This window comes from Rhinichthys klamathensis, unplaced genomic scaffold, assembly GCF_029890125.1.
Source record: "Rhinichthys klamathensis goyatoka isolate OS25496 unplaced genomic scaffold, OSU_Roscu_1.1 h1tg000029l_1, whole genome shotgun sequence".
In the NCBI taxonomy this organism is placed as follows: domain Eukaryota; kingdom Metazoa; phylum Chordata; class Actinopteri; order Cypriniformes; family Leuciscidae; genus Rhinichthys; species Rhinichthys klamathensis.
This window is the reverse complement of record NW_026606579.1, coordinates 94,463-238,641: the sequence shown is the minus strand read 5'-3', so window position 1 is coordinate 238,641 and position 144,179 is coordinate 94,463. Positions and strand designations below refer to the sequence as shown.

General features: G+C 37.8%; 3 protein-coding genes and 1 long non-coding RNA gene across 5 annotated transcripts; 2 read left to right on the top strand and 2 right to left on the bottom strand.

The window, feature by feature from the left end:
• Window positions 1-22,555: 22,555 nt before the first annotated feature.
• sult4a1 (sulfotransferase family 4A, member 1) lies at window positions 22,556-33,088 on the bottom strand. Of its 2 annotated transcripts, XR_008806618.1 has the most exons (8): window positions 32,863-33,088; window positions 29,206-29,336; window positions 29,012-29,092; window positions 27,808-27,934; window positions 27,615-27,709; window positions 25,833-25,971; window positions 23,894-24,017; window positions 23,304-23,394 (listed from the first exon to the last, which is right to left on the bottom strand). XR_008806618.1 is itself a non-coding variant. In XM_056245106.1 (7 exons), the coding sequence occupies exons 1-7, from the start codon at window positions 33,029-33,031 to the stop codon at window positions 23,282-23,284; spliced, it is 855 nt and encodes a 284-aa protein (XP_056101081.1). In that variant the 5' UTR covers window positions 33,032-33,088; the 3' UTR covers window positions 22,556-23,281. The 2 variants fall into 2 exon arrangements, 1 of the variants encoding a protein (XP_056101081.1); XM_056245106.1 differs by lacking the exon at window positions 23,894-24,017 and having other exon boundaries at window positions 22,556-23,394.
• Window positions 33,089-34,306: 1,218 nt separating this feature from the next.
• On the top strand, window positions 34,307-45,127 carry pnpla3 (patatin-like phospholipase domain containing 3). Its single transcript, XM_056245091.1, has 9 exons — window positions 34,307-34,571; window positions 35,541-35,773; window positions 37,465-37,530; window positions 39,417-39,626; window positions 40,383-40,443; window positions 40,555-40,755; window positions 41,057-41,189; window positions 41,303-41,410; window positions 44,488-45,127. The coding sequence occupies exons 1-9, from the start codon at window positions 34,385-34,387 to the stop codon at window positions 44,759-44,761; spliced, it is 1,473 nt and encodes a 490-aa protein (XP_056101066.1). The 5' UTR covers window positions 34,307-34,384; the 3' UTR covers window positions 44,762-45,127.
• Window positions 45,128-46,054: 927 nt separating this feature from the next.
• ttll12 (tubulin tyrosine ligase-like family, member 12) lies at window positions 46,055-97,745 on the top strand. The gene is made up of 14 exons (XM_056245089.1): window positions 46,055-46,236; window positions 46,449-46,597; window positions 47,517-47,715; window positions 49,801-49,960; window positions 76,842-76,975; window positions 77,158-77,234; window positions 78,721-78,837; window positions 79,129-79,323; window positions 81,314-81,425; window positions 93,230-93,381; window positions 94,844-94,925; window positions 95,006-95,074; window positions 96,194-96,332; window positions 97,559-97,745. The coding sequence occupies exons 1-14, from the start codon at window positions 46,102-46,104 to the stop codon at window positions 97,708-97,710; spliced, it is 1,872 nt and encodes a 623-aa protein (XP_056101064.1). The 5' UTR covers window positions 46,055-46,101; the 3' UTR covers window positions 97,711-97,745.
• A 33,215-nt stretch (window positions 97,746-130,960) lies between these two features.
• Window positions 130,961-131,637, bottom strand: LOC130079763 (uncharacterized). Its single transcript, XR_008806527.1, has 2 exons — window positions 131,277-131,637; window positions 130,961-131,062 (listed from the first exon to the last, which is right to left on the bottom strand). It is a non-coding gene; the product is annotated as an uncharacterized LOC130079763 (long non-coding RNA).
• Between the last annotated feature and the right edge of the window lie 12,542 nt (window positions 131,638-144,179).

The window sequence follows — 144,179 nt, the reverse complement described above, 5'->3', positions numbered from 1 at the left end:
GAGCTTTGAGCTTGGCTTGATTGGTCAGACAAATTTAGACATGTTGCTGTAGTATTTCAGACTAAAAACATTTGGTTACAAAAACACTTTGCTTCAATAGTCCACTTTAGACATTCTACTAACTATAAGTAATTTTATGTCAACTAACAGTCATAGACAAATGGTGTTTAGAGACATAATGTTTATTTTAGGTTTCAGACATTGAAATACACATAAACACTAGTAAAACAATACATTTGGAGTTTGTAAAATACACACGGATATCTGTGGAAGCAGTAATAAATTAAAAAGGCTAATTATATATTCAAATATAATTAGCCAACGTGTGTTATTCATATCAGACAAACATAGTGGAAGTGACTATAAAGTTTACTCTATTCTTCTCACAGTTCACCGGCCACTTTCTTCTTACATATATTTCGGGAGAAACTGATGACTGACGTCTGACAGGACTCTCTGAACTGCGGCGCAAATAAACATGGTGGCGGGCTGGCGCCCATCTCACGTTATAGATCAAGATCATTTATAAGGGTTTTAAACGACCAAACACACTCACGTACACATTTTTGACCATCGGAATATCAGATAGTTGATGACATGGTAAGCAAGTTTGTGAATATTTTGAATAAAAAAGGAAAAACGAAATAAAAGCGATACACATCTGTCATTCGTGTGTCACGTGACAAATATGACGCGTTGCCATGGGAACATTAAGGGGGAACGTACTAAAATAAAAACTCACTCTGGGGAGTCAGTTAGAATATTTTAAACGTATTTTTAAGCGTGAAAGAGTTCATATATGAATAATAAATTATGCTGGCTTATCTTTTTATTACGCGGTTACCTGTGCAGTTGCATATGGAGGGTTTTATGGAGCGCTGCATTTAAAAATCTGTTGTTCCAAAGCGAGTTGTGTATTGATTGTTCATTGATGGTATAAAGTTAAGCCCCCTTAACAATTTCACATGCCCCCTCAGTCATTTCATCCTGCAGCCGGGCCTGGTTAGTTGACATGTAGTTGCAAAGTTACTTATAGTTAGTAAAATGTCTAAAGTGGACCATCGAAATAGTGTTAACAAACAGTATTTTTTACCTAGAATAATCATGCAACTTAATTACTTATTTGTACGTTGCATTTAAAATCCACTTGAAGATTTAATGTACATCATGATGCATCTGGTGATGATCAATAATGACATCAACTCTGCAGTATGATGTCATGATTATGATGTAATAAATATAGTCAGAGACAGAGAGTCTAAATAGCAATGAAAGGACGGTTATAGAGTCATTAGCAAATTCACATATTGTGAGTGCTACTACAGGCGTGCTGATGACAGAATATGAAGGAACGCAGCAGACAGACCTTGGACATGTCAAGCCATCTGTTCTGAGATTCTGAAATGAGATATTGATGTAACAGGTTTGATGCGCGCTCAGGGAAAACTTATTGAATCAAATCTGAATGAGTGTATTTGACATTTACACTTTATTCTCACACGTATTCTCTGTTGCTCTTCTAAACATGTACACACATGTATATTTTAGATGCAATATATATTCCTTCCATGCCATAGGATTGGCCGATGCTATTGATTTGTTGAGTTGTTGGGGCTGGTGCCAGGTTTGAATTCCAGCAGGTGCTGCGAGTTGGTTTCCTTGGCGACAAACTTCAAAATGTCTTACAAGTCTTGTTCGGATTCTCTGTCCGTGAAGTGGAAAGCAGTGAAGATGGTCTGCCAAAACTCATCACATCCTCCAACATGTAATCCATCATCAGATTAGCATGCAGAGAGATTGACAAAATGCATGACTCTAAACGTGTGTGTGTGTGTGTGTCTGTGTCTGTGTGAGTGTGAGTGTGTGTGTCTCTGAGTGTGTCTGTGTGTGTGTGTGTCTGTCTGTCTGTGTGTGTGTGTCTGTCTGTGTCTGTGTGTCTGTCTGTTTGTCTGTGTGTGTGTGTGTGTGTGTGTGTGTGTGTGTGTGTCTGTCTGTGTGTGTCTCTGTGAGTGTGTATGTCTGTGAGTGTGTATGTGAGTGTGTCTGTGAGTGTGTCTGTCTGTCTGTGTGTGTCTGTCTTTGTGTGTGTGTGTGTGTGTGTGTCTGTCTGTCTGTGTGTGTGTGTCTGAGTGTGCATGCTTGGTCTTTCTTTAATTTGACTCTTCACTTTGAATAAGAGAACTGATCTCCCACCATCACCAGAAACACGGCTTCCAGTTGCACAGATGAACATTAATATGAATATTTGCGTGGAAGATGCATTTCTTTGCATATTTTTTATAACTCTCCATATCAAAGATATCTCCAGCTCTGTGTCAAGAATGTTACACTAAATTCCATGGTGATTTTAAAAGGCTGATAAGTCCTGTTTTAAAAGATGAAAGAAATATTCATTTTAAATATATGAACTTGGAATGATCCCAAAAATGATCAAATAATTTTTAGCATTTAGATAATTGGTTAACTGATTTTGCTTCAGGACCCAGATGTTACTTTGAACATCAAATACCAAAATTGGTATTTGCTATTGTACAAAAGTAAAGAATCTAATTGTCCGTCTTTCCATCCATCCATGTTTTGTTTTGGTTTTCAGTGACGAGGGCTTGTCAGAACAGACCCGAGTTTCATGTTTGGGTCATGACCGTTATAGTATTTGTTAATCGAAAGCTTAAAAAGCCTTTAATGAATTGCTCCAAGAATTCAGTTTGTAAGTCAGTACTGTAGCCCACGCACAGTAATGCCTACAGTGATTCCTATGAATATATTATCTCTGAATATCTCACATATTACATTTAAAATATAACCAATATTTACTTTGCGTGTTGCTGTAATTTGCTTGTTTACAAAGCAAGAGCGGCAAATTTAAGGATGTGCTTGTAAAGGGGAGTTCTGTTTGTGTTTGCCTTTTGAATACAACAGATAAAATAAAACTAGTACTGCTGCCCACTTTACGTCTAATTACCTTGCTTCACTTTTCCAATCTGGAAAACAAAAAAACAAGTGCTGTGAACATAGCGAACTTTTTGGCTGGCTTCCTTTTAATAGGGTTTTTAGAGGATACAAATTAAAACGATGTCCTGCTGCTTGCAGGCAGCCTCCAAAGAATATAATTAGCTGGAACATCGAGAAATCAAAATTATTCAGTGTTTCTGTTCTTTTGTTTGCTCTAATGAGATACGAAGAACATGTAAGCTATATTTGTGCAGCGAATAATTTCTCCAATGACTCATGAAGCAAGAAATGGGATGCTTTTCAGGAAGTGTGTGTGCGCTCTCCAGAGAGAGCCTTGCACATTATAGAGGCAAAATGAGTGCCCTGAATGTTGATATCAGGCTATTCACACCTGCATAGCTCTGCGGGAGGTTTAGCCACCTCTGAATTCCAGTGCACAAGTTAGTCTTTGTCCTCCTTCTTTACTGTAATCGTGGACTAGTACTTTCATCTAAACTGCATCTGACTGGGTGTTGTGTGTATTATGCAACTTTAACTCTGCACTCAGCTTTTTCTGTGGAAGTAGCATTGATGGTATCATTGTTGTTGGATTTTTATCAGCATCTCTTTCCAAATTTTGGCAAATGTAGAAAAGATAAAAAAATGAAATAATACATTTACAGCAGTTTATGCTTCACAATTAAATAAGTGCAAATAGCGTTAAATGCTATTTATATTTAATGCAAATAGTGGCAGATACTATTTGCACCTTAGTGTATTGTAGTATATGATAAAACATGCAATGATAACATATTCGGTGCATATGATTATATTTATTAAAATCATAAATGGGTGCTGCTTTATTCTAGATCTCTATAAAGCCCTCCCCTACACCTACCCCTAACCGTTAAACACTTGGTGTACTCTCAAAATACACTTTTGTAGATGGTTTGAACAATATATTTAAGATGCATTTTCTGTGTCAAAGGAATTCACCCAATATCCTAATCAGTTCCTCACCCTCAAGCTTGATATCCAATGCTTTTATGGAAAAGAGCAGCATGAACATTTTTCGAAATATCTGGTTTCGTTTTTGACGGAAGAAAAAAACATAAAGGTTTGAATGAAGGCAAGACGAAAGTTTTCGTTTAAATATCTTTTAGCAGTTTTGCTTTTTATGTATTTATCTAGATTTAAGGATGTTTAGATATTCCTGATAAAAGTAAAGTTTTTCTCCCCAGTGTAGAGAGGTCCAGAAGTTTTGCAAATGGCAAAATGCTTATAGGCCAAAAATGTAAAGTTTAGAAAATCAAAAACTTTAGAAATCAAGCCACACATTCCCTTGCGTTTATGATTTCCCAGAGACACAGCCTATAAAAGCTAATAACAGGCATGTCAAAATCCTGACAGTTTCTGTGCGGTATTCAGCACTTAAAAAGAAAAAAAAATTCTGCCAATAAATCCAAACATACACTTCACCTGTTTAAAGCTCCCATGATGTATTTCCCTGTGGTTGAGAGACACTTTCAGATGGTGATTGAGGACAAACCTCTCCGGAGGACTCCATTCACTCCACCCTTCGTTTTTGTCACTGAGCTTTTCCATCTTGCCAAGCGACTTCATCAGTAATATAAGTGAAGAAAACTCACTGACACTTATTGGTGAGCATGTAGTTGATGTGAATACATAAAGGAGATAATGGAGAGATGTTTGACATAAAACTTAACTAGCCCAACAAGACCAACCAGCTTAATCAGAAGAAGAAAAAAACATATTGATTGACCAGCTTTCAAGCTCCTGCTTTATGCATGACTTTGCTGATTTACCAACTTTACCAAACCGGCATGTGACCATATGATTTATATCGACAATAGTGACAATCGATCTCATATTTGCGACTTTATTTTTCAGAAACACGTCTTTGTATCTCACAAAATGATTTTAAATCAAACAATGTGACCTTTATATGTGGCAGTGTTACTTTATTTTGAATTTTTCATGTGAATTTGTGCTCGGACACAAAAGCAATTTGGTGTAAAAACAATTTTGAAAAAAAAAACAAAAAAACTAAATTGCTAGTAAATTTCACAAACAATTACAAAGACACAGCAAGTAACACATTAAATCAAACAGGAAATTTGCAGTTGTTTGAAGTATTTTTATAGTGTAGGTCTTCAGTAGAGAAGGAAGTGATATCAATCAAAACCCTATATGCAATATTTTAAGGAGAAAAATTATGCCTGAAAGAGGCTGACACCTAAATATCCCTGAGATCTCCTGTGTTGCTCTGATGACCCCTTTGTCTGTATCTATATGATGAATAAGGTAAAGCATTCTGTCTTTAACTCATAACTATGCAGATCTCTCATGCACCACCGTTCACACACACTCTCAGGCAGGAATATCAGGAATCGAAGCACGTCCCAGCGCCCTGCGCTCTCCTCCCCGGTGTTTGCATGCGGCTCTGTCTGACTCCAGACCTGCTGCCGAGGTTCATTATGATCTTCTGTAACACCAAACCGCTGTTTGATCTGCGGCTCACTGGCTTTATTATTAAGACAAGATACCAGACACACACACACACACACACACACTTTACAGACCATAAAGACAGAAGGAGCGCCTGCCCACTATTGAGCGCCGTCTCCGAGAAAGGCAGCGCATGCTTTTTAAACATTTTTGATTATTTCATAAAAGCGAAGGAACATCAATCCGTTGAATAAATATTTGAGGTGCTTTGGAGAAAGGGGTTGTGGATTTCCGTTAGGATTTGTGCTTTTGAGACAGTGAGATTAAAGATTACAGACAAACAGATGTTGTAGATGTATCATTTTAGACTTTTTAGATGCTTTAATTTTCAGTGAAATGGCTTCTAGTCATGTTTTGCAAGAGATTTGACCTCTAAATGTCACTCATGTAAAAGAAGATGGCAAGTCTCACATTTTGGTTGTTTCTTTCTTGTTTGTGTGGCACAGAAATTTAATAAGAAATACCCTCATCATATCTCTCATCAGATACTCGCGTATCCACCTGAGAGTCATTTTGACTTTGTCTTCTAACTTGTTTTGTATTTTACAATTGCAATTTATTCTAACAATTATGACTTTTATCTTACCCCTTAGATTTCTTATCTAAAGTCATTTGGATTTTATTTCTCACAATTGCAAAAAATGTCCCCATATTTTTTACAATGTGACTTTTTCAATACCTTTTAATTGCAACTTTTCAGAATGTTTTAGTTGAAGCTCTATATCTAGTAACTTTATATCTAATAAAATGTGATTTTATTTATTACAATTTTGATTTCACAATGACCTGTTAAGGCTAAATCTGTCGCTCCCATCCAAAGAAATGTAAAGGAGAGTCAAATAATGAGGTAAATTAAGATTATTCTGCATGACTTTTGAATTGAATGTCACTGTTCTTTTGAATCATGGTGGATGTTATAATAAACTATATCTGTATCCGGTTATATATCAGGCGATGCCAGCTCTGATTGATGATAATGAATGACTTTCGGTTTCTTTCTTATAAATCGTTGGCCCATTACTTCACAAGCATTCACCTTGTAACGCACACACTCAAAGGGGGCATTAGAGTACGAGTTCAACTGTCCTAGAGGTTCATGAGGAAAAATGAAGTTTGTTTAACTAGATTGTGTGCCTTCCACATAAACTCCAGCCGTCAAAGGTCCACGGTGTTCTCCACACGTCACTGCGGGATGCGACACAAGACTCCATAAACCACATAACAAATTCACCCGCAGACGTCTCAGTTCAGCAAGCGTGAATTAATATTTCAGCTTCTAATCAGCATTTAACTCCTCTAATTCTCCTCGTTAGTTTCTCCTCCGATAATGCGCCGATGTGTACATATGGACGGTGTGTATATGAGTGCATGTTTGTGTTGCGCTACAACCCACCTGGGGTTTCACATCAGGGTTGAAGAGTCAGCGCGCTGCAGTAAAGGCAATGACCCAATTAACAACAAAGTCACATCACCGGGTGGCCAAACAAGCTGCTTCAGTGAGGAACAAAAGGAGGAGGAGAGCCGTCCCACTTCCGTTCGAGGGGGATAAAACACCGTCCGTGCGCGTTTCCATGGTGAACACCCCCACACGCCGTGCGTTTTGCGTGTGCTACCTTTGCAGGCATTAGTCATAATTAACAAGGCTACTCGAGAGATTATTTTCTGGGCAAACATTTTAATTAAAATTGTTCCCTCTGTTGCGTGCATGCCATCTCTTCACTTAGTGCCAATTTCCACCCCTCTGTCCTCTAAAAGCAGGGACCGCGGCGAGGGGGGCCCCCAGATGGTGGCTAACAGCGGGGACAGGGTGGTCGAGTGGGGTAAAAAAAAAAAAGGGGAAATGAATAAACAGTGTGTTTGTTCTAATGAGATTCTCTCCTGGCCCAAACAATCAACTCAATTGCCCTCGGACAACAGCAAGTTCCCCAAAAGCGGTCTGCCCCCTCCCTGGATAATGTTTGCGGAGTTGGAGTTGGACTGAGCACCTGAAGGCATTGTGCTCAGATGTTAAAACAACTTGTTGTTGTTGTTGAGGAAAAGGAAAGACAGAATAAAGATGACATTTAAGGGGATAAATACTTGAAATAAAAAACAAGCCTGTTTAAGAGTGCACATGCACAAACAGACAATTATGATTGTTTAAACTTCATTCGCGACCTATTTTATTACATAATCTGACATATTTCATGGTGAAAACAGAATATTCAATGTATTGGATTGTGAATATTGGTCTCTGTATGACAGGTGGTTGTATATGGGGGAAGGATTGAAAAATAAGAGCTATCTGTGATTTTAGACAAAAAGAACATTAATTTCAATAATTCTTTTTTATTTAGAATTTTGTACACCAAATAATTGCTCATAATGAGACCAGAAGTGTTTAAATAGGATCAATTTTGATTTCATAATTGCTTTAGAGTGCAGATGATTGTTATGATTGTTTAAATGTAAAAATATCCGAAATCCTTTTCCTTGTGGGAACATTTTTTGGTCCCCATGAGGAAAACAGCTTATAAATCATACTAAGTGATATTTTTTGAAAATGTAAAAATTCTATGATGGATAGGTTTAGGCCAGGGGGTAGGGGTAGTTTAAGGGGATAGAATATACAGTTTTTACAGTATAAAAATCCGTATGACTATGGAAAGTCCCCATAAAACATGAAAACAGTGCGTGTGTGTGTGTGTGTTTTAGTCCGTGTCTGGATGAAGACAGTATCTGACTTCCCATCTTTCTGGAGTCTTTCCTCTCTGATAGTCATGTTCAGATTCATCTCGCTGCATTATATCAACCGTCACTCAAGCAAAAGCTCTGCCTTCTTTCTACTCTTATCGCTGACATATCTTTTTATTTCACTGCTGCTTTTCACTGCATAACCTCCCACTGTCTCAAATTCAGTTCAGTCTGAAGGTTTAGTCAGTTCAGGTCAGAATACTGCAAAAAGGGCATAGTTAAGGGGAAAATGGGTCACATTTAGCAGGGAGAAAACAAATTTGCTAAATGGATAAATCAGTAAGTTAACTTTTAAAAGAAAGCTCTTTCCCTATATTGTTGTTTATGTTTATGTGTGTCTAATAAAGCTACAGTATAAATCGTGAAAGGATTTGTTGTTGTTAATGTAAAATCTGGATCTTTAAAACGACCCCAAATACAAAGTCTGTCATTGCTTACAATTTTTCAGTATAATGAAAGTCAATTTGAAGTCTGAGATACATTCATTGAACGAATGACCAGTACATCGTTCAAAATGTCTCCTTTCGTCTTCCACAGAAGAGCAAAAGTCATTAGGGGTTGGAATAACGAGTGTGAGTAAATGATGACAGAATTGCCATTTTTGTGTACACCATTCCTAAAGCAAGACTGTAATGCAATCACAAGCACTGTTATAGCTTTAACATACTTTTCCGTAGCTTCTCACTATATATTGTTTTGCAGTAAATCTCAGTATTTGAGCTAAAAGGTTTCAGAATGTGATTGGCACAGTATCATTTTTACAAGTCGGATAGGGTGTGAAGCTGGCTGCCTGGGTTTACTGTATGTGTGCTAAATGCAGACTAATAAGGGACCTGGCTGAGTGAAAGCTGAAAGCAATTAGACGCTGTAGAAATGAACCTGTCACTGCGTATGCCCATGAGTCTCATCAAAATCCTGATGAGGAAATTTGACTGCCAGGCACAAAGTTTAGGGGGAAAAGTCCTTGATGGAAAGGAGGGTTTTTCTGTCACTTCCCATTTTCTGTCATAATCACCCTGGTGCCTGATCTCTGATTGGTTACAATCCAGTTGAGATCGTGTCCTAATGCCTGGACCCGCAGAACCGAAGTGTAAGAGCTGTTGGATTCATTAGCCTAAATCCTCACATTTCCCACCCCATCTCTATCTCTTTCTGCCGCTGTTCTCGTTAAACAGTGATTCCTGATTCTCCTCAGCAGCTCGAGCTGAAGGACGTGTCCATATTTGTTCTAGGCGAGCAGGCGGAGAGCCCCGGTCACTGCCTTTAGGTTAGCTTCAATCCGCGAAGTTAAAAAGCCACATGGGTGTGAGCTCGTGAAACTGCCTCGGGCCTGCTGAACTTCTGCACCCTTGCCATCCCTTTCATCTCACAAAATATTTGCCGCAATTGATGTGTACGCCTTGATCTCACTGCGTGGAGTCTGCTCCCTAAAGCCTCACAGTCATGAGTACAACCCTATCAGACAAATACTTGCTAGGGTGGAGAGGATACAGGGAAGATACGCAGGTGGTAAACTGAATGAGTTGTTAAGATGCGTTTTCTAGTAATTAATCTAAAAGATCATCTAAAGGAGAAGAGCATTATAAGTGACTATATGTATACAGACGCACAGATTTTTGTTATTTTAAAAAGACCTTATTGGTGTCTGGATCACAGTGGTGAATTGATCTCATACATGTCAAATTCCAATTTTTTGCACCATTACTTTTTTACGTGATAGTACAGAGGTTTTCAAACATGATGTCAAGGACTCCCAAATATCATGATCCTCTTGCGAGTGACCAAAATATATTTTTTGCTGCATAAATTATTTGATATGTTTTTTAATATGTGTTAAGGATTATATTAAACAGTGGTTAACATTTTAAGTTGCCCTGTTACATTTTTGTCTGCATTAATCCAGAAACATTTCAACACATCTTTTTCTTTTTGACCTTTCGTCCACACTGAGATGGTGTTTTTGTCCTGCAAATTGTAGACACACTCCAAGCAAATACATTTGAAAATGCAGTTTTTGCATTGTAGTGTGGGAAATGAAAACAGGTATTTATGTTTGTAGTCATGTTATGTAGGACACATATTGTATCGATAGATATCTATGTTTATACCTGTATGTGCTATTCACTTTCACAATGTTGCTTAACATACATGTTACTTTGTACAATCTTCATATTACATTCCTACAAAGATGACAACGTGTACTCTCAGTTGCTGTCCTGCGGCAAAACAATGAGGGCAATTGCGTTTTAAACCAGACATGGAGTGGGGATTGACCACAGAGATTGTGCTAGAAGAATAGCATCTGGTCACTAGTCTGTTCTCTCTGTATCATCTCAGTGAGCTTTTATGTTTTACAGATGTGCAGTAAGATCATTTAACCATCTCCCGACGTTTCAGAAACTTTTGAGATGCGCTCAAAAATGCTAGTGTGTACGTTTTGAAATGAAAACGCCATGTTCAAATGTATCCAGATTAATGTATTGTACTGATTAAAGTACTGTAGCCTCCAGTTTGAAAACCCCAACTCTTGTGAATGGTTCTAAAACAAGTAAACAATGTGACGCTAACCATTCATTCTTAGTGAATTCCCTCAGATAATGACTGTGCGAGTACTTTTCTGCCGCAGGGATGTGCATTAGATAGGCACCTGCAGTTGGACTGCGAAACCTGGCAGATTTTTAGCAGAGGGAAAGGAGTCAGTCATAATGCCTCGTGCAAATGGACCTCCCTCATCATCCCTCAGGTCCTGGCACGAGAACGGAAAGAGGAACAGCTACTATATATACCCCACTGACTCCTGGGTAATCACATCCTGCTGTCGCCCAAAGAACTTCTGCTTTAATTGAACTCTTATTAGGTCCGCTGCCAAATCAAGCTCTGCAAACGAGAGTCTCCTCCCACATGTGCCACTAAATGAGGGCTGGTTCGTTCTCAGATCGTGCGATCGAATCACTGCGTCATCACTCGGTTTCATCTCTGCGCAGACATTGCCCGAGGAAGATCATCTCTTTTATCGTCTTGTCTGTCTTTTGTTTTCACCATGCCTTTTTGAATACAAATTTCTGTAATTAGTAGCATAGCAGCATGGAAAGGAGTAAAAAGGTTTCATATCCTACAAGCAGGACAATTACAGCTGCATTAAGTTAGCTTTACAATTCAGTCTGTGGTGAGGAAACATTAGCAGTAGAAACAGCAGTTGGTTTAGAAAAAAGATCAAATGAAGGGGAATTTCTTTACTATATATATATAGTTCACAAGGCTTAAACTTCCTGAATTAGGAGCTAATTATAAGTGTGTTAAAATCACAAAGGAGAAAGGAACGGATATCTTGAACAATTAATGAGCTGAAAGATAGAGACCTCATCTCATTTCTATTCATCTATCTTATTGTATCCCCTTGTCGTTCCCGTTGCATGTGTTCCCTTTAGCTTTCTCCCTCTCTCGGCAATCTCGGCAGAGCCAGCTTTCCATTAAGCGTTCGTCCGCTGACTGGCTTTATTTTGAGCTTGGCGTCCTGCCTTACTTACAGCATGTGTGTGTGTGTGTGTGTGTGTGTGTGTGTGTGTGTGTGTGTGTGTGTGTGTGTGTGTGTGTGTGTGTGTGTGTGTGAGTGAGTGGCTAGAGGACCACCAGACCTCAAAACATTTTCATGAGTGTTATCGCCAGTGTCACCATGTGCCAATTAGACGTCCATAATTAAACAGGAACAAGGGTACAGGGCATCTGTGACAAAATGTGTGTATTTGCAGCTTACGCAACCTTTAATAGATCTTCACTTTCTTTTTCCTTGTCTTTTCTCTTCTAAAATCCACCAGGGCTTTTACATTCTTTTGGTCTACGAGCATCAAAGACACATAAGAAAAGGCTTGTTGTGTTGTCTGTTAACACCGAGTCCCACAATGCAACAGAGAGCTGAAGAGAAACTACATAACCTCTACTGTCACAATAAATTATACAGGCAATGATGCTCGGCTGATCAGTCTGTTTGTTGTGTTATGTTTTATGTTATGTTTTGTTACGTTTTATTACGGCTAATCGGTCTGCTTGTTGAAGTGTTTGTTATATGTTGTTATGCGTTATGTTATGTTTTATGTAACTTTTTATAGTATGTTATGTTATGTTTTAGGTTATGTTTTATGGTATGTTGTGTTAAGGACTTTGAGACATCAGATGAAAATGCTTGTTTCAGAAGCATTGTAAACAAAAAGTTCTTCATAAGACCAAGAGTGACCATTAAGAAAGAAATTTTTATTTACTTTATCAATTTTATTTTGACTTTTAACTGTTAAAAGCCCACATGAGGTGGGAAATCAGAGAATTAAAAAGAGGGGACTAAAGTGAGTTTTTGACACAATATTGGTATCAGGCAACTATATTGTGCTTTGCTGACAATGACATTACTCCGTCTCTGAGGTGGAGGACTGCAGTCCTAATAGAATATTGATAACCGACCCCAGCGTGGAGGAGGAAGCATCTGTGACAAAGTGCTTTATCACTTGAGTGTGTGTGTATGTGTTTAAGCACATCAGTCATTAGCCTGAACAGCTGTTCTAAGCATCACACCACTGCTTCTAACAATAATCACCACATATACTGGAAAGCAGGGCTTGACATTAACAACACCCGTCAGCCCACCAAATGCGGGTGATTTCAGCAGTGGCGCGTCACACAGTCACTCCTAGCCACTTTGGCGTGTTGAATTTTATATATAATATACATTTTTCAATTGTAGTCTTTTAAAAAGTCATCAGAAACGATAAACTAAGTGCAATGAGCTGTTGTCAAAAATATCTGATACGCTTCCAATACTCATTTTCTGCAGAATAGATGCATGATTTCAGCTGCGCTTTCTCTCTCTCTCATCTCTCCGACAGCAAGTTGACATACACACCTCTCCTCACTCACTTGTTTCATTTGCTCTGGATGAATATTATTGGTGTTACAGGGCATGAATTTCAGTGTGGGATTTCACGTATTGCGCATAATTTTACTCATTCCCGCAGATTTTGTGTTCGCACCCAAAGTGCGCGCACATAAAGCCGCCTCTCTGTATTAAATTGAGTTATTTTTCGCTGCTTGTTGTGTTTAAACTGTCAAATACACAAAATAATGTCAAAAGGCCAGCCTTGGCGAGTATTCACGTAAACACAGTCAGTTAACAGTTGAGAAAGACCATGCATGTGTAATATAATGAATCTGTGTGTCAGGTCTTAAAGTGACTGCAGCCTAATATACCTGCTGCCAAATTATGATATGATATTAAAATATCTATATTGCAGTTTTTCCACGTGGTATCGATGTCAAAATTGTGGCCAGTGAAAATGCTGATTACTTTGGAAAACCACTAGCCACAGTGGCTGGTGATCCTGAAAAGATCTGTTGTGTTTTTTTGGTAGATCACAAAGCTTACTTTGTGCACATTGATTTTGGAGATTTAAAAAAAATTACTGTAATATAATATAACAATTTAATTTGTAATAAAAATTTTATAGTATGATTTTGATATATAAAAATTTATTTATTTAGATTTTTATATATGTATAGCTTTATATAAATACAATGGAAATCTACTGAATGTCTTTATAAAGTTATCTAGGTAAACGTATATATGCAAATGTCTGTTTTATTGCTCATACTGCAAATGGGATGGTGGTGGAGAGGAAGATGGTGTTACAGATACACAAACTCTAAAAAGAGGGAGGAGGCTGTTTGGAAAGCAACGAAAAAGAACAAAGAAAGAGAATGAACAAGGGGTTCAAAGAGGGATTGGGAAAAAAAGAATGCAAAATGGATAAACAGAGACAGAACGAGTGGAAGGTGGTAAAAGGGAGAATGAAAGAGTGTCTCTGTAGGTCTAATTTGGCTACTTTGATTTAATTTAGTACATTTCTCAATTTCATTATGCGGCAAACAAACAACCTACTTAATATCGGGAACATGAACAAAGAAAAAAAAAGTATGAATGCATTATTTTAAACCACCTACGCTTCCTGGCTCACTCTGCCTGATGCAGATTAATGCATTTAGCCCTTGAATAAAAATAACTGAGACACAAAAATGCTATTTGATAATCGAGTCACGCTCTTTTTTTTTTTTATTATTCTAAATTAATTCGTAATTTGCAGGAAATGATTTTACCAACTATACAATTGAACTTGTTCCATGGAGATTAAACGGTGTGGTTCAAAGTGAGGTTGTATTGTCACATAAAATCATAATTATATGTTTATAAACTGTTTTTGGGCCAGAAACAGGTCACAGGTAAGCTTTTTGACTAGTAGCAGTCAGTATGAAGAAGATTTTTATTTATTTTTTTATCTCCAATTTCTTTTTTGAATTTGATATTGATCATAAAACGGTCGAAGCAGTTTTTCTCAAAGCTGCAGTTTTTTCTCATTAAATGTTTTGAATAGTACTTTTGATCAGTAATAAGACATGAGATGAAGACTCCAGCCATGACACTAGCCTAAAAAAGGTCTCCTCATGGGGCCTGACATGATCATGTGACCATCTAAATATATTTGATCTCAATAACCCCTTTATTATTGGACACTTTCGCACACTTAGTCATTGCTGACTGCAAATAGCGATTTTCTGCCATGTTGTTTGTCTTTGCCTGATGCTGCATCCACGTCACTAGATGACTGAGTGCACATTTAACTTCCTAACTGACTTCTTTTTTTAAAAGTGTGTCTTGATTTAAACCTGTGTATATTGTGCGATCCTAGAGCGGAAGTAAAAAGTAGGAAGTCAGGACTCGGGGTAACACTAAAAGTAGCCTCACGTGGGAATTCTTGTTTTTGCAGGGTTGCTCCCAGGGACAGGGCTTTCAACCTCAAAACACACATGCTGCACAGTAAGCAAAGCATGCCACACGCAAGCAGACACCTATTTCAGTCACGCATAATCAAAGCACAGTCTCCTATGAAGCGCCCTACATCCTGAAAATGCTCTAATCCACCGCACGAAGTCCCTGAAGAGTCAGTCAGAGTGGGTCCTATAATAGAGCGCATAGTTTTTCATTAACACGTATCTACTGCATGTGTGTGTGTGTGTGTGTGTGGCTAATGGAGCCCGGGCTGGGCTCTTAACACTAGCGCATTCACAGAGGACTTCGGCAGATGGCAGTTCTGGCACCGACTGAAGCCTCTCTCCCATTCAGTGATGCACCAGGACTGACAAGACAATGCATTAACACTCATTTTACTCTAGTATGATGCTTCTCTACTGGGTTTGCTTCGGGACCCAGATTGGACATCAAGTGACGAGCCAAAATGGGTTTAAAATTATCATCCAAAAGTAAACAAAATCATCCTTAAATAACACATTTGAATGTTTTAATATTGCACAAACCATGTTTATTCTTGGTGCAAGTGAACCTGTGTTGTATTTTGGGTCATATTTTCTTTACCATGTGAAGTCTTGAGCATCTTCAAGGATGCAGACATCATGCATCCTGTCTATATTGGCATCTTGCATTTAAGGTTTACATTTTTGCAATTCATGCATTCCCTGGGCATCGAACCCATGAATTTGGCTTAGCAACTCTACTGTTTAACTCTACTGTTTACAGGAATCATTTGTGCCAAACTACTTGCACAACCTCAACAACAAAAGATTTGCATTTATACATTTTTTATTAGCTTTATCAGTTCATGCATTCCCTGGGAATCGAGCCCATGACTTTGGCGTCGTTAGCTCTACTGTTGGAACTACTGGAATAATCCGTGCCAAACTACTTGCGCGACCTATGACCTCAACAACAAAAGATTTACATTTATGCATTTGGCATACATATTTGATCAATTCATGCATTCCCAGGGAATCGAACCTATGACTTTGGCGTTGTTAGCTCTACTGTTTGAGCTACTGAAACAATTTGTGCAAAAACTACTTGAAGGACATAGGACCTCAACAAGTATAGATTTACATTTATACATTTGACATACTTTTTTTAGTTGTATCAGTTCATGCATTCCCTGGGAACCGAACCCATGACTTTGGCGTTGTTAGCCCTACTGTTGGAACTACTGGAATAATCCGTGCCAAACTACTTGCGCGACCTATGACCTCAACAACAAAAGATTTACATTTATACATTTGACATACTTTTTTTAGTTTGATCAGTTCATGCATTCCCTGGGAACCGAACCCATGACCTTGCCGTTTAAAGCAGGCTAATGAGAAGCATTTTCTCCTCTTATTTATTTTTCTGTCTGAACTACAGTATGCATGTCTATATTGTTAGTTGCATTTTATTCTCTTTATTTTGCATTGCTTTCCCCTTCTGTCCACGCAGCCCAGAACTGATTTTGGGGTTGCGATCCACCGAATGAGATCCACAGTCGAATTGCCTTTACCCATATTCACCCTTTTTCTCTCTGTCTACCATAAACTCTCTTGCTCCCTCTCTTGTTCTTCCACTGCCCCCTCCCCTGCGATTATTCGCATATGTGTTCTTTTCTCATCTATAGCAGTGACTTGCATGTTAAATAATTGATCAGTGGAGAAGTGCGCCCAGCTCTCAATCTTTATAGAGTGCCCGACAGCATGAGAGCGAGCTATAAAAATCAAAGAAATAATAATAAAGGCTGAAACAAGACGTCAATGGCATGTCATTCCCGAAGCGCAAAGCGACTCCAATAAGGCGCATCAAAATGTCAGGAGCACAGCAGCTGTTAACGTTAGCGAGGAGGATATGGGCCCGTAAAGTAAACTTTCCCCAACTTCCCTCAGACGAGGGAGGAGGGCTGATATTATGGAGGACATCAGTATGGAGAGGCAGACTGAAGCGAGCAGTCAAACTGTCAGATGGAGGCGGCCAGACGGAACAAAGACGTACAGAAAGACAATTATGACCGTGCAGCAGAGCCGCGGCAGAATCACACAAACACACACTTGACGTGACACTGATGCGCACCGCTTAAACACACGCTCTCTTCTTGCACTTACATTTTGCCTAGTGCAGTTGGATAAGGCAAATTATTGCACACCTGAACCTGCATAATTGGAAATATTTCTTCTCTGTCTTTGACACCTTAAGGGGGAGCAAATAAGATGTTCTGCAATATGGTTTAGCCCAGTTGTAATTTATAGGAAGGAAAAGTCACCCTCAAAAAGGAAACCGTGTGCATGTGCGTGGGCATGTGTTCAGCATAAGTGGGGGACTTATAACCAGTCCAGATTGTTCTTAAATGAACAATTAACTTGGTAATCTTCATTCCGTCTGCCACGGTATTCTTAAGATCAGTTTAAGGAGAAAAAAATTAATTGTTTATCTTGTAGGGCCTATTTAATAGTCTACTTAATCTATTGTCTATTTAATAGGCCTACAGGTAAAGTGGTTTTATATTCTGCAGGCTATAAATAATATATGACAATGTTTGGAATAATATTTTTGTATATATAAAAAGCTGCATTTTTTTTATAAAGATCTAATTGTATTAATTCTCATCCTTTCAAAGTAATTACAGTCATGTGTGCAAACTGTGCTATAAATTCAGGACACAATTTCATAGTCATATTTAAGAATAATGCCAACAATAATTGAAGAATAATGTCAACACTGATTTTTACTGTCTATGACCTTATTGTAAAGTTTTAAGCATTGCTTACCAATGTCAACAAATCTTCTCTGATGTGTTAGTTAACTCTTTTCGAGATCTGCATGTACCAGGTCACGTGCTCTTGTAGATGATATATGTTCTATATTGCCACTAAATATTATTTGTTTAAACTTTTTTCTAAGCAGCAACTTTGTCAGCAGATATTACAAGGGTTCTATTGAGTTTTATTGTGATGTTTGGGTACAATTTGGGTAAAATTCGGTGTGTTTCCAGTTTTTTTCATAGGGAATGAAAGGAGCAATTATGTGTGTGTGTGTGTGTGTGTGTGTGTGTGTTCATTTAGGTTGGTAGGATTGGTGATGGTCTCTAGGGGGAAAGGAAGAAGACAGTTGTGTATTAAGTAAGCTTTTATGTCATTATTGAACTCTTGAATCTGATCGGCTGACACATGGAATTGATTAATATATCAGAAGTATTTCCAGGTCCATTGACCGACCGTGTTACACTTATAATTAACAACACCATATTCTTTAAGAATTGTTATAAAAGAAACTTGAGCTGTTTTTCAGTGCTCTTTGTTGAGACAAAAGGACATGATTTTACACAAAAGAGCCTGTTATGAATGAAAACCTGAAATAAATATTTTATTTAGATTTGAAATAGTCATTATTTACACAGTTCACCAAACAACATTATACATTATTTTATATTAGTTCCAGAAAAAAAATCGATTTAAATTTTTCATTACACATTATTTGACATCAAATAGTTTTATCATTTTTATATTTGTATTATTTGGAATAATAGCTGGAATTTTCGATATTGTAACTCCCTGAAAACTATGAACATAAGAACTTTTGCTAGAAATTGCAAACAGTGCAAAACAGCTATTTATATTTTTCCATTACACATACATCAAATAGTTTATTATATTATATACAACCCATCTTAACTTAAGACTATCAGTAGTCACAATTTCAACAAACCTCATTTAACCTTATATCCACAGATAATGTGGTGCCATTATTACATCAGCAGAATTCACAAAATAAGTGTTCAAAATATCAAAGAAAAGTTTGCAATATACAGCAAGTGACAGTTCCATCCCAGGCCCGAGCCATCAGGCCACCCTTCCCGTTGAGCCCTGTAAATACAGTACAGTTTTTATGAGCAGGACTCAAGAGATCAATATTGCAGCAACCAGCATTCTGACAGTCATAACTCGACTGTGTTTGATGAGTGAAGCGAGAGATGTGGAGAGAGCAGAAGTGGGCAACCAGGGGCGCTTGCACAGACTGACACAGCAAACAGAATATCACTGTGTTACATCTCTCTCTCTCTCTCTCTCTCTCTCTCTCGCATTTTTCCCAGTTCTATCCCAGTTTTACTAACTTTCTCTCCCAGAGGACGTTTTTTAAATAACCTTATTTATTTAACCTTATTAAATTATATCCCAATAAAGATGACAATGTGTGTTTAATTTAGCTTGAGATGGCACAATGCAGATTATTAATTACGTGTTGAAAATCTTACCAAAAAAATGCCCCAACAACCTTATCAAGCTGGAAAACGGGACGCTTGTTTCATAGAATGCCCCAAAGGATAAAAGATCAATTTTAAAATATGTTTCGGCAATATTTCTGCCTTTAGACTGCACTGCCCTCTATTGGCTTTGAGAGTGTGTGACTTTTGATCACTAATTATTAGTCACTAATGGGTGAGCACCGTGGTCTTTTACAAATAAATGCTGTGGGATTTATTAATATATTTTAAGATGCATAATGGAGCCTACTTTATATCATTTGTATGCATCTGGCATGTATGAAAAGATGATGTTTGAGCAATTTTACATTTCAAAGTCTTCAGGGGGTTCATTATTCACCGTATGAATGCAATTTAAAGATTGGTTTTAAAAGACCAATGCAGTGATAGGGGTTAGAGGGAATTATTAATTAATTAAAATACTCAAATCAACCGGTATAATTTGAATAATCGAATGATATATTAAAATAAAAAATCTCAGGAATAATGATAAAAATATATTTTCTTACATGATGACACTATTGCTGTAGTTCTCAATTTGTTTAATTAAAAGGGGGTGAATAAACATGGTAAAAACATGGTAACATTCAAAAGTGCATTCACTCATTAATGAGAAGGTACTGATTAGATACAATATGGTTTTAGTTGAAAAATAATATGTTATGACTGTTTTATAAGCTTATGTTCCACCCAGACCCAGAAATGTAACCGGACAAATAGTTTTTAATGCATTATGGGGTAAGCGTGTAACTTTTGTCTCTTGTAAAGTTAAAGGGAGGTTACCCTAAAATGATTATTTGTTAATTTGGGGGCAAACTATTCCTTTAATAACACTATTCAATGAGACCATGCAATGGTGTAACATTTAAACATGGTGCTCTGCTCACACTGCTTTCTTTTTAATACCCGATTGGCGATTTAAGGACACATGTATATCAGAGGCACTGATTTGTTGCCATAGGAACTTAACTTGTCCTTTGGTGCCATCTGTGATTGTTCAGAAACCTCTTTGTACTCAGCATGCTTCAGTTTCCAACTGTTGTTAATCCAGCATCTTAGATTTTAAGCCGCTGTGTTAGCCGTCTTTTTACGACTGATACGTTGTATTTACGCTCTTGGCAAGAAAAAAAGCAGAAACAAACAGTAGGCAAACTGAAATTCAAGGCCTGAAGATGTCACTTTATTAATAAACCAGCAAGCAAGACTGAAAAAACCCCAATGTGTTGAGTTCCATCAAACAGCATAGCAGGACTAAATCTGTGCAGGATGAGCAGTACATGTTGATATAGCCAATGAGTTTCTGTTGAGTCCCACACAATAAAGACGTGAGGAATCAGGCTAATACCAGAGACTAAGCACTGGAAAGGTAGTATGATATGTGAGCGTGGTGTAGAGGAATAAATTCAGTGACTGTGATGACGCAGCTTCCTGATTGGATGTGATGTTTCAGAGCTTTATGACAACACAGCCTCTCTCCTGTCTGTTCTCTTCCTGAATTAAGTGATTGGCTGAATTCAGAATAGCATACTAATGGCGCTTTTCCACTACACAGTACCAGCTCGCCTCGGCTCGGCTCGGCTCGACTCGACTCGCCTTTGTTTGGTTTTCCACTGTGTAAAAGTTGTACCTGTACCTGCTTTCGGGTACTTTTTTTCGTACCACCTCCGGCGAGGTTCTAAGCGAGCTAAGGCGATACTAAAATGTGACGTGAAAACAATGCCGACTGCTGATTGGTCAGAGAGACTATTCGCCACTATTCACTGCGTCATCATTGCACGCGCCAGATGGAGTATCCAGAATAACCCCGCCATTTTTAAATAGTTTGGCCAGAGATAGTTACTAAACTTACTACTATTATTATGGCAACTCGGAAGAATACGTCGTGGTCAAACGAGGAGGTGCAGACATTCCTTTGTTTGGTTGCCGAAGAGAGGATCCAGCGAGAGCTTGATGGGGCAACGAGGAACGAAAGGCTTCTGTTACGTCTGTTAACAGCGTCGCTATGACGACCGGGTACTATGTGTGGCGGTACTTTCTGCAATGGAAAACGGAGCGAAAAGCGAGCCGAGTCGAGGCGAGCCAAGGCGAGTCGAGTCGAGTCGAGCTGGTACTGGTAATGGAAAAGCGCCATAATACTATTTGCTATATGGGGAGAAATTGTAATAGTATGCTAGTGTGCTATTTCAAATTCAGCCATGTGCTATTTCCTAAATAGCATACTAGTATACTAGCCTACTCTTACTATTTCTATAGTACACAGTACAGTGTGTATATTGTGCACAGTATGCAAATTTTCTGTATGCATAAAATATCGGATTACCTACTACCTTTTTCCAAATGTCCATTAGCGCACACTGCACAGAAAATAATGGAAGCTTGTTTCCGCCATTGCATATAAAGTATGTCAATTTGTATCTCACAATTCTTTTTCTCGGAATTGTGAGTTTATATTTTGCAATTTGGACTTTATAGCTTCGCAATTGTGAGTTTACATCTCACAACTCTGAGAAAAACAGTCAGAATTGCGGCATATAAACTTGCAATTGAGAGGAAAAAATTCTGAATTGTGAGAAATAAAACTCGCAAGAGAAAAAAAGTCCGAACTATGAGATAAAAAGTCTAAATTATGTGTTTTATTCCATGGCTGAAACTAGAAAACAGAATCCCACATTAAAATGCACTCAACCTTCAATTCAAAATGTGTTGCAAATCAACCAGATGTAATATGTTATCGTGTCATTATATGATCAGAATGCCAAGAGATTTTTGGGATCAAAAATGCAAAATAGTCATTTTATTTTCTGACACAACCATCACTCTCTGAATTAAACATGCGCTTAATGAAGTCATGTGACAATGTGGCATACAACTGATTGAACTTTTTAGTGGCATAATGCATACATACTATTTTTTTAACAATAGCATACTGTAGGGTACATTCAGGTTGATTGGGACACTTTTTCCAAGTCATCTCAATGGCAAAAAGTGTCCCATCACCCTAAATTCAACCTATGGTATGCTAGTAATCCATTCTGAACACAGCAATTGTTGGATAGGTGAGGTTACAAGTCACTTTGTTATGAGTGCTGGTATCTGAGTTCACCTTACGCATCTTTTATACTTTTGACCAAAACATAATGATGAAATACAAACTCATATCTGCTCATAACAACACTTCTGATGCATTATAGTACGATATGCATGTAACTGATGTGAAATGTTCTAAAAAGATCCCCTTCCTACTCTTCGACAGAGTGTATGTTCATGTGAATGATCCTGGGGGATCATGCAAATAGATGCGATGCTCTCAAAAATGAAAATATAGATATAATCAAGTGAACATAACAACAATGTGAATTACTTTTCATTACGGTATCAATGAATAGCCATACTATACATACCATATAAGTCAAAGCCGTCTAGAAGCCACTAAGAGAGGTGCACAAGAAGCAGCGAAATGACATTTCACACATACGTTAAGATCTTTTGGCCAGGAGCCAATCAGCATTCATCATGAGGCTCAGGTTTTCACGACCTGAGTTGTGATTGGATGACTGCATATTTGGTGCATCTATTAGCCAATGATTTCAAGAATCCTCCTGAGAGTTTGTCGTAAGGGCTTTAGCATAGAATATAGTCTAAATCATTTTCATTTGTAATTTTTAATAAATACACATTTCATAAGCGCCTTTGGGATATGGAATAGCTCTGTACAATGTGCAAACGCAACAAGCACTGTGCTTACACTTATGCAATGTTAATACAAATACACAAGAGAAAAAAAAAAGCCTCTTAGTTAACTGTACTAAGAATTAACTTTCGAGTAGCTAATGAAAGCATTGATGAGCAAGAGATGGCGGGGATGGAAAGATAAAATCTGGATGGGGAACGTCCATCAGGTGACATTAAGCACAGCAGGTGATTGGTTGGTTGGTTGGTTTGTTGTTTGAGCGGTTAACAGAAAGTCCAGTGTCGCTTCCTCACAGGTTAAAGTCAAAGGTCAGGTCAGACTTTGCCATCTTCTGTCGGTAAACACCATCAAACTTTTCGTTCATGGACACAGTGAAAACGTCCTTCCAAAGCCCAAAACGACCTGAAGCAGATGAAAACAGAGTTAGAAGAGCTCTTGATTTCAAAATTACCTCACAGTTTTGGTTTCAACCCTAGTTAAACTCTATTGGCAGCATTTGTGCCATAACTTTGATTGCCAAAGAGAATAATTCATTCCTCAGTTGTGTTTTCAAAAAGCACTGACTGTAAAATCTTTCAACTTAAATATCATGCATATAATGCTGCTTTTATATGATAGAACTTATAGGAATTACATCAGTCAGACAGGTGAGGTAATACATCCATTTTAAAAAGGACAATTTAGATTAACTAACTATACACCTCAAATAATAAATATTTTTTTACTGAATAATTTTTGCTTCATACCTTCTGGAATGCTGGCTTGGTTTAATTGCATTGTAAGTGCCTATTTTTTCTTTATTTGATTTTTTTATTGACAATTTTGAATTTTTTATGGTAACCAATATTATGGCAATCGGATCCAGAACATTGCTTAAAGACTTGACATCACCCAGACTCACCTTCTGTACCTCTCTCACACACATTTTCCATCTTCATCTTCATGTTCACTGTTAATATAATAAGTACTCCCTACTGTACTGTATGTAGTGAGTAGTCAGTCATGCCAAGCCAAGAATCCATGCACTAAAAGAAAACGGAACAAGACACAAGAAAACAACAAAACAGAACTAAAGTGCAAATTATAAAATAATCTAAAATAAATGGCAAATCCTCTCTTTTATGAAAAAAATGGGGGGTTTTCATAAAGTTTATTAAATAATAACAAAATACTAGGACAAAGACAACAGATAGCAACAGAAATTTCCATCGAAATAAAGATGCACCATGCATATTCACCACATGATGGCAGTGGTTCCCAAACCGTTTCTGCCCCTCTTTTAGAGGAAAGTATTTGCATGCCCCCCACTGACGTGCACCCACATAAAGACACTCTCAGGCATGACCTTGCTTGAAACATTGTAATTAATACAGTACTAAAACAGATCAACTTCAACAAGCTTCTCTTTGTGTTTGTGATGTGAAGTCTCTTAAAGACAGTTGACGGCCCCCATTGACTTCCATCGTATATTTTTCCCTACTATGGAAGTCAGTGGGTTCCGTCAACTTTCTGGTTACCAATATCCTTTAAAATATTTTCTTTTGTGTTCAACAGAAGAAAGAAACTTATACAGGTTTGGAAGAACTTGAGGGCAAGTATTTGTTTTATTTTTGGGGTGAACTATCACTTTAAAGCCGGGACACACATTTTTGTCCTATTTTTTCGGCTGGCTCTTGTCAGACACGTCTGCGTTTTTCGGCCGATTCATGTGGAATCAGAGGCGGAGCTCGTCGGTGAGAGAGATCACTCTGATTGGCTGTTCAGCTTAGTGAATCAGCGCACAAGAAAAAATCACGAATCCGTCTAACGAGCGAGACTGTTGTAAACTGGTAAATTCTTGCTTTGTATGTCCACAGATCTAGCTCTTCCAGTTTCCCTTTTTGAATGTAGACTATTGATACCTGCTGATGAAGACTTATTTCCTTATACGCAGGTGCAGAACGCACACACTAGTTGACACTAGTTTTTGACCCAGACGCAGCCGACACGAGCCGACAACACAAGCGGCTTTCATCGCCGCTAGTTCTTTGACGTCGGCGTGGTGTGTCACAGCATTAAGTGGCGTCTGAACTTGTTTGGCTTCATACTGTCAGAAGCTAATATAAGCTAATACACCTTTATTACCCACCGTTGTACTGGTGAATCCAAGGGCGAGATATGTCTTTCTTGTCTTTAAAACAGTGTCTACACCGGTCGTGTAGCACAGCAACAGTTTGATGAGGCTGTCTATACTGGACAAAGCAAACATCGCAAATCCATTTGTTTTTCAGAAGTCGTGTGAGCTCTTGGAGTAGGCCTGCGTTAGAAATCGAACGGGGCATCAGTTTACTGTCCGGGATTTGTCGTGTCGGGATGCATCCAGTGTAGAAAGCATCACTGATTATAATGGGTTCTGTTTGCGTTTTTCTCGCCGCGCCGCTCGCGTCTGGTGTAGCCATGTTGTTTGGGTAGTTGTGAAGTTTAAAGTAGATTCATCATCTGCTTTACGTTCTGGCACAGGCAGTCCTTTTATAAACTTGTCCATGCTTAGTGCAGAACCATGCATCTTTCATTTATATTTTTACACGGCTCCCTGCAATACTCAAATCTGATTCTTCAATTACACCATCTAGCGGTCTGTTATTAAACGATAAAAACCACTACAAGTGATAACAGTACTGCGAGTCATCATGAGGTAATAAAATGTCAAATTAATATTTTGTGTTCAATTATTTACTTACTGAAGAGGTTTCTTTTGCATAGCAATCTTCTGAATGTATGTACACTATCCCTTAGCCTTGCTACGCCCCCCCCTTTATACTTTCGAGCGCCCCCCTTTTCTCCTGTCGTCTGTCTCTTACCCCTGTAGATGGACAGGGCCTCGGAGTTGCAGCACTGCTCAATGAGTTGGTTACAGCTCTCCACCATGCTCTCCCGCTGGGCTTTATCACACGCGATACCCAGGAATCGAGCCAGCTGCTCCACCAGGGTCCCCAGATCCTCCAGAGACAACAATTACAGGCAGCAGGAAAGGTGGAGAGAAAGAGAGAATGACAGTCTTTCAGTTATGTAATTATGACTCACACCTTGGTCTTACTCAGATGAATACATGAACACGTAATAGGCTTACATCATAACTTTGTTTTACATAAAAAATACGCTTGTCTGTTACAACATAATTAACTTTTTCAAATGATTTCAGGGACCTCGAGGTGCAGCTGACTTTTTATCTACCAGCTGTTCTGTGTCCAGAAAAACTAAATTGCTATTCATGTATGTGCAACTTTTGCTATTTGTTAATATTTTGTTATTTTAGTTTATTATTTATAAACTTTTAAACAATAATAGCAATCTAATTCATATTTCTTGAACTTATGAAGTGCTGAAACAATGAAAACCACGGTTTTAAATATATGATAACTCCTTACAATAAGGTTTTATTTGTTAACATTAACTACATTAGTTATCAAACTAACAATGAACAATACTTCTACAGCATTTATTAATGTTAGTTAATGTTAATCTCAACATTTCCTAATACATTATTAAAATCAAAGGTTGTATCTGCGTTAACATTAGTTAATGCACTAGGAACTAACATGAACATTTTTAACAAAGGTATTGCTCATTGTTAGTTCATGCTAGTTAATGCAAATGGTGCCTTATTGTAAAGTGTTACCATATTTGATATTAACGTATATAAAATCCTTTATGTTCAGCATATAGTCTCTGACCTCTAACTGCTTAAAGAATCACAGACTACTGGAACATGGTGTCCTATGTATCAATATGTTTCTAGTCTGTTGCCTCTGTCACATGCAGTGTGTCTCTGTTTGTGCTTTCCTGCTGGACTCTGAGCTCTCTTAATCGCATTACCCCATAAAGATTATGGAAACAACATATCCGAGCAGACTGACTATCAGTGATTCCCCTCCTATACATAACACACTATCATCAAACTTTTCAGGAACTGTTACCAACTGTGATAATAGGTGATTATTAGGGGGCCTCTTTGTACTGATACTACATAGACAAATGTAGAAGAGGGTGTGTTCAAAATACAATACTAATGCACCGCTTACTGAAATAAGAAATAGTGAACACTGAATATACTGTTCACTACTATTTTTTTTAAAGATTGCATGAAGCGGAACATGATATGCGATGAGTTTGAGTCATTTACCATCTCTGCATCACAGTTTACAGGAAACTGAATTAAAGCAGAAAGTAATAGTATATCAGTGTTATTATTGTTGACTAAAAGTATTAAAAAAATGTTTTTGATACTTGAAATAAAGCTGAAATAATATTAAATGTAAATAATAGATGGAAAAACATAAACTTAAAAACTTAAATGAATATTAGAAATGTTGCCTTGGCAAGTACAGTTACAAGTACTTAAATTTCTAAAACTAAAATAAGAATGACTAAAATCTATACATAAAAAAAGTATGTATATACGTATATAGTATGTATGTGTATACATATATATATATATATATATATATATATATATATATATATATATATCACATACCAAAATTACTTAAACTTGAAAATATAAAAATGAATGCTAATTCAAAATAATCATAAATGCTATAATAGTAAAGTATAGTGTGTGTGTGTGTCAATGCAGGCGGTACCTTGTACATGTCCTCATATTTCAAAAACAGAACATTAGAGTCCATGCGATGCTCCCAGAACTCCTGAACATGCTCAAACCAGGAACCGTATCCCACTGCAGAGAAACGGGAACCAGACAAAAAAAAAAAGTTCATTCTCATACACTTTCCTTTTGAGCAAATCTGTCACTTTTGTGTCATGTCTCTCACTCACACTTGTCGTTCATGAATCGCCTGCAGAACTCCTGGAACGTTCCCCGGTAGCTCATGGTTCGTAAAGAGCGATGAAACTGATAGTAGGACACCACCAGGTCTTTAGGGTTCCTGGCCATATATATCACCTAGAGGACATACATTGATATGTTTGTCGAAAGGCATATTCATACCAAAATCTAAGTGAATCACTGATGAAAAGACTCTTCAACCATAAGCCAGGTAAAATACAAATGCAATTCATTGTACACTACTGTACTACCCTTATGCTCATCAAGGCTGCATTTATTTGATCAAAAATACAGTTAAAAAAGTAATATTGTTTTCTAAATTTAATATAGCCTTTAAAATGTAATTAATTCCTGTGATGGCAAAGTTGAATTTACATCATTACTTCAGTCTTCAGTGTCACATGATCCTTCATTCTAATATGCTAATTTGCTGGTAAAGAAACATTTCTAATTATTTTCAATGTTGAGAACAGTTGTGCTGCTTAAACTTTTTGTGGAAACTGTGAAACTTTTTTTTCAGGATGCTTTGCTCCGTTTTAGAATTCAGTTTAAAATCTTGTTGTTTGTTTTTAAAGCTCTTAATAATCATGCTCCATTTTATATTACTGATCTTCTTACTCCTCTGCCACCATCCAGATTGAGATCTGCAGACAAGGCTCTATTATCAATTCCCCAGTCCCGTTTAAAAACTAAGGGAGACAGAGCTTTCTCAGTTGCCGCCCCCCCCCCGTCTATGGAATCAATTGCCTCTGGACATCCGCCTTGCACCTTCCATTTGTACTTTTAAATCAAAATTGAAAACATATCTCTATTGCCTGGCGTTTGATACTTGATATCCTGTTTCAATGTTTTGTTTTTGTTTGGTTTTATGCTTCTGTGTTTTTATTTATTTATTTTACATTACTTTGTTCAGCACTTTGGATAGCTTCGCTATGGTTAAATGTGCTTTATAAATAAAATTTACTTACTTACTTACTTTGATTGAATAGAAATGTCAAAATAACTCATTTATTTGAAACAGAAATCTTTTGTAATGTTATAAATGTCTTGACTGTCACTTCTAAACACTTTATTGCATCCTTGCTGAATAAAGGTATCAATGGTGTGTATAATAATAAAGAAAGTTTTGTGTGAATAGCCCCTAATGAACGATTGGAAGTCATGATTAATATGTTGCATTGTGTTCCAGCTGACCTTGCCTTCTCCATTGTGCATGGCTGTGGGCAGGAATCGGTACGGCAGGTGACTTTTGATCAGACGAGGCGACGTCAGTTCCTACATAAACAAAAAATAAAACTGTGGTTTGTCAGTCAAAGAGGTCAGAGGTCAGCATTCTCATGCTGAAGGCCATCGTTTTGGTAAATATGTGCATGTGAGAGAGAGTTTACCTGGATAATCTCCAACCCCGGCTGTGGGTATTCCAGCACAGGAAGCTGCTCATCAATATTCATGAGGCCGATTTCATCTGGGTCCGCACCCTGGCTCACCAGATACACCACCTCCTGTAACAAACTCGTACCTATGTGTGTGTGAGGCAGGAAGGAAAGTCATATCGGATGTATTATTGATGGTTAAAAGATGACTTTGCCTGCTGTACTTAAATTAATTGAGTATTAGTAAACTCATGCATTTGCCTGAATATAGCCTGACCTGCAACCCCAAAACCATTTTAAAACCATTCTTTGGTTGACTTTCTTTTTCTTTTTTTTTTTAGATATCTTGATAATTATATTTTCTTTTCTTTTTTTATTAGTATTGACCATCCCAGCTAATGAGGAGCAGCCCCTCCGTTTAACTGTTTACTCGTCCTACAGAATTAATATTGATAACAGGTGAAGATCTGATATTTTAATTGTATTTATCTATTTGTTATATATAAGTTTGTTCTGACATTTAGCTTTGATGTTAATAAAAGGATATTTTGTTTAATGTACTGACCAACAGGAAGATGTCACATTCCAAGAAAACATCTTGCACAAAATGTACAAATGAAATATTTATAAGCCATAACAAATTAATTGTAAGAGTAATTATAGAAGACAGAAACACATGACAAGCATTAGACAACTGACAAAAGAGCCTTTAAACCCTGGCCAGTTTTATTTGGATCCTCTAAAAAGCCTGAAAAATGCAAGTTTGTGGACTGATCGTATATAATCAAGTAGATTATGTGTTTTTTTTTTTTTTTTTTTTTTTCACTCTTTGGTGTGTGTGTCTGTGGAGGCGTATCAGTGTCCTCTTTCACTTCTTATTTTTGCCCATTTTTGATGAAAAGAACAGGCCGGCATGTGACTATCTTCCGTTTAGTTGAGGTTGTTTAGTAGAAGAGATTGTTTTGCCAATTCAGCAGAACTCATTTTCTTTGAGTTTTCAGGCCTTATGGGAACACAAAACAAAGCCATAATGCAAAAATGACCTTGAAATGATCATAATGTGTCTCTCGCTCTCATCGAGCAGTTTTGTTGGCTGATTTGAGAGCAGATAAGTATAAATTAACTTCTTTAAATAACAGAATCAACACATAATGCCTTCTGACGGGCCCTTCCTCTTAAAAGGACAATCAAGTTATTCTAAAATGTATGTAATCATACACTGGGCCATAGCTAGGGTATCCAGGGCCCTGGTGCGAGTTGTTCATTATATATTATGCAATTATATAATTCAACCATATAACGTATGCCGTATATACATATATATATATATATATATATATAATGTATATATATATATCTCCTACAACAGAGCTATCAACCTCAAATGATATGTGTATGTTTAAATGTTAAATGTATTCTGTTTTTCTTTTCTTTTTTTGCTTGTTTTTTTGGGAGGGAAATCATACAGTAGCGATGTCGTCCAAAAGTGATGTCTACCCTGGGAAAATTGACATCTTCACCCTTTATTAAAAATGTGTTAAAGATTTTGTAATCATATTGCATAGTTGAGCTTGGATTCAATTTTTTGTGATAACGCAATGAAACATGGCAAATTTTGCGGACATCATTTTTGGCCAAGCTGTTATACAAAGAAATCATGAACACATGCAAAAACAAGAGAGAACCAACAAAATATTAATAACTGATCATGTTGTAGGTATGCTTTTCCTGTGAGCATTTCGTTTTTCTATGCATTCTGTTTTTGCGTAGTAAAATAAACCTGTAGCTTTGGTTTTTGCCAAATCATTTTGCCAGATAAATACCTTAACCATGCATGTTTAGGGGTTTGTTCTTCCCTCATATTTAAAATATTTTTAAAATAAAATATGTTCCTCACTTTTTGATGGTTCAATCGAACTTGTAGGGTCATTAAAAACGAATCACTTTTGACATTACTGTACATTGAACTCTCATTGATTGGATTCAGTACATCATTAATGATAATTAGAGAACATTAAATTCTGCATGCTTACTTTTAAAGGAACAACATAGAAATAAATACAACCCCACCAGGTCTCTCCCTCAAAGTTATATTTAATACTGTCAAAAAAAATCTTGATTTGCTGCACAGATTCAGAATAATGTTTTGTAAACAGCGACTTTAAAGATCTGGAGCTAATTTTATGAATCCAGGATTTTACGGGCATAACAAACATAAGGTCTATGTGTCAGTACGGCGATGACGTGGGTTTATTAATCCATTTAAAATAATTTTTACTCCTTTCCTGACAGTCAAATAAAAGTGATGAAAAAAAGGACAATGTGTTTGATTTGCAACCGATTTTTGTTCACAAAATCAATCCGCTTCAAGAAAACACACCAACAGGGTCACATGACCCTCCTGGTGGCCACTTCCTCCCACTGGACTGGAAAACAAAATGAAGTCACTCAAAATAAAAAATTATCCAGCAAACTTCCTCAATTGATTTCGTTTTTATTTGAGAAGTATCAAGAAGCTTGTAATGTTTGACTCCCCCATTCCCACAACACCTACTACAGTATCAACAAGGCAATGTCTGTTTACTCTGCAGATTCGACTGGCAGTGCAACGTGTGACTCTGTTGACCTGCCATCCATCACGGCCCCGCTGGAGACACACATTTCAGTGTGTAACGCAGCAGAGCTCGGCCTTCCCTCGGCTCTCCGGACTCAATTACACAGATGCTGGTGCGACACAACATCCTCTGCAAAGCCAAGTCATTTCAGACCCTTCTCACTCTCTCACTGCTGTCTGTCTACCTCTCAATTCTTCTCTTTATAACGGCACAATCATGGTATAAACAACTGCTTTCATTTATATATCATTTAGACTGTCCTAATGTTGTTTTACAAGCCAAGGATGGTTTTCTTTTTGGCAAGCAGGGTTGAAAGCAATGTAATGCATGTTCCAGTCTAACTTGCTTTTTTTGATGCAGGACAACAAAAAAAGTTTGTCTGTTTTCAGCAGCCTTATTACACAAGTAAACTGACAAGCAAGCGTGGGAGAGGGAGCAATATATCCTAAAAGGAAACAGCGCCTCTGCAGTGAATGAACACGTGTGGGCATGGCAAACATTTCATCTTGCCGTTTTTATTTCACATCAACACACAATACAAACATGCACCCAGAATTCTGATTTGTCATTCTTATTAACCGAACATCACTCAATCTCTAAAATAAGCAACTTTGCACCTTATTTTTTTAATCAAACTCATCAGCTCTAAAAATGTAATGTGGCCATCAGACTCTCAGGGTGGACCAGACATGATTAGGGCCAGGCTGGTTTTATAATATTTAGAAAAGTATTAATGTTTGAAACTGTTATTGCCAATACAATCCAGGCCGTTGATGAGACACATAGAAGTAAACACATTTTTAATCGTCTAGAAGTGCTATTTTTACTAAACAAACATGCTACATAAATATGCATATTAGTGTGTTTGTTTTTATTCCTTTTATTATATTCACAAGCTATCTGAAACATGCTTTGATGCAATCTAAATCATATTGTCTAAAAATAAATATGCAAAAAAGTGACGTGCAGTGATGACCGTTTATTTTGGTAAAACACCTCTGCATCCGCTATGAAGGAAAAGCGTGCGCATGTAAACTGTAGCTATATGATTTCATACCTGATTTGGGGTATGTAACGATCCATATGTCGCTACTTCTTAACGAAAAGTTGGCGATCTCGTCCATCTTGCCCCTGCAGAAAGGAGGGAGTCGAACTCCATGATACTCGAAGTATTTGCTCTCGTATTCAATCGGGGTGCTCGGCGTGTCCACCTCGCTTTCCGCCATGCCTTCAAACGATTACAGCACGAAAAGCTCGTAGGGATTTTTTTTTTTTTTTTTTTAAGATTTGGGAAGAAGAGGACGCATTTAATATCCACCAGCCCTTGATTGTTTGGTAAAGACGTGTCGCTTTGCTTGCGCCTTGACCTTCAGCCAATCAGGTGGCGTAGAGATGATGTAATAGGATTCTCTCAGTGATGCTCAGCATCAGCACCAGTCGTCCGGGGCGGGTCCTCGAGCACGCCAGCTCTTCATCGGTTATGTAAATAAACAACGCGTTTCTACAAGTAAAACTATAGAATTGTGGTTGCTGAGTGAGAAAGCTGTATCCATTCATGCTTTAATAGACTACAATAATAAACTCATATCACGTTTGACTGATTTCTCAGTCAATTAGCACACATTTTATCGTGCATACACTTAGATTGTAGCCAATATATCAGGCTACGATCTAGGCTATTTTTAGCATTATGTAATGACTAATAATGTTTGTTAATGATATGAATATCAAATTACTAAAGAGTGTTTTAAATGCCTACTGATAAGTGCACAAGTTGGAGAACTATAGTTCTGTCTAGCAGTAACAAAAGCATTGAGCTGCATGCATTCAATTCTCAGGATGATTTTTGCCTGGAGACATTTGTACTCTAAGAATTATAATTGTTTAAATTTCAACATTAGAAGTAGGCTATTGATATTTGATATAGCCTATATACATCATAGACTACAAGCAGTCTCAATTAAATTGCTTAAACCCCTGGTTTCACAGAAAAGGCATAAGCCCAGTCCGAGACTAAAACGCAGAGCTGTTTTATCTGAAAGCAACGTGCACTAAAATATACCAATGGCATTATATCTAGATGCACACCAGTAATGTTTTTTTTTTTTTTTCGAAAAAGCCAGCCTACTTAAATGTCCTAATTAAACTAAGCCTAATCCTGGTTTAATGTTAATGTCAACCCCTGTCTGTAAAATTGGGCCATAATAATGTCATAATTTTAAACTATTGTGATTGGTCTGGCTCGGCGAATGCATAGACTGTAAAAAAATAATAATAAAAAAATAGGGCGAATGTAACGCAAACCGTACGTGACAACGTTGTGGAGAGTAGGCGCAGTGTGGACTGCAGAAACAAGCCCCGCCTATTCAGGAACTTGCTTACTCCCTTTTCTACCTTTAGTATGCAGCCAGCAAGTTTCCTATTGGCTCCAATGCTGACAGACGCAATAACTCGAGAGAGCAAAACTCCTAAACAACAGCAACTCCTTCTGCAGTGCACAGAGACAAGCAAACACCTTTACAGAAGACATGCTATTAGTTACAACGCGAGCAAGAACAGCCTGAGATTTTGCCGCAGTCATGTTTGATTTAAAGGAAGGGTGGAATCTGTCGTTCGCTGGATGCGGGTTTTTAGGGATCTATCACATCGGTGTTGCGAGCTGTCTTCTGGAGCAAGCGCCGTATCTGATCCGCGGGGCCAGTAAGATCTACGGAGCCTCAGCAGGGGCTCTCACTGCATCCGTGCTCGCTACTGAGGCGTGCTTAGGTATGCAGATCATCAGCTTGCCCTTTCAAAAGTGCTGTCTTTGTAGGCAGCTTACTAGACTTTTGAGTCATTTTGCTGATTTTAGCTTTCTAGGGGATTTCTGCATTTTCCTACCTTAAATGGATAGAAGAGACATGATTGCTTAATATGATAAACAGTCTGAATTTAGTGTTTTCTTTTTTTTTTTTACTAAACTTTAGTCTTTTTTTCCCCTTTTTTTTTTACTAAACTCATCTATTTCGGGTATAGTCACCAAGTCACACAATTCCTACTAGACAAAGAGACATTTTTTGTCATCTCATCACAAGACCAAAATATTTGAGCAATGCTACATTCATTTTATAACTCTTTACTTTATTTTCTGTCTCATTTGAAACATATTAAACATGACTAAACTCTCCAGAGCTATGTGAGAGAAACCTCTGAGCAATATAATGTGCTTCGGTTCTGAGTGTGTAATCCAGAAGCTTTTTCTATTGGGTATTTAAGCAAGAGTCAGTGGTTCACATTGCATGAACGTGTCAGTTATTTGACAACCTTAAATATTGGAGTTTTCTTGTTGCAGTATCCAAGTCAGATCGAAGAATTGTGCTATTGATTTATGCATGAATTTAGAAAGCAACTTATTTCATTTTTTAAGCATGCAAGCCATGCATAATACAGTAGTTAATGATTCTGAAACCATTATATCATGTTTGGTAAATCTCAAAGGTGGAAGTCTGTGTGATATTATCTGGATGACTGTATTCTTTCACTTTCGTGTTATATATCTGAACTAGAAAGCTGAGTCAGGAGCTAATCAATCTTTGGTTTATTACAGGATCAGAGATTGTGTGTATTACTAAAAGCAAAGATGAAACATAATGTGCAATATCTGTATTACAGTTAATTTTTGTTCATTTTATGTTCTTGACTTCCTTTTCATATTTCTAAAATCACTTTTGTGTCCGTTTCTTTTCATTGCTGTAGAGAAGTGTTGTGAAGATGTCATCAACGTTGCCAAGGAGGCACGGAAGCGTAATCTGGGCCCTTTGCACCCAACATTCAACATAGTAAAGGTGCTACGTGGAGGCCTGTATCGTGACCTGCCGTCCAATGCGCACACGCTGGCCTCTGGCCGACTGTGTGTGTCACTTACACGGGTCATGGACGGGCAAAATGTTCTGGTGTCGGACTTCAGCTCCAAAGATGAACTCATCCAGGTTAGGGCATCACTTTAAGAAAAGTGTTGACAGAAAATCATGTTTCTATGTTACTTTAATAACCCACGTTTATATACCTTTATCTATATGAAAATGATTTCATGGGGCATAACATGACATCACACTAATTCTCATGATGATAATGCTCTTAAAATGATGTCATTACATTTTATTGGAGGAGTTCCCTAGAATCATTAGGCAAATCCCAGTGTTTGTTCATTATTGAATATTGAGGTTAAGCTCATTTCAGCTGACAAAAGAGCTCAGTTGAACACATTTAAGAATCAGAATTCCCTCAAAAGTAGTGCAAAATAAAGTACAAAAAAGCTGCAGATTCTGTCTGGGTCATAACAATATCATAGTATGGCAAAAATGCAATTTAAAATAACTTCAGGTTTATAGCTTTAGCTGAGCTAGAGTATTTTTTTTCTTGTTACTTGAAATAAAGCAGAAATAAAATAAAGTAAAAACACGAAATTAAAAACATTTTTTTTTAAATGAGAAAAATGCTGCGTTGGAAACTTAACTGAAATGAAATAATTCATAGTTGAAGTACTAAAATGGCTAAAACTAGAACTGAAATAAAAAATTTATTACAGCAAAATAGAAATATGTTTTAAAAAGCACAAAAAAACAAAAACCTCATTAAAATTAAAAACAAAAAAGGAAGAGCTTATTCAAAATCATAATACATACTATTCTAGTATATAATATAAATGCTGGGGATTGACACAAATTTCATGATTTAATTCGATTTCGATTCACAAGCTTGTGATTTGATTCAATATCGATTGATTGGGGCCTGTCAGGTACAGTACATGGCAAATTTCCTCAAGGCAAAAAATATTTCTCAACTACAGAGAACCCGTTGGTACATCACTATAATATTAAAGGCTAGAATTAACTGATTAGTAGGCTACTTTCATTTAAATTACACATTAGGAACTTTTTATAATATTGTTATAATACATTTTTAATTTATAACATATATATGCTTCTACTATGTTTTTAATATAAACATTTAAATGATGTCTGTCATAAAAACATTATTATTAAAGAACAGGTTAATGAATATGTAATATATTTAGCAAAAAGAGAGTTCATTTATCTAGCTGACTAACAAGTTTATATTCAGTGAATGGCTTTTCTGAGGTAAATGTAATATTACGTTACATTTACAAGCTGTTTTATTGATGTCTTTCCAACGGTTGAAACACTGATTGAGCGATTACATGAGACATGATACAGAATTCAGTAAGTTGTACTGTATCTTTCAACATACCTTCTGATGGTCATTCATGTTTATTTCGTGCTGTAACTAATAGTAAAGAGAAAGAGCTGATGAGTTCACGTGCGCTTCGCTTGATCTGAGGGGCGCCAAAACTATCTTTATTGTTTAATTTTCGTAATAAAAGTGACAAGATTTGAAATCTGAGACTTTGGATCATATCAGAAGTAACAAAGCACAAAGCTTATTGTGATTTATTGGATGCGAGGCACTACAAAGCTTTATTTATTCATCAAATGAAAACAGCATAGACTAAAAGATCGATTCTTGGGATTTAAGAATTGATATCGGTTCTTCAAAATGAGAATCGATTAAAATAGAGACATCAATATTTTTAACCCGGCCCTAATAAATAACACTGCTTTAACTCTATTTTCACTTTCTGTTTTCTCTCCATTCCCAGGCTCTTGTTTGTAGCTGCTTCATTCCCGTATATTGTGGTTTAATCCCTCCTGCCTTCCGTGGTGTGGTAAGTATTAAAGTTGGATTTTATTTCACATGGAAGAATTGGGACATTGCAACTGGAGTTCATTGCACTTCAAAGAATTCAGTCACTGGGGCACACTGACCTAACATTGGCCTGAATAAGAGTATTAAACGTGCTTATTGTTTTGATCAAGATCTTCTGGTAGAACTGTTACCTAGTGTGTCTGCAAATAAACCACCCTCCTCTCCTATAGTCTGTACATTGTGTACTTGTTCTACAGAGAGGGGAGGAGACTTCAATGTATAGAAATAGCTGAGAGGTCAAACAGTTCCTGTAAAGCTTTGTCTCTGTTTACAGTTACAGCCCAGTGCTGTTCATTATTTAGTTACTATATGGAACAATGTTCCTGGACTTTATTCAGGCAATGCAGATGATACTTTACTATAAAAAATAAATAAAGCCAGATTAATGAAAATCTATCTAAACTTTAAGTAGATTAAGCTGTGACTGGTTCATTGAGTAAATATAAGCTGTGAAGTTGACCTATTAAGACAAATAAAGGCTGTTCTGATCACACCACCAGTCCTGAATCACCCCACCTTGAACTCGCAATAGCCTACAAATGCCTCAAATCAGGGATCAATAAAGTGCTGCATCTGGCTAGCTATCATATATTAATATTTAATATTATAAATGGGGAATTGTTTTTTATCAAAATAGTGGTTCTAAAATGTATATGTATTATTTTATTGTTCTGTTAGTCAAACTCTAAATGTAAAACTTAAAAAGAACAGTGTATGAGAGGCGAAGTAAAAGTTTGTGCGTAGTCTTGACATTCTATATTGAAACTATAATTGTATAATCTGGACAAAATATATAATTATTATATATTCAGCTTGTTGACATTAATTGAGAGGCTGCATGTAATATTTGTACTTTAAATTGGGAAAAATGTACTACTTTTATAAAAACTGTATTTAAAATAATATATATTTTATACATAAAATGTTAAATTATAAATGTATAAAAGAAATACATATTATGTAGACATACATATACTGTCATGTGAAAAAGAAAGGACACCCTTTTGAAATCTATGGTTTTAAGTATCAGGACATAATAAAACATTATCTGGTCTTTAGCAGGTCAACAACACACGGCATATTACACTGTGTCATTATTTATTTAACAAAAATAAAGCCAGAATGAAGAAGCCATGTGTGAAAAACTAAGTACGCCCTACGATTAAATTGCTCGTAGATTAGAAACACCTTTAGCAGCAATAACTTAAAGTAATCATTTTCTTATGGGACTTATAAGTCTCTCACATCGTTGTGAAGGAAATTTTGCCCAACGTTTACAACGTTTCTTCATTCGTTTGAGGTTTGTGGGCATCTGTTTATGCACAGCTCTCTTAAGGTCCCGCCTCAGCATTTCAATCGGGTTGAGGTCTGGACTTTGACTGAGCCAGTACAACGCATTGATTCTTTTCTTTTTCTGCCATTCTAGTGTAGATTTGCTGGTGTGCTTGTGACCATTGTCCTGTTGCATGACCCAATTTTGGCTCACATTTGATTCTAGAATACTTTGCTATTGGTCTCAATGACTGCAAGGTTCCCAGGTCCTGTGGCTACAAAACAAGCCCAAGTCATCACCCCTTCACCACTATTTTGGCTTTATTTTTGTTAAATAAATAATGACACAGTGTAATATGTCATGTCATGTTGTTGTTTATTTGAGGTTCTATTTACCTGATTTTCAGACCTGCCAAGAACCAGATGATTTCCTGATACGTAAAACATAGAATGTGTGTGTGTGTTTGTGTCTATATATATATATTTATTTATTTATTCTTTTTTTTCATTCTCATCAAAGAATGTTCAATGAGACCTAAAATAGCACATCTCTCTCTTTTTCTTTCTCGCCAGCGTTATGTGGATGGTGGCATCAGTGATAATCTGCCCCAGTCGGAGCTGAAAAACACCATCACCGTTTCTCCATTCTCAGGAGAGAGTGATATCTGTCCAAACGACAATTCCACCAGCTTCCACGAACTGCGTTTCACAAACACTAGCATACAAGTCAATCTTGACAACATGTACAGACTGAGCAAAGCCTTGTTCCCCCCAGAGCCCAAAGTAAGAACAACAAGCACACACATTCACATGGCTGAGCTGCAATGCCATTACACAATCACCGTCTTACATATGCCTTTGAGAAACGTGCTGTTAAATGCCTCATATTTATTGCTCAGTGGCTGTTAGATGCACCTTTGGTCTTCCTAGAACATGCACAGTACATTTCCAAATTTCAGATTTCAACATGAGCATAAAACTTAAAGTCGGCATGAAACTGAAGTTGTGTATATCTGAGTGAAACAGCTTCTCGAACAAGAAAAAATGTAGGGGAGGACTTGGTTTTGTCCATGTCATCAGAGAAGAGATTAGATGTTGCTTCCAGTGGGGGGGGAAGTTGTTTTAATGAAATACTACGAGGGTAATTGAATTTTTTAAAAAAAGTATTGATGTACACAAATAAATAATTTATAATAAATACTACAATATTCCATAAAAAAACAAGAATTATCAAATTTAGATTTTATGGTGACCCTAAAACTTATTTACTGTCAGATTAGCAGTCTCACTTTGATGGATATTTTGGATCATTTCATTTATTTTACAACAACATCTTAGTTTTCACCCATTTCATTTGCCATGATCATTTCTGTCCGGTTTTAAATGGTTAAGAAACATGAATCCAGAGTTAAGTGTAGTTAGAAAATCCCTATTTCCTATTTCATTGGAGTCACTCATGTTCATATTTATCTAAGCATCATTTAATTAATTTCATTTTTAATAATGAGTTAAATCATGGTCTCTGCATGTGTTTGGCAGGTGCTGGCAGAGATGTGTCAGAGTGGGTATAAAGACGCCTTCCGATTTCTCCAGGAAAACAGTGAGTGCTTTTTATCTCTAGTATCTCTTTATCTCAAATGTTCATTCAGACGTTATGCCAAATATGATATGTGCTGCAGTTTAGAAGATAACCGGTGATGTCTCTTCATAGATTTGCTACAAGCGGCGTGTCCTAGAGCAGACATGGCTCTGATTCAGGCGTCTCCCACCTGCTGCTGCCCAGGCAATCAGGATCCTGTCGTGGTAGAAACCACAAAAGAGTGGGTGCTGCGGAGACTCCGCCTTTTGAGAAAACACCACTGGTGGTTGGATGAACAGCTTGTCGATAACCTGCCAACGCCCATTAAGAAAGGTAGCACTGAATTATACTTAATGTCAGATATTACCTTTAATGTAGTGTGTAAAATAGCTGTTTGTGAATGTAAAAGTTCTGCAAAGTTTCAAAAATCAATGTGCACGATAAATAGAGTTCTTGTCTCCCAAAAGAAAGAACCGATTCTGCCGAAAAGAGTCATCAGTAACATTTTTTCCAAATTTGCATAACGGCTGACCGCAAACAATGTTTACAATGACCCGAGATGACGCTGACGATGACTTTAAAGTGTGACTGTGACTATATTACTTCAAGCTATACTATGTGCATGTGTTAACAGTGTTTTGCGACGCCTGCAGAGAAAAGCATGGTCTACTGGCACAGGTGACTGGTTTGCTGCCGCTGCGCGTGGCCTCCTACATGCTGATGCCGTACACGCTGCCGGTGGAATCAGCGTACTCTGCAGCTCAGAGGTCAGGAACATCACTTGAACTCTCTTGTGGCTCTGTTGATATCTGTATGGATGTCAGAGTGTTGTGCCCAGATGATTTTTTAACTTCAGCTGTGTGCTGTTCATGTTTGAAAGGTTTTGGGAGTGGATCCCAGAAGTCCCTGCAGATGTGCGCTGGCTTGCTGAGGTAGCAGGCGGTGTTTACAAACTGGCTTGGAAAGGTGCCGCGTCAGAGACGAGCAGGTGAGATCCCTCAGGAATTGTTCAATTGTTACTCTCAGCCTCAGACGTCACAAACCGCTGGCTGAACGTCTGATTTTTTTATTTCAAATCTGTAATCTATTGATTTTAGTGTAGAATTGGGGTCAAATATTTGAATGCTGATAATCTAAATTATATTACACCAGACATGGGGACTTGTGACTTGGTGACTTGGACTCGAGTCGACTCGAGTCGCTATTTTTATGACTTGTGACTTGACTTGACATAAAATGAAATACTTGAGACTTGACTCGGACTTGGAAGTTAAAGACTCGGGACTTGACTTGACTTGACTTGAGACACGATGACTTGAATGACTTGAGTGTTAATCACATCATGTTTTCAGTTTGAATATAAAATATATATAAAAAAATGTTTTAAAGTTGATCACGACACTATCATCAGTCATACCTCGTACCTTACGCACACCACGCCCACTTAGATCAGATATCACATCAAAATGTCAGCCGGAGGGGTACCGAGTCCCATTGCTTTCGGCTTCAAGAATTATTCACACGATGGCAAAAGACGAACAGCGCTTTGCAAGACATACAACATTAACATTGCGGACAGCCAGACGACAACCTCCAATTTCGTCCGTCATTTGAAGAGCCATTCTGCCCAGTAAGTGCTTGTCAATTTGTTAATGTTAGTTGGTAGTTAGCTAATGTAATAGCTAAAGTAGCCATTAACCCTTTCACAAGTAAGTTTAAACTATTCTAACTGATCCCCCAGCGTGAGTTTTTCTAGGCGACCGTTATTTAGAACCTGTCACTCACTTTAATGTTTCATGGTGACGCATCATTGCTTGTCAAGTGACACAGCGCAACCACAACACAGCGCTGAATGAATCTGCTTTTATGTCATTTTTCCTGTTTTATTCAAAATGTTCACAAATGTATTAGCTATAACATGCAACACTGATATTCCGATTGTCAAATATGTGTAAGTGGATGTGTTTTGTTGTTTAAACACCTTTATAATGATCGCGTTAGTTGAGCTGTATGTGCGAATGGGCGGTGCCATGTTAACGTTAGTTTACAACACGTCAATTTCTCAACTTCTCACGAAATACATGAAAGTAAGTGACCGGTGAACTGGGAGAAGAATAGGGTAAAATGTAAAGCTACTTACACAATGTGTATCTGATATGAATAAAACGTGCGTCTTATTATAATGGAAATGATTATTATTGACGCTTCCATAGACATCAGTGTATATTTTACAAACTACAAATATATTTTTTGCTAGTACTTATGTGTATTTAAATGTCTGAAACCTAAAATAAAAATGATGTGGTTGAAAACACTGAACAGTTGTGATATATGACAGCACTGAGAGCGTATGTCTCTGGCTCAGCGCCAGCCAACGCGTTTGAATTCATTGATAAATAACTTACACGAAGCAGAATAGTGGGTCATATGTCTAATGCTTTTTGAAAACTTAAAAGGGGCATATAATGCCATTTTTGTACAAGCTAATATGATTCTTTAGGGTCTAAATTAAAAGTTTGTAATATACTTTAATTAAAAATTCTCATTAGTATTGTAAGAAAACACTTATTTTACTTGGTCAAAAACAGCTCTGTTTTCAGCACGCCGTTTCAGTGCATATGACTTTAAATGATAATTCGCTCACCCCGCCCCTCTGTTCTGTGCGTAAACCGTTTGTAACACAATAACACAATAACCATAACGCGTTGTTCAGTATAAACGTGGAATTATGAATTATATTGAGAACGTCATACATAGAAAACATGCCGTAATGTACCCTGAGTGTAAACCTTAGACGCATTCATTGTGAAGTGTGCAGCTAGCGATTTGCAAAGATATAAATATTAATATAAAGTTTAATAAAACGTTACACTCACTTCAGTTCTTCTGGAGATTAAGCAGGAACACGAATATCTGGTACCGATCTTTTTTCATGAGCAGCTACTTAGCAAATCCAGCTTTATACTCACCCTCGTTTATAAAGTAGTCTGGTGTGTGAAATGATTCGGGCAAACATGAGAGCATTGACGTTGCTCGTGGGGAATATTCCCTTCGAAAACAAACTCAGCCACTGCGTCTTCAGCGGTTCGGATTTAGGAACATTAAAATGACTGCTGTGTTCGTTATTACACCCAAGAACAGAACACCACAATCGCTTAGAGCCATTCTGCTCAGACAGTGCTCCAGCATATCAACAATGACCGCGCCGGTCCGCGCAGACTATGATTGACAGCTCGCTCTCACGAGCGAGGGCGGGTCTGTGTTGAAACTCGGCTGTCATTCAACAATCGTGGGAGGGGCTTCCGAGCGTGTGACGTCACAGGCTCGAACGGCTCGATTTGAGGCAGGGGAAAACGTATAAGGAGATTAAAACAAAACCACTGGATGGATTTTTATCATTATATGATGGTTGTGTACAGGCACTGCCAACACACATTTCAGTACAATCAACTTGTAAAAGTGCATGTACCATTATATGACCCCTTTAAGGCTTTCTTCTTCATAAAAGAAGTCGGACATCACATTTTTGTATACATTTTTATTTCTTTAAATTAGTAAACTACAGGACACCATCTTTCAAAACATGACCTGCGTGAAAGAGAAAAGTGAATGAATGCGTCATTGTTCCCAAATGCACTTCCGAATGCGCCTCTGTTCATTTCAAACCAAACTGACGCCCATAGATCAAATTCTGCAGGTAAAATTACAATAATAAGGTGACTTGACTTGGACTTGACTTGACCTACTACAAGACTTGACTTGACTTGACTTGACATAGCCTGTGACTTGACTTGACTTGACTTGCCCAGGAAAAAAATACTTGGGACTTACTTGAGACTTGAAGGTTAAGACTTGAGACTTACTTGAGACTTGCACATGTGTGACTTGGTCCCATCTCTGTATTACACAAATATTTGAAATTTGAATAAATCCAAGTTCATTCATTTTGTGTTTGGAAAATAGATATGTGAAATATAAGTTATACCTAGAATCAATCAATGTTATTCCACAAAACAGCCAAAATCAAAATGTCTTGAATGTCTTGTCGTCTTTTTTATTGTGCAGTGGCGCCCCCTTGAGAAGATGTGTGAGTGAACCGCCAATGGTAGATTTACAGATGCCTGTCACAAACTACAACGGACACATACTTCATTCTGCCAGCAACCTTGATAGCTACAACTGGACTTTTCCAGGAGACTTTAATGCGGCTTCTTCTCTAAACCCACCGGACAGTCCTATTAACAACACAAGCCCTTCCTCTAAGCAGATGTGCTTTATTGTTGGCTCACAAAGTAATCATGAGAAGCAAATGGACCAATGCAGAACCTTTTCCGCTTAGGAAACTATATACTTGACTCCCCTGGTCATTCATATCACATTTAGGCGATGAGAGAGATGAGCGTGGGTAGGTAAATGCTCTGGAATCCAGCGTCGAGAGTAAATATATCATGTCAAGCACTCCTCCCATGATATGTTGAACAATCTCCAAATGTGCCTTTCTCTATTCAGAACCAAAGATGTGTTTTGTAGTTTGATCTGTTGTATCAGCCTGAACCTTGTGTTTTGCTGATGTGGACAGTGTATGCATGTCAGAGTTTACATTATAATTGGTGCTAGTACTTCTCTAAGACCTCAATATACTTTGATATGTGCCACACAAGTCCATGCCACAAATGTGTACAATCAAATAAACCATTTGAGCCCATTAATCTTTTGATTTCATATATCATGCATTAAAGAGCCTGTTCATCTTCCATTCTCTCCCCCTCACAGCAATTTCTTGACATTTGTAAAAAAAAAAATGGTACAGAACATGATAAAAGACAGAATGTGTTGTTATTAAATAAGTTCAATATATAAAATAATGTCATTTGTGTATGTGTGTGTGTATTAAAAAACAAGACAGTTTTAGAAGAAATACACTTTTAGTATTTATATGTTTGCATTGAAAAGCTTTATTTATTTATTTAATTACAACATTTTAATTTTTAAGTGATTTTAATGTGAATATGTGTCTCTTTTGACCACATCGTCATTTCACTATCAAAGGTTATATTTGTAAAATAACGTGAAAAAAGTAACCTTACAAAAAGCGTTGCTTGCGGATTTCTGGAATGCTTCATTCTGATTGGTCAATCGAAACAATAATAAATATTTTGAGCATAAAATGTTTTATAGATAAACAGAAGTTGTGAAGAACAACGAATCGGCAAAAAGTCCACGAAGACGAGACAATTTGAAATAAATGTTAATTTGTAACAAAGTAACTTGGATTTTATTTTAATGATAATACATGAAGCAATATATTTCGGTATTGGTCTTGTTGCTGGGCAGATTGTTTTATTCATTGTATTTTTTCTTGGCGGATACTAATCTACAAATACTATTTTAATAAAAATAATTTTAACTCCATTAATTAATTGATTAATCTACTAACTGTATTCTTACAGTTAATTAAAAGTAAAATTGAAAGGATAATAAATTCATTTTGTACTGTGTGTCCCTCATTTATTGACCGCTTTTCAAACTTAAAATTGGCATAAAATGATCGGACTCTCTTGATTATAATACAACAAACGAAATCAGACGCGCTGGCCCTTTAAACATGTTACCCATAATGCACCGCTGCCTGCACAGTACACACATGTAAGTTGTCAGAAAGAAAACTAGCAAAGAAAGATGCAGAACGGTGATGTGAACGGAGAAGAGGATGAAGAGTATCAGGTCTTCCTCTCTCTGCACAGTCCCGCTTTAAAGGCGGCAAGAATCCCTCCGCTTTACTGGAAGAGTTTGCATTTAAAACTAGCCAATGAGGTAAATTACACAACCATCACTGCTGTGAATGTATGTGTGCCATTTTGACAGCGTCTGGAAGTAGTTTTATTTTTATGAAACTGCAAATATTCATAAATAGTTTTATTTAAATAATAGTCTTACTGTCCCACGAATAAAACCAAGTACCAAGACTCCAATGTTGTTTGAACTTGTATGGAGAGGTAAATTAATAGATTTTCTTTCTCTTTTAGGTATTTGATGCTGGTGAAGTGTTTGGGATTATGCATGTGGAAGAAGAGGAAGATGAGGACAATGAAGGCAGAGCCAATCCTCAAGCTGAGATGGGTTATAAAGTGATTGTGACCAAAGAGAGTGTCCTGCAGGCTGCTGATCCCACCAGGTGAGGGCAGCAGGGAGTCATTTGGCGGACAGTCAGGGAAGTTTAATAGGTTTGAAGCATCAAGCATGGTTTGAAGATTGTAAATATATATTGGGCTCTCAGTTCTCTGTTATGTAACCAGCCCTCCCCTCTCACACTCTCTCTTGTAAAGTCACTATATATATATATATATACTACCCAACAGAACGTGACATGTGTCATAATAACCCACACAGGAAAGAGAAAGTTCACCAGAAGGTGTCGCAGAGATTGAAACAGGGTCTTTATCTAATCTAGAACAGTTTCTTGTCACAAGTAGCGAGAGTAGCATTTTTTTTTCTTCTGGGGAGTGCATTTGGAGGAGACACAAAGGTCTCAGAATAAAGTGGTAAACGAATGTTATCTTGGCTAAACATCTTGCAGAAGAGACATGTTGTGCAGTAGTTTTTTATTGTGTATTGTATTAAGATGAACAACTTTCTGACACATTTGGGGTCCAATACAATATGGTATTACCATGGCATATATGAAAAAAATCTGTTTTTAAACTAGTACAAAAAATCATGTCATCATGGTAATTTGTCCAAAAAAATATTATATTACCATGGTACATATCCATGAAAACATTGTATTACAATGGTGAAGGTTTTTGAGAGTTTTTAGTGTGCAGACATGAAGGCTATTGATTTTTGTTGTTGTTGTTACATTTACGTTTGAATGCGTTTACACAGTTATGAATTTAGAAAAGCGACTTGCATGTATCAAAGCTATATTTATTATTATTATTTATTAACTTTTTTATGATCAAGCTCTCCCTTTGAATCAAACCCGTAACCTTGCCTTTGCTAGCGCTATGCTCTACTCTACTCTATGAACAATAGCAGGAATGCTTGGATTTTTTGGTTGATTTTGAAATAGTTTTCTGTCTTTTGGTTTGTAGTGTGTTTCTTGTAGATCACGCCTGGACGTACAGGGTGGAAAGCGCCCGGCAGCAGCTGCTGGAGATTCCCGGACTGCTGATCCGTATGGCCAGTCTGATGGGTCTGCCTTTCCACGGAGAGGCTCCTGATCCGGACATCGTGGATCTAGTCCTTGACAACATGTGGAAATACAACCAAACATATCAGCTTTCCCAAGGGGTAAGAGAAGGAGAAATATTAAAGAAAATTCATGTAATAATAGCCTTTTTTTGCCAATGTGTGAACTGCTTGTAACGTAACCTAAAAATCGAGACCTTACCCGACTTCCTAGGTTGTCCATGAAAGCCTGTAGACTGATTTTTGGTGTTAGTGAGGCCAGCAGGGGGTGCTCACCCTGTGGTCTGTGTGGGTCCTAACGCCCCAGTAAAGTGACGGGGACACTATACTGTCAAAAGAGCACCGTCCTTCGGATGAGACGTTAAACCGAGGTCCTGACTCTCTGTGGTCACAAAAAATCCCAGGATGTCTTTCGAACAAGTAGGGGTGTAACCTCGGCATCCTGGCCAAATTTGCCCCTTGGCCTCTGTCTATAATGGCCTCCTAATCATCCCCATATATATATATATATATATATATATATATTGTGATGGAATCTCACGATTAATACCGTTCCTAATTATACAATATCCCGTCCTTGATATTAATATAATCCCGCGGTAACTAAAGAGCCTATCCTTTAGTCGCGTCCTCAAGAGTTAGGTGATCAGTCTATATAAATTCGTATTCTATAGACGAATCCGGCGAAACTACCGGAAGTAAGCGGGCGCCATTACTGAGCTGTTGCTGGGTAGCGTTGCGCCATTGCCTCCTATTGTTTTATTTGCAACTTGCGTCCACTGGAATAAACAGCCCGCGATTTACGACTGTCACTAACGTTACAACTTTTATAATGTCGAGTGGGAAAACATGTTGGCATTTTGAAAAATCATCGGATGCCAGGCGAAGGAGAAAATACTCTTGAATACCTTTAAAACAACAGAAGGGGCGCATTGGGGTAGTAACGTTAGGAACAGTACTGTTATGTCTGTTGTTAATGTTTGATTTGCTTGACTGTGACAGATTTTTTTTTTTAAATAAATTAAATTAAATATGCATTTTTTGCTATAATAACAATTATTTAATGACATAAGTAAAAAAATATATAATAAATATGTAATATAGTCCTCAGCAAAATCTCCTCTCTAGCTATTTTTTCTATTCAATTAACATGCTATGGTCATTAAATGGCTTTCCTGAGCTAAATGTAACGTTATGTGACATAATTGTTCTCCTGCTGTTATATTGACCTCTTTCCATGGTTTAAAAACACTAATTGGTCGATATTATGTATACTTTCTAGCTGTACCTTACCCTTGCCTTTTGCAATGTGAAAATGAGATAAATAATGGACACAAATGAAAAACATGAATTCGTTTATTTGATGTCATTCATTTATTTATTGTTGCCAAATGGACAGATCTTTTTATAATTTCCTCGTTAGCTAACGTTAGCCTAGCTAGCTTGCCAAGCTATTTTCATAAATAATCTGTAAGATCGTTTGTACCTTCATCTGTGACTGGAGGCCACTGTCTAACATCATTAACCCAACAAGTCATTCTGCCTGGCTGTAGCTGTCACATAGAGCTGTCATCGAGGGTGCGTTATCACCACAGTCTATGGTTATCGCGGAGGTTTGTTTACACACCGGTAACAGCTCAGTAATGGCGTCGCCACAAGATGGCAGCCTACACAGAACGCTCGTCGGATTCGTCTATTATTGAAATAATAGATTTCCCCCTTTATATCATAAGTCTACCTTTTGTGATACTCTTCAACCTTGTTTACATCATAACAATTAGTCATACGTATATCCTTATACATATACACTTGTTATATGCTGCCTCTTTGGCTAGGCTATTTTGATCAGTCAAATTTCATATGGGTTATTCTTATCTCAAAAGAATTCTCTCCCTCTGATGTCGTTCTCTCCAGGAAGGGTCCTCCCAGCCCAATTAGAAGAATGTGACTAACACTCAATGATCCAAGGTCCAGTCAGATGATTATAATAAATGTTACAAAATTTATTACAATAATCAGATCAAAATGAATACTTGTTACAGATCATAAATGAGTATTAACTAACAGATAGATACTAGCTAGGCTTGAAGCTTCTTGCGCCTGACAACTGCTGGCGTATCAGGTTGGTGATTGCAAGGAAGAGCGAAGATCTCACATTGTGATTTGATGATAATGATCATGTTGCAGTCCGCAGAAGAAAAGGTGCCTGTGTGGTACATCATGGATGAATTTGGATCTCGGGTTCAGCACTCTTCCCAGCCGACTTGCTGTTTGGCTCCTCTGTTCTACTCTCCGCAACAGATCGCTTACTCCGTGCTGTGGCCACTGCAAGACCTGGAGAATGGAGGTATGCAAACACTAAAACAAGTACAAAATCAGAGCAAAGACACAAAATGAGAATAGTTTTGCATCTCAACTTTCTGTTGTTCTTTAATATAAATGTAATGTCAGATGCCAGATACCAAAACACTGAGTACACTACACTCCCTACAATATCTAAATGTCTTTTCCTAAATGTATTCATGAGTGTTAGATCATTTGTCATATAATTTAGGTCATGAGCTAAAAGCTAAGGAATGTTCAAGGATGCCTGATGTCTCCAGCATAGATAAGGAGCAGGGAGGGAGATAAGTGATATACACAATACACACTGAGAGCAGGTTTTTATTCTGATGGTGAGTAATGGTTTTGCAGTATTCCCTCTGCAACATATTATATAATACGAACATACAGTGAGAATGCATCGCTCAGCAGCTGGTGCTTTTTTCAATGAAGCAGTCAAGCTAATTGCAGAATTGTTCCGAATCAAAAACACGGCATCGGGATCATTTGAATTGGTCAGACAACTAGGGTTGCCACCTTTGATTTGTGAAAAACCGGGACACTTTGAGGGGGAGGGGTCAACCAGGGGCGTTTCCAGCTTTGAAGGACATCAAAAAAGAGAACAATCCCGGGAAAACCGGGACGGGTGGCAACCCTACAGACAACACACTTGCTCAGTGAATCGGCTCAGATGATTTGCTCTCTCACCGTCATAATGCCACTGTGTAATGTGTACTCGACTGCAGCAATGTTAAAGCAGTTTAAATGGGTCATGATATATCTATTTTTAATTATTTTAATGTTTACTGAGGTTCATTTATAATTTTAATAAAGTTTTTTACACACAAAAAACAAACGTGTGGGAAAATGATTAGTTTCCAAGCAACCCATCTGTTTTTTAAGGGGCGGCTCCTTTGAGACTTGTCAGTAAACGGCCACTGTTATGATTGGCTAGCGTCATTGCATAGGAAACAATATCAACGCCCCATTGCTGTTGCATTGCATGTGAGTGTTGTGAAAACCTCCATATAAAACCATCATTCACAGACAAAGCATTGTGGTTTCCTTACGGTTTGAGACGCAGCTGCTGTCACATCTAATACAGCTTGCTGCTTACAACAAAACTTTCTTTGCTACCTTGCCTCTTTTACAAAACAATCTGCAGTCAAATGCTCTGTAAAAAGCTGCACATTTCTGGATAAATTGAGTGTCACGATTTTTTTGTGTATAATGGATGTAGTAGTGTAACTTCGCTCAAATACGGGGAATGTATAATTAATAATTCACAATCAATGACTGATCATACGGGTTATGAGACAATATTACCTACCATTTTAAATTGCCCAAAAAGGGGATAGTCCATGTAACTGTACATCTATATATACACACAATTAACCACAAGGAATTATAATTAATTATGGATACATAAAATATACAGATAGGCTATATCGATTTTCCAGAATATCCTTTAAACAGAATTAACTGCACCTCGCCTGATCGGTCCGTCCGCCGAACCGACCTTACGATTCTCTGATTAACTTTGCGAAAAGGATTATTCTGATCACTATTGCGATGGATTTTCACGATTAATACCGTTCCAAATGATAAAATATCCTGTCCAGGACATTAATATAATCCCGCGGTAACTAAAGAGCCTATCCTTTAGTCGCGTCCTCAAGAGTTAGGTGATCAGTCTATATAAATTTGTATTCTATTATAGAAATAATAGATTTCCCCCTTTATATTATAAGTCTACCTTTTGTGGTACTCTTCAACCGTGTTCGCACTATAACAACTTGTCATACATATATCCTATACACATGTTATATGCTGCCTCTTTGGCTAGGCTATTTTGATCAATCAAATATCACAGTGGTTATTCTTATCTCAAAAGAATGCTCACCCACTGATGTCGTTCTCTTCAGAAAGGGTCCTTCTGGCCCGGTGAGAAGACTGTGACTCGCACTCAATGATCCAAGGTCCAGTCAGATGAATGTTACAAAATTTATTAAAATAATCAAATGAAAAAGGAATACTTGTTACAGATCATAAATGAGTATTAACTAACAGATAGATACTAGGCCAGGCTTGAAGCTTCTTGCCCCTGACAACTGCTGGCGTGTCAGGTTGGTGGTTGCCAGGAAGAGCGGAGAATTTCTCTTTGTCTTCCTCTTATATAGTCTTTTCATGCAGCTGGCTTTTGCTCCCTCTAAGCACACTAAAAGCATCTAATTGTCTATAATAAGTAACATGCTTGCATTAGACCGCTGTTGTGGAAAGGAGCTATTTCCAAAACCAACAAGTGGTTAAGAGATATGAGGTCCCTCGTGTATATGATTAATGGCTCATATAGCTGAGGAGGAAAGGCTCAAGAGTCAAGACACAGTAATACATTTTAAATGTTCATAGCTTCCATTAGCTCAGACAGTTCCCTTAAACAAGTTGCATTACGCGTAGGGCTGTAGCGATACACTAATCTCACGATACGATACGATACAAGATATTCAGCTCACGATACGATATATATCACGATATTCAGCCAACGATACGATTCGATATAATTCGATACACTTACATCATTTTCTGAAAGATTTAAAGGGGACAGAGTGATTTTGGTGACATCTTGTGAGTGTTCAATTTACTTGGATTGAATTAATTGAACTGAAAACTAAAAACATCAATTACACAATATATGCCTGACTGGACAGAGTCTACAGCTTGCAAATGCTGGACAAAATGAATCAAAGATGTGTTGAGAAAATTAGTTCCATTTATTGAAACAGTGCAAACTGTAGCTTACAAGCCTTTGAAAAGTAAATAAAGTGCAGTATTCCAATTAACAATGCAGAGTTAAAAAGTGCAAATATAGTTTTGAGAAAAAGGTTTTATAAAAAGATAAACCTCACATATTTCAGCCTTTAAATCATTTTTATAAAAAGAATGAGTCAAAAAAGATAAATTACTGACATTTACAGTGCACATTAGCTTATATTTTATTATTAATAGTAAAATTCGGTCCGATTTTCCTGTGGCGTCTGTCGTTGCTAAGCAACCATGCACTGCGCTCTCCACTCCACAACAACAAAGACGTTTTAGTAGCTAATAGATTTCCACCACCGAAAAACGCTTGCTGTAACTCTGCTAAGTTATGGTGTGTTCACACCGAACGCGAATTTAATTATTTGCGCGAGTGGATTACATACAAAGTCAATGCAAAGACGCGAATAGACGCATCATTCGCGCCGGGCGTTGCGAATGACGCGAATTGGGCGACGCGTTTGCCGCGAATGTCTTCCGCGCAAGTTGAAAAATTTGAACTCGAGCGAATGTTCAAGCGTCTAACTAGACGCGATAGACGTGTATTTGACGCTCTATTCGCGTTCGGTGTGAACACACCATTAGGGTACGCTCACATATCGCGTCTTTTGCGCGCTCAAGTTCGTTATTTCAAATGTTGGCGCGCGGTATGCGTGCTCATAATGGAAGCGACGCGGTCGCGGTGCGACGCGCTCGTTTTTTCCATGCACGTCCGCTCCGCATCGAGATAAAAACATCTCAACTTTTCAGAATGCCGCAAGCGCACCATAAGCGCACAGTAAGTCACGTGACAAGAACCAACCGGAGCCCAACCGCCCTAGCGCTTTGGAAAAAGGAGAATGCGGCGCGCCCAGCGTTTTCTACGCGTTTTTAGGGGCTATTTGTGAATCCGGCCTTACAAGATGTATTTACGGAGAAGAGAAAAACACCCGTAGTGTTTGGGTGCACCCCCATCTTTCATGTTGACCGAGCTTTCAATGTTGTTACGGAAAGGGTGAAGCTGATGGTTGGTTCTTGTCTCATGAACTGCGGTGCGCTTGCGGCATTATGAAAAGTTGAGGCGTTTTCATCTCGCTGCGCCTGGGAAAAATGAGCGCGTCGCTTCAATTATGAGCGCGCTTGCAGCGCGCCTACATTTGAAATAACGAACTTGAGTGCGCAAAAGACACGATATGTGAACGACCCCTTGACGAGCTAAGTGAAACACGGGGATTTGAATGGGACTTATCTATCGATACTCGCGGCTTAAAAATCGATACTTTCTTGGGGGAAAAAATATCGATTTATATCGCAGAATCGATAAAATTGCTCAGCCTTACCGCAGCAGCACATGCTTTTTATTGTGCCCTTTTCGACCTCTGCGTTTGGATGAAGACAGGGGTTCTGCTGATTCCGAGAAAGCGAGGACAGTGCCATCCTCAGATGGGCCTATTTCCACAACGTCTGTGTGAAGCTGGCTTATCGCTGGTTTTATGGGTGTTTTGTTGTAACTCACGTTCGCAATGAAAGTGTCAATGAACGCCATTAGGAACAGACTTTCTGGCGCTCGCTGGTGAATTACTAGACGCGAGTTAAATGTTAAAAGCTTTCCCCCAAACTCAGAATGGTTACGTCATGTGAGACTGTCCAGATACACTACATGGATATCGCTATTCTTCCACAATAGTATTACCAGACGGCTTCTGTCAAGATGATTGATGGTGACCTTTGACCTAGCCCCGCCCCCCTGCCCTTCCAGCATCTGGGGTTCATGGATTAACCTTTGCCCTAGTGAGCGATCGATCAAGTTGTCAGTTGGCTTTGATCCGGAGGTATTATATATCAAGTCAACACATAGTTTTGACCCGTTGATCTTTGTATGACACATCATTTTGTCAGTTGGCTTTGATCCGGAGGTATTATACGTCATTTTGTCAGTTGGCTTTGATCCGGGGTACGGTACGTCTGGGGTTATTATATGTTATAGTTTTGACGCTTGGTTTTGTGTGTGTGTGTTACACGATACCCTCCCCTCCCTCCGCATTGATGGGACAGTGAAAGTGAGAAAATATCTCACACTGGCTAGAGTTGAAACCATTCAGTTCTTTCAAATAAATAAAAATCATCTTACATGTTTAGAGAGCTGAAGAAAACATACAGCGTATGAATGGGTTTACACAATTGCAGTGAGTTTAAAGCTGAAACCATTCAGTTATTTAAAATAAATATCTTACTGAACCAATTATTTTAGATAAACAAATAAATAAATAAAAATCATCGTACATTTTCACCGAGTTGAAGAAGTAGTTCCTAAGATGTCCATACATGAATGAGTTTAAAGATCCCAGATTGTTTTCTCTCTCACAGTCAGTGTATGGCAGGCCAGCGTCCTTTGGTCTTCTATGTGTGTGTGTGTGTGTGTGTGTGTGAGAGATGGGAGATACCACCGGTAATAAATTACTTAGACCACTTAAAAATACAGCGAGTCAAATCCGCTCATCCTCCTAAAAGAGCCGCTCGCACTTTATTTTCTGTCTGTGCGTGTGCTTGTGTGTCTGTGTGTGTGTGTGTGACAGTGGGGCAAAAATAAGGGTGATGTCTCCATGGACCGTTTTTATCACCTATTACCTATAAAACTATTATACTTCAAACTCGTCTAACTATTGCCCATTTCACAGCACAGTCATACATACATCGTTATGTTGTGTATGTCGCTAAACAATGGTTAAGCTAATGAATTACAGTTGATAAGCGGTATTTTTAGGTGTAGGTATCGGCCTTTTAGGCCTGATCCAGAAAACAGACGTTGTGTTTTATGTCTTAATAATTGTTCTTCTTTTTATGAAAACATGTGGTCATCATCAAAATGTTTTAACATATCGTAAATATCAATTGTTAGATAAATTATATCTAACTATCAACAGTTATATGTGAAACACGCTCAGCTGCATTAGAGTCGGATTCTTGTTTATATTGAACTGCATGTTTAACAGTGCTAGTGTTCTTAAATTGTTTACCACGGTTTCATTTTTAAAAACACTATCGTAACACTTATCGTATTTTGTATGGTGTCTTCTTTACACTTTCACCCCATGGATATCTGTTTCCTACCGTTAGCTGTAATGTTAGTGAACTCTAGGTCTTCTCTTTTTCATATACGACAATATTCACGTGAATTGGCTTGATTTAATAAAATGATGGTTTAAACCACATTATATTATTATACCATCCTAGTTTTTAAATTGCGCTTAAATGTAAATTTTATACCCTTTATGCGAATATAGAATACCGCACAAGGATCTCTGAAATATTTTTTCGTGTAAAACATCTATGTAGATCTATGTTTTTAAAAATATAGCAAAACAAAGAATGAAGACATCTTTCTACCAGTGACCCTCAAAATCTGGGCATACAACAAAATAAAGCGTGTAGAGCCTGCACCGAGTTGCCAGCAAAATACATAGCATGGTTTGAAGAAAAAAACTTTAATCAGCTGGTTCTTGAAAACTATTATCAAGCGGTAATGACGTGTTTTACGCGATATTGATATCACGGTTTAATTAAAATTATTAACCCTCTGGGGACTAAGCCCTTTTTGGTCCGTTTTCTCTATTTTTACATTTGGGCTTATAAACCATATGTAACCCTAAGCTAACATAAGCATGCATGTAATGTGTTTATAAAGGAAGTATGAGTGAAAAATGTACAATAAACTAGAGAATTTCAAAAACGGAAATTAGATTTTTGTCATTTATTTCTGAAAATCACACATCACACAACAATAGTGAACAGTTTTTGAACAAAAAATATATTTGTCAAAGCCTTTGCTTGACAGACATGTGTAATTGTTAAATAAAATGTGTAAAGAACAATGAAAAATGTAACTTTATTTACAAATAGTCCTAAGTTTTTCTTAGGAATGCTTAGAATTTTCTAAGCAATGCTTTCTCCTCGTCACTCTCCAGTAATTGTTCCAGAGCTTGTTCCACCCGTAAATCGTTTACTGCTTGCCATCATAAAAGTGCTAAAACAATAAATAATGTTATAATTGTGTGTATATAAATATATATATATTATAATTGTTCTGTCTCTCTCTCTCATATTTCTCTGATAATCCGCTCCGTAAGCCTCCGTTCGCTCTCTCTCATTCTCTCCATTCAACGCTGTTTGCGTCATATCCCTAACTATATAGTACTACCCCTTGCAAGGCTACAGAGTCCTCTGATTTGCTAGATACGTCATGGTAACCTTCCTCTGATTGGATAAGAAAAATATTTCTCCATCGGTAATTTTTCCATTGGTTGTTGCTTGCGGAATCTGCCAAACAACATCGATTTCATTGGCCTTTTACATAGTGGTATTGCGCAACAAGGAAGTGTGTATATTTACAAGCCGGGTAAGTTATCACTGTTTTCAGCGGAATCTGAGGAAGACGGTAAAAAAGACCGCACCTCTCTATCATTAATAGTTTTTAAGATATTTACACATTTGTAAAAGTATGCCATTTTGGGCGGTACCGCCCAATCCGTCCCCAGAGGGTTAAACAACCCTCAATTCGGTAATGAGGTGTTTTACGCGATATTGATATCACGTTTTAATTTCAACTCAAAGGTCAAAGGTTAATCCATGACCCCCGGATGCCGGAAGGGCAGGGGGGCGGGGCTAGGTCAAATGTCACCATCAATCATCTACCATTTACCATCAATCATCTTGACAGAAGCCGTCTGGTAATGCTACTTTCCACGATTCTGAAGAAATAAAAACATTGGACAACTAAACCTAGAAGGAGAATCTAAATATTTGCTTTGTTTTGACCAGTTTTCAGTTTTAGTTTTTAAGCGTGCTCTTTTTTTTCTGTAGATCATTAAACCGTTACGCTGCCTCAGAAGTCTGTCTGAAATAAGTTTTGTGAGGTGCCTTTGTGCACAAACGCTGCCTGTGAAGTTATTGCCTGATAGGGCAGTGAAGCAACAAGTCATCTGCCTTTATCTAGTGTGCATGGCCTGTCCTTGTACACTGATAACAAGCTTCCAGATACTTGTTTTCTTAAGGGAGAGCAGACTCAATCTCCAGGTGTCTGCATGATTTTGTAGCTTTGTGCCAGGCGCTCTGTGGTGGGATAATTCAGCTCTCTCCAGCATTTCCTGATGGATTCTCCCTGTTGGATTTTAGCAGAAATAATTAGACTGTGTTTAAGCAGTACAGGGCTCTTTCCTTTTATTACAATGACAAATCTACATTAGAGTGAACAAGATTTGTTTTTAAGAGTCATTTACTGGAATAATGATATCTGATTTGATAAGTTTTTAGTATTTAAAGGCAGAACCACTGTTTTGTCTTGTGCATTTGGATATTTCAGGCATTTCTGATTTTAAATGCTGTTTACCTCTAATTTTAACATCTGTCAATGGTTTATATATTCACGTATGTGTCACGCTAATTTTTCATTGGCTTCTTCTAGTCTTGTGATTCTTTGAGAATAAAAAATAGTAATTATGTTCCAGGAACAGGGTTATTATCGTTAAAACTATTAAAAACATTTCTGTTAATTTAAATAATGCTGAAATAAAATAAATAATAATAATTTTTGTTTAGTTTATGATGCAAGGAGGAGATCCAGTCAGGTGATCAAATCTATTTTATTTTCTTAGCAGCAGACGATCAAATAATAAATAATATTTCATCCATAATCAGGATTAAAAGTTTAATAAAGAAACATAACATGAACAGTTACCTTGTATACGTGACTTGACAAAAATAAATGTGTGACTAATGTATGACTGAGACAAAGGGCCTTTTACTCGAGGGTAGTAGGATGGGACGTGTTGTTTATGATAACATAGAGGAAGTAATAACTAGAGAATGGAGGATGCAACGATGTGTTAGTTATGGGACATGTCACTTCATTTAGAGACTATAAAGAAGGAAAGGATGCCCTCCCTTCTGTCACACTCTGCTGGCACTCTGTATGACTGTTGACCTTTTCTTGCAAGAAAATAAATAACCTTTAAAGACACTTGGTACATGTTTGTCTTTTATTCAATGATGTAAAATAGTTACATTTACATTTGTCTCAATTCCCAGACGGGGTCTCCCCAAAACTCTTGTTCTGTATCTCCTCTCCTCCGTTTAGCCTGCATCTCCAGTCTCCAGTCAGGACGCCGTTCTCTTTCCCTCCCCTCTCGTCTGACTATATCTTTTCCAGATGTTCTGGGTTTTGTGAGCTCATGAGACCACGGTCTCATTTTCCTTCTCGTGCTTTGGCTTCAGCTTTGTTTTAGAAAATCTTTGTGACTAAACTTAACTTACAAAACAAAATTTTCAATGGAAAAAGGACCATTTTACCAATTAGACATTGTCTTTATTTTGGGGTGTAACTATTTTCTCCTTCCATCACATTAATCAACGTTATCTTCTCAGTCACATGGTTCCATATATTTTCGCTCTTGCAGTGTATATATTTTAGTAATGATTTCTATGAGAATATGATACATTTTACCCCAGAACTGATTGATATCAGCATTTGGGATTTAACAAATTCAATTAACAAATCTAACTTCTGTAAAAATTCCAGAGCAAATTACCTACTATTTTTCCGCAAACACAATGGTCCTCTGAGAAATCGAATCCCGTCTGAATGCTAATGCCTGTGATTGCCAGAATATTGTATTATACTAACGCTTCTCCGCATGTCTTTTTTGACCTACCTGAGCTACCGTTCGCTCACCAATCTTTCGCATGCTGTCATTTAATTTCAATATAGATGGTATCCGACTATTTTTTTTTATTAATAGATAGAGCCAAATCGCGGAAACTGCGAAGACTGCCCATTTTAATCTCAGTGTCAGGTCTAGATATCTCTGCTCACTTATGTGGGTTCCTCGTGCATATGACTAATGACTCATATGGCTGAGATGTATAGAACAGAACAAAAGCTCCTATTACAGTAGCACATTTTAAATGGTTGCAGTTTTTATTAGCCCAGACAGTTCCCTTACACTGGCTGTAGCACACTGACCAAGGGGTTACTTATTACAACCTTTTCTGCATTTGCGTCGAGATGGATGTTCTGAGAAAGCGAGGGAAGTGCCATTCTCTCTCTCTCTGAATGTTCACATCTGTTTTTCATTATCTGCATATATGCTTCCAAAATTTTTTGGTACTATTGCAGGAGGTAAATGCAAAGACGGTGGGATTCCCTCCTCCTTTATTATAGCAAGATGGGTCAGTAGGATTATTTGTGGGCCAACAAGGCAAAGATGGAGAAATATAATTGTTTTTCCAGAAACCTATATATGGATTTGTTATTCTCTGTATCATGTTTGCTGGAAAGGATTTGCATGCAGGTATTCTGTTCATTATATTCATCAGGAGCAGTTTCTGTATGTTTCATCAACAGTGTTAGGAGTGTGTGTTTTCCTTGGTAGCTGTTGTCTCTGTGGTATATGTGAAATTTTCAATATTCAAATTTATTCATTTTGCATGCGCTTTTGCATGCCTTTTGGCTTAGAGAAGAATATTTCCTGATTGGAAATCAACCAAACCACCTTTTGTTTCACTCTGGCTTAGTGATGTGATGCTGTTTTTGAAATTAGTCTCTATAAGATAAACCAAACGTTTTTATTTAGTATGGACTCCATTGATCTCATATTTTGAAAAGGGCGTAACTCTTCCCCCAAACTAAAATTAATAGTGAAATGAAAAGGCCTGTGCACATTGTAACAGTCAATTATTTCCTCTGTTTGTATTATCAAAACTTCTATATTTTCCATTTTGGATTTTTTATTTTATTTGTTAATCACTGTTGGTTTTTTTTTTTTACACCGGGTGGACTGTGTATGTTAAAATGTTCATATTCCAATTTATTCAGTTTTATTATTTTGTCTAAATATTTTGAATATCTTATTCACTTCTTTTATTAATTTTTCCTTTTTATGTTACATGATTTTTTCTGTACATTGCGATGGATTTTCACGATTAATACCGTTCCAAATTATAAGACATCCTTTTCAGGATCCCGCGGTAACTAAAGAGCCTATCCTTTAGTCGCGTCCTCAAGAGTTAGGTGATCAGTCTGTATAAATTCGTATTCTATTAAAGAGATAATAGATTTCCCCTTTATATTATAAGTCTACCTTTTGTGGTACTCTTCAACCGTGTTCGCACTATAACAATTTGTCGTACATATATCACTATATATGTTTACATGTTATATGCTGCCTCTTTGGCTAGGCTGTTTGATCAATCAAATTTAACAGTGAATTATTCTTATCTCAAAAGAATTCTCACCCCTTGATGTTGGTTTCCCCAGAAAGGATCTTCCTGATCCAGTTGAAGGAATGTGACTAGCACTCAATGATCCAAGGTCCAGTCAGATGATTATAATAAATGTAACAAAATTTATTAAAATAATCAAATGAAAAAAGAATACTTGTTACAGATCATAAATGAGTACTAACTAACAGATAGATACTAGCTAGGCTTGAAGCTTCTTGCCTCTGACAAATGCTGGCGTGTCAGAGTGTTGGTTGCAAGGACGAGCAATGAGTCCGTCTGATCCTTCTTCTTTTATAGCAAGGTTTCATCGGTACTCCAGCAGCTAACAGCAACATTTTTCAGTAGATAACAGCAAGCACTTAAGTAGCTAACAGCAAACACTTCGGTAGCTAACAGCAAAAATATTTCAGTAGATAACAGCAGGATACGTTTAGCTAGCGACAGCGTACCATAATTCTAAGTATATAGGGTGTGCTTGTCTTTGGGCAAACATTCTTTTCATAAACAGTGGTCTTGGTTATTGGAAGCTGTAACAGGCAGGGCGGGGGTTTGCATCCTGTCCCTGGCAACAGTAGCATGTCTTTACAAAGAGTGGTTGCGGTTAAAGTTTTTCCCTTAAGCAAGTCATCCACAGTTCACAATCATTTCTTTTAATGAATCCAATTTCAAATGTCTACATCCCTTAATCGCCCAGATATTTGACTCTGGTCATCCTATTTGTAGTTTTCTTATTATGACCTTTTCTGGTCTTCTTTTGAGATTGAGCATCAGAGGAAGCGAGTGAAATGTCACCCACATGTGCCGTTTCGATCAGAACATGTTATTAATATCTTTTTTTAATTTCCCACCAGAATTGATTACGTGATGTACCTTGGTATCAAAATATGTTTCCATCCTGTTTCCATCTCTGCAGATAATGCAAGATCTGCGATATTCTCTTAATGGTGTTAAAACTAAAATTGCTCAAGTTATTCCGTGTGCATTAGGGGTGGGAATCACCAGAGGCACCACGATACGATATTATCCCGATACTTAGGTCACGATACGATATTATTGCGATTTTAAACATATTGCGATATTCTGCAATATATTGCAATTTATTACCTTTTTTCAACTTCAATTTTTGCATTTTTTCAAAACAAAATTATTACATTTATATCGCCTAAATGTTTGCGCTCATTGCATTTTTACAATGGGGGTAATATTGTTAAGAATTTACACAACACAATGAAGCTTGATTTAAATTGTTTAATTAAATTGAAAAAAGTAGCACAAATAAATACAATAGAATAAAGATACAAATAATGGCAAATAAAGAGAAAAGTTTTTGAATAGGTCTACTAGTATTCATAAATACAGAGACTGAATAATGTAATCAAATGGATATACAACACTGTATACTTCCCAGATAGTAACAGTGGGTAGTATTTTAGTCCTGACTAAATTAAATACATAGGCTATTAATCCTGATTCCTTTAACTTAAAGCTATCTTTTGTTGTTTATTTGACACATATGGCTGCCGTCACTTTAAGAGCTAGTGCACGGATCCTGTGTTCATTATACTGTCACATGCGTTTTATGCTTATTAAAGACAAAACCGACTATGTTTAGAGTATACTCACGAAGACCGAAATTGACACAATTTGTCACGTGTTAAAGCAATACAATCCGCGAATAATAACATTTGTTACTGGCCAGTTGTTTTTGAGGCGGATTTTCTATGAATGTGCGCATAGAAAATAATCTCGAGCGCGCGAACACTGATTAGTTTAAAATCGCTTGAATGTTTAAACTGGTAAGACTTAAAAAGACGTGCAAATGGTAAACTTCAGTCACGATGCACTGCTGGCCCGATTGTGCAAGTGAATATTCCGTCATGTCCCGACTCCTAAACGCGAGTGTGTATTATCGCCGCAGCGCTTGATGCTTGCCTTGCACAACACATTTTGAGAGAAGAGAGATAGAAGACGCGGCACCGCTGAACACTCACGCAGACACGCACTCTACTACCAAAGTTAAATTCTCATGTGTAGCTAATTTAAATAATAAAAGATCGATAGCCTACTTGGCGCCCGTGTATCGATACAGTATTGCCACAGAAAATATCGCGATACTATGCTGTATCGATTTTTTCTCCCACCTCTAGTGTGCATTACAAGGACCATAGTGACTTAAGACCTGCTAGGGTACATTTTATCTTGAGTGCATCTCTAAATGAGAAGTAAAAAAAGATCTTCAAATGGTAACAGGAAGGAACTATGGAAAGTACATAGACACCCTATATAAACTAAAGTGTTGTCGAAGAAGGGCTGCTTCCTCTTCTTATTTCTCTGCTTCTGCTTCTCTTTTTTCCTCTCCTTGTATTCTGCTAATATCTTACTACTTGTGGGCGCAACTACCACTTTCACACTTCAAAAAGAGATCATAAAAACTAATCCAAATGAATTGAGGGGTTTAGTCCACATTTTCTGAAGAGACTTGATCGCTTTATATGATGAACGGAAATAAACATTGATCAGCAAACATAAACAAGCTCAACCGAACCTGCTTGAACCTCAATGGCTCTTGCTGAAGCTCAAGCGTGCTACGTAACACGAGAATGAACCTCATTGGCTCTTGCTAAAGCTCAATCGTGCTGCGTAACACGAGAATGAACCTCATTGGCTCTTGCTGAAGCTCAAACGTGCCACGTAACACGAGAATGAACCTCATTGGCTCTTGCTAAAGCTCAAACGTGCTGCGTAACACGAGAATGAACCTCATTGGCTCTTGCTGAAGCTCAAACGTGCCACGTAACACGAGAATGAACCTCATTGGCTCTTGCTAAAGCTCAAACGTGCTGCGTAACACGAGAATGAACCTCATTGGCTCTTGCTGAAGCTCAAACGTGCTGCGTAACACGAGAATGAACCTCATTGGCTCTTGCTGAAGCTCAAACGTGCCACTTAACACGAGAATGAACCTCATTGGCTCTTGCTGAAGCTCAAACGTGCTGCGTAACACGAGAATGAACCTCATTGGCTCTTGCTAAAGCTCAAACGTGCTGCGTAACACGAGAATGAACCTCATTGGCTCTTGCTGAAGCTCAAACGTGCTACGTAACACGAGAATGAACCTCATTGGCACTTGCTGAAGCTCAAACGTGCTGCGTAACATGAGAATGAACCTCATTGGCTCTTGCTGAAGCTCAAACGTGCTGCGTAACACGAGAATGAACCTCGTTGGCTCTTGCTGAAGCTCAAGCGTGCTGCGTAACACGAGAATGAACCTCATTGGCTCTTGCTGAAGCTCAAACGTGCTGCGTAACACGAGAATGAACCTCATTGGCTCTGGCTGAAGCTCAAACGTGCTGCGTAACACGAGAATGAACCTCATTGGCTCTTGCTAAAGCTCAAACGTGCTGCGTAACACGAGAATGAACCTCATTGGCTCTTGCTGAAGCTCAAACGTGCCACGTAACACGAGAATGAACCTCATTGGCTCTTGCTAAAGCTCAAACGTGCTGCGTAACACGAGAATGAACCTCATTGGCTCTTGCTGAAGCTCAAACGTGCCACGTAACACGAGAATGAACCTCATTGGCTCTTGCTGAAGCTCAAACGTGCTGCGTAACACGAGAATGAACCTCATTGGCTCTTGCTGAAGCTCAAACGTGCCACGTAACACGAGAATGAACCTCATTGGCTCTTGCTGAAGCTCAAACGTGCTGCGTAACACGAGAATGAACCTCATTGGCTCTTGCTAAAGCTCAAACGTGCTGCGTAACACGAGAATGAACCTCATTGGCTCTTGCTAAAGCTCAAACGTGCTGCGTAACACGAGAATGAACCTCATTGGCACTTGCTGAAGCTCAAACGTGCTGCGTAACACGAGAATGAACCTCATTGGCTCTTGCTGAAGCTCAAACGTGCTGCGTAACACGAGAATGAACCTCATTGGCTCTTGCTGAAGCTCAAGCGTGCTGCGTAACACGAGAATGAACCTCATTGGCTCTTGCTGAAGCTCAAACGTGCTGCGTAACACGAGAATGAACCTCATTGGCTCTGGCTGAAGCTCAAACGTGCTGCGTAACACGAGAATGAACCTCATTGGCTCTTGCTGAAGCTCAAACGTGCTGCGTAACACGAGAATGAACCTCATTGGCTCTTGCTGAAGCTCAAACGTGCCACGTAACACGAGAATGAACCTCATTGGCTCTTGCTAAAGCTCAAACGTGCTGCGTAACACGAGAATGAACCTCATTGGCTCTTGCTGAAGCTCAAACGTGCTGCGTAACACGAGAATGAACCTCATTGGCTCTTGCTGAAGCTCAAACGTGCCACGTAACACGAGAATGAACCTCATTGGCTCTTGCTGAAGCTCAAACGTGCTGCGTAACACGAGAATGAACCTCATTGGCTCTTGCTAAAGCTCAAACGTGCTGCGTAACACGAGAATGAACCTCATTGGCTCTTGCTAAAGCTCAAACGTGCTGCGTAACACGAGAATGAACCTCATTGGCACTTGCTGAAGCTCAAACGTGCTGCGTAACACGAGAATGAACCTCATTGGCTCTTGCTGAAGCTCAAACGTGCTGCATAACACGAGAATGAACCTCATTGGCTCTTGCTGAAGCTCAAGCGTGCTGCGTAACACGAGAATGAACCTCATTGGCTCTTGCTAAAGCTCAAACGTGCTGCGTAACACGAGAATGAACCTCATTGGCTCTTGCTGAAGCTCAAACGTGCTACGTAACACGAGAATGAACCTCATTGGCACTTGCTGAAGCTCAAACGTGCTGCGTAACACGAGAATGAACCTCATTGGCTCTTGCTGAAGCTCAAACGTGCTGCGTAACACGAGAATGAACCTCGTTGGCTCTTGCTGAAGCTCAAGCGTGCTGCGTAACACGAGAATGAACCTCATTGGCTCTTGCTGAAGCTCAAGCGTGCTGCGTAACACGAGAATGAACCTCATTGGCTCTTGCTGAAGCTCAAACGTGCTGCGTAACACGAGAATGAACCTCATTGGCTCTGGCTGAAGCTCAAACGTGCTGCGTAACACGAGAATGAACCTCATTGGCTCTTGATAAAGCTCAAACGTGCTGCGTAACACGAGAATGAACCTCATTGGCTCTTGCTGAAGCTCAAACGTGCCACGTAACACGAGAATGAACCTCATTGGCTCTTGCTAAAGCTCAAACGTGCTGCGTAACACGAGAATGAACCTCATTGGCTCTTGCTGAAGCTCAAACGTGCTGCGTAACACGAGAATGAACCTCATTGGCTCTTGCTGAAGCTCAAACGTGCCACGTAACACGAGAATGAACCTCATTGGCTCTTGCTGAAGCTCAAACGTGCTGCGTAACACGAGAATGAACCTCATTGGCTCTTGCTAAAGCTCAAACATGCTGCGTAACACGAGAATGAACCTCATTGGCTCTTGCTAAAGCTCAAACGTGCTGCGTAACACGAGAATGAACCTCATTGGCACTTGCTGAAGCTCAAACGTGCTGCGTAACACGAGAATGAACCTCATTGGCTCTTGCTGAAGCTCAAGCGTGCTGCGTAACACGAGAATGAACCTCATTGGCTCTTGCTGAAGCTCAAATGTGCTGCGTAACACGAGAATGAACCTCATTGGCTCTTGCTGAAGCTCAAACGTGCTGCGTAACACGAGAATGAACCTCATTGGCTCTGGCTGAAGCTCAAACGTGCTGCGTAACACGAGAATGAACCTCATTGGCTCTTGCTAAAGCTCAAACGTGCTGCGTAACACGAGAATGAACCTCATTGGCTCTTGCTGAAGCTCAAACGTGCTACGTAACACGAGAATGAACCTCATTGGCTCTTGCTGAAGCTCAAACGTGCTGCGTAACACGAGAATGAACCTCATTGGCTCTTGCTGAAGCTCAAACGTGCTGCGTAACACGAGAATGAACCTCGTTGGCTCTTGCTGAAGCTCAAGCGTGCTGCGTAACACGAGAATGAACCTCATTGGCTCTTGCTGAAGCTCAAACGTGCTGCGTAACACGAGAATGAACCTCATTGGTTCTTGCTGAAGCTCAAACGTGCTGCGTAACACGAGAATGAACCTCATTGGCTCTTGCACTTTAAGCTTGAGCTTCCGTTTACCACAACTGTGTGAGGAATGTTTATATGTGAAAAGCATAAATTTCTGTCAACGGAGAACAGAAAACTTTCAAATTTCATCAAATATCTTCATTTGCATTCCAAAGATGTATGCATTCCTCATGCATTCGACATGAGGATGAGTAATAAATGACAGATTTTTCATTTTTGGGTGAACTATCCCTTTAAGCTTAATTTTTTGACAGTTCTTGTGTAAGACTGCCCTTGTATAACTTCCATTTTGTTATGTGCACATCGTGGACACACCTAGACAAAATAAGAACTAGACCTTGGCTTGGACACACTGGTACACTCACACAAACCCAAGGCACGCACATACATTTGACCGCTCTTACTTATTACTATATTTCTTAATATTCCATGTATGGTAAGGTCTAAACTTTAAATACTATGATTGGATGCCCAGCGCATCCTGGATGTTATTGCCTAATCTTGTGTGTATTAATGTGATGACCCATCTTCCTTAATAAATGGGAGAATGTTGTGGTATGACACTGGCATTGCGTGTACTTGATAATTCTCCCGAGATATCTCACACTGCTGCTGCCGCCACACATCACGGAGGTAGATGCACCTGTTTCCAACTGATGATTGGTGATTGATAGCATTGAGGCTTCAGATAGTCTATACCTGAAAATTAATCTAACAATGTAGTATTCCTTATTCAAATTGATCATTCTCTAACTTAATCATTGCTCGTCTGCCTGGATCTCACTGCATCACTCTGCAACCTCAAAATTTTGTGTTATTTTGTATATTGTTTAATTAATGTTGTTGCTCATACCAACTTACTAGCTTTACTGTATTAACAAAAACTAGTTTGGGACTGCTATCACAACACACTTTATGTATACTACAATTTATGTATGTTAAGTAAAGTGGCACGGTACTTGTGTGTCAACCATTTTTGTTAAATAAATATTTCTTATATATATATATATAAGAAATATTTATTTAACAAAAATTGTTAATATATATATATATATATTGTTGGGGAATTTCATCTGTCTCATGCAAAAGTCTACATGCTGTAATGACAAGCAGAAAACTAGTTCACAGGGTTTGTAAGGATGGAAAAGTACCCAAAATCTCTGTACATATATCTTATGGGAAGGTGGACATGGTAAAAGGCATGAGAAGGTCTGAAAAACATGTAATATGAGCCAGGTGCTTTTAAAAAAAGTATATGTAATATGAGATGTTTTTTTTTAAAAAGCGTATGGTCAGAGATTCTCCACCAATAGAAAGAAGGCCTCAGGGAAGATGTTTCTAAAGGTGGCGATATCTCGAGGAGAAGCAAAAAGATAACGGGCTGACCATTGTAAGTCAGATGAACAGCTGGCATCTCACTTTGTTGAATTGTTTAATAATGTTAATTCTTCTGAGACCTAGAACTTCGACTCTGAAAGATTTCTTTGAGACCTGAACCAAAGACTTTAAATCTGCCACAACAATATAAGACTATAATATATATAAATTATTGCAGCTTGAGGCAAGACGTGTTGTGTAAATATGCAAATGAGGCATTATCTAATTAAATATGCACTAATTTGCATACATTTCTAGAACAAAAATCTGAACATTGGATAAAGCCAGGTTCAAAATTCTCGTTTAATTATTTATTTATTTATTTATTACATATTAGAGTCTCTTTTTATCACTCCAAAAATCAGAAAATACTTTCAACCGCCAAATTTCTTTCAATTTTTACCATATATTTTTAGTAATAAAATGTATAAAATCAGGCAAATATGAAGAAACCCCTCTGTAAAACCCTTCAGAGTATAAAACTGTAAAGGTGGGTGTATGTAAGTGCTACTGAAGTGGAGATTTCTGTCTCAGAGCAGGAGAAAAAATGGTGGGCTGTCGTGGCCTAATGTTTAAAGAGTCAGACTTGTAACCTGAAGGTCCTACACAATACCGTTCACATTTTTTTAAATGAAAGAAGCCTCTTATGCTGACCAAAACGGTTTTCTTCTTCAATTTTATTCAAATAAATGCAGTTTAAAAAAGTGCAATCAAAAAAATACAGTAAAAGACAGTGAATCATTATTACAATTTAAAATAGTAATAGTACAATTTTTTTTTATTTAAATACATTTTATGATAGTTTATTGTTGTGGCAAATTCTCAATCTTTGGTTCAGGTCTCAAAGTCTGATTCAGGTCTCAGAAGGATCAGTGCTCTGGTCTTATACCTTTTTCTTATCGTTTGGTGTCCAATTAGCGCTCACACAGTTATCTTTTTCTTTTTGCTCTTCCTCGTCACCTCGCCACGATTAGAAACCCCTGCATCGATGTCCTATTCTTATTGGCAGGTTCTTTGCGCATGCGTTTTTAAAAAAATTACTTAATACATGGTTTTTGGGTATTTTTCCAGTCTATATTTCACATACCCTTTGACCTGTTATTCTGTCTTCTGACAGTCTTAGTCCTTCTCTCTCATACTCTTTGACCTGGTGTTCTATCCTCCCATAGTTTTTGTCTGCCCATATTCTCAGGCCTAGTTTTCTCTAACATTACAGCATTTATTTAGACCCATGTATGAGACAAATGAAATTCTCCAACAATTCCTGTCATCAAAGCTGAATTTTCTGCATCATTACTCCAGTCTTCAGTGTCACAATGTCCTTCAGAAATCATTATAATATACTGATTTGCTGTTCAAGAAACATTTCTCATTATTATCAATCTTAAAAACAGTTGCTGCTTAATATTTTGTGGAAAATGTGATAAAAATTTTTTTCAAGATTCTTTAGATAGAAAGTTAACTAGAACACCATTTATTTGAAATCTTTTATAACATTGTAAGTGTCTTCACTGTCACGTTCGATCAATTGAATATGTCCTGGCTGAATAAGCGTATTTATTGATTTAAAAAAAAAAAAACTTTTGAAGGGCAATGTAAATTACCTGCATATAATAATTTAATTTAATAATAATATAATTTGACTTATGTCTGGGGATTTGTGGGTTTGTAGAAGTATATCTCAGAACATGTTCTGGACCATATGTGTCAGGAAATTGTTAGTCTCAATACATCATACATAAAGAAAGAAGCTGCTCTTGCCCCTACATGCAAGATGTATTTACTGCAGACATGATAGTTAAGATAATATATTTAATCACTTTAACAAAAACATTTGTTCTACTGTGGTCTGTCTATTGGAAACTTTAGACTTCTGCTCATGTCCTACAGAAAGAACAAAAGGTCAACCTAAGTCAAGAGACATCAGGATTAATAAGTGAAAAAGAGCATTGAACATACATTTCAAATGATGATAATGATAAACACAACAAACTATATGATTAATTAGATTTGATAAAATGATTAAACATAAACAAGACCTATAGAAACGTTTCCTTTTTCTGCTTCTCCTTTCTCTTTTAAATCAGGTAACTTTGGTTGATTCTTATATCTTTAATGAGCATGTCTGTCTTTATTGACTGGCTGTTTTAGTGAGCAGGCACAGGATCAAATAGATTCCAATCTCTATGACCTTAACGCTCCGCAGGGAACAAAGGGGATTATACCTCAGTGGAATGACTCGGGCCACATTAGGCTGCCCCTCATGGAGATGAGCGTGCTTCACATGTCTGCGCATCATGATAAAAGGCAGATCAAAGATGCTCATTTAAGTCTACCGGTCGAAAATTCAAGTGAGAATGGGAGAAATGGCAACCCTAAACAAATATTAAGATCAGACGTTAACTGGGCTTTTCACATTCGAACGACACGTTTGACTTTCACGCTCCACAGGAAACAAAGGAGATTATCGTTCACACCATCTTACAGGTCTTTTACTGCTTGGTACTTATGTCGTTAGTTCATGTATTCATTTGATCCTGATAAGTTCTTAACCGAGTAAAACCTGGCATATGAAATAATAGTAAAAAAACTGTGATGTATAAGGCTGTTGTGGCTCATATAGTAGAATATGAAGCTCACACCCAAAGAATAATAATAATAAATTAAAAAAACTCATTCAGAGGTCCAAACTGAGGAATCTAAACATGCAATTGATGCGGTTGCTGATATTTAAATTGCCAAAAAGTAAGATAAAATTCTGATAGTTTATGATGTAAATCTTTACAACAGTATTGCAGGCTACTTATATACAATGCATTGAAATATCAGTTGTCACTCTATATCTCCCAATATGATATCTAAGGAAGATGATATTTCAATATTCAGTTGTATGATCAAAGCTCTAGTTGTATTATGAGGGCAAAACATGTAATGCTATACAATGGTGATTTAAGAGATGTAAATGTTCATCAAAAGCTTGATGTGATTTGATATTCACATTTTAACATGAGATAACAAATATAAAAGTCATGTTTAGTTTATAAAAATCATTAAATATTTTGCTGCAAAAAAAGTATATTTCTCAGCACACATGAAAATATGTGAATCAAAGTTCTGTTCATAGAGAGGTCTCCACATTTCCTAAATCCATGGATTTTCTGTAATTGGCATATGGAAGGCCAGTTGACGTCATTTAGGTTAACAGTACACAGCATTTTTAAATGCAAATGTGGATATTTAAAGACAGCATCTTGGACGCATTAAATTATGACATTTTCATTTTGGGGTAAACTGTCCCTTTACTCACCCTCAAGTTGTTTCAGACATGTATGAATTTCTTTCTTCTGTTGAGCAGAAAAGAAGATATTTCTGTAACCAGACAGTTCATGGAGCCCCATTGATTTCCATAGCATTTTTTTTACATACTCGTCTGTATTCTCTGATTCTCCTGAAGGCTGTTGTTTTGACATCCTCACATGGTTATCATATACATATACAATCCCTGTAGACACAACATTAGATAAAACATAGGCAACATCTTTTTCCTTCAAGGTGGAGTGGCAGCACATCACTGGAACACAACAATACATCCACACAAAGCAAACTTGAGCTGATATAAACTACTACTTAAGATTCATTGTCACATTTTAACATGCGTGTTCACACAGCAACACAATACGGTTGTCAGTTCTGTATTTGAGTCCTTAATACAGTTATGTTGTTCACACACAGTTCAGTTATTTATACGAGTGACAATCGCATTCTATAATTGAATCGAACATTTCAAGACTCAAACCTGTAATTAAATGCGGTTGTCAATCCAAAAAATTGACAATGTGAATGTAGCCATATATTGCTCAAACTCTGATGCATGACTTCAGTTGATGAAGTTCAAAGAAATAAAGAATAAGTTGAAAGAAACAAAGAAGATGAATGCAAGAAGTCTACCTAGACACTTTATACTATTCAATTTTATACTGAGGGGTGGTGATGGTGCAGTGGATTAGACACATGCCTTTGGTGTGAGAGACCCGGGTTCGAATCCACTGTGAGACACCAATGTGTCCCTGAGCATTGAGCAAGACACTTAACCCCTAGTTGCTCCAGAGGCGTGCGACCTCTGACATATATAGCAATTGTAAGTCGCTTTGGATAAAAGCGTCAGCTAAATGAGTAAATGTAAATGTAAATGTAAATGTAAATATACTAGGCTAGATTATGTGACAGGGAAGTACCTTGCGATGGATTTTCACGATTAATACCGTTCCGAATTATAAGACATCCGTTCAGGACATCAATATAATCCCGCGGTAACTAAAGAGCCTATCCTTTAGTCGTGTCCTCAAGAGTTAGGTGATCAGTCTATATAAATTCGTATTCTATTATAGAGATAATAGATTTCCCCTCTATATTATAAGTCTACCTTTTGCGGTACTCTTCAATCCTGTTCGCACTATAACAGTTGGTATTACATATATCACTCTAGATGTTTACATGTTATATGCTGCCTCTTTGGCTAGGCTGGTTGATCAATCAAATTCAACAGTGAATTATTCTTATCTCAAAAGAATTCTCACCCCTTGATGTTGGTTCTCCCCAGAAAGAATCTTCTTGATTCAGTTGAAGGAAAGTGAACAGCACTCAATGATCCAAGGTCCAGTCAGATGATTATAATAAATGTAACAGAATTTATTAAAATAATCAAATGAAAAAGAAACACTTGTTACAGATCAAAATGAGTACTAATCTAACAGATAGATACTAGCTAGGCTTGGAGCTTCTTGCCTCTGACAAATGCTGGCATATCAGAGTGTCGATTGCAAGGAAGAGCAATGAGTCCGTCTGAGTCTCCTTCTTTTATAGTCAGTTTTTCACCGGTACTCCAGCAGCTGCAGATTCTTTCGTAGATAAGCAAACAGTTCGGTTGCTAACAGCAATTTCTTTCCGCAGTTAAACGCAAGCACTTACGGTAGCTAACAGCAATCTCTTTCCGCAGTTAAACGCATAATATGGTTAGCTAGCAACAGCACACCCTAATTCTGAGTACATAGGATGTGAGATAACATATACAGTGTACATGGTTCTTGGAAACTGTGACAGGCAGGGTAGGGGTCTGTGTATCCTGTGCATCTGTCCATCCTGTGCATCTGTGCATCTGGTTCATGATAACAGCAGTTTTGTGGGTCAAAGGTTTTTTCCTTAAACAAGTCATACATAGTTCATACACTGATCATTCTTTTTATTCATTGTACATTTCATAGCCCAGATATTTCTTTTATTATGGTCATCTTATTTGTTTCATACTATAATGATATTATAGCGAGTGAAATGTCACACATATGGGCCATCTACACTCACCGGCCACTTTATTAGGTACCCCATGCTAGTAACGGGTTGGACCCCCTTTTGCCTTCAGAACTGCCTCAATTCTTCGTGGCATAGATTCAACAAGGTGCTGGAAGCATTCCTCAGGGAGTTTGGTCCATATTGACATGATGGCATCACACAGTTGCCGCAGATTTGTCGGCTGCACATCCATGATGCGAATCTCCCGTTCCACCACATCCCAAAGATGCTCTATTGGGTTGAGATCTGGTGACTGTGGAGGCCATTTTAGTACAGTGAACTCATTGTCATGTTCAAGAAACCAATTTGAAATGATTAGAGCTTTGTGACATGGTGGAAGTAGCCATCAGAGGATGGGTACATGGTGGCCATAAAGGGATGGACATGGTCAGAAACAATGCTCAGGTAGGCCGTGGCATTTAAACGATGCCCAATTGGCACTAAGGGGCCTAAAGTGTGCCAGGAAAACATCCCCCACACCATTACACCACCACCACCAGCCTGCACAGTGGTAACAAGGCATGATGGTTCCATGTTCTCATTCTGTTTACGCCAAATTCTGACTCTAACATCTGAATGTCTCAACAGAAATCGAGACTCATCAGACCAGGCAACATTTTTCCAGTCTTCAACTGTTCAATTTTGGTGAGCTCTTGCAAATTGTAGCCTCTTTTTCCTATTTGTAGTGGAGATGAGTGGTACCCGCAGTGTTAATTTCGTTGACGAAAATAACGACGAAAATTATTCGTCAACGACATTTTTTCACAGACGAAAACGAGACGATAACTAAATAAAACCTAGTTTTGAATGACAAAGACTATGACGAAAATCTATTGACATTTTCGTCAACTAATAAAAACTAGACGAAAATGTTAGATAGTGACGATTTGGGAAGCGATCCGTCAGAACTGATGTCCTGCGTGTGTGGTAGATGCGCACATTTGTAGGCTACTGTAACGTGATCTACCCCGCGGTCATAAAACGTTAAAAAATGTGAACGTCTGGGAGAATGAGTAGGGCAGACATATAGATCTCTGAATAAGAGTGACGATGCAAAAAAGAGTTCTATTCGGTGCGGTTTTCTGTGCGCACACACCTAACCCGAAGCGTGCAGTCATGCACAATACACCTACAGCGCGCGAGTAGGCTACTGAATTGAGCTCTCTTTCGTGTCTGAATGGAGAAATACACAACAGTATGTCTAAATGTCCTTTTTGGAGAGTATTCATGTAAACTATGCTGGTTATGTCTTAAACTGTGAGTGTGTCGGATGTGCATCAGTGCAATTGTATCCGCATGTCATTGGACATGATCCGACGTCTTAAAGTGACAGTGGCAATAAACCTAATGCGGTCCGTGTCCTTAATTTTGATCAAGCAACAAAAGAAAAAGAGAAAAGCATTCACTGTTTGTTAATAGCTTTAATAAGGATTAATTATATTTAATTCATACAAATAAATATGTCTGCTTGAAAGAATAAAGAATGATGTGTAAGTAGTTATAAGGAATGAATATATCATTCATTGTAAAGAAGACTGTGTTGTACTTTAGGAAAAGTGGTTTTATTTCATTTTAAGATATTTTTTAAGTAACAGCAGTTAAATCTGTATCTGTATTGCATGTTCAAACTTAAAAATCATTCATATTAATAGGTTAATAGATGTTTTCTCCGAGAGTATATGGGTTTGGAAATTTTAGAGAAATTCTAAATTAACGCATTACAATTGAACTAAACCCATTATATTTTAGTCGACTAAATCTACTGTAGATTTAGTCGACTAAAATGTTATTGTATTTCGTCGACTAAAACTAGACTAAAACTAAAACAATTCAGATGACTAAAATATGACTAAAACTAAATGGCATTTTAGTCAAAAGACTAAGACTAAAACTAAATCAAAATTTGCTGACAAAATTAACACTGGGTACCCGGTGGAGTCTTCTGCTGTTGTAGCCCATCCGCCTCAAGGTTGTGCGTGTTGTGGCTTCACAAATGCTTTGCTGCATACCTCGGTTGTAACGAGTGGTTATTTCAGTCACTGTTGCCCTTCTATCAGCTCGAACCAGTCTGGCCATTCTCCTCTGACCTCTGTCATCAACAAGGCATTTCCGCCCACAGAACTGCCGCTCACTGGATGTTTTTTCTTTTTCGGACCATTCTCTGTAAACCCTAGAGATGGTTGTGCGTGAAAATCCCAGTAGATTAGCAGTTTCTGAAATACTCAGACCAGCCCTTCTGGCACCAACAATCATGCCACGTTCAAAGTCACTCAAATCAACTTTCTTCCCCATACTGATGCTCGGTTTGAACTGCAGGAGATTGTCTTGACCATGTCTACATGCCTAAATGCACTGAGTTGCCGCCATGTGATTGGCTGCTTAGAAATTAAGTGTTAACGAGCAGTTGGACAGGTGTACCTAATAAAGTGGCCGGTGAGTGTATATCACAACCTGTTGAAAAGCATAGATTATTTGAACCATAATTTGAACTTTTTTAAAGGTCATGTGAATGTCTAGCAGGTCACGGTGACATGTCAAGGTGCAGGATAAACTTGATGAACAAATGTGGTTTCGGCTCCAGTCTTAAGTGATCACTATCGCTGGGCCCTAAGCAAATGTGAACGAGTTCCTCTTAAATCTTTGCAGAAATATTACATCGGAAAGGCACAGTTGTCTTTACAGCTATCATGAGAACAGCAAAATAAAAGTAAGAGCAAAACATCAAACTTTAGAACTCTTGATTCATTTGCATGATGATCAAATGAGTTAATTACAAAATAAGTCCATATTTCAATGGAAGCCAGACTATATGAATATAAACTGAAGATCTGGCTCACGCTAGTAACAGTCACCTCTCAGATAACAAAATACAGATATTTTCCTTTACATTAATAGCAGAATGTATGCAATAAATTTAAGGAAACTATGATTCCCTATCCATTAAATAATAAAAGAAAATTTTAAATTCACCCCTTCATTATAAAGTGGTTTTATTCAAATTTCTGCCTTTGATTTGATGAGAGTTTTGACATTTTGACATTTATCAGAGGAGGTGACGCGTGATTTTGCATACGGAGAAGAAGACGCTTTGGTGAGGAGATGCCGCCTGTTGCCATGGCTCCCCGATGACCTTGAGGCAGTGAGCGATGACATCCGGGAACCGTCTGACCTTTACTATGAAGTGAGTGAATTTAATCCTCTTTAAAATAACATTTGGAAGTGTTTGTCTATGTGGAATCTTATTTGGATGTTGGCATTCCTACTTGTAATATGTCAGACTGTTTAGGTGTTTTTGTGGACCTCATTTTGATCCAGAAAAATCTTTAAGTACCATTTTCTCTCTACACCACTGAACTTTTCCAGACGATTCTACAAGAGAACAAGGAGAAGCTTCCTGTAGACATCCAGCCTTATGGTGTACCAGATGGAAAAGTTCTAAAGTAAGCCTTTATGTTGAATGTCAAGTATTGTTTCATTGTGGCCTTTGCTACTCTAAAGTCTTATTTCCATGTCAAAATAATTTCGACATTATTTTGTACAGTATAAAAACCATTATGTGTATGGAATGTCCCCATTTGTGTGTGTGTGTGTGTGTGTGTGTGTGTGTGTGTGTGTGTGTGTGTGTGTGTGTGTGTGTGTGTGTGTGTGTGTGTGTGTGTGTGTGTGTGTGTGTGTGTGTGTGTGTGTGTGTGTGTGTGTGTGTGTGTGTGTGTGTGTGTGTGTGTGTGTGTGTGTGTGTGTGTGTGTGTGTGTGTGTGTGTGTGAGAGAGAGAGAGAGAGAAAGTGTGAGTGAGGGAGAATGAGGATCTGGAACATGTATCTGAATGCAACTGATCCTTAATGAACGACTATAAATCTTGGGTCACAGTGTGGGCAGTTGTGTTCTCTGTCTAGATCCTTCATCCTCCAAGGCCAGGGAGGTTTACAAAAACTGCTTGGCTTTAAAGGGTCATGAAAGGGTCATGCATTTTTAAATGCCTTTCTTTTATTAATCTTTATGTCTCAAATGTAGCTGATTGACTTAAGGTGAACTTTTGTACTTACTGTTTTTACTGTCTTAAAGAGGTCAAACGTCTGTATGTACCACCAGACAGACCACAAAGAGTTCAAAATGTCTTAGAATAAATGGACATGCTGATTGTATCTTAGCTGAACATCTTGCAGAAATGACATGTTTTGTAGTTGGTCTGTATTGTGTATGGTATTAAGATTGACACATTTCTGACACCTCAGGGGTACCAGACAATGTGTGCATGGCCCCCCTTTCCTGGTGTGAAACCACAGGGGACTGATACGTCCCTTGCATGCGTACATACTCTTATCATCGGAAAAGAGGAACTTAGTCCAGTGCTTTGAAGCATCTGCATAAGAAGGAGAATATTTTCTGTAATTGTTAGTCTCAACCTGGACAAGACCCTGCTCCTTCACAAACTGTCTTTTCTCAGAGAGCTCTCTTAAACAACTTACCTTTAAGCAAGAATATTATACTCAGAGTGGTTTTGAATTATATTTTCCTTAAGAAATATTAGAAGTGATTTTAACTGTTTCATTATTAAACTTTTAATCCTGTTTATGGATTAATTCATTTTACTCTTAATTTATTATTTGATTATCTGCTGTTAAGAAATATATTTGACTTAATCATCTGACTGGATCTCCTCCTTGCATCAGTTTTTGGAACGAGAGGCCTCAGCTCATCACGTATTTTCTCTTATAGCAGAACGAGTGTCTCAGCTCACCATATGTGAGCACATTTCATTCTCTAACAGGCCTCTGCACACACACACACACACTGTCAAAAACATGACTATAACAGAATAATAACTCAACATAAATGGCTGTATTCACATTTATCATACCTGATTAATTTACGTTCTGAAATATTCCATAGTATTCACTTTGTCTTTTCCTGTATGCACAAATCAGGGTCTACACTGAGATGAAGCAGGTTTTAGACCATCTGAAACATCCACGCTTCAAATTCACTGAAAACGAGGAAGAGGCTGACGTACTCTGGACCTTCTCCCATATCCGAGATTATCGGTGAGCAGCTTTACACACACCCACACTTCAATCCTATCCCTAAACCTAATCCTCATGCAAACCTTTTTTGCAATTTTGCATTTTAATTAAGACATTGTTCATTAAGCTATTTTTACTTTGTTTTACTTGATGGTGGGCGATTTCAGGTTTTTGAAACCGTATGGTCCCCAAATGTTCCACAATTTGGACAAAACCTGGCCCACACACTTTAGTCTGTCTCCCTTGGCAATTGGTGATTTGTTACTTTTCTTGTTTCACTTAAATACTTTTGTTTGCTCAACTGACTAATAGGAAACTGAGTGAGGAACGGCCTCATGTCCTGCTCAACCAGTTCCCCTGTGAGACGGTGCTGACCACTAAAGACTGCCTGGCATCTGTGGCACGGAGAGCCAGGGGAGGTCAGGGGGCTCCGTGGCTCCCCAAGACCTTTAATCTACAGACTGAGCTGCCTCAGTTTATCAGACATTACCTGCAAAGACAGGAGAGGTGAGCGTCTGTCCAATCATAGTGCTGCAAAACTAATTTGTAACGGATGGTGGTAATTCTCTCACACTATGTTATCAGACTAAACGTCCTAGGGTAAAAGAGAAACGTCCGGGAGTCTGTTCAGTCGTGGAAACAGAGCGACTGCCTGAACAGAAAAACGCACACACATTTATATTTAAATATTACAAAGTTGCACAGAATAGATTTCCTTCTATTTGACTGGTTACATCAACAGTTTCCCATTGTTAGCCACTTCCAAAAGTCTAGAGGTCTTAATCATATGACAGATCTAATTAAAGCATCTTGCTCCACTTCCTTTTGTGGCTGTTGTTAGATGGTCTTTTGAACTTCCTAAAAAATGCACAATACTTTTTGAAATATCGGATTTCAACATAAGAATATAACTTAAAATCAGCATTAAAAGGGAGTTGCGATAGTCTTTCCTTCCCTATTGTGACACATGAAACGGCTTCTCAAATAAGAAAAAATTTTTAGAGCGGGACTTGATATTTCCCATCAGGAATTGATTGGATTGGATGGATATGGTTTTATATTTAAATATTACATAGTTGCACAGAATAGATTTCCTTCTATTTGACTGGTTAAATCAACAGTTTCCCATTGTTAGCCACTAAATATCGGATTTCAACATAAGAATATAACTTACAATCAACATTAAAAGGGAGTTGCGATAGTCTTTCATAGTCCTTAATATCCTTAGTCATATTTCTAATTACCACTAATTATAATATAGTAGATTATATATAATATTAACTATAATATTAACCATTTATGCTGTTTTACATCTTCAACTTTCTTTAGTGTAATGTCGCTGTTTGAGCATAAAAAAGGCCTACAAAGTTATAAAGCACAAAAACGCCTCAATTGTAGTCTTGAGTTTTCTTCCGGGAACGTTGTAATGGAAATTTTACATTTAGATGTGTTTTCTACTTTTAGATGTGTGCAACTTTTATTAACGTTGAAGATTTATGTACTCATAAGCATTTAAAGGAAGATGCTCATATAAGCTAAAGGACATTATTAAAGATATAACCAAGCTGTTAGAAATGCATAAGTTAAGATAAGCTTTCTGGAACAAAATGTATGTGTGACAGAAAACCAAGTAGCAAAGGGACTATGTGTACTCCAAGTAACCTATTGTGTACTTCAAGTGTGAAATGTATGTGTGCAGCTTTTGATCAAACAAGAGATAAGTGTGAATTCGAACAGCAGCTAAGAACAGGAAACTTTAACGAAGATGTCATTGTTCTGTCTAGATAAATTTATGTTAGACAAGAGATCTTGAACAAACACGTTTCCTTTTAAGGTAACAAAGGTAATCTTCTGAAACAGATGCAGCCTACACAAGATGTGTTTAGGGTATATAACTTGGCGAAAGGGACCAGCCCAGCGCCTTCTCATATAGATGCTGTCTGTATTTGAATGCCAATTTTACTTCTTGCAAGAAATAAACATTTGATACTTTGACTTTTCAGGGGTTTCCACTTGTCTCCTTCCTCCTAGCTTTTCGAATAGAATTATTTCCAAAACAACGTACATATCATATTATCCCTCATTTAAATAATTCCTGACCATGTAAAAGGTAAAATAATGATGTGAGGCCTGGTTGAGTTGCTAAAGTAGTGTGTTAAAACTCGCCGTTATGGTAAGGGACGTGACATTTCTGAAACACGCTGGAAGGGTTGACAAATCACAACACACTGGTCTATTGTTACTGTTGTTACTGATCGTATCAGTATTCTTTAACAATCTTCTCACAATTTTCTTACACTGTTTTTAAAGAAAACATTTCACCCTCCATAAAGGAATTTCCATCACTGGATACAAAGCAAATGAACATTCTAAATCTATTTTAGTCTAATATGAAATTCTGCATAAAGGATGGTCCTAAGATGAAGTCTGAAATATCAAGCTCACGTATTGTCTGTTATTATTTGTAGTTTATAATGTTTGTCAATGATAATTTCAGAGGACTGGAAAACCACTGGATTTGCAAACCTTGGAACCTGGCCCGCGGTCTGGACACACACACCACGAACAACCTTAACTACATAATCAGACAGCGAGAGAGCACCCCAAAGGTATACATACACACACACAAGCCTGTTATCCCACTTTCTGTACTGAGTCTGAGCCTACAGAATTACATAGAATTCTGCCTCTACAGCTTGAGAGGTGTCACAAACATTTGGTCAACATTTGCTGACCTGTTGTTACAAGGGTGACAACTCACAACTTTAAACTGTTATGGAGTCTGCTGAAAGTCTTTTGGAAAGATTGGCAATTAAACAACAGAACAATCCATTTAACACACAGTCAAAAATTAAATCTGCTGTGGTCTATTGAAAGAGCAGCACAAAAGATGGCCTGTTGTACTCCAGAAAAGAAGGCTGGTAGTAAGTCATGGGGAGGCTGGTGTCCCTCTCTCTAAGAGTCTCCCTGAAGGCTTAGTCTCTGTCACGTGCATTATAAAACAATTAATAGTCTCCTCGGGCAGACCAAGACAGAAAACAGTATCTTCGCCCTTCAGGGTTAAATGTATTTTGGACCTAGCTGGAATGCAGGGCCTCGAGTAGTCCCACGGCACTGAAACAAAACCTGGAGACAAAACAACTCCTTCACACAGACCCGAGGAAGAATGAACTACTTTACATTGTAGCGGCAATGACTTGTTTTGGGGAAATTATTAACTCAAATGGGGAATACTATTCATAAGATAATGAATATGTATTATCGCATACACAAATTAGATTATTAGACACAAATAACCTCCCTGTGGCCACAAGGAATGATATTTTCGTGTGAGGCACTTTAGATATTTCAATAGTTTAACCAAGTAGAGCTTTGTAGCTTAATTCAAAGGATTATGGAATTTAATAAAACGAAAACTAAAGATTACATAGACTACTTGAGTAAATATGCATAGCAAAACAAACAATTACGAGAGAGAGAGAGAGAGAGAGAGAGAGAGAGAGAGTGTGAGAGAGAGAGAGACCCCAAAGGCCCCTTTTGTGCAGCTGGTTTGAAAAGAAGCGTGGGCTGAGTGTCCGAAGTTTCTTCCGGGCGGAGGTAGATGTTGCGATCGCTTAGCTGCAGCCCGCACGAAATATGATTATTCTTAAAGCTGCAGTCCGTAGCTTATTCCCTTTTTGTCGCCATCTCTGTTTGAAATCTGTAACTGCAGTGATTCGCGGAATCATCATATTTACGTGGGTTGTAAATCGGCATGAAACAGCGCGGATGAACACAGTGTTTTGAGGCGAGTGGTGCTGTCAGTCACCGCGCTGTGTGGATACTGTCATACAGAATCACAGATTCATTTTTGAAAGTTTGACCAACAAACTTTGGTTTGGTTTGGCAAAAAGACATGCTCGAATTTCCCGCAAAAACCCACCAGTACCACTGGAATTAAAATCATTATTGCAAGCTAACCGTTTTGAATCTAGCTATGGCAAGCAGATAGTTTTGAACACTGGCTGAAGATGTTTTTTTTAATATAATTAATTTGGATTATTTTTAACTTAAAAAAGTTACGGACAGCAGCTTTAAATTCGTTTCGTTCGTTAATACACTGAACGAGGGAAAACTATCAAACTGAGGTAGATCAATAGAGAGAACTTAGATTAAAACAAAATTAGAAAACGACGAAGAACTCCGTGGTGGAGTTCGTAGTGGAAAGCGTGGACCTCTCTCTGGCGTAGAAAACTGCCCAGAACAGACGTGGGGCCCCAAGTTTTAAAGGAGCTAGAGACACGCCTTTCTTACGTGCCTGATCCAATCGTTTGGGAGGAGGCGTGGCGGCAAACTTCTTTGTTCGCTAAGTACACGCCCTCCAGGCAATGTACAGAGGAGACAGAACTGGGTCATAATACACTTATAAACTGGTATTAATAAAAGAATGCATCATGTTGCACTTTTGGGTTAAGTATTCTATACCATTGAATTTTTCTGATCACAATAATACCACGCACGGTATTATTGTGAGCTAGTAAGATAAAGATGATTCTTCGTGATTAAACGCATATCAAGTCTGATTACATGCCACAAAGCTTATAGTTATAGCAATTGGTCACATGGGGATCGTGAAAAACATTTCATACATTTAAAAAGGTGCTTTGTGTAGCAGAGTTCATCCAGCGTTCGGCAGGACGTGGTGAACTCTTGCTCACCCCCCTCCGGGGAATTCTATGTGTGTGCGTATTCTTTGAATTGATGAGTTTAACATCGGAATAGTGGTTGACCATCTGGTTACACAATGTCCGTCTTGTTTAGGTGTCATCTCAGAGGGGACCCCGCGGGATCTCCAGCCAGAGCGGCGCCCCTTTTGGTCACATGTCGGTAAAACAGGGCATTCCTTTGTTTACTTATCAGAGAAAAGCGCCGCGTGTGCGAATCAGAATCGGTAATTTAATCAAGTCCAACCACCATTTGCTTTGTGTCACAGTCCACGAAGAGTGGAGCTGTGTTTGCAAATTAGAATCCAGTAATTAAATCAAATGTCAGAACTGACCATCTGCCTGCTGTTACAACATTTATTGCAAAATAATGAAATCACAGCATAAAATCAGCTATGCAAAAAAAGAAAGAAAAGGCTCTTGCCATACTGTTCCTTTTACAATAGAATCATTCTCTGAAACTTCTTTCTGACCCACCAGGTGTTCTTTCCTTGTCGTCTACGCTGTTTTTGCCTTCTTGCTTTTTCCCCCTTTGTATTCTTTGACGACATTGTTTTTGCTTGTGCTTTTCACCCTTCATATTTACCACCTTGTGCCCTTTCAGCAACCTTTGTTGAAAGTGTAGTGGCAAATTCTCGATCTTTGGTTCAGGTCTTCAAAGTCTGGTTCAGGTCTCAGAAGAAATCTTTCAGAGTCGAAGTTTCAGGTCTTAGAAGAATAACTTTATTGAGCAGTTCAACAAAGTGAGATGTCAGCTGTTCATCTGATTTCACAAGGATCAGTGCTCTGGTCTTATACCTTTTTCTTATCGTTTGGTGTCCAATTAGCGCTCACACAGTTATCTTTTTCTTTTTGCTCCTCCTCGTCACCTCGCCACGATTAGAAACACCTGCATCGATGTCCTATTCTTATTGGTGGCAAGTCCTTCATACAAGGTTTTTGGGTATTTTTCCAGTCTATATTTCACATACCTTTTGACCTGTTATTCTGTCTTCTGACAGTCTTAGTCCTTCTCTCTCATACTCTTTGACCTGGCGTTCGATCCTCCCATAGTTTTTGTCTGCCCATATTCTCAGGCCTAGTTTTCTCTAACATTACAGCATTTTATATTCAGACCCATGTATGAGACAAATGAAATTCTCCAACACAAGCTGGAAACATGTATAATTACAAACAAAGGAAGTCACCTACCCAGTGACTTTCAAATTAAGCAAATAATGTTTAATCATTTCTTTAAGCCAATAGCACTTCTTATATAATGTTTAGAGCATTTCTTACATAATTTAAAACCACTTATTTTGTTTTAATCAAAAAGGCATCTCTCATAGCAAACCTAATAGTAAGGTGCTGCCATGTTTTTCAATGTTTTTTCTTAGTTGTTGTGTAAGGCAAGGCAAGGCAAGTTTATTTATATAGCACATTTCATACACAATGGCAATTCAAAGTGCTTTACATACAGAAATTAAAATAATCAAAACAAATAAGAATAATTAAAACAGTTTAGAATAAAAAATCAAATAAAGTAACACTGGTCCACCCCTATCTGAGATGGTTGAGATTGAGCCGGTTTACGGTGCCACTGGACCTCTAGCCCAGGGACGTACTCTGCTGGGGTGGTGCTACACCAGTAATGCCCAGCGGGGCCCCCACAGAGCACGCTTCGCGTGTGCTGTCTGCTGCCGTTACGCTCTCAGCAACTTCTTATACTCTCAGCAGTATAACTAACTTACTCCTTCACTCGCCTCATCGGAGTGAACACTCTCCCGCTCTCCTTCAAAATCTCTTCCAGAGATTATAAAAAAAATTAATTAAAAAATAAATTAAAAAACAAACAAAGACAAAACCAGTACAGTAAAAACAGTTGGACGAACAGTGGCACAGTGCTCATTCAGTAAATGCATAGCTAAACAGAAGTGTCTCATACATGTTTCATTGAGGACTGTTGCACTGCAGCTGTCTTCTAACCAAGTTTCATTTAGAAACATAAAGTCCAGGTTGTATGTTGTTATTAAATCGTTGACTAGAAGTGATTTATTTTTAAGTGAGCGGATGTTTAAAAGTGCTACCTTAACAATCTTACTTTTTGTCCCCACAGCAATCTTAGTTTGGCGCGTGATAGGCACCAGATTAGATGGATTTGCAGTACGGCTTTTGAAGGCCTTAGATTTTCTATCATGTAATTGAACAGCAATAGAGAAATATTCAGGCTAGTGTTGTCAAAATATTCGGTACTTCGGTACCAAGTCGGTACTAAAAAAAATTAAACGTCACGGTACCAAGTCCCGGTGGTACCGAGTACCCAGTCAAACCCGGTTCTGGATGCGCATGCACGAAGGGCGTGAAGTTGCATCCTCTTCATGAAAGCGCTGAGACATGGCGACCAGCGGCGCTGCTGATGTGGTGTCTGTGTATATTACACTGCAAAAAGACTATTTAAATATGAACCCTTCATGTTATGCTCTTCTCTGTGTGAATGAACGGCGCAGACGCGCGGTTTCATTAAACGTTACCTCACACACACACACACACACACACAATGAAGCACGACGTGACGCTCGCGCTGTTTTCAGTCTCTGCTGCCTCACGATATGATGACACGATTCATGATTCCATTCATCTCCGAGAGTCACTTCATGAGCATTTTACTTAACCGTTTCATTTGAGAAAAACTATCGTCATATCATGCACGCACAGAAACTCAAAGGTCTTCACGGCAACCCGTCAAAACAAAAGTTTGGTTTAACTTAAAGAAATAGGCTTTATGCCCAGCTTCACTTCTTCCTGAACTTCAGCCAGCCCTTTGTTTCCTGTCTGTCATTATTGGACAAACTGATTAATCCAGGTGTGCCTGATTATTGTTACTGAGGCCAGGCACACCTGAATTAATCAGTTTGTCCAATAATGACAGACAGGAAACAAAGGGCTGGCTGAAGTTCAGGAAGTAGTGAAGCTGTGCATAAAGCCAATTGACAGAAATAATTATATTAGGCTACTGTACAATAGATTTAACTACGTCTCCATTAATTAAAGATACTACTAATAATAATAATAATAATGTGTGCATAGAAGGTTGCTTATTTTTCACTTGACTTTTTTTATAAGCAATATTTCTCAATATCATCAATATTTTCATTTAAAATGCATGTAGCCTTCAATCCTTTCATAAATTTACCATCATAAATAATAAAGTCATTGAATTGAATTGAATTTAATATATATATATATATATATATATATATATATTCAAATAGTTAAATAAATTATAAAAAATAAAAAATGGTTCAAACTGATTTTGCTGTGGTACCGAAATTGGTACCGAGAACCGTAACATTTTAATGGTATCGGTACCGACTACTGGAATTTTGGTACCGTGACATCCCTAATTCAGGCACACTGGGTTCCCGCTTGTTTTGTAAACATTTAAGAAAGTTACTGTTATCATAGCGGGGACCCGACACATATCACTGAGAGCTGGTATCAGTTGTTTTTGGTTCACCTCGAGCAGATGGAGGGTGTGAGCCCTGGCGCTGTGGCAGAGGCCGAAGAGCTCTCACAGGAGGAGGGGGAGAAGGAGGAGGGACTGGGCCCGCAGGCTTTGTTGGTTGTGGGGCCTGCCGTTTTTTGGTTGACATCTGGGGGCTTGCAGCAAAAGAGTGGGATAGTTTGGTTCCAGCATACACCAGTTTTTCCATTTTCTCTGAGAAGGACAGAAGTGGAGATGCTGGAGAGAGGGATAACGTGTCTGGGGAGAGGGGCTGTTGCTCTGGTGTTATCGGAGGCTGTAATATGTTGTCCTGGTTTCCCTCGCTGTTTTCCAGAAAGTTGTCCTTGGGAGCTGAATCTTGGAGCAGTTCTGATATGTCCCGGTCTGTCTGTGGTGAGCTCTGTGGGCGGGGCTCTTCTGAGATTGTGTCCGTGAGCAGAAGTTGTTGTGGCTGCATGGTGTTATCCTTGTCCTTGTGTGATATGTCAACCGCATGTCCATTCAGGTGCTGAAGTGAAGTCCTGTGGTCATTCATCCTGTGTCCAGGTGTGTGTGTGCTATTCAGGTTGAGTAGATTGTCGCACACTGCAAAAGGATGATTGAGGGAGAAGTCGATATTGTCCTTTAGCACTCTTGAACCAAGTTTGTTTGGGTGGAGCCCATCCTGTTGAAACAGTTGCCTCTGACTCCAGAAAAGATTGAAGTTGTCAATGAAGTTCATTCCTTTTATATTGCAGGTTTTTTGCAGCCATGTGTTGAGCCCAAGCAACCGTGAAAACCTGTTTGTTCCTCTTGCTGGGAGTGGTCCACTGATGAATGTATGAACTTTCAGTCTTTTAAATGTTTCAAAAAGTTCATTGAAATCCTTCTTAAGGAGTTCTGACTGCTCTTTATGAATATCATTTTTCCCCACATGAATGATGAGTCGATTTGCAGTCTTATGTTTCATCAGAATGTTCTTAAAGGGTTAGTTCACCCAAAATTCTGTCAGTAATTACTCACCCTCATGTTGTTCCAACCCCGTAAGACCTTCGTTCATCTTCGGAACACGAATTAAGATATTTTTGATGAAATCTGAGAGCTGGATCACTCCTCCATAGGCTTCTTCAGGGATTGAACTTGCCGGTCTCGAAAAGTTATTAAAGACATCGTTAAAATAGTCCAAGTGCCTACAGTGGCTCAATCTTAAGTTTATCAAGCGACGAGAATACTTTTTGTGCGAAAACAAAACAAAAATAACGACTTTATTTCAATTATTCATTTCCTTCTCTGTGGGCCTCGAGTTACTAACCCTTTAAGTTCCCTATTTACATCAGAAGTCGTTGCTTGTGGAAGGCAGCACGTAGTTGTATCCCTGCTAATAATGTTTCTGATTATGGAGTCACCCACTATCAGAGTGCTGTGCTCGGCTGCGCTCTGAGCTGAGTGCCGCTGTCTGCTCAACCTTGAGCGCCAGTTAGCAGTGTTAGCTACAGGCTGGTTTAGTCTGTGTTCGATCACATTCATCACATTCAGGGATTCCTCATTCATTAATACTTCAAATCTGTTCTCAAGATGTATAGGCGGTGGTAGGAGACCAGTGTTTGCAATCCTTGTCAGAGCCGTATCTGGGGTAGAGGATGCTACTGTAGCAATATGTGATGCTCGTGACAATCTGATGTCTACCTTTGGGTCTCGCTCCCTGTTTGTGCCATCGATTTGTAAGTCGATCGGCTTGTTTCTCTACACTCAGTATGGCCTGTATTGGCGCACTAGATTCATGGGACTCACCGGCTGTATGCTGAGGATGTCCATGACGAAGCTCTGTTGTGTGTTCCGTCTGGTTTGGTGGTCCCACAAGTAACTTTGTTTCAAGAACTGCAATCCTTTCTGAAAGTCTCTGGCAGTTAGTGCAGCAAGTAGATTCCAGAAGAGGCATTTTCTCTTATCCTTTAGAATGTAGGCAGTTGTGTTTTCCCTTGCCCGGAATGTAAGCTTTCAGTGGGAGGCTGGTCGGAGAAAAGAATTCTGCTTTTTTGTAGTAATCAAGTGTTGCTTATAGAAATATAAAAGCGATAGAGCGATTAAAAAATATAAAAATATAAAAGCGATAAAGCGATAGAGCAAAGCGCGGAGCAGTAAGCAAAACCGTCCGAACAGTCGTATGATAATTGGAAATTAATATTTTAATTCCTTGCTAAATAATTAATACTTTTATTTAGCAAGGATGCATTAAAGGCATAGTATGTAAGTTTCACCCCTAAAGGTCACTTGTTTAAAACAATTACAAATATGTATCTTTGGCGACAGAACCCGTAGCAAATGATAATTATTAATTGTGGTCCATCACAAATGTGCAAAACTAACAACAACGGCTTGCTTGACGCTACCAGAGATTGTCGGCTTTGACGCTACAACTTCTACTTCCTCATTTTTTCAGGAAGCGCACTGTGTTTCTACTGAGAGCTGTGAAATTGCTAATTTCTCTGGACTTCTCTGGAAGTCAACAGAATATATAACATTGTTCTAGTGATTTTAGGATATTTTAGTGCAATAAAATATAATCATTGTACCTTTAAATTATGCCTTTAATTATTGTTGTGGAAATTCTCAATATGAATACAACCTACTTAATACAAAATGGACAATTCGGACGCCCTCTAGTTTATATTGTAATATAATACAATACTACCGTACCAATTCAATACTACAGTATTTCAGGGTAATTCATGTCCCAAAGTATGGTAAGGACGTCCCATCAAGAAACTACTATGAGCACCAGAGGCCTATACCATGAAGTAGGGATGGGACGATTACGGTTTCACTATAAACCACGATAAAATGTGCTGACGGTTAGTAATATCGTTCAAAATTTATTTATCATTAAAACCGTGTTTGATTATCGGGATTTTAATAACTCGATAAATCCTGTCCAGCCAGCAACAGTCTGACGCAGGTGCAGCTGGCAATGATGTTTTTTTTTTATTCGAGAAGGAATGGCGGAAGGCATGTGACCGTGCTCGGGAGATTTGTCAGCCTTTTAAGAGGACCAAATCTGAGGTGTGGTCGTATTTAGGCTTTTACAAAAGTCTTGAGGGAAACTTAACCGAGGATGGTCACCCTGTCTGCAGAACATGCACATAAAAAGTCGCTGCAATAGAAACACTTCAAATCTGCAGAGTCGTCTTGTGTGACCATCACCCACTGTTATAGCGAACGCAAGGAAAGTTAACTTAGACCTCAATTCCAAAACTACGTCTGGGAAATAATTGGGCACAAAATATAGTTTTGAGATAAAATCTCTCTTTCTTTATCTCTTTCACTTAATGAAATAAACGTGAAGTTTCCGCAAAGAAAAGTTCGCAGCAAGTGGCTTTGAGCCAAAGACGAACGTGAAAGTCCAAACAAGAGTATTAAGAGTGACATTAATGTATAGTAATGTATATTCATTATAGCCTACTCATTACCCCGATTTTTTTAACACATAATTACGGGGACATATTGAATTGAGATTAATATTTTAAATCTCACCCGTTTATAAATCCATTTTGTACAGAGTACAAAACAATCGTCCAGACAAGGTGATCACAACAATATTATCAAACTCTAAATTGAAAATTAAATAATTTGTTTGTTTACAATCAAAAACGAAGACGCAAGATGGCAAGTTGTATTTGAATGAAACAAGAGAGCGCGCGCGCTTCCGTTGTGATACATGGATGTGTTGCGTTGCTATTGACAACGGTCATTATAAAGAAGGAAATGCCACAGAATAGAATCTTGCTTTAAAAAGTGCATAGAGCTGCTTGTTTTATTTGTTGTTTGCTGATTTTTCAAATATAAAACTTGTTGAAATGTTTTCAGTGTAAGCATCAATCTTTATTTGAACACTTTCATCTCGTTTTAACAAAACCGCGATAATATTGATAATCACGATAATTTTGGTCACTATAATCGTGATGTCAAATTTTCATACCGTCCCATCCCTACCATGAAGCCGGTTTAGGTGGTTAGCCAGGTTTGTTGCAGTTTAGTTTGCGCCAACCCTGGGATTTAGGAAGTGGTTTGGCTTTTAGCAGCGTTCATCACCACACACGTCGGATGCAATAAAGTCACTCCCCCAGTTTCTACTCCAAATTAAAGGTCACTACATAGCAAATGATTTTTAAAGACAAAATCAACTGCCATTTTGTTGTGGAGAAAAGTCTTCTCAATCATGCATAAGTAATCCTCAAGATGCAGAGTTCCAAAAGTCAAAATAAGACTTTATTGGACAAAGCTACAAAGCAAGCATCACTGTTTGGATGTAGTAAAACAAAACAGATATAGCAGAAATATGTGCCTGCAGGTCTCATTAGTTTATGCTAGTTAACGCATTAACTAACATTGTGCAATACATTTGTCAGTATTTATTTTTGTTAACGTTAATAAGTTAGTAAAAGTACAACTGTTCATTGTTAGTTCATGTTAGCTCATTAACAGATACAACTTAATGTATTAGTAAATGCTGAGTGAGTTCATACATACCAAAAAAACTTTCCATCATATAAGCTAGTTTCTTTTTCACAAAATAAGATGTATATCAGATTTTATGTATATCAGATATATTGCACTTATCAAAATAACAAAAGCAGTCAAAAGTATTTAAAAGGTATAATTTACATGATCACTCACAATCTGCAGAGGAGTCGTATTCATCTTATATTCTTTATGAATCTATTATTTTACTTTACATTATTTTATAGTTTGTGGTATATTCATTTAATAATCATAATGTTGAATAATCTTTCTTACATATCTTTTGCACATTGATTTAATCATTTAATCATTCATACTGTATGTATATATTAATGATATGTATTATCTTTTGCACTCTTCTGTGTGTTCATTCTTTTCGCAGTTTTGTTTTCTTTAAAATCGGCTACACGTGTTTTTGTAATACTGTTCTCTGCAGACATATGATAAGGTCGATCTTCAGGATTCTTCAGGATTTGTCAAGGTCACCATGACTTTTAGTGAATGTCATAAGGTGTTAAACTGATAAGTGCTAACATAGGAAGAATGCTACAAAATGCACATCATATTTAATAAGAATGTGACGTGCTTGGACAAAACAGGCACTCTTTTTGGAACCAGCACCCCAAAATTAGTAAGAAACTAGTATTGGATTCCATTCAGCAAATATGATGAAGGGCAGTGTGATAATAAGAAATATTTCTTGAGCAGCAAATTAGAATGATTTCTGAAGAATCATGTGACACTAAAGACTGGAGTAATGATGCTGAAAATTCAGCTTTGCATTACAGAAATAAATGAAATTTTACAATAAATTCAAATAGAAAAAAGTTATTTTAAATTGTAATAATATTTCACAATATTACTGATTTTTTTTAATCAAATATTTTTGTAGCCTTGGTGAGCATAAAGGGATTTCTTTCATAGACACTAAAATAACTTTTGAACAGTAGTCTATGGCCACGTTCACACAGCAACAGAATACAGTTGTCACTCCTGTATTTGAGTCCTTAATTCCGTTACGTTCACACACAGTTCAGTTATTTACAGTAGTGACAAATGCATTCTATAACCAAACTCATACCTGTACGTTTTCAGGACTCGCAAACGCATTCTCGGAAACCCCTTGCTGTGTGAACAGAACCGGACTGGATAACTAGTTTTCTGTTACTCATGCAGTGTGAGATTCGCTCTGCGTTGCACAAATGTGTGTCTTTTCATATGTGGTTTCGGTAACTTACAGCAATGGAGATATGAGCTGTGTGTTATCTGAAGATTTTAGATCCAGTCACTGTTCCCTACCAGAGCTGCTGCCATCAGTTTTGTGTTCTACACACACCTCAAATGCTCCGCTCTCCACCCACATATAAAAGCTGCTGTCAGCTATAGACGATTTGACAGGCTCGATTGGACTCTTGACGTATCTAAAGTGATGAGACTTTTCAGATTTATGGATGTCGCCATCTTTGATATTACTCTCGGTCATTGGTTACTGATAAGATAAGATAAGATAAGACAGGCTTGACTCCCATTGCATGTTTATAAGTTGCTGTGCTGTGAACGGAACATTTCGAGATTCGAGACTCAAAACGCACTCTGAAAACTGGCGTTGTGAACAAAGCCTAGTGTGATTTGATGTACACATCTGTGAAAATTGCAAAGGCAATGACATGTGATGACATTAATGTTCCTTCACACCCATGAGGACTTAACCTGTGTGTGTCTCTCTCAGGTGGTGAGTAAGTATTTGGAGGACCCCGTGCTGTTTCACAGAGATGAGGTGGGCATGGTGAAGTTTGACATCCGCTACATGGTGCTGCTGCGCTCTGTGGAACCTCTGCGCCTTTATGCATATGACGTGTTCTGGCTGCGTTTTGCCAACAAGTAAACCTCCACACACATTCGACATCCTTTAGACGTATCTGAAAACCCTTTGTCCAGAACAAATCACATAAAATGTCATGTGGCTTAAAGGGGTCATATAATGCCATTTTTGTACAAGCTAATATGATTCTTTAGAGTCTAAATTAAAACTTTGTAATATACTTTAATTAAAAATTCTCATTAGTATTGTAAGAAAACACTTATTTTACCTGGTCAAAAACAGCTCTGTTTTCAGCACGCCGTTTCAGTGCATATGACTTTAAATGATAATGAGCTTTGCTCACCCCGCCCCTCTGTTCTGTGTACACCGTTTGTAACACAATAACCATAACGCGTTGTTCATTATAGACGTGGGATTATGAATTATATTGAGAACGTCGTACATAGAAAACATGCCGTAATGTACCCTGAGTGTAAACCTTAGTGTCCATTCATTGTAATCCATTCATTGTGAAGCGTGCATCTAGCGATTTGCAAAGATTAATATAAATATTAAAGATTAATAGAACGTTACACTCACTTCAGTTATTTTGGAGGTTCAGCAGGAACACGAATAGTTGGTACCGGTCCAGAAGCAGCTTCTTAGCAAAACCAGCTTTATACTGACCCTCCTCGTTTATAAGCAGTCTGGTGTGTGAAATGATTCGCGCAAACATGAAAGCATTGACGTTGCTCGTGGGGAATATTCCCTTCGAAAACAAACTCAGCCACTGCGTCTTCAGCGGTTCGGATTTAGGAACATTAAAATGACTGCTGTGTTCGTTATTACACCCAAGAACAGAACACCACAATCGCTTAGACGCCATTCTGCTCATAGACAGTGCTCCGGCACATCAACAATGAGCGGGCCGGTCCGCGCAGACTATGATTGGCTCACGAGCAAGGGCGGGTCTGTGTTGAAACCCGGCTGTCAATCAACAATCGCGGGAGGGGCGTCCGACCGTGTGACGTCACACGGTCGAACGGCTCAATTTGAGGCAGGGGAAAACATATCAGGAGATTAAAACAAAAACACTGGATGGATTTTTATCATTTTATGATGTTTGTGTACAGGCACTGCCAACACACATTTCAGTACAATCAACTTGTAAAAGTGCATGTACCATTATATGACCCCTTTAAGTATAGTATTGCAGTCGAAATAGCTCCAAAAACAGTGGGAAACCAGGTCACCTAAAGGTCAGGGAGATAACAGAGCTGTATGTCCTGATGCTCACCATGTGTTGCTGATTACCAACAGGAATTTAGCTTGATGAATGAGAAAACGTGAAAGAATGAAAGTATAAAGGTATTGAAAAATAAGAATGTGATATTTGATGATATGTGATTGTTTGTGTTTTATTTGTACTTTTAGTTCGTCATGATATCAGCAAACCTGTTTATGCATTTATATTAATCATACAGCACCATGTCTGCATATTTTCACACATCACTGCATTACAATGCTTGTCTTTCTGTCCAGACCTTTCTCGCTGGATCACTTTGACGACTATCAAAAACACTACACCGTGATGAACTACGCCGAAGATGTGCAGCTCAAACAAGTACAAAAACTCTGCTCAGGGTTTATGCTTAGGTCTGTAAGGTTAATCTCAGATGACCGATGTTTTTTATTTCCCATCAGATTCACTATGATGAATTTATCCCCATGTTTGAGAGCCAGTATCCACAGTATCCATGGAAACAGGTTGAGGTATGGCTTTCTGCACTTCAAATTTTCCAGACAGTGGTTCTCAGGATTGGTTACACATACACAGATCTAATACATTCCTCTCTATTTGTATCCTACACAGTGTTACCACTTCAGGTTTCACTTCCTAATTCTTCTGTTTATGAACGTATTGAAGTACCCCTGCAGTCAATAATTGTATCCAATGAAAGTCATCTTTGATAATCACAATTACATATGTAAACGTTTTTTTTCCTGTGAAAAATGCCTTAAAATAGCTTGAATGTAACTCTACACTCTTGCTTCATTTAGTATATGCGGATCTATGAAATTAGTCCCCACCTCCAGTCGTGTTTCCATGGTCCAAGGCTTGTTTGGGCCTTCTCAAGGGGGTTTTGGCCCGCGGTATGACTATGGACTCTTTCTAGTTCAAAGCGGGGCTTGAGGAGTGGTCATGAACAAAGGCAGTGTTTATCTGAGTCAGGAGAGGGTCAACACAGCTGCTCATTTCCCATGATTTCATATCAGGCCACCAGCTAACCTTAGCATTTTTGAGATGTATAATATCAAAGAATAGGGAGGAAGAGAAACACACACAACTCTCTCTCTCAAGGTGAAGTTACTCCAGACAGTTGCTGTTATCTGCCCTTTTACCAAAACAGAAGAGATTCCAGTGAACATTCACATGGGAAGGGAAGAAACTAGAGAGGAGTCTCTCTGACCGTAACCTGTGATCTTAAGCACTTAAATCATCAGTGAACGTAAGAATAATTGCATACTTGAGTGCGTGTAAATTGATACAGCACTTCTAGAAGAGACGAAAGAATTAAAAACAACTGATTAAATCACATTTTCTTATAAATATATTATACTCGCTCAATAAGGGATCAATACTGATGCAAGGAGATCCAGTCAGATGATAAAATTAATTTATATTTCTTAGCAGCAGATGATCAAATTGAAACAAGATAACCTCACCAGACACAACTGCAAGATCAGATATCTGGCCTTTGTGGTTTAGTGGTCCCTAGGGTTTGTCATATCGTTCTACATCATGGGTGTCACTGGTAACAAAGTAACCAATCAAAGTCAAAGTTGTTGTGCAAAGTTAATTGTTGTTCTTTTGAATTTTGTTTGTTGCAGGCAGATGTCTTTAAAGCGTTCTCGGAGCTCTTCCAAGCAGCTTCCTGCCGTCCTGCTCCATACGGGATCTGTGCGAACCCCTCCTCCAGAGCCATATACGCCATTGACCTCATGCTGAAATGGGACCAGACGGTGGGAGGTAAATCCTAGACGCTCAAAACACACTCCCCTATATTCATGCTACATAAATGTCAGATTAGAACACCTTTTACTTTTGGTTTTGGAGAGAAGTACAACAAAAAAAAGCCATGAAGGTGTTATTTAGTCTCGATGCACGTGTAATCAGCAGAAAATAATTTGACTGTGAGATTTGAATTGCCTTGTTTTGTAGTGGTAACGATTAATACCGTTCCAAATTATCCTACATCCTCCCCAGGACATATGGATAATCCCGCGGTAACTAAAGAACCTATCCTTTAGTCGTGCCTTTAAGAGTTAAGCGATCAGTCTCTACAAATTCGTATTCTATTTTAAAGATAATAAATTATAAATATAATAGATTTCCCCTTTGTAGTATAAGTCTACTTTTTTAGGTACTCTTCAACCGTGTTCGCTATACAACAATAACCCTGTCGTAAGCTGCCTCTTTGGCTAGGCTTTTTAATCAATCAAATCTCACAGTGATTTATTATTATATCAAAAGAATGCTCACCCTCCTTCAGTCGGGATCTTCCTGATCCGGAAAGAAGAGTGTGACACGTACTCAAGAATCCAAGGTCCAGTCAAGATGATTATAATAAAGGTTAAACAATATTTATTAAAAGAATCAAAATGAAAAGAATACTTGTTATAGATTCCAAAATTAGTACTAATTCTAACAGAGTAATACTAGCTAGGCTTAAAGCTTCTTGCATCCGATAACTGCTGGTGTATCGGACTGGAGATTGCAAGGAAGAGCAATGAGTGTTGTCCAGGTTTCTTCTTTTATAGTGTGAATCCAGTTGTCGTCATAGTTAATATAAGACACAAACACAAAGCACAAACATAAGGCACATGACTGTCATCCCAATATCACGAGTGTGACTTGCTGGTCCCAGCAAGTGTAGTCCTGAATAGTTCCTTTGTATTTGTGGACAATGACCCTTGTCATTGCTCTGTCATGTGGTTTTGAGAGATACAGAGATGGACAACAACTTTACTATTCAGCATAATATTTTTAGATAGTTATATGTTTCATTAACACAGTCAGCTCGCCCGCTGCATCTCTAGACACAGACTTCTTATTGTGACCCTTTCGGCGCTGACGTCGAGTTGGAGGGTAAATGAAGCGAAGGAGGTGCCACTCTCCGGTGGGCCATCATCCCCCAACACAACAAAATGCAAAGGACTCACATCGGTTAAATTGTATGATTTTTCTTTTTTCAGGAGAACGTGTGATGCAGCCTCAGATACTGGAGGTGAATTTCAGCCCAGACTGTGAGCGGGCCTGTCGTTATCATCCCAGCTTTTACAACCACATGTTCCAAACACTGTTCCTGGATCAGATAGAACAGTGTCCTGTCACTCGGATTTTATGACCAACTTGAATTCCAGTGCTAAAATAACGTTTCAAAGTTAAATAAAGACTTTAACACAGTGTTTATGTCATCAAGTTGTTGTGGTCTATGTAGCAGTTTCACAGAGGAATCACTTGTGTGAGGATGTGTGGGTTATTCACTCATGAATCTGTTAACTTTAATTTTAGTGTCTTAATGGAAAATGTAGTATAATGAACAGAAACAGAAGGAAATTAAGCTAAGTACAAATATTAAATATAAATATGTTTGAGGAGAACGGTATGTTTATTAATATTTGTTAGATCTTTTCTTTATTTCTGTTTTTTCATTTCAGTCAGGAATGATTCAGCTGAGGGATTTAGCTGTTTAAGCATTAACATAGCTTAGTCCTTCAGATTCTTAAAATAAAATCAACAAGCTTTTTTACATTTTCAAGGGGTGGTGTAGTGATCATCCAATAAGAATATAATTTACATCATAAAGTCCTTTTATGGAAAATCTCCATTCCATCCTGCTTTCCAAGATGAAATGCATGCATACAGCGTGTATATGATGATTAAAAAAATACAGATATGGAAAAGGGCAATATGTAATAAATGAAACTTATTTATTTTTAATAATATCCAGGGATCTCTTGCAATTTGAATTAATATTCGCAAAACTATTAAAAAACTATTCGACTGCTTTACTGAAAAGAATCGACTCAAATGATTTCTTGTTGATTCGGACATAAACGAACCTGGGGCCCGTTTCAATAAGGAGGTTCAACCAACTCCGAGTTAAAACTTGAACTCTGAGTTGACTTACCCTGAGATGGGAAACTCTGAGTTTTCGGTTACAGAACAGCTGAAATGAGTTAGTTCAATCAACTCTAAGTTGACTGACTCTGAGTTAAGCGCGTGCACCACAACTGTAAAAAGCCATTATCAATGGAGCGCAGATATTATGAGTCACCATGGTAACAGCGCCAGACAAAAAGAGGTCTGCATATTTCTCACCAGCAGTACGCATTTTTTTTTTAAGTAACACGGCAGCAGCGGCGATCGAGAGAGTTAGTTTGGGAGAAAATAGTTGCTCGAATCAATGCGTAAGTTTACATTTTAATTACTGTTATACAGTGTTGGGTGTAATTACCAAGTAATCTAAATACTGTCATTTAGGTAAAGGGATTACTCTTAATTCTTCTGTAATATAAAGTAAAATATGATGTCATTGCATTAAATACTGCATAGACTATAGAACAATTCTGTTTAAAACAATATAGTGGATTTAACATAACATTTTTAAAAGGTATATTTTTAATGTAACCTTCACTCTACACACTTTGGTCAATTCAAGAATAATTAATGCAATTGTATATTGTTAATTTGAAAGCATTAAAAGTGCAGTTTTGTCTCTTTTTGTATTGTTCAAGTGGTTGAGGTTGATATGGGATTTAGAAAGTAATTAGTAGACCAATACTTTCTAGAGATAGTAATTATTAGGCTACATTAATCTAATTACACTGTTGAAGATGTCATTTCTAGTTAGTAATTAATAACTATTTTAGAGTAACTTACCCAACTGTTATAATATTAGAGGTGAAACTGGAAGAACAGTAGCCTATGGGTGCAATCCTGCAGGCATTAAAACAACGTGGCAACAGCTGAAAATGAAATATAAAAACATAATTCAATCAGGTAAGGCTTGAGCATACCATGGGTGTAGGCTACCTGACTTTACAAACATTTGACATATTAAATAACTAAATGGCATCAAGCATATAGCAGTGCAGCAGCATTTTTGACATAGGTCTAATTCTGTTTTCACAAAATTAAATGTTCATTCTCATTTGACTTCTACTCAGCCAACAGAAGGGGGGGGGGGGGGGGGGGGGGAGATGGCCCTGAGCCTGAATGCTTGGCTGAGGGAATTCCTGGAGGGACTTCATCAGAGCCAGTCACTCCTCAGAATTCAAGGGCCTTCATAAAACTTAAGAGGTCTACATATGTGTTTTTCTTTATATAGGCTATTTTTTATATTTCCATTTATTTTACTTTACTTTGGGTTGGGTTTTTTGTTGGTCCCAACAGATTCTGATGGTAATATCTGTCTTTTGGAGCCTCCTGTCCCAACAGAACCCCAGGCAGTTGTAAGCACTCAATACTCCAAAAATTATGACAAATAGTATTATACAGTTTACTCAATCAAATGCTCATCTTCACAGGACGATGGGGATGAAGAAACAGTTTTTCTGTAAATGCCACAGTTTAATTCAGTACAATTTGTTTAGAATTACATGATGTAACTCTAATCTACTGTATTTTCAGTTGCCAGTTAAGGAGTTAGTTAGACTTCATCTTATTAAAAAAAATAGTAAAAAAAAACAGCAATGAATAAATGTACCGAAAGAATGAATGAGGTGTTTAAACACTGCTTCCTCTTTAAAAAGGGGAGGAGACAGAAATAAACTCTAGGTTTACGGAAGTAAACCTCCTCCCGACCAGGTTAGGTTCACAGAGTAAGTTACCATGGTAACTGACTGAGTATAAGTTACCTCTCTTTCAGAAACGGGCTTGACTTACTCTGCTTTCTCAGGTTTGACTTACCTCCCATTCTGAAACGGAAAACCCAGAGTTTGCCTCATTTCAGGGTTAACATACTCAGAGTTTTCACTTAACCTCCTTTCTGAAACGGGCCCCAGGTAACAATTTGTACAGTTCTTTGTACGTCAAGCTGTGTTTCCCTTCATTCACAGGGTATCCTACTTATATTTACTCTGCACAGTTCCGGTATTATCTTCCTTCAATTTATTAAAAAGTTTGATTCTCGTTTACTCAAATTATTAATCATTTGTTGTTCATTTATTCATTATTGATGCAGTGAGATCCAGTCAGACGGAAAAGTGATGAATCAAAAGGATTAATCCATGCCTTGTTTCCTTCGCAGACTTTCTGCAATCAAATCACTCATAAAAATGTCAAGTTTACTTGGTACATTTTAAGCACACATCTTCAAGTCATCTGATACTGTCGTGGCAAATTCTCGGTCTTTGGTTCGAATTTTCAAAGTCTGGTTCAGTTCTCAGAAGAAATCTTGCAGAGTCGAGGTTTCGGGTCTCAGAAGAAAATAACTTTATTGAGCAGTTCAACAAAGTGAGATGGTAGCTAGTCATCTGAATCTTACAATGGTCAGTACTCAGTTCTTATACATTTTCTTATCTCCAGGTGTCCAATTAGTGCTCTTTCTGTTATCTTTTCCTTTTTGCTCCTCCCCACTATTTCGCCACAATTATGTTTCCATACTGCTGATTCAGCTTTAACTGTGGCCAACCTTTAGCACATATGTTTTTAAAAAAAATGATTACATGCATGTTTTTTAGGAACTTCAAAAGCTGTACCCTCACATGATCTTTGGACTTGTTTTTTAGGTACTTCCACAGTCGTACCTTTACATAACCCTTGGGCTTGTTTTTCTATACATGGAAATATACAAGGCATACATACCAAACGAGAATCAAACCACTTATATTTGGAAAATATCGCAGACATGTGCGCACCAGTATGAGTGTTGTTTGTAGGGGTCCGCAGATCTGGAACAGGGTTGATGATGGTATTAAGGTGTTGCCTTCTATCTCCAACTTCAAAAGACAATTAAAACATCATTTTTTCTTAACCTATATCTAATTATTCAAAACTGATTTTCATGGATTACTGGGACGTATGTGTATGTTTGTATGAGCGAGTATGTTGTTGTAACATATGTCATGGTACATTTTGTGTGTATTTATTGTGTCTCACTGTACCTTGTCAGTACCTACCCATTCAAGAATTATGGGCCCCTATTTATAAGCTTTTTTTTTTGCTTCTTTGGGAGACCCATTTCACTGTACCCAATTAAACTACTCTGTACCTTTAAAACTGTATTATTGAAATGCTTGAAGAGGTACTGTGAAGAAACTGAAACTGAAACTGATTCTAGGTATTTTCCAACACCTGGGGCCTCATTTATAAACGTTGCGTACGCACAAAAGAAGGCGTACGCCGCTCTCTACGCAATAATTGGTATTTATAAAAAGCAAACTTGACGGTAAAATGTGCGGTCCTTCACGCAAGCTCTGACCCAGGCGTACGCGCAAAAACGGGTGAAATGAGAAATGGCGACACCGTCGGCAGATGGAAGAAACACGTGAAAGTGTGTGAAACTGTAGACCGTTGTGTAAAATAAATGGCAATACTGCCTCTCATAAATAACACGAAGACGTCACAAAGCAAGTATTACAATTAACAGCCTACACGAACACCCGTTTGATCGATCTGCAACAGAAATGCAAATTAACACATATTTGCAAAAAGAAAAGTGAAATGTTCTGCAATAATATTGGCATGTTATACAATTCATCCTCATAAATAAGATGGTAAACAGAACGAAATAATGTACAAAACTGATATTCTCGCCAATGTGTCCGTCTGGCGGAGCAGATATAGCTAGTCAGTCAGATAGATAGATAATTAGGGAGAGATAGATAGATAAATAGATAGATGTATTATTTGTCCACTGGGGAAAGTTGTTTTCATAGTAAAAATGTCTTTATCAGCTACGGAATCATGGTATTCATGCAGGTATTTCATGCATATGCCTTTAGTTTGTTTTATTTTTGATAAAATAACGTATGACGTATGTCTCAACCATTCAGAAAGCTGCAAGAAATTACATTTGCGCTGAACTATTTCCCATTTCCAAGTAGATTATAACCGACATCTGTAGCTTGTCATTTCTTTTTTATTTCGGCCACAGTCCGAGGTTGTGAGGCTACAGCATGGCGTCTGCAACCTTTTGCCACTCAAGTGCCTTTTTGGCATTAGTAGGCTAATGCCCACACTGTGCCCTCCAAACAACATTTTTTCTCCTCTTTTCCACCTCGCCAACGATAACTTCTACTTCACATTGAATGAAGTAACGTTTTTTTGATTTCCTCTCTATGTTTGCCATGATTTCGCAATCGATGAATATTAACTTGTGGGCGTTTCACGGACTATTTATGGGCAACTATGGGCGTGACATGAAGCCGCAAAAGCTGCGCTACATTTAGAATTGATTGTGATTTATTAAGGGGAAAATGCGTAGGATGTGCGTGCGCACGGTTTTATAAATCCGAATATTTCTGTGCGTACGCACGTCCTATGTTTCATCCGTACGCCACTTCTGACGCAAATCCTACGCAAAGTTTTATAAATGAGGCCCCTGGTCTTTTCTTACGTCACCTCACATTCTCCAACAGACATACTTTTATTCTTGAGATACATGCATAGGACAGTAGAATTCTCCAACAATACTACAAAGTAATTGATGCATATTGTAGATGAAAGCCCATCGGAGGATGGTATTGACCTAGCTTCCCAGAAATCCTCACCAAAGTCTAGGTCTTCTTTTAAGAGTAAAAATCGAAAAGGGGGTAATAAGAAAAAATGTGTGATGCCAAGTAAAGAGGCACGGCTGAAGGAACTGTCTGAGTTATTGGATGTAATGGACAGGCTGAATATTTGAAAGCCAATACTGTGTTTGAAATTCAATTTCAGGGTTAAAAGGTTATAACCGTTAGTTGAACCATGATTAGAAGAAACTTGATATGTTAGGTGAAGTGATAACCATCTCTGAATAGATATCTCTGCAAGCATAAAGGTAGCATGAGTTGGTTTTTAACCTACAACGACGCTTTTGCATACGTGTTAATTTTGCAAACATGAACTGTATAAAAGAAGGGGACGAAGAAGAGATCTTCGCTCTTCCTTGCAATCACCAACCTGATACGCCAGCAGTTGTCAGGCGCAAGAAGCTTCAAGCCTAGCTAGTATCTATCTGTTAGTTAATACTCATTTATGATCTGTAACAAGTATTCATTTTCATCTGATTATTGTAATAAATTTTGTAACATTTATTATAATCATCTGACTGGACCTTGGATCATTGAGTGTTAGTCACATTCTTCTAATTGGGCCGGGAGGACCCTTCCTGGAGAGAACGACATCAGAGGGAGAGAATTCTTTTGAGATAAGAATAACCCATATGAAATTTGATTGATCAAAATAGCCTAGCCAAAGAGGCAGCATATAACAAGTGTATATGTATAAGGATATACGTATGACTAATTGTTATGATGTAGACTTATAATATAAAGGGGAAATCTATTATTTCTATAATAGAATACGAATTTATATAGACTGATCACCTAACTCTTGAGGACACGACTAAAGGATAGGCTCTTTAGTTACCGCGAGATTATATTAATATCAAGGACGGGATATTGTATAATTAGGAACGGTATTAATCGTGAGATTCCATCACAATATATATAAAAAATATATATTTCTTAATGGCAGATGATCAAATAATAAATGAGAAAGTATTAGGGTTTAACAAAGAAACATAACATGAACAGTTAAAATCACTTATGTCTAAATAAAATCTTAGTCACATCTCTGTGTAAAATATTCTTGCCTAAGGAAAAGCAAAGTGGTCGAGAGCTCTCTGGCAGACTGTAAAAGAGCATGAGTGAGTCTAAGCAGGGCCGCATTAAGAGCTCACTGTATGGCAAGCCGTTTTAACTTTTATTCATTTCCAGGATATGAATACTTGATATCAACAATTTAATTTTCACTAGTTAAAATTATAATTATTGATATCAGGAATAATATTTCTACTAGTAACAATGGCAATTTTTGATATCAGGAATTACATTTTCACTAGTAACAATGCTAATTCTTGACATCAACATTTACATTTTCACTAGTTAAAATGATAATTCTTGATATCAACAATTGAATTGCAACTAGTAAAAACTATAATTCTTGATATCTGTAATTGTATTTTCACTAGTGAAATGTCGCCATAGGCTGCCATTCAAAATCAATTATTGATATCAAGAATTTATTTCTTACTAGTTGAAATTCCAATTTCACATATCACAAATACAATTCTTACTAGTAAAAACCTTTATTTTTGATATCAAGAATTAAATTGTCACTAGTTGAAATATCTATTCTTGATATCAACAATTGAATTGCTACTAGTAACAATGTTCATTTTTGATATCAATAATTCAATTTTCACTAGTGACAATGTTAATTTCTGATATCATGAATGTGATTGTTACTAGTAAGAAAGCCATTTTAGATATCTGAAATAATATTGATATCAGAAATACATTTTCAGATATCAAAAAATGAAATTTTTTACTAGTAGCAATTCAGTTGTTGATATCAAGAATAGACATTTAGACTAGTGATAATTTAATTATTGATATCAGGAATTCGCATTTTAACTAGTAACAATGTAATTATTGATATCAAAAATTATATTTCTACTAGTAAGAAATCAATTCTTGATATCAACAATTGATTTTGAATGGCAGTCTATGGTGAGAGTTCACTAGTGAAAATACAATTGTTGATATCAAGAATTACATTTTTGATATCAATAATTCAATTGTTGATATCAAGAATTGAATTGTTGATATCAAGAATTCAATTGTTGATATCAACAATTGAATTGTTGATATCAAAAATGTAATTGTTGATATCAAAAAATGTAATTGTTGATATCAAAAATGTAATTGTTGATATCAACAATTCATATCCTGGAAATGAATTCAATTGTTGATATCAAGAATTATCATTTTAACTAGTGGAAATGTAAATGTTGATGTCAAGAATTAGCATTGTTACTAGTGAAAATGTAATTCCTGATATCAAAAATTGCCATTGTTACTAGTAGAAATATTATTCCTGATATCAATAATTATAAATTTAACTAGTGAAAATTAAATTGTTGATATCAAGTATTCATATCCTGGAAATGAATAAGTTAAAACGGCTTGCCATAGCACTGGTCCCCTTTCCTCATACTAGATGCATGGTATTTAAAAATACATCACAGCACTTTAGTAAGTCTGTCAAATGGAAACTTTAGACTTCTGCTCCCGTCTACAGAGAGAACAAAAGGTCAACCTAAATCAACTACATAGAGACATCAAGAAACGCAGGTGAAAAGTGCATTAAACATACATTTCAGATGATAATAATAATAGTAAACAGTAAACACAACAAACTATATGATTTCTTAAGATATGATTGGTTAGATTTGATTAAGTGATAAAACATAAACACGTATAAAACAAATTCTACTTCATCAGTAGCCTAATAATCCGTTTTTAAAGAAACGATAGGCCTAAGCAAGTCTTTAACCAAATTAGATGGTTGCATCGATTCGAGAATACGAATAATCATGCGCAGATCTATTTATCATCTAAAATACCGTCAATGTGCAGATCCTGCGGCTCATATGCATATGAAAGGGCAATTAGCGGCAAAAAGGCGCCAGCACTAGAGCTACTTCTCACTTCAGATGGTTGAGACCAGACGATCATCATCACCAATCACCATCAGCGGGCTGAAGAATGTTACGCCCAACCCCCATCGGGCCCAGGCATGCCTGCAGGAAGACGACAAACAGGCATGGCCTATTTATCACTGCCATTTGTAACTTGAAGAAATGCGTGTGTTTCCATAAAACCATATGGTGTAACAGAAAAGGAAAAACTATATTCCTAATATGTTTGCTTTTTATCATATAATCAAACATATTAGGGATATTTCATTTGTCTCATGTAGCCTATATGTTGATTATATATGTTTATCATATAATCAAACATATTAGGGAATTTCATTTGTCTCATGTAAAAAGTCTAGATGTAGCTTTGTGCAGATCATGGAAAAGTACCCAATGCTGTACATTTCATTTTTGGATGCAGATAATGGAAAAGCACTGGAAAAGGTTATATAAAAATATGGTCGATTTTCCACCAATAGAAAGAAGGCCCAGAGGGAGTTGTTTTTAACTGTGGCAAAACTATGAGGAGGGGTGAAAAGAAAAGATATAGCTAAAGGTGTCCATTGGATCCCTAGCGATAAGAAAAAGGTATAAGAAATGAAGTATGGCAATGGAAAGACCAGATGAACAGCTGGCATCTCACTTTATTGCTTGCTCAATAAAGCTAATTCTTCTGAGACCTGGAACTTCGAATCTGAGAGCTTTCTTGAGACCCGAATACTGAAAAGACCGAAAAACTTTGAATCTGCTACAACAATAGTCGATCATATCTTCTTGTGTTGATTTATCATCTGTTTCCTTTGATGGTTTTGCTTCTCAAATAGTATCAATGGCGGATCTATATGTTTGACTGTACCTTTTGTTCTGAAGATGTAAGCAAGTTTCCAATAACTGCTGGAACAAGTTGTTTTTCTGTAAGTGCATAGTACACTTTAGTGCCACGAATGCCCGAAAAGAACATCTCAATTTACTAATCTGCATAAGTAGCTACTGTCTATTGAGGCATAATGCCAGAATTCTCCATCATGTGTTGTCTAGCAAGATGTTTGTCTGTTCTACTATGGCAAAGACAAAGATGTCAACAAACAAAGATGTCAAAACTATCTAGTTTTTACAGCTGTGGAGGGCCCCAAGAGGCCTTACTTATCTGATCAAACTCATGTTTGTGTGCCGTGTTTCTTGTTAGCTATAGTCTCTCTTTCAGACTCAAATCTCTCTCCTTCTCGCACTCTTGCTCACTGCAAGAGAGCTATCGTCCACTGTATTCGTCTTAGCCGAGAATCTTTTACTCAGATATTAAAAGTTATTTTTAACGGTTATGTTTATTTTCCTTATTAAACTCTGAATTCTGAATATTCCAAAATATTTGATTCATTTTTTGTTTTTCCATATGCTATTAAGAAATAAAATTGATTTCTGCATTCAACATACATCACAGAACATCTCAGAATTGAGAAGTATGTTCATTGTCCTCAATATAACTTCCCATCTTGAACCAGTTTTCTCCAAAAAGCCAGTTCCTAAATGACATCATCCTGCAGGAACTTCTGGTGGGGCGACAGTAGTTATATTTTAGGGAATAAAATATCTGCACACTGTAAAACCTAACACTGAAAGTCACTAAACGAAATGAGTACATTTAACTTATTTTTTTTTTTTTTTTTTAAAGTTAATTTAACTTATTAAAAAATGTGATTTAATTATTATTATTTTTTTATGAATTTCAGTTGCTCCCATAATTTTTTACTTAATTGTGCATGACATTTCAAACTGACTTAATGTTGAAATCGTGTAGAATCTCGTATTTAAAAAAGTTTAAATTGATCAAATTATTTTGATGAATAATGTTAAATGTAAAAAGATACGTTTTGTGGTGAGATCTGGTATTTGCCTCATTGCCTGAATAACCCCTATTTAGGAGGCCTTTTGCTGTCAGGTCAGGTTTACTACACTTGGCTAGTTTGTTATACCAGTTAAATATAAGGGATGTCCCTTAACAATCATTGACTCATAGGATCTTTCCGGTGAAAGCTTCCTGGATTCCCCTTTTGTCCTGGTCAGTGAAGATGTACAAACGCCTTTCTTATTGCTATTGAACTTTCTTTGTACAGCTGAAGTAAGACGGAAAAAATAAAAATGTATTTATAAAAAAGAGAAATATACTTAAATATACACAATAATCAAAAACTTTTAGCAAAATAATAAAAGATTACAGATTGTGATTCTTCAGCTAATCCCTTCCCAGGGCGTTCCTGGAGAATGGATGTACAAAGAGTAACTTACTTCTGAATGAATGAATAAAACAAAGAAAAGAAAGACCAGCACTGGGAAGCTAGAAAGATAGCTTCCCTTCCAATACGCAGCCTACAGAATATATAGTTATACTGTAGAGGGAGTTTCTCGTTATTCAACCAATAAGATCATAAATGACATCATCTCATATCAGATATACATTGTCTAACAATTCTATAAATGGTAAATATCCGGTCAGATCTCCTCTAGAAAAGGCTTCTACACAATACATAGGAAGGACAGAACTCTCTCTCTAGTCTAAGGGTCCTTCTTAATATGAAACAGATGTTTGACTTACATAGAAACAAAGGAATGCAAGCAAAGCCTTTTAACTCTGGACAAAACTGAGATAAAGAAAATACATTTCTAACACATGGTTTAAAGTTTCAGAAGTCTTGATTTAAAAGTTGTATATGGTTAGTTGACAGTAGTCTTCCTATTTAAATGTTGTATATGCTCTTTTGACATATGTTTTTAAAAACAGATTTGTTGGCAGTGCGCCACTAAAAAGTGGCAGAAAAAGTTAATAAATAACGGCGGAAAAAGCAATAGGGGTGGCAGGGCAAGTAACCATATAAAAGAGAAAGCTGCATTGAGATTGTTAATGTTGGAGAATTCTACATGTATCTCAAGAATAAAAGTATGGCTGTGAAGTGACATGAGAAAAGACCAGGTGTTGGAAAAACACATAGAATCCTTATATATGCCTATGTATAGAAAAAAGGTCAAAAGATCATGTGAAGGCACAGCTGGAGAAGTACCCAGAAAAACAGGTATGTAATAATTTTTTTTAAAAAACATGTATGCTAACTGTTGGCCACAGTTAGAAATGAATCAGCAGTATGGAAACCTAATTGTGGCGAAATAGTGGGGAGGAGCAAAAGAGGAAAAGATAACTGAATGAGCACTAATTGGACACTAGAAATAAGAAAAATGTATAAGACCTGAGTACTGACCATTGCAAGATTCAGATGCCACTTTGTGGAATTGCTCAATAAAGTTGATTCTTCTGAGACTTGAAACCTCGCCTCTGCAAGATTTCTTGAGATCTGAATTTGATATTGAGAACCAGACTGGAGGACTCTGAATTTGCCACGACATTAACTGGCATCTCGGCTTTGTTGACTGGAACAATGATCTTTGGCATGTGGAACTTGACTTGAGAGATTTTTTGGGGATAAAATACAATTTTACACCAACAGCAGCAGCACAAAGAACAGTAGGCCTAAGTATAATACAGTAAGTAATAGGCCAGAGGACATGCATTATGAAGGCTCAATTGGTGCTCAAGGCTGAAGAGAAAGCAGTAGGCCTATTATATGCTAAACAGTGTGAGCAGACTTGTGAAGGATATTGTTTGCATATTTATCACATACATCTTAAACTAAAAACCACATACCTGTCATGCAGAATGTTGCATTAAGAGCAAAATGCATCAAAATCACACTTTGGATATGTGTTTCACGTGTAAGAAGATTCATTGTTTTGAGGCAGCCTAATTGTCCAGAAAACTTTTAAAATGCTCAGACGTTTTCTACTCGGTAATTTTGGATATTGGGATCCTTAGTTATGCATTTTGCTGCTGCTCTTTTGCAAGGCTTAGATGTGTGTTTGGATGTAGTCACATGTGGTGGTTGTCAGTTGATGTTTTTGGGCTGTGATTACGTAAGTAGGCTACAAAGCTTGTCACGCATCTGCAGGATGTTGTGGTTTTCACCCCCATTTCCCTTTACATGCATTAAAATACGTGCTTGCTCACAAACCCTATTTCAATTCGGTATTAGTAGCCTATGCTACATTGATAAAATGGAATTAAAATGCTATTATGCTAATAGGACATGTTTAAAGCAGAGAACAGTTACATCACGTGACACAGGACAAGACAAAATATAACATGATGCATGCTTTAGATTATAGCGATTAGGCTATTTATTATTGAGGCAGAAACGCAATATTTAAACATTGTTCTGCATCAGTTATTAGTAAATAGGCTATGCATGAAAATAAATGATGTTTTATTAACAAAGTTCGGGAGGAGCACGTTCAGATAATTAACACGGGTGGAGAGCACTCAGCAATCAATGATAAGAGGTGTATATAGATTCAGCAGTCTCACCTCACTCCATTGACAGTTTTTCAGCATCCCTCCACCACCCTTTCGCCACTCTTCTAGTCCTAACCATTTACATACGGGGGGAGTACCTTATCCATATCTATGGAGAGTAGTCTGGGTTCGGGCCGAGCTCGGAGCCCTCCCCCCGGACAGCATTAAACTTTACTCCCTCTAATTGTAGTATAGTGGGAATGAGTTTAAGTGAATGACTGTCAATGAATAGTGATCGATCTTTACGCTCCTGTGTGCATGTTTAGCTACATAGTGCTGCTTATTAACAATGTTGAAAGAAGATAACAATTTAAAAGAACAATAAACAAATTCCTTTGCTTACATGTGAAAATATATGTATATGCTTTTTTTTCATAGGTGATAAGTGATGGGCGGAGGATGTCTTAAGACAGCCCCTTCTTTTGTCGTGCATTCTGCAGATTCTGTACAACATGTGCTTGGGTTGCGCCCTCACAACGCGAACTGAGATCCACCCGCGCTGATCATCTCAACTTCCATGACGATAATGTGCGATAGACGTTTTGCAAGTTTAATGCAACGCGTTAAAACCAAGAGCGTCCGGGATTCTCATGCGGATTAAATCTTTGTTTTGAACAGGATAAGTTTGGAGACCTAAGTGGACACGGAGTCGATGTCGGAGATGCACTGTAAATTGTGAGTATCGAACTATACGGAGTTAGGAAAGTTAAAACTTAAACCTTTCTTTGTAAGTTAGACCTATAGAGGTAAAGTATGTTAAATAAAGTATGTTAAAAACGTCTAGTTTGTTTTCTGGAAATGTTTATATTTTTTTCTAATCCAGCCATGTTGTTTTGATGAGATGCATAATGTCATAGCCTAAGTTACATTAGCTGCATCTTTTTTTTTTTTTGGCATTGCATCGTCCTACATGCATTGCCCCCACACACAATTAATAGGTATGACAAGTCGTTAAACGTGTATTCATTTGAACTAACTAGTATATATATTTTATGTCACTATTAACCCAGCTTAGTTAGAGAGTAGTTTCTTCAAATTAGTAACGTTAGATGCAAGCAGCGGTGTCCGTCGCACGAGCCCCGGTTTATTTTACTGATAAAGATAGTTGGGCAAATGTAACGTTAGTCCGTTTCTTATAACAAATTACCTGACGAAAATTATAGTATACTATTATTATTGTTGCCTGCCGAATGCACTAAAGTGATTATTTCCGAATTCGCCATTCAATAATAAATCATGAATCGGTTAGTCTTGACTGGCTGGCAGCGCTTTCGCCTCGCGCGCGCTCCGCCAAGCGGTTTTAATCAGAGCGACAGACTTGAGCTTGAGAAGGGAGTGAAAGCGACCAGGTGAAGCAGAGAATCAAAACTACTGACCTGTTCAGGTCTCAGTGCAGGTCAGTTTCATCTGTAATTGTAAAATTGGCTAGTTTTGTCTTTGTTTATTTAGTTAAGCAGCATTAAACTGCTAGCAGAGTTAACATTAGCACTCCGTTACTACCATCTCACTCAAATACTTTATGCTAAAGGACATCATTATCTATTGTAAAGTTGCTGTAGTAATTTAGCAGACAAATATTCACATCGTTTTATAATAGGTTTAGAGTGAGCTAGGGCAGACAACAACACAACAAATTAACCATGGCTTTACCACAAATAAAACCATGGTATAGTTAAATCACGGTAACCACAAATTAACAATGGTTTTGCTACACTAACCATAGTTTAACCATGGAAATTGTAGTAAAACTCTGATCTTACAAATGGTCATTTATCCACCAAAAAAACGTGGTTACTATACTTTTACTATGATAAAACCGCATGGTTAATTTCCGTAAGGGAAAAACACGACTCATGATTAAGCAAGAACATTTTAAATTATTAAGATTTTTCTATAAAGATATTTTTTATGATGTAGTTATTGTACTAATTTTGACATTTAGGCAATTTAGAAAATTTAGTTTAGTTAAATCTCGAGTATCTAAGTCGTTTTAAGATAAAACAATAACAAATGGTCATAATGTATAGGCCTACTCTAAATTTAACTAAAATAAATGTAGCCTATGCCTACAGAGATAGCAAATAGCGCTACCTAGTTCCATGAAACAAAACCTGCAAATGCATCCAGGTGCAGATCAAAAAAGACTCTGTAATTCCAAGTATCAAACCAATAACAATACATGAAAGTACAAAAACACCAATACATTACCAGGTTCTTTTAAACACGTACCCTGAAAATATTTGAGTATATTTCTATTATAAATCCAGTATGTTTGTGGTATGGTTTGGGAGCAAAATTAGCAGAATCCGAATTCATGACCATATATCAATACTGTGGTGTGGATATGTAGTGTGATATACAGTAGAACTACGTAATATGGTTAAAAATAACACATTTTTAATAACATTTTAAAAAACGGTGAATATGTAAAGTTTTCTAGGCTGGACATCACTTTGGCCACTTCTTTACATGTTCTTCTACTAGGCTATATCAGTATGGTATGTGTGTGTGTATATCAGTGATGGAGTACTCGAGTCCTGGACTCGGACTCGAGTCATTATTCTCTGGACTCGAGTCCGACTCGAGACTACATTCTCTGGACTCGACTTGGACTCGCGACTGATGACTAGTACTTGGACTCGGACTCGAGAATATATCAAATCAGACTTGAGCATTCATCAAATGAATGACGTTGTTTCTGACTAAATAGGTTATAAAATTTGATATAAGATGTTACACTTTTCCTGTTTCGGGGTCCAAGACCAGCCGTGATCTATTTTTCCCTCACAGACACTGCTACCGCTCGCTCTCCTTGCTTGACAACACACTCACTAACGTCACTCACTTTACGCTGCATTCTCGTGAGAGAGATAACGTAACACTCATTTAACACTAGATAAGTTCCTCTACATCTAATCAGCCATTTCGATTTTGGCACGCTTTGCAGCAGCTGAGCTGACCACTAAGGAATGTAAGCGAATGTACAGTGACGTGACATAACTGCCAGATTTAAACTGTGCTTTCGTGCTATGGCTGGCGCTGAGCCAAAGTCGGATGCGCTCAGCGCTTAATCCCGCTTATCATACAATAACACAATTATGTTTATTTTAGCTAACAAAGACGGCGACCTTGACTGTCACACATCGCAACTACTCTTTTCCTGCGGAGTTACAACTGCTTATAGCACTGCATTTTCTGTTTTTTTTTTTTTTGCCGCAGTTACATTGGGAAGAATGCATTTCTCCTCCTCTATCCAATTAGGCTTTCTTTTTTGTTTTCTTTATCCATTTCAGTTCATCCAAAAATGTATTTGAACAATTAAATAAATATAATCGTGCCACAGCTAGTTGACAATGATTTGAACTAAGGTCAAAGGCAATTCTAGTGATATCATACACATTTCTAGCTGCAAGAAAGAGTGCCTGAAAAATGTTGCTTGATTTGGCTTAAGTGTATGTATATAATTTCGACTCGGACTCGAACACAGGACTCGAGACTCGACTCGGACTTGAACTCAGGTAATGGTGACTCGACTTGGACTCGACTTGGACTCGACTCGGACTCTTCTTTGGTGACTCGGACTTGGACTCGGACTCGAGACTCGACTCGGACTCGATAGTTGGTGACTCGACTACAACACTGGTGTATATATGGGCAACGATTAAAACATTTTATCGCGATTAATCGCATTGTTATGTGCAAAATTGAATAATGAATTCTAAAGTGGTGTATTGCGCACTTTTGATTTAAATGTACTGCTATACACAAAAGTGCAATAACATGTGGTTTGCAAAAACTTTAAACAAACAGCCTAATATACTTTTTACCAGCAGTATTCCCTTTACACAATAGCAATACAATATTTCTTGTAAATCTCAACTTAAACATTAATGTAATCAAATCAAGTATTAAACTAAAGCTATTTGCCACTGCCAGGGCATTGCCTTTTATCTAGCTTGTTAAAACAAGTTACCATCAGAGTCCTATCATCAGAGTTTTTTTCTTAACAGGTATCTTTTATCAAGGAGCGGCAGAAACAGTATGTGTTCAGTAGCAAGTTTCCCTTTTAGAGTGAGGCACAAGGTGCAGCGACAAGCGGGTGCGTTCCCGTGAAACTGTCGCGGTTGTGCACAAATGCCCGCCTGGCTGACCAACATCCCACCCCTCCTGTGACCCATGGTTTGACTGTAGGCCTATGTGTATTCAGAGCCAGTGAGCAACGGACTTTCAAAATAACAATAAATAAAAAAACTGCGTTAAAGTGCGATAAAAATTCGGCCATAATTAATAAATGCGTTAACGCAATAATAACGCGTTAACATGCCCAGCCCTAATATATATATATATATATATATATATATATATATATATATATACGTGCACACATACATGCACGCATACCATATACCATGATATCCAATACCGCCACTGCCTCCATGCTCCTAAAAATATAGGTGCTACTAATAATTATTCCAGTAGTAATTAGTTCAGTTAGTCTCTAGTGCAAAAAAATTGCAGTTTAGCAGTAACAATGGGACAGTTACTTGTCAGTCTAAGTGTTAGCTAACTATTAGTGACAAATTGAGTAGTTCCAATAGTCACACTATTGGAAAGAGTACTAGTATATCGAATGAAAAGTGACTAGAGAAAAATACTCATCAATATTTAATTCCTTTTTAAAAGGAAAAAGTACAAGTAATATTCAAATAGAGGAATAAATGTTAAAGCCGTCTTACAATAAATGCTAAAATGCAGCTGAGGGTGTTTGTAGGCTCTGTATATAAAATGGAATGACATATTGAACGCAGAAAACGGCTTGAATCTGTTCTTCTGTGAACTTCCACATAATTACAGAAGCCTAATATTACACTAAAAAGAATGCTGAACTATAGTTAGACAGCATTTGAGAGGTTATGACTGGTCACAGGTCAAAGGGATCAGGAATATGGGCATCCTATTACTGTACAACAGCTGCCAGTGTTTGAGGAACAGGGGTCGGTCGCACCATCTATGCATTACAACTTAGCCCAGTTTAAAATGTTTGACTTAAGGACTGTCAAAGGACATTTATTTTTAGTGATATCTGTAAGGTTGCAGGGACATTTTAGGCATGACATAAAAAAAACTGCCTTTAGCAGCATTGATGAGATATCATTTTTTTTTCTTTATCATTTAATCAATCATATTTTAAATCATGTAAGATTATGTTCCTGTGTTCATCATCATATAATAAATTATGTTTCATTTAACAAAGTTCGGGAGGAGCGCGTTCAAATAATCAATCCAATTAACTTGTCATCAACAATCATCATGTCTATCCCATCAGCATGAGAGGACACTAAATATATATATATATATATATATATATATATGCACTCAGTCGACTCACCTACACTCCTTGACAGTTTTTCAGCATCCCTCCACCACCCCGACACCTCACTCTTGGCTTGTTCCTTCCACAGCCAGGAATACGGGGGGGAGTACTCTGGGTTCGGGGCGAATACTGAGCCCGGAGCCCTCTCCTCGGACAGCACACCAAATATACATACCATTTATTCTATCTGACTTATTTGTAAGTGTGAACTTGTGAATCTGAAACATCAGCATCAAAGTACTGCGAAAGTATACGGAGCCGTCTGCTCTCTAATCGCTCTTGTGGTCATTTCGAGGGCTGGACACGAATATTTGAATATTCGTTCGGTGAGTTGGTATTCGATTTGAAAATGTGACATTCGAATATTCAGGTTTTTTTCCCCCTCGAAACAGTTCTCATTCGCGCTTGAATATGTTTTACACTATAAAATCTGGTGAAATATAATACTTAACATATAACTTCGTTATAGCTACTTAAAAAATATATTTGCTTCTTCTTGGACTACTAAAAGTGTTCCTGCAACGGGAGTATTCTCTGGCTAGAGCGCAGAACAGCGGAGTTTGTATGGACAGAAGTGCATGCCTGAGCTTGTATTTTGGGTTAAGCTGCGTTGCTTTGACATTGTGGAAAATAGAATAATAGAAACAAAATGTATTATCCTTTTTACCCGTTATTATCAATCTAAATTAATCTACTGCGAAATAGAGGAGACTTTGAGATTTTACTGGGATGTCACGTCACGTGCCCCAGTTAAAGCGTTCATTTATTTTTCGTTTTTCTTTATTTAAATTTTGTTTTTTCTATATTTAAATTTCGTTTTTATTTATTTCAATCTACCCTACTTTGTCAGTGAGAAAAATATTATAAGACTATACCTTATTAAAAATATTGGTTAAGTTAAAAGACCTGTGTGTGTGTGTGTGTGTGTGTTTTATATCACTAGTGCCTTCTCGGAGCATAAGCCCTGCTCGCATGAGGCGCGCCGCTTCTTTATTTAAATCTACCCTACTTTGTCAGTAATTTGTGTTGGAGAATTCTACTGTCCTATGCATGTATCTCAAGAATAAAAGTATGTCTGTGTGAGGTGACGTAAGAAAAGACATAGAAACCTTGTATATTTCCATGCATAGAAAAACAAGCCCAAGGGTTATGTAAAGGTACGACTGTAGAAGTACCTAAAAAACAAGTCTATCATCTCACTTTGTTGAACTGCTCAATAAAGTTATTTTCTTCTGAGACCCGAAACCTCGATTTCTTCTGAGAACTGAACCAGACTTTGAAAATTGGGACCGAAATTGTTAGTGAAAAAAATATTGCTGAAGTTAACAGACCTGTGTGTGTGTGTTTTATATCACTAGTGCAGTGTCCGTTCTCGGAGCATATAAGCTCTGATCGCGTGAGGCGTGCCGCTTCCCTCTCGCGCTGTTCTGTAGTTTATTAAAAGTTTATTAATTCTGAACGTGTTACGTCTCGCCTGTCTATCTATATTGCACCAAATACGACACTGCACTCCCTTGTGAAGTCGTTTGGATGAACGGTTCTCGAAATAATCAAAATGCAAACGGACAGACAGACATATAGAGATTCCGAAGCTTCGAATATTCGATGTTCATTACTACCGAAGCTTCGAAGCTCAAAAAATGGTATTCGGACCAGCCCTAGATGTCATTAACTGATTGGTCTGTGTAGCGTTGCTTCTAGTTGAACACACTTAATGACTTATCAAAGAGGTTTCTAAAAAACACCTCCCCCTTTTCCATATAAGTGTTATTGATTTTTTTTTTTTTATTGTTATGTGACCCGATTTCCATATTTTCTTTTATTAACATATTTTTCTTTGTTTAGAACACTTGTTGAGTAACTCAGCATAAGAGCAAAGGCAACAGCCATTGAGGAACCTTTACCATGCAGAGATACACATGGAGTTCAAATCAACGTCCCCCGCCTCAGTACCAAGAACGACCTCCACCTCAGTACCAAGAACGACCTTCAATTCAGTACCAAGAACGAGCTTCAGTTCAGTACCAAGAACAATTCCCGCCTAAGTACCAAGATGTCAGGGATGAACAACCCAATATGTTCCAGGCACAGTTCAACACTCAACATGAGACCACATCACAGACAAGATATTCCAGTGGACAACAAGAAGCTTCAAATCATTGCCAATCTTTTCGATCAAACTTGCATGGATATAATACACAGACAAACCAGCCCCATCCCCAATACCCGTGTGCAGCCTCCAACACACAGCAGTACTACCCATCTGAAAACCCAAACACAAATGGGTATCATGCCCAATTTGGCACACAATCAAACGTTTCCTCCCCACATAACTATGGAAACACAGGCCGCAATCAAGCTCACATGTATCGGTCTCCACAGTCAGACCATGGCAGCTCTGTGGGTAACAACAGGAGTTGGAGTTTCCACATGTACAACAATGGCAGCTCTTGTTCCATGAACAATCAGCAACAATTTCAACCTCCTAGAACGGCTCGTCGTCATTATCAACAACAACCGTTCTCTAGACAACACTCAGGCAAAAAACATAAAATCCACCACCGGACACAAGGACACCATCCACAATCCTCTTCTTGGGCCCAAAACAATGAAGTTTCCCAGAGAATTTCCAACAATCAAGCTCAGAGCCAAATGGTGGCCAGTTATACCTCATGCAACTCTACGACACCACCTTCTGGAGCACAGAGCGAGATTTCATTGCCTTCCAATAACTTAAACCAAAGTCCTGTTACCCATAACCAGCCAGAACTAAGGTCAAATGCAGGTCCAGATGTATCTGCAAACCATTCTCAGAATAATCAAAGCACTGAGCAACAGTCTCAGGGCACAAACGGTGGGACATATAACAATGAGACCTCTCAAATGACATGGACCAATAAAGCCCAGCCTCAGACCCACTGTAGATTTACTAATTCGCTAATATATAAATTACTGATTTCAAAAAACAATGAACAAGCTGGTAAGCAGCTGATATCAGATGAAAGAAATGCACATCATAACACTTGTTCAAAACAGTCAGAGGTTTGTGCAACCAACAGGACTGATCATCATTCACATTTTTCTGAACCTAGTGTACAGTGTACAGTTGAACCCCCAAGTAAGATTACGAAGTTTGCTGTGGTTCAGAGAGACTATTGGAACAAAGAAACGAGTGTTTCCAAAGACAGAAGTGATTTTGGAGTGCAATCTGTCCGACCTGGTACCCATCAGACAGGTAGCAATAAGAACCGACCTAAAGGAATGAGTCAACACAACATACAGTACAGTACGGACCCGGCGGACTGTCTTGAAGCGGTGTTTGCACTAAAGAAAGTCTCACAGCAAGTTCACAAGGCAATAGCCATCGTTCCACCCATTTCCCAGCAGACCTCAAACACTGCACAGATGGCTGATACCAGCCCAAAAAAAGCTGACAGTCCACCGTTAAAGATTGATTCCGTTTGGTCAGTTGTTGAGTCTGATGCACAAAAAACTGCAGATGACAAGTTGTCTGAATCCCCCTCACCAACTGCCCAACAGGAGGACAAAAGCCTTGAAATTGAGACTACAAGCAACATTGCAGACTCTGATATATGCTCTACTAGCCCAGTTGAATGTCAAGATAATGTTCAGCAAGGTGACTGTGATTCAAGTGATACTTCATTTGACTTGTCCAGTGTGCCAGTGGTTAAGTACACACTAGGGAATTTAATGGACTTAGTGAAGTCTTTAGAGATGACGGAATTATCAACCGAATATCCAGAGAAATCTGAGAGCTTTCTTGATACGATCTTGAAACTCTGTTGGAATGCGAATAAAGCCAATCTTGTGGAGGCATTGAAATCATTTAAAAAGGAGGTAGAACAGCACTCATCTGTAGAAATCGTAAGGGATTATGAGTCTGTGGTATTTGAAAGCATTGAAACTGAAAACCTAAAAAAGCTAGCTCATTGTGACGTTCTCAACAATGAGATGTATTCATCGTCTGAGGAGTATAGGTCTTCTTGGTTAAATGTTGATGGACAGCCAGCTGATATTGAAAAGGTGCTTTCAGAACCACTGTTGGATGACATAACTGTGATCAAGACCGCATCACAGTTATTTTCAGATAACACTGTTGTCACTTTATCCAATTTAGGTGTGAATTCCCTCAAAGCTGTGCCCATGGTGTCATCCGATGAAAAAAGTGTAAAGCCAGACACATGTAGTCCAACAGCTCTTTTCACACCCCAGTCAGGAAATGACAGGGAGGAAATAGCCACAGAAAACAATGGCCATTCATATGCAAGGCCGTCTCAAATTACATTTCTGAGCAACGTCTCCAGTGAGAAAGAGACATTTCTGAGCAGCGTCTCCAGTGAGAAAGAGACATTTCTGAGCAGCGTCTCCAGTGAGAAAGAGACATTTCTGAGCAACGTCTCCAGTGAGAAAGAGACATTTCTGAGCAGCGTCTCCAGTGAGAAAGAGACATTCAAGAAACAAGAGGACATCAAACAAAACCACAATTTTAACACAAAACCTTCAGATAACTTCCCATTAGCAGAAAGATCTACAGAGAAATGTACAGCCTGCAGCGATGAAATGGAAGTATTCAGACAAGATCATTATGAGCAAACACGTCACAATGGGTCTGTGTCAGATTCACTTCCTCTGAGCCCTGAAGACAATTTTTCAGATGGTGTAAAAAACTCTGAGGGGTCTTTTTCTACTGAGACTCTTTGTAATTCCAAGGATACATGGCTGGTAGAAGATATTTCAGAAGATGAAAATCCAGGCCATAAGGAGGCTCTTAATAACTCTTCGGACATTGGGCTGGTGGAAGATATTACAGATGATGAAAACGCTGGAAATAAGGAGGTTCTTCCTATCTCCTCGGACATCTGGCATGTGGAAGACATCTCTGATGAGGAAAATCCAGGCAATAAGGAGGCTATTAATAACTCTTTGGACATTGGGCTGGTGGAAGATATTACAGATGATGAAAATCCAGGCAATAAGGAGGCTCTTAATAACTCTTCGGACATTGGGCTGGTGGAAGATATTACAGATGATGAAAACACTGGAAATAAGGAGGTTCTTCCTATCTCCTCAGACATCTGGCATGTGGAAGACATCTCTGATGGGGAAAATCCAGGCAATAAGGAGGCTCTTAATAACTCTTCGGACATCTGGCTGGTAGAAGATATTACAGATGATGAAAACACTGGAAATAAGGAGGCTCTAAATGACTCCTCGGACATCTGGCTGGTAGAAGATATTACAGATGATGAAATAACTGGAAATAAGGACACTCGTAGTAACTCCCCAGACATATGTGTGGTGGAAGATGTTTCTAATGATGAAAATTTAAGGGATGATGATGCCTTGTCAATGGAAATCACAGTGCTATCATCTGAAGATGCTAAAACATTTTTCCAACAGTTGGAAGATGAACCTGTATGCGGCATCAAAACTACTACATCAAAATTTGACTGCTTTGATGTACCCTGTCAGCCTAGCCATGACTACAACAAAGCAGATATTTGCTCTCTTTGTGGTACCAAAATGGCGATATCCAATTCCACTAATGTGACGAACAGTGATGGTGATCTTTTCTGCTTCCAGTGTTGGGAACAGGCTCCATTGCTGGAGCTAGAAGAGCAGCCATGCTCTCCTATGACAAATGAGGCTGATGTACTGGGCTCCCCTGCTAAATCAAACAAACAAGGTCAAGATTATAGTCTGCTATGTGTTAAACTGGAAGTCAAGGAGCTAAATGTGGCTTCAACAAAAGAATGCATTGTGGATGAAAGGCTGACAACACAAAGAAGTGACCATATGATAAAATCAGAACAGGGTCAAAATTCGCCATCTCTTGAACTGAAAGACAAGGAGCTAAAGGTCGCTTCACCAGAAAAATGCCTTATGAATGAAGGACAAAAAAGAGACACTGTGGTAAAATCAGAACTGGGACAAACCCGTAGTCCACCATTTCTTGATCTAAAGGTCAAGGAGCTAACTGTTACTTCAACAAAAAAATGCATTGTAGATGACGGACTGACTGGACAAAAAATGGACAGCATTGTAAAACCAGAACTGGGACAATATCGCAATTCACAATCTCTTGAACTGAAAGTCACCCAGCCAACTGTTGCTTCAACAGAGGAACGCATTGATGATGAAGGACTGACGGGACAAAAAAGTAAAAGTTTGTTCAAATCAGAACTGAGACCATATTGTAGTCCACCATCTCCTAGACTGAGAGTCAAGATGCCAAATGTTTCTTCTACAGAGGAACGCACTGAAAATGAAAGACTGACTGGACGAAAGGTCGCTTCACCAGAAAAATGCTTTGTGAGTGAAGGACTGACAGGACAAAAAAGAGACACTATGGTAAAATCAGAACTGGCACAAACCCGTAGTCGACCATCTCTTGAACTAGAAGTCAATGAACCAACTGTTGCTTCAACAGAGGAACGCACTGAAGATGAAAGACTGATGGGACAGAAAAGTGAACGTTTTATAAAAGCAGGACTGAGACAAAATTGTAGTTCCTCATCTCTTGAAACGCAAGTCAAGGTGCCAAATGTTGCTTCTCCAGAGGATTGTATTGCAGATGAAGGACTGACAGGACAAAAAAGTGACAGTATGGTCAAATCAGCGACACAGAAAGTGCCTGAAATTCAGAGGCCAGCTGAACAGGAGAAAAACAGATTAGCCAAGCACCAATGCAACAAACCACCTCCAAAAAAATCTGCTTTTTTAAAGCATAAACTTAAATCTGGTAGCGGTAGGTCTGGTTCCGATGACTCTGTGCTTTTCGCTCCAGATATTGTGGTTAAAAGGTTTGCAAAAAAACGCCCTAGTGGTGGGAGTCAGGACCGCAGCAAGGTGAAAAAATTAAAAGAACACAGGCAAGAAAGACAAGATTGTCCTGACAGAACCTCACCTCACCATGGAGAAAACCTACAGAAAGTTACAGAGAAAGTGCGCGGTCATTCGAATGACACACCACACCAAAAGTCAAAAAAGAAGCTTGAGCTGTGTGGTATTCTGTCAGTGAATAAAACTAAATCAGCTGAGCCAAAGAAAGTGAGATTTGACTTGTATGGATCCAACAGAGAAAAACAGATCAATGTTCCCGGGCGACATTTTTCAGCCACCGTGACCTTAACAGTCTCCGAAAACTGCAAAGAGTATACGGATGGGCTTTCCGCTAAACAAAAAGTTCACAACCAGTGGAGCAGCACCTTTATACCTAAAACAAAGACCTTTTCTCCCAGATCACCACCGAAGAAAAAAACCCAGAAAGCTCAAGATTGCATTAACATGACCGCATTAAAAAGCCATTTGACTCACAGAGCCTCGCTCCTGTCCAGTAGTGAGAGAGAGACGAATCACTTTAGAAAACCAGGTTTTCATCAAAAGCTTAAAAAATCACTAAGCAGCTAACCTAGATGCTTGATCATTGCTTTTATAATGTTTACCTAAATATGTTTACACGTTATAGCTTTTCGGTTGACGACAGCGATGGATGTTTTTTTTTGTATTGTTATTGAAAGCAAAATAGAAAACTTTATTTTAGCACCGTTGTAATATACTCCACTGTATGTGACTGAAAAAATACTGCAATGTTATTTTATAAGAGTATTTTTTATAATTATTTTAAGTACTTCTTGATGTTGTTACAAAGTGTAAAATATACCATTTGTATTTGGAAATACATGCCAGTTTACTGGAAAGGCAGTTGTGTCACTTAATAAATCTGTTGAAATGACATGTTCTCTTCCACTTGTTTAGAGCTTCTTTGGTTATTTATTTTGTTATTACAGAAACTCTGTCTTAGAACATTATAGTTCACATTACTCATTCCTTTCCTTTATAACTTTTTTGTACAATTATGATCTATATGATATTTAATTTATTTACAACACAGTCAGATTGGTCTAGAATGACACAATGATGCAGCAAATCCAGTTTCAAAATATACTGGTATAATGCCGTATAGGTGATTCTTTTTTGAGTGTACAAATTGTTAGAAATTATTTTGCAGTTCCAACAAACTGATCTGTGTTTCAGTATCTGTGAATGCTGTCTAGGCTGCATGATAAGAACGCAACACACAAGCAAGTATGCCCTCCAAAAGTATTCAAAATGTAATGATAGTTACAAACAGCTCTATATAATAATGAAAATGAAGAAGAAACAACTCATTATAATGCAGTGTGGAAAAAATAGTTCTAAGAAATAAGTTACACAGGAAAAACTTTTGCATGAACACGAGAAAATTTTGTTCGGAGAAGCTGTTTGAGGCCTAAATATATTTTCACAAATGTCTCCAATAAAACCCCAAATAAATAAAGTCACGTAATTGTGGCTCTCTGAGCTCCCGTGCGCCCCCTGGTGGAAGACAATTTTAGCTCACGTATTGACGTGTATTGAATATACACTCACCTAAAGGATTATTAGGAACACCATACTAATACTGTGTTTGACCCCCTTTCACCTTCAGAACTGCCTTAATTCTACGTTATTCTACGGCATTGATTCAACAAGGTGCTGAAAGCATTCTTTAGAAATGTTGGCCCATATTGATAGGATAGCATCTTGCAGTTGATGGAGATTTGTGGGATGCACATCCAGGGCACGAAGCTCCCGTTCCACCACATCCCAAAGATGCTCTATTGGGTTGAGATCTGGTGACTGTGGGGGCCATTTTAGTACAGTGAACTCATTGTCATGTTCAAGAAACCGATTTGAAATGGTTCGCGCTTTGTGACATGGTGCATTACCCTGCTGGAAGTAGCATCAGAGGATGGGTACATGCTGGCCATAAAGGGATGGACATGGTCAGAAACAATGCTCAGGTAGGCCGTGGCATTTAAACGATGCCCAATTGGCACTAAGGGGCCTAAAGTGTGCCAAGAAAACATCCCCCACACCATTACACCGCCACCACCAGCCTGCACAGTGGTAACAAGGCATGATGGATCCATGTTCTCATTCTGTTTACGCCAAATTCTGACTCTACCATCTGAATGTCTCAACAGAAATCGAGACTCATCAGACCAGGCAACATTTTTCCAGTCTTCAACTGTCCAATTTTGGTGAGCTCTTGCAAATTGTAGCCTCTTTTTCCCATTTTATTGGAGATGAGGGGTACCCGGTGGGGTCTTCTGCTGTTGTAGCCCATCCGCCTCAAGGTTGTGCGTGTTGTGGCTTCACAAATGCTTTGCTGCATACCTCGGTTGTAACGAGTGGTTATTTCAGTCAAAGTTGCTCTTCTATCAGCTTGAATCAGTCGGCCCATTCTCCTCTGACAAGGCATTTTCGCCCACAGGACTGCCGCATTCTGGATGTTTTTCCCTTTTCACACCATTCTTTGTAAACCCTAGAAATGGTTGTGCGTGAAAATCCCAGTAACTGAGCAGATTGGCACCAACAACCATGCCACGCTCAAAATAGCTTAAATCACCTTTCTTTCCCATTCTGACATTCAGTTTGGAGTTCAGGAGATTGTCTTGACCAGGACCACACCCCTAAATGCATTGAAGCAACTGCCATGTGATTGGTTGATTAGATAATTGCATTAATGAGAAATTGAACAGGTGTTCCTAATAATCCTTTAGGTGAGTGTATATATATATATATATATATATATGTTTTTTTTTTTTACTTTGTTCTTTGAATTTTCCCCCAAAGAAATCTTGGGATTCCAATAAAAAGAAATTGGGGTTGTAAAAGGGAATGCATGTTTCATTAGTCTTCATATATGTTAGTACCAGTTGTTCAGATACCAGTATTGTTAGAACTCATCCACATTTAATAGAAAGTGCTCAAACTGCACATAGAAAGTCTCCTTTCCAATATAACTATACAAGTAGCAACCTGCGGGTATAACAGTAGATGCGCTTCATCTTGTCAACCACCAGATGGCGCTAAAGAGAACCGACCAGCAGCAATAAGGTATTTTTTTGCAGATGCATGTATTTAAATACCTCAACCTGAGGTTAAATATCTTAATAACCACTTAAAACTTAAATAAGTCGTTTTGATTGTCAAAAATATAAATAAATGTGTTGCACATAAATTATTCAACATAGCAGTAATTGTAACATAGCATACATTCAAACCAACACAGACTCAATGAAAAAGTTTTATTGGCCAATCACTAAAAAGATTTGTTTAAATTAGTTCACAGATTCATTGCCTCATTATCACTACACCACTGGGTGGCGTGTAGTGAATGTAGTGAGTGTTAAAGGAACATCAAGACAGATTAATAGAAAACTCATGAAGAGTAATGTGCAAATAGGGAATTGCAAATGCATCCCAGTGATGTTGTTCATTCCCTCAGACGGTCCTCGGTCATTTCTGACCGAAACATTTTCTGTTTTGAATTTCTAAAAATCACAGCTTCATCGGAATGTTATGAAACTTGGTGACTTTTATGGCATTATGTATGTGAATACAAAAAAAAATTGAGCTCATGATCCGAGCATGCTAAGTGGTCGTAAAAAAAATAGTGACGATTTTGGTCTTCGGTCAAAAATGACCGACCCATAGGAAATGAATGGGAAATTGACAAAAACACAAAACATTTTCGAATTTTTGTGTGTACAATCTACAAATCGGCCACAATGCTAAAAAAAAGTACACAGCAGTAAAGGGGTGACACTCTACAACATCAAGAGTGCAAAACAGACACACCCACCCACACACACACATACAAACACACTTTTATACACTTACACACCAATACATTTTGATTACAAAAAATCTGTTTTGAATTTTTAAAAATCACAGCTTCATCGAAATGTTACGAAACTTGGTGACTTTTATGGCATTGGGTATGTGAAAAAAAAAAAAAAAAAAGGTTGTGATCCGAGCATGCTAAGTGGTTGTAACAAAATTGTCACACTTGTGGTCTTCTGTCAAAAATGACCCCCATAGGAAATGAATGGGAAATTGACAAAACACAAAAATTCACCGAATTTTTTTTCCACAATTAAAAAAAAAAAAAAAATAGCATATATAGTATATAATTAAATAGTTAAATAGTTTAAATATAGCATAGTATAAATATTGTAAAAAGTTTTCTTATTTCTTTCACTGTAGCTTGTTGATTATTGCTGTTATAACTGTTGCCTTTATAACTGTTCACTGTTTTATGTTTCAATGACTTACACAAATATACATGTTCATTATCTTTACACTATATAGCATAAATATAAATATTGTATTTAGTTAATATAGTAGTTTCTATTTTTTCATCTTTCTTTAGCTTGTTCATTATTGCTGTTTTCTTTTTTACTGTAAAAAAAAAAAGAAGTAAATGTGTCCCTAAACAGCTGGGGAATTTACATGCCTCTCCATAGAGAGCTGTAGATGCCATCTAGTGGTTACACCATGGTCCTACTCTTTCTCTCCATACTCCCACCAGATGGTGCTAATCTGCCTAAAACATTTTTTTTAAGGCCTAGACTCTATATTAAACTAAAATACTACATTATATATATATATATATATATATATATATATATATATATATATATATATATATATATATATATATATATATATATATATATTGTATTCATTTCAATGGCAAAAATAGACCATAAATATTGCATAAATATTAATAAATTCAATCAAATTCTCTCAAAATGCAAAATTAAAAAGAATAAATATTATAGAACAAAAACAAATTGCATTGGTTTTACTGGGATGGAGGAAGTTTCATTTTTAGGTCTCCGGTCACTTCTGACCGGGTAGGCTCAGGATGTGACTCCGAAAGGAAGTCACAGATTCACTTGCCCAGAACACATTTAAGTAGGCGTACTTACTATAATATTATATATTTATAATATAATAATTATAATATTATATAACTAATATTAATAGCAGAATGACAGAAACTGAAGCGCAGTTTTCATCCGCTCCACTAGGCGGCGTGAGCGGGGTTCACTGTCAGAGCGACTCCTTTGGATCCTTGACAACATTGACGCGTGCAGATGACAGTTATTAATATCACACAACTGTACATATTTCAGTAAATAAACCGACATACAGTCCGATAAAATGCGGGAATCGAGTGTCATTTAACTCTGCGGTAAGTAACTTTGCACATAAAGTGAATTTCTCCAGTAAAATAATGTCGCGACGCTTAATGTTTTGTATAATTATATTTGTACTGATGCATCGTTCTGCTGAAATGTCATCATAGCAGGCCTCGTCAGTTTAATTTTCACGGTGTCTAATCTAAATGTTGTTTAAGCTTGTTATTAAATGAAGGCGTTCGCGTCTTCTATAGAAAGTTTAACACAGACTTTGTTGCTCTTCTTTTTCTGAACTCACACTCAGACCTTCAGAAGAGCAAATTAATCTGTTGGTGTTGCTTTACATTTATGGGGAATGGTGTTTTTTTGTGTGTGTGTCTGTTGTTGTTATAGTCTTACTGTAGGTAATAATCTAGTGGATTGATTCTAGTGGATTGATGTTTGATAATAGAGTCAGTTGGAGTGAAAAGCTCTGATGTTTCTGCTGATTCATGGTTTTGTAATGAAAACCATCATATATACAGTCCAGAACAGAACAGAGCTAAAACCATGTAGGAAACCAGCCTTTTAGGATTACTGTGTTTCCCCTCTTTCCTCTCACTCTCTCTCATGCCAGCTGTATGTGTTTCTCTGGGGTGGTACACTAAGTGTTTAGCTTATATACACCACTGAGGAATTTACTAATTCCTTGTAAGGTAGAAAAACATGTTGGATTAAAATAAACGTATACCTCATGCTTACACAATCCACTTTCCTTATAAAGAAAACTGTCCTTTAGTGTTTACATTCGTGGTACATATATATCAGTTGAAAACATTCCTTTCCTTATAAAGAAAACTGTCCTTTAGTGTTTACATTCGTGGTACATATATATCAGTTGAAAACATTCCTTTCCTTATAAAGAACATGCCAACTGTACAACAGTTGATTTACACTTCATCATTGGGAAACATTTGCATCAGTGGAACATATGTTGCATTGCACACGTACTTCTATGCAAAATATAGCTTAGCAAACATGTGCAAACACACTCTGACTTCCCAAAATATAATATACAAATTATTATGAACATTAATAAAGAAAAACAATACTGAAAATTACATTAAACAATACAATTTTACTCTTCAATTACTCTTGTTTATTTTGAAGGAAAGTCTCATCTTAATTTGAATTGAATTATTAAAGATTATTATTGATACAGCCTTACTGAAGTATACTATATTGTATACTCATCAGCAATATAATTTTCACACTGTACAGCTTTAGGCTTTTAAGTTATTCCATTTCCATCTATTAACTAGTCTTTAGACTAACTTTCACATTCTCATTTATAGATGTAAAATATAGAGTAATGATTTTTTATTATTTATGTCTTTCCTTACAGAAGGAATGTGTTTGGACCATTACATCCAGTCATCAGAAGCAGAGCTCTGAGTCGTGTGGACAAACATTCACTGTAATGATGGACTTCTGCTCATGGACAGGTAATGTATGATGTGTGTTTTACTGTGCTAAACATGTAGGTTCCCATCATTTTCTTTTTGAAGGGCCTCCCCTTTGAAAAGCAAATGATGGGAACCTAAACGGGTGGAGAAGGGACGGGGAGTGATCTTTTTATAGACAATAAAATAAAAATAAATTCCCCCTGTGTCCAAAAGCATAACCACTGCTGGTGACTGTGCCGGAAGCTCCAGGGGGGAGACCGTACTGGTATCCCCCTCCTTTGGGCGCGCACCACTCACACACTCCTATCGCAGAGACCCAGCTGGGATCAAACCAGCAACCTCTGAACCAGTGAGGCAGCGCTCTTACCTGTGAGCCACAGATCTCTTGTCTGTTCATATGAAGGAACTTATATTTCACTATTATCCTGAGAGTTTCCAATAAAACAGTTAAAGTGAGATTTGAACCTGTGTCTTCATCACTGCCTTTCATCCAAAAGTGTGTGTTTATCCACTCGCCTATCATGGCTTTTGCTACAATAACTGGTTTTCATTACTCCTTGTCTAATGAGAACAATTGAAAGTCAGCAATAGTGGGATTTGAACTCAGGACGACAGGTTTTATCCAGAACTTTGTGTTAAATAATGAAAAACTTCAGCAAATGTGGGGTTTGAACCAGAGACAACTATCCACTGAGCCACAGAATGTGTGATACAATGATAATCATTTAAATTTAAACTTTATCTTAACGCATGTTTAAGCTGGGTAAAATATGGTCATCATTGACTGATAACTCCAAGATTGTTCTCTGCAAGATTGTTTGTGTATTTATTTCTGGACAAACTATTTCTTTAGATTTATTATTCAATTATGAAAAAAACAAAGCCACTCTTATAGATTTTTTTTTTGTTCTGTTTGACATTGAAATATGCAAACTGATATATAAGCTAAATATACGCTATAATATATTTATTGTAATATAAGTTATTCTTTGTATCAACTGTATCAGTATCTGTGTGTGAATGTTGTTGTGTCTCATCGTCTTTCTAAATAAATACATACCGCCCGGTATTCAAAAATGTCAGATCTAAAATTATTTTCGCCCTCCTGTGGTGATTTGTGTGAATTACACTGCTGCAAATCAAACCTAATGAACTTAAAATTGTTTCGCCCTCCTGTGGTGATTTGTGTGAATTACACTCAGATTACACTGCTTTCAGATCGAGTCTCATAAAATGTAAATTGTTTCGCCCTGTGGCGATTTGTTTGAATTACATCAAATCGAGTCTAATAAACGTAAAATAGTTTCGCCCTCCTGTGGTGATTTGTGTGAATTACACTACTGTCTATGGAATTACACCACTGCAAATCGAGTCTTATAAATTAAAAATTGATCCTGTGGTGATTTGTGTAAACTACACCGTCGCAAATCGAGTCTAATGAATTTAAATGGGATTTTTCTTCTGTCCTCTCTGTTTTTCTGTTAGACTTTCTCATTCAAAGGCAAATTATTATTTTCTGCGCCACAGAGCTTGTAAAAGATGGCCAATGCATCTGTGGGATTTAAACATGCTCCTTTTGCTGCTTTATGATCCAAAGTCTGTGATGTGATCTCGCCACTATAATCCGGCGAGAGTAAAGTGCAGTTCTTCCTCCGCTCCTCAAGGCGGCAGAAGCGTGTTTCTCCTTCAGTCTGACGCTTCTGCTGCTTGACAACATGACGCTTGATGACAATCACAACAACACGTGAAGATCCTGCAGATGAGAAGATGACAGCTCTTAATGTCACTTTAACAGCGCATATTACAGCTCAACTGCAAATAAAACCGACACACAGACGGGTAAAATGAGGGAACCGAGTATGACACAAGACTCGCCTGTAAGTAACTTTTAGCATGAAGTCAATTTCTGTCAAATGACCTGCACGCACTAACTTACATTGCAAAGCAATCGCTAGTTGTAGCGTTACCTTTTTAATCTTTGAATGAATCGCCCTCTGATAGTCACACTATAAAGCGGAATCAGTTGATATATTGCAGTGTTTTCTGGATGTATGTTAGAGTCAGCAGGAGATGTGTCTTGTGTGAAGCTCTGATGTTCTCCTGTTGCTTCATGCTTTTCTTCTACTTCCTGTTATGACTGGGATCTGAGAGTAAAACACTTTTAAATAAAATGTCATAATATTACTACAAGCATGAAACAATTAAAGTAAAGATCAGTGATTAGACACTTTGCAATGGGTTTTCTTTGTATAGGATTTCTAATATTGTTCTGATGTTTTGTAGGTCTGGCTTTCTTTGAATGGGGAGTTAAGTTAGTTGTATGTGTTCAGTGTTTTCATAATTTTGTGGCCTGTAAGACAGTGATTGAGTTCATGAGATGACTTTGTTTACTGCACTCTTGTTGAACTCATTGTCAGACCTTTAGGCCTAGATAAACAAATGAATCGGTAGTTCTTTGTACATGTATAAGCTTCGGATGAATCGTCCTCTGATTTATGTTGTGTAATGAAGTAGAATAATAAGGAATCGTGGTTGTAGTCTCTGTTGTTGTTAGTTGTCTTACTGTATGTAATAATCTAGTGGATTGATGCGTGTTAATAGAATCAGTGTGTGTGTGTGAAGTGTGTGTCTGCTGCTTCATTGTATTGTTGAGCTGCAGTGCTTTCTTCTAATGAAAACTGTCAGGGATCAATCCTTGTGCAGAAACATATGGCAAGCCGTTTTAACTTTTATTCATTTCCAGGATATGAATTGTTGATATCAACAATTACATTTTCACTAGTTAAAATTATAATTATTGATATCAGGAATAATATTTCTACTAGTAACAATGGCAATTTTTGATATCAGGAATTACATTTTCACTAGTAACAATGCTAATTCTTGATATCAACATTTACATTTTCACTAGTTAAAATGATCATTATTGATATCAACAATTGAATTGCAACTAGTAAAAACTATAATTCTTGATATCTGTAATTGTATTTTCACTAGTGAAATGTCACCATAGGCTGCCATTCAAAATCAATTCTTGATATCAAGAATTGATTTCTTACTAGTTGAAATTCCAATTTCACATATCACAAATACAATTCTTACTAGTAAAAACCTTTATTTTTGATATCAAGAATTAAATTGTCACTAGTCTATTCTTGATATCAACAATTGAATTGCTACTAGTAACAATGTTCATTTTTGATATCAATAATTCAATTTTCACTAGTGACAATGTTAATTTCTGATATCATGAATGTGATTGTTACTAGTAAGAAAGCCATTTTAGATATCTGAAATAATATTGATATCAGAAATACATTTTCAGATATCAAAAATGAATTTTTTTACTAGTAGCAATTCAGTTGTTGATATCAAGAATAGACATTTAGACTAGTGACAATTTAATTATTGATATCAGGAATTCGCATTTTTACTAGTAACAATGTAATTATTGATATCAAAAATTATATTTCTACTAGTAAGAAATCAATTCTTGATATCAACAATTGATTTTGAATGGCAGCCTATGGTGAGATTTCACTAGTGAAAATACAATTGTTGATATCAATAATTAAATTTTTGATATCAATAATTCAATTGTTGATATCAAGAATTGAATTGTTGATATCAAGAATTCAATTGTTGATATCAACAATTAAATTGTTGATATCAAAAATTGAATTGTTGATATCAAAAAATGTAATTGTTGATATCAAAAATGTAATTGTTGATATCAACAATTCATATCCTGGAAATGAATAAAAGTTAAAACGGCTTGCCATAGTAACATGTATTTTAGGATTACTGTTGTGTGAAGGAAGGTTTCATCTTAAAGTTATAACTTCACTTGGGCAGTTCTTTAGTTTACATGTTTAAGCATGAAAGTATGATTTTTCCCTATTCAGTGTTCGTGTCCTTTTGTAGCCTGTAAAACTGTGGCTTAATTCAAATCATAGCATCATTTAAACGGAAGAAATCATTTTCATATACTTTGCAACATATTTTCACACAGCTTTAAGACTTGTTTTTATTTGTAGTCAGTTTACATTTATTTAGATTAACTTGATTTGAATGTTTTAGTTATTCAGTATGTAGTAATGTTTGTGTGTATATTTCCTCTACAGAATACGGGGTGTGTTTGGAGGGTCCAGTCATCAGAAGCAGAGCTGTGGGACGTGTGGACAGACATTGACTGTAATGATGGACTTCTGCTGATGGATGGGTAAGACTTGTAACGTGTGATTGTTGTTGTGTGGCACTAAACATGTAGGTTACCATCATTTTCCTTTTGGAGGGTCACCCCTTTAAAAAGCAAATGATGGGAACCTAAATAGGTGGGGAAGGGACGGCAGGGCAAAATTTTGAGTCTGCTAAATTTTTCTTTTTGATTGTATCAAGAAGCATAACCCCTGCTGGACATCGTGGCGGGGTTCGGGGGGGGACCCGACGCGTCCCCATCCCCTTCACACATACAGCATTCACTCGTATCGTGGAGATCTGACTGGGATCGAACCAGCAACCTCTGAAACCATGAGGCAGCGCTCTTACCTGTGAGCCACAGATCTCTTGCTGAGACATATGCTGGAACTTCACTTTTCACCTGGACGAGCCCTGTGGTTTTACAATAAATAATGCTGAGGTGCGGATCGAACCCATGTCTCCAGTGCAACCTATCAGCCGAGAACGTGTGTTTAGCCACATTGAGATCTGGTGTTTTGGCCACTTTGTTTGATATAACAACTATTGATAACATTTTTATTTAAATTGTGGGGAGAGCAAACTGAGGTGGGATTTGAACCTTAACTTCAGCACATCCCTTACCTTCACAGAACGTGTGTTTAGCCACTTGTGCCACTGTGGCTTTCACACTGAGAGCTGGTGCTTTGGCCACTTTCTTTGATATAATCACATCAATTTAATGCAAGCAAGAGTGAGGCTGGGATCAAACCAGCAACCTCTGAACCAGTGAGGCAGCGCTCTTACCAGTGAGCCACAGATCTCTTGTCTGTTCATGTGAAGGAACTTATATTTCACTATTTACTTGTATGTGACCTGTGATTTCCTAAAATAAACCAGTTAAAGCTTTCAGTTGTGAGATTTGAACCCAAGCCTCAATCACAGTCTTGTTACCAGATAACATGTGTTTAGCCACTTGTGCTACTGTGACTGTCACACTGAATCCTGGAGTTTGGGCCACTTTGTTGGATATAATGCCAACAATTTAATGTTAACAATAGTGGGATTTGATGGTCTCCATGACTAAAACACAACATTTTATCACCTTGAACCACTGATTCTGGTAGGGTTTTATGTGGTTCAGCACAGGACACATTGTAAAGCCACTGAGCTTTATTTGGTCAGTTTGCGTTTGGAAACTGTCTTGGGACTTTGTTGGAGATAATGCCAACATTTTAACAAAAGCAATAGGAGTATTTGAACTCATAACGTTACATACAATAAGCAGTTAATAGTCCACTGACCACAGAGCCTGCAAAGACCTGGATGAAATGAGTAAATAAAATAAATGAGAAAATAAAATAAATGAGTAGAAATGATCAAATACCAGTTGTAAACACAATCATAAGAATTTTCATTTAGAACTTTATTCACTCTACATGTCAAACTCAAACTGAAACCAGTACATATAGTTAGTACATACTAACTCTGATGTTACTACATATGAAATACTGTATGGGGTAACGTCTGTGTTGATTTATGTCTGTATCCTACAGAATAAGGAGCGTCCAGTCAACAGAAGCAGAGCGTGTGGAGATTGACTGTAATGAATCTGATGGACTTCTGCTCATGGACAAGTAACTTCTGATTTGTGAAAGTGTGTTGTTGGCTTATAAATGTGTAGGTTACCACGTTTTTCTTTTTGAGGGGTCACCCCTTTAAAATGCAAATGATGGTAACCTAAGTAGGTGGGTAAGGGATGGAGAATAAAAAAATAAATACAGTGAATTTTTTTATTTTTTCAGGCTGAAAAGAATAGACACACACACACACACATTCAAACATGTGCTCTGGTGGGGGGCGGGGGGGCATTCCTGGTGTGTGCATCCATGTATACCAGTCCACTTTATTCAAGATGTCCACTTGAAAAAGAGACAAATAGAGACATAGAGCACACATTTTTTTATATATTGATAGAACAAATGAGATGGCATGAACAACAATTAACAGAAAAAAAAAAAAGAAAAAAAAACCTAAAGAAAAGCTAATGGAATTTTAATCATAATTTTGTAATCAACAGGGAAAAAAATAACATCCAATAGAATCTTATTTGATTTTCACAGGATATTAGTTTGATCCCATCATGAATGGTTCCTAATGGTTCTACTTTCTTCAGTTAAACAAAGACAAAACTGAAGTCATTGCATTTGGAAACAAAGATGAAGTTCCCAAGGTGAATGCATACCTTCACTCTAGGGGTCTAACAACTAAAAATCAAGTCAGGAATCTTGGTGTATCTCTAGAGTCAGACCTTAGTAGTCATATCAAAGCAATAACTAAATCAGCATACTATCATCTGAAAAATATTGCAAGAATTAGATGCTTTGTTTCCAGTCAAGACTTAGAGAAACTTGTGCATGGTTTTATCACCAGCAGGGTGGATTACTGTAATGGACTCCTCACTGGCCTTCCTAAAAAGACCATAAGACAGTTGCAGCTCATACAGAACGCTGGTGCCAGGGTTCTGAGCAGAACCAGAAAATATGAACATATCACACCAGTCCTCAGATCTTTACACTGGCTCCCAGTTACATTTAGGATTGACTTTAAAGTATTATTACTGGTATATAAATATTTTAATGGGCTAGGACCTCAATATATTGCAGATATGCTCACTGAATATAAACCTAACAGATCACTCAGATCATTAGGATCACATCAGCTAGAAATACCAAGGATTCACTCTAAGCACGGAGAGTCTGCTTTTAGCTATTATGCCAGCCGCAGCTGGAACCAGCTTCCAGAGGAGATCAGATGTGCTCCTACAGTAGTCACATTCAAATCCAGACTCAAAACACTTCTGTTTAGCTGTGCATTTACTGAATGAGCACTGTGCCACTGTTCGTCCAACTGTTTTTACTGTACTTTATTTTTTATTCTAAACTGTTTTAATTATTCTTATTTGTTTTGATTATTTTAATTTCTTCTATGTAAAGCACTTTGAATTACCATTGTGTATGAAATGTGCTATAAAAAAAAACCTGCCTTGCCTTACCTTGCCTTGCCTAATGATGAGACACATTCCATTAACAGTCTTTTTTTTACAAAAACCTGGAACGAATATACAAGTATGTGTATTCCTACATTACCGAGCTTTACTGGGCAACTTGCATAAAAAATGATGCATGTACACAGTATACTGCCTTATAATTAATAATATGTATAACTTACAATCAATAATAATAATAAATATTTGTTTCTGTATTAAAAAACAAATAATATATATATATATATATATATATATATATAAAATGCATCACTTTATGAGCAACTCAGAACACTGGGTCACTATATTTTCATTGTTTCTATAGGAAGTTTTTTTCTGTAGCGTGTTGTTTGCTTCCCTGCATGTGCAATCTAAACTGTGTGATGTCACTTAAATGGCTTGTCATATTCACATTTCCATGTGTTCATGGTATTAAAATCAAGCTGTGTCATCAAGCATTACCTGTCCATGTCTCTGACCTCTGCTTCGGTTGGGTAGGTGCGCAACATTCTTTATTCTACAGGTTAAAAAGACAAATAAAGACCCCATGGATATTGTATTCAATAGGAATCAGCTTTAATTGAATCACACATTCCAAAAAATTAATTAATTGCAATATAAGGCTTTAGGCCGCAGCAAAGAAAGTTAGTAAAGTGTAGATTCTTAAACAGAGAAAAAGCACTTTCGTCTCCTTAGCTTTATAATATGATTATCACAATTCATATACAATTTATAAAGATAACGTTATAAAGATATAATAAATATAATACGTTATAAAAATAAAATTGTGCTGACTACTGATTAATTTGTTATTCTAAAAGTCTGACAAAGGAGTTCAGCAAGAGAGCAGCATGTAAACAAAGCCTTCATAGAAGATGTGACTACGATTTAGATGTTAAATAAGTACAAAAAGGCATAAATCCATCATTCAACACATTTCTTAACACATGCAATCTAAAGGTACTGAAGACGAGCCCTGCAATGGCATGTTAGAATGAAACCTCAACTTATAAAATGACTTAAATACAAAAAAAGACTGCTATAATGCGCGATAGTAAATTTACATGACATGACAAATGCACTGTATGCAGAAAGTTACTTACAAATAAGACACTTGGTGGTTCCTGCACTTTATCGCATTTTATGCCTGTTGACTGAGGTTGCTGTTGGGCTGGAAAATATGTTGTTGAGTCTGTTACTGAGCTGTCATCTGCACGATCTCTACTCTCATGCGGTTAAAAAGGTCTGAATGTGTTGTTGTGGCCACTGCTGTCCAGCGGCATGTTGTTGATAGGGATCCGAGGCATTATGCTGAAAGTGAAGCGCGCTTACGCCGCCTAGTGGAGAGGATTAAAAACTGCATCAATCATTAGGTTAATTAAGGCAGGTGAAATTATCGGCGCATTAATAAACGAAAAGAGGTGGTGGCCAGTCGCAGATGAAAGGAGTGCGATGTAAAATCCATTTATTTGAAAACAAATATTTATGTTTTTGTCAGAATCTCGACCAGCTACCGGATTCGACGAGTGACCGAGATCAACTATCAAACAATGCAGCAAGAGTAAGACATGATATCTATAAGACATTTCTATAATCAAATGGAATGAACGCAAAGGAGCGTTAAGCTGAGCTCGCTGACTTCTTTAATTGAAAGTTTAACCTATAAAACGTACTGTAAGTATTTGTATAACTTTACTTTATTTGAATCAAATACTGTTTATGTAAATATAAAGCGTTTCTGCTTATAGAGCGCCAAGATACTCAACAACTATCACACACAACATTATAGTTATTGGCACGGCACTCCTGGAAAATATGATCAAAGATGGCTGTATAAATTAAATAAAAAAATAAATAATTAACTTTTCATTGAAGCAAAATATTTGTTTTTCTTTTATTAAATAATTTTAGCAACCTCCTTTTGCCAAGACAACAGCTCTGAGTCTTCTCCTATAATGCCTGATGAGTTTGGAGAACTGACAAGAGATCAGAGACCATTCCTCCATACAGAATCCCTCCAGATCCTGCAGATTCCCAGATCCATGCTGGCGCTTCTCCTCTTCAGTTTTCTACACAGGGTTCAGGTCAGTGAACTGCGATGGTCATTGCAGAAGCTTCATTTTGTGTTCAGTGACACATTTTTGTGTTGATTTTGATGTTTGTTATGGATCGTTGTCCTGATGCAAGACTCAACCACGGCCCATTATAAGATTTCAGAGGTTGTCAGGTTTAGATTTTTTATCTGTTGGTATTTGCCATGATACCATGTATCTGGTGGGTTTGCTGCCAAAAAGCTATTTTCTTTGTCGCGTGATAGTTGCTCATGAGTCCATTGGCGCTCTATTAGCGGAAACTGAGATTTTCGAAGCCCAAATCAATAGTCTCTGACCGATTGCTTTGCAAAATGATTCACTCCCGAAGCGCTCGAAACATGCTGGTGACGCCTGCTGGTCAACACGGTGTAATGCAAACTTTTCATGAAATAGTCGTTTATTAAAAAGCATAAATTATTAAGTGTGCGTATAATTTGTTTTGTTCACTTGTAGTGCTTGTTTGTGTGTGTTTTTGAGAGGGCTTGGCTAATCAGGCCAATTTTAGAGAATTAAATATTCACTCCTCTATTAATAATAAATTTAACTGTAACAAAACTATAATACGGACAGAGATCAGTCAAAACCATAGACTGTACATTTTTTACAGTCTATGGTTTTGACTGATCTCTGTCCGTATATTAGAAGTGTATGTGTGTACTGTTTGTGGTTCACCATCATAACAGTAAATGACGCTGCGAAGCGGCGTGTCCTGAAAGCACTTGAGTTTGATACCAACGTTTGACCCTTTTTTTACAGTCTATGTGTTTGACACGCGTTCCGATTCACTGATTTGGAACCTTAAAGCAATGACGTGCAAGAGATCAGACCAAAATGGCCAAATATTTTTTTTTTTCACTGTCATAAACCCTATGGAGGAATGATCCGCTTTCTTGTTTTAATTTTTCCAACGCAAACATTTATGAATTTAGTTGATACAAAATATCCAGCAGCTTACAAGTCAAGTGTAATTTACTCACCTTCATGTTGCTCTGGCGTTTTCTCAGTAGGGGTTCAATCTTCAGCTGCCAGTCTGAGCCTGGCATGTCACGTGACCTGTCAGTGGCTGGCTGGCAGCTGCCAGTCTGAGGCTGGCAGCCATAGACATAATAAATACATAGACGCCCTATTGGCCGCTTTGGAACGTTGCTGCGATACGTCAACGGGTCCGCCATTTTGCTGAGGGCAAGACTGCACTGTAATCAAATGTAAGTAAACGGGTGAGCTGCGTTTTTTCTGGATAAAAACAAACTGTTTTTACATTTATCAACCGATTTCAGTGGTTTGAATGTGGTGTACAAAAAGTTCCATCTCTAGTTACTTAAAATCTCGATAGTTAGACTTTTTTTTAAATAAAGAATGGTCAAAGCTCAGGCTTGTCATGTATTTGGCTTTTTATTTTTGGATAAGAAGGGTGAAGACCCCCATACTGAGATATAATTTAAGTTTTCTTATTGTGGAAAAAGCATTTTCTGTGATTGACCAGATTTTAGCAACAAAGATAACTGATGGATCTTTTATGATAATACATATGTTATGGTACAACTATAGTGCAATGCAAAGTAAATATAGTAAATATTAGTAAATATACTAATAAAATAGTAGTAAATATAACATAAAGTGAGAAGTAATAGTAAATAGTTTAGTCAATAAAATAAACAAATAGTATACAACAAATAAAATAATAATGAATAGTCTAATTATATAATATCATAAGTACAATAATACAATCATAAAAATATTCATAATAGCATATAGTTTATTAATAATACTATAATAATAGCAATAGAATAAGAAATATCAATTACAGAATATATACAATAAAAATAAGTTAAATAGTGACATTTTAATATTTAACTCTTTTTGTTAAATTTCAGTTTTATTGATCAGTAATAGCCATTATAACAGAAGTAGCCTAAGAATAGATGCGTGACATTATATTCATAATAAGAAAACAATTTATTTCCATGCAGCGAGAGTGTCAGGCAACGCGTTATACTCGCACTATGAGCCGCGACTGACTGGATGAGCATCGAGCAAGCGTCTGTAAGCTGCCAGTCGGATCACGGCCATTTGACTGGTTATATTGGGATAACAGTCCCCAAAACAGCAATAATACTAAAGAACATAATCATATCAACAGATGCATAATAAATGAGCTAGAAAGGGAGGAACACAAAACACAAAAACTGTCAAAAATCAATGGTTTCTGAAACTTGCCAAAGGCAGACTGCCAGACAACTAGCCAGCCACTGGCAGGTCACGTGACATGCCAGGCTCAGACTGGCAGCTGCCAGCCAGCCACTGACAGGTCATGTGACCTGCCAGTGGCGGCTCCTGCCAGCCAGCTGAAGATCCGTTTTCTTTCGTGAAAAACAAGGACGAAGGATGATCGTTGTAAGTATCAAGCCTTGTTTATACTCGACGCGTCCGCAAGAGCGCGAAGGTGCGCGCGGCAAAAATGACGTAATTGCGGTGTGGGCGGTCGTGCGCGTTGGGTGCGCAAGACCCCATTTCGCCTGGCGGTGTGCACGGCACTTTTTGTAACATCGCGCGCGGCGCCGCATCCGAAAATGAACGACTTCGAGCCGAATCTGGCCGAACTGGTACGTCTGTACCAGGATGTTTATGATCCTTCTATACACAGAGACATTTGCATTGATGGGCGACCATAAAAGCCTCTCATTTTGTGAATAGGAACACATTTGCATCAAACACACAGTTTGCACTCTAAAGTAACTGCTTATATTTACAAAATAAGCCTACAATAGCAGAAGTAAGCCCTGCTGATGAAATTAAGGTTTAAACACTCTTCAATAAGGCTTCAGTTGTTTAACTAGTTTACATGCAGTGACAGTACAATAAACCTACTGCATTTATTACTCTTTTTATATGAATCAGCAATTAATAAACTACTAATAAACGGCAAACTACTTCTTCACTGCTGATTCCTGGTGGTTTAGAGGAGAATTACTCCGAGTCGCCCCCTGTCGTTTCACAGAATAGCACAACGGCGAGCGCGTCGAGTATAAACCATAGACAGTAAAAGAAATGGACAGAGCGATCTCATTGGAACTCAGTTGAGACAGTTGAAGCCCACTTTTAGCGATTTTTGAGAACTTCCGTTCCTGACGCGCAGACTCAGACCGACTCAAACTAAGCTTGATGACGTGAGCAACCTGTCTGACAGACGTTAATCTTCTAGTAGCTGTGCGTGAAAACTGCCAACGTTAATCTTGCAGAGACGGGGAACTTGAGCAAAGAGTTCTTTGGCGTGAGTGAGCAGGAGTAAGAATTCCGTTGCTTTTATGGACTCATTATCTATGGGCTTCTCCCTTGACGGGACGTCCCCCCGATTGCCTGCGTGCTTCTCCTCCTGTCTGTACGGTAACTTCTGTACAGCGCGACAGAGAGTCGAGTGGTTATGACGCAATCGTTAGCCTATTTTTACTAAATCTGTTTCTACGGGGCCATAGTGTAACATAGAAGGTAATGGAGCCCTTTATACATTGTCGTGTTTCTTTAGAAATAAATAATGGACAAATGGAGTCTTTAAACGCCTCATATGTAAAGTTATTCGCTGTCAAAGTGACGCAAAAATGAATGGGAGTCAATGGAAATGCTAACGCAAGTGAAGTTCTGCTACAACATGGCGGCACCCGGCCGGCTTCAACTTCCGGTCGATGGATTACCCCCTTGGGTATAAACGCCTCGTCCGTTTGGAGAGGTGCGCGCGCAGTCAGCGGAGACTCGCGCTCGTGCGGACGCGTCGAGTATAAACAAGGCTTCAAGCTCCAAATCACAATCAAAGTAGTCCATATGAATAGTATACGTTATTCGTATTCCAAGACTTCTGAATTGAGTCGCTTGCTTTGCGAGAATAAAAACGTATTTTGGCACTAAAATATTGTCCTCATTTCGAATCTGGCGCGAACGTGAAAAGAACGTCTGTTTGTTTACACAAGCGTTGTGCATTGGCTGCGTTCCATATAAAGAGAAGCCATATAAGTAAGACCAGAGCAGCAAGGCTGCATTCAAATTCAAACCTCATTGGTTTTCGCGTCAACGCGATAGTTTTGAACGTGTAAACGTGAGAGAAATTTTCTGAGTTTTAAAATGACTCTCATTTTATAATATGTCGGTTTTCCCATAGTATATAACTTTGGCACAATGTTTCAGACAAAAGAAGTTTGGTAGATGTGCTTTCAGATGCACTTTCCGTCATACCCAACAGTAATGTATTTTAATATTTGAACGTTTTTGCTAAATATCAACTTTGGCTGATAAGGAGTAGTTGGTTCTAGGATGGTGGGTGATGAAACTAAATATAGTCCCAAGGAAGGTGTAGTTATTGCATGCCTATGATCATATCATCCACCTCCTACCAGGCAAAGCATGTATTTGGCAGATGTATTCTAATGCAAAGCAACATCAAATGCATCACTGCTTATTGGGGTTGATTGAGCAGTTAAATGCCACCATCCAACTTATCCAGAGCGTATCTTCAGAGGGTCAGTGCCCATCCAGCAGCCTAAAGTCAAGTGCCCTGCATAAGGACAATGTTAACCCTTTGAATCCCATGGCTGAAAGAATCAACATTTATTTCTCATAGCTGATGTCACTTTCTTGATTTAAAATGTCATGCTTTGCCAGTTTAACATGCAGACTATATAAGCGTTTCATAGGCTGACAAAATTTGTTGAATGTTCAGAGGTCTATAAACATTTTAGAAAGCCATCTGTTAGAATTTGTTCATTTCATTGGTGATGGCATTTTTAATCATGTGAAATAGGAAATTCATATCATAATATGAAAGATGGCAGAAAACAAGTTGGCTTTCCCCCCAGACTGTAGTGAATTTTTATTTCAGTGCTGTCATTCTTTAATGACAGAGCATATAATGAAACCACGTAAAACTAATAACTTTATGCTAATTTCCTATTTGTTTAATACCATGCATAAATCTTATAGGTTGTGTAAAAAGGATGTAGGTACACTGTCCACTTTTGACTTATTCGGCTAGACTACTTGAGAGCATTTTATTTTCAGGTCATGACCAGTGGCGTAACGAGCCAACACCGGGCCCTTATGCAGGATTATCAAGGCGGGCCCCCTACTACAACACGTGATGACGCAATGTCCACGAGTAGGCTTTTGCAAGCAATACGCAAGGAACTGTTTACACCTGGCCACTTCATGCTTTTTCTGTGATCGTATAGCTATCCGATCGTGAAAAGACCAGGTGTAAATTCCCTTCGAAACGCATTCGAGACGGATTTGAATCCGGTCGCTCAAACCACTTCAGGAGGAGGTCTGGGCCGCATTCCAGACGACACTGGACAAGTGTAAATGCATCTGGTTGTTGAAACCACATATGTCAATTTTACTCCTCTAAAAATGCTAAAAAAATAAACGTGTGAGATCGTGTTATAGGCTATATGTCATAGTCAGATATGACCACGCTTCTGCAACAACACGCATCACCGCAGATGAGCATCTCTTCATCAAGCCAACGCACAAACTATCGCAGATCAAAGTGAAAGTAAGTCGCAGACGCT

Coding starts and splice junctions, on each gene's coding strand:
- ttll12 (XM_056245089.1), top strand. CDS start 46,102: ATGCAGAACGGTGATGTGAACGGAGAAGAGGATGAAGAGTATCAGGTC. Junction 95,075..96,193: donor ATCCATGGAAACAGGTTGAG/GTATGGCTTTCT, acceptor TGTTTGTTGCAG/GCAGATGTCTTTAAAGCGTT. Junction 96,333..97,558: donor ATGGGACCAGACGGTGGGAG/GTAAATCCTAGA, acceptor TTCTTTTTTCAG/GAGAACGTGTGATGCAGCCT.
- sult4a1 (XM_056245106.1), bottom strand. CDS start 33,031: ATGGCGGAAAGCGAGGTGGACACGCCGAGCACCCCGATTGAATACGAG. Junction 29,337..32,862: donor CGTTACATACCCCAAATCAG/GTATGAAATCAT, acceptor ACACACACATAG/GTACGAGTTTGTTACAGGAG. Junction 27,935..29,011: donor TGCACAATGGAGAAGGCAAG/GTCAGCTGGAAC, acceptor TATGTCCTCTAG/GTGATATATATGGCCAGGAA.
- pnpla3 (XM_056245091.1), top strand. CDS start 34,385: ATGTTTGATTTAAAGGAAGGGTGGAATCTGTCGTTCGCTGGATGCGGG. Junction 35,774..37,464: donor CCAAAGATGAACTCATCCAG/GTTAGGGCATCA, acceptor CTCCATTCCCAG/GCTCTTGTTTGTAGCTGCTT. Junction 40,756..41,056: donor GCCAACGCCCATTAAGAAAG/GTAGCACTGAAT, acceptor ATGTGTTAACAG/TGTTTTGCGACGCCTGCAGA.